At 31.4% G+C, this 121,896-nt stretch overlaps 5 protein-coding genes across 7 annotated transcripts; 4 read left to right on the plus strand and 1 right to left on the minus strand.

Annotated features, from left to right (window-relative positions):
• The first annotated feature begins 3,216 nt into the window (after positions 1–3,216).
• Positions 3,217–15,983, plus strand: LOC136985359 (cardioactive peptide-like). 2 transcript variants are annotated; one of them, XM_067282629.1, is made up of 7 exons: positions 3,217–3,276; positions 3,655–3,684; positions 7,939–8,082; positions 14,099–14,190; positions 14,555–14,779; positions 15,552–15,641; positions 15,738–15,983. In XM_067282629.1, the coding sequence occupies exons 4-7, from the start codon at positions 14,119–14,121 to the stop codon at positions 15,741–15,743; spliced, it is 393 nt and encodes a 130-aa protein (XP_067138730.1). In that variant the 5' UTR covers positions 3,217–3,276; positions 3,655–3,684; positions 7,939–8,082; positions 14,099–14,118; the 3' UTR covers positions 15,744–15,983. The 2 variants fall into 2 exon arrangements, with proteins under 2 accessions (XP_067138730.1, XP_067138731.1); XM_067282630.1 differs by lacking the exons at positions 3,217–3,276; positions 3,655–3,684 and having other exon boundaries at positions 7,896–8,082.
• A 20,040-nt stretch (positions 15,984–36,023) lies between these two features.
• On the plus strand, positions 36,024–40,395 carry LOC136985368 (uncharacterized). Its single transcript, XM_067282639.1, has 4 exons — positions 36,024–36,166; positions 38,207–38,423; positions 38,758–39,057; positions 39,129–40,395. The coding sequence occupies exons 1-4, from the start codon at positions 36,109–36,111 to the stop codon at positions 40,384–40,386; spliced, it is 1,833 nt and encodes a 610-aa protein (XP_067138740.1). The 5' UTR covers positions 36,024–36,108; the 3' UTR covers positions 40,387–40,395.
• A 6,256-nt stretch (positions 40,396–46,651) lies between these two features.
• LOC136985356 (testis-specific serine/threonine-protein kinase 2-like) lies at positions 46,652–48,432 on the plus strand. The gene is made up of 4 exons (XM_067282626.1): positions 46,652–46,840; positions 46,926–47,145; positions 47,783–47,957; positions 48,037–48,432. The coding sequence occupies exons 1-4, from the start codon at positions 46,716–46,718 to the stop codon at positions 48,405–48,407; spliced, it is 891 nt and encodes a 296-aa protein (XP_067138727.1). The 5' UTR covers positions 46,652–46,715; the 3' UTR covers positions 48,408–48,432.
• A 16,223-nt stretch (positions 48,433–64,655) lies between these two features.
• On the minus strand, positions 64,656–110,786 carry LOC136985355 (homeobox protein Nkx-6.2-like). Of its 2 annotated transcripts, XM_067282624.1 has the most exons (5): positions 110,499–110,786; positions 107,219–107,278; positions 71,581–71,868; positions 71,325–71,500; positions 64,656–65,656 (listed from the first exon to the last, which is right to left on the minus strand). In XM_067282624.1, exons 3-5 carry the CDS (start codon positions 71,855–71,857, stop codon positions 65,507–65,509), a joined length of 603 nt encoding a protein of 200 aa, XP_067138725.1. In that variant the 5' UTR covers positions 71,858–71,868; positions 107,219–107,278; positions 110,499–110,786; the 3' UTR covers positions 64,656–65,506. The 2 variants fall into 2 exon arrangements, with proteins under 2 accessions (XP_067138725.1, XP_067138726.1); XM_067282625.1 differs by lacking the exon at positions 107,219–107,278.
• Positions 110,787–110,877: 91 nt separating this feature from the next.
• On the plus strand, positions 110,878–119,322 carry LOC136985370 (homeobox protein Nkx-6.2-like). The gene is made up of 3 exons (XM_067282640.1): positions 110,878–111,407; positions 114,026–114,195; positions 118,203–119,322. Exons 1-3 carry the CDS (start codon positions 110,933–110,935, stop codon positions 118,422–118,424), a joined length of 867 nt encoding a protein of 288 aa, XP_067138741.1. The 5' UTR covers positions 110,878–110,932; the 3' UTR covers positions 118,425–119,322.
• Positions 119,323–121,896: the final 2,574 nt, after the last annotated feature.

The raw sequence follows: 121,896 nt of genomic DNA on the forward strand, positions 1-121,896 counted from the left end.
TATGATATTTCAATAAATATTTTATCAATTTGCGTGTATTTTTCTTGTATTTTTTCTTTATTTTTTTACTTTGAATGGTTTAAATCTCGAAGATCTCGGGTAATGATCCAACTTGTCAGTTATCTCTGCCAACTCTTCACTTTTATCGGCATCTTAAGGCAACTTTTCAGAACTTTATAACAGTTTTCCTTCTCAAAATTGGTGTAAAATTTTCGTACCGGCAAATTCAGGTAATTTGTCGGTACGAAATTATAGTTTTATCTCAAAATTTAATTATTGGTTTACATAATTTAATGCAGAATTACGAGCAAAAATGCAATTTTTAATAGTAAATTTTAATTTATTTTATTTAAAATATATGCTCTTTACTTCAAATTAGTAATGCCTTGCCCCTGTAAATCATACTTTTCCCGATGACAACAGAGGCGTGCCGGGCCTCTATGTAACTCCGTTCTGGGGCAAATTTTTGAATTGAAATCACGTGACTTCCGGTTTCGCTTGGAAGTTAGTATACAGTTAATTTGGCTTCCTGCCCCTAATCTTTCCATATCTGATCTCGACTTTCATCTAACACTGTTCTCGATATTAAGGAAGGACGATCAGGCAGCCAATAGTGGAAAGTTATAGATCTACAATTTTTTTTAATTCCAGCCCAATTACGCACTGTATTATAATTTTTAAATGTAATTACAGTTTTAAAATTGAGGCTTAAATTATTAAATTTCAATTGTGTTTATTAACACCTAAATAGGAGCTACTTTCCATAGGCATGGTCGGTGGCAAGTAAGGTCAGTCATTCGTAAAAGTTTGGCTTGATCGGGACTCGAACCCGACTGAAAACACTTTGTGTTTTTAATAAATTAATGCAAAAAGAGAATTAAAATTTTATTCTAACATATTCGTCAAATGTTTAGCGATTAGAACAAAACCCTTAAAGTTGATGCTGATGGTGAATATGATAGAATATAAGCTTAATTAACTCTTTCCTTATTTAATTTTAAAAATATACTATGAGGAATCATTCGATGATGATGATGAACCTGTGGTTTCGGTATGAAGATAAATAATTAAAGCAATCTCTCCTATGTGGTGGTCTATGAGAGATCCAGGATACCAGTTTAAGGGATCTGTGGTGTGTTTAAAAGTAGGGTTTTTATTTATTTATTTTTGGTAGTAGGATTTTTGTTACAAATAAAGATTCGTATAATTTAACTTGTTTATTTTAAATATTGCTATCTCTCTATTTACTGAAAAGATACCAAAACGTTAAAACACTATAGGGTCTGTCACTCCGTGACTTACCTTTAAAATAAAGAGGTTCCACAGTCTTAGCTACAAATAGCGTGCTACAAACATAAATTAATTATTTTATTGACTCTTATGAATTATTCTTTAATCATTTTTATTAATTTACCTTAACCTTGTATCATATTTTATTTATCGTATATCTCTTCTCTTAAATCTATTAAGAGCTTAAGGATAGAAGTAATCAACAATTTTCATACGAAATATTTCTTAATTTTAAACATTAATTTTATTTAAGATTATTAAATATCTGTTCTAAATATGGAAATGCGTTGTTATAATGAATATATTTTGTTTTATTTGAATTGTAATTTTTAAATCTAACATCGAGTATTTGGATTACAATTATGCTCAAAGTCGAGACCAGATATTGAAAGGTTAAGGGCAGGAGGCCCCGATTAACTAGATACAACTTTCAATACAGACCGGAAATCACGTGATTTCAATTCAAAAATTTTCTCTACAACGGTGTTACACGGATGACCTGCAAGACACTGTTATTTTCGGGAAAAGTACGATTTACAGGGGCAAAACACTACTAATTTGAGGTGGAGAGCATATATTTTAAATTAAGTAAATTAAAAATTGCAGCCTAGCATTGTGATCATGTCACAATACTTTTTGTTCGTTTTCTTTAATTTTAAATGTATTCATTCGATTATTAATAAATGTAAAAATGATTTTTATTTGAAAAATGAATAAATAATTTTCTTGTTAGGTTCTCTTTTTTTAATTCAATTCTTCTGTTAAATCATGTAGAGTTATCCCTATTGAAGCGTTACACAGAAACCAAATTTAAAAAAAATAAAAAATACATCTTAAATCATGCTTTAGACAATAGTTTCGTGCTACTTAAAATTGTCTGTTACCCACACAATTTTTAGTTTTGTTTTGTGATAGTTAATTTTGTTAAATATAACTTAAGCTATTAAATTACTTAAAGTAGTATTAAAAGAATAATAAATAAGTTATTGCATTTCAGAACTTATACAACATAGAACTGTTTAATTTGTATATAAATTACACGAAATTTAACGTTTAGATGAGGATCGCCAAACTTTTGAGGATCCCTCGACCCCTTTTCTTCTTATTCTTCCTAATAATTTTCTACTAAGATATTATTACTGCCCATTATCGTCTGTTCGTCTGACCGTCCTTTGTTAATCTCGAGAAGGGAGTTAGCTGGATGAAAATCGAGACCAGATATTGAAAGCTTAGGAAACGGAGATTCGACTAACTATATACGAACTTCCGGTTTGGACCGAAAATCACGTGATTTTTTAAAATTAAAATATGATGGAAAATTGTGATGATATGACAATAATATACATTCGATTTTCATATACATGACTCTACTTAGTGTGCAAATTTACAGCATTCCGAGCTTTCGTATAACCCACTGGGCCAATAATTTTTAATGAAAAAGACCCGTGAGACCTCTATTAATTGTCGACCCCCAAAATATCTTATTGATCCACCCCTAGAGATGGATATTGACCATGATGACTGCCTTATTCTTTTGACAGTGTTTAATAAAGAAACTAATATTGTACTTACCTAGTCTTTGATTTCAATAATGCCCATTTTATAAACTTAGTTTCGTTTATGTACACACATAAGGCCAAACAACATTAAATTATTTAATTAAATATCGCTGCGAAAGTATTAAATTTTATACTAAATTATTAACTGGAAGATAATATTTTAATACAGGAGAATTAATTAAATGTTTAAATTCATCAATTAAACGGTAGTAAATTTTATAGAGCTTTATATTATTTACTTACTCGGAATCAAATTTTAATCATTTAAAAATTTATTTTTTAATAATTTAAAATGTTATGTAAACAAATGATTAAAAAACAAATTTTACATTTATTTAGCTCAGTTCTAGAAATTAACGATGGACACGGATAGACAACAGACAAACGGACGGACATAGTAGGAATATATAGATCTGCAATTTGAATTGTAGATCATTAAATAGTGAAACTTCTATTTATAATCAAAATATAATATATATAAACACTTAATTTTTACGTGAATGTATTATTTTATTACTTTATTTTCTTAATTAAATTTTAATTAATTTTATTTAACATTATTGTTTTAAAATTTATTGATAATTCGATGCGAAGATCATTCAATATGAAAAAAATTGATGGTCAAATTCCACACGAAAGTATAAGTTTATGTGAAAAACTACGTGAAAATCTATCTAACTCATGCTTTATAAATCAATATATTTTATGTAATAAATAAGAAATTTATATAAGGTTAAAAAATAAATTAGGGTATAATTTTCTATTAGATAATTACAATTTAATTAAAGGATTTAATTTTTTTTAGAAAAACGAGGCATTTAATCATAATTTCTGGGTGGGTTTAAATTTCAATGCTTGTATTTAAACCTTTACTGTTAATTATAGTTAAGTTTAATTAAAATTAAAATTTAAAAATTGTTTTAATTATTTTTATAGCACATTAATTTATAGATAAAAACGTAATTAAGACACGGAACGTTTCAGAAATCTCATATTTTATACATAAGAAAACACATAAAAATACAACAAAAATATGTTATTGACAAATTAATATAAATAAAATTTAATTACAGTATTTTATATAAAATTAATAATGTATAATTTAATAAAACTTAAATGGAAAATCAAGATGAAGAGGATATTTTTTTGAACAAGTGCATGCTCTAATCTAATTTTATCTACGTTCCAAGAATAATTCTGTTATAAAAATACTTAATCTTCATCCTCATCAGTTTTTGCAGCATCTTGTTTAATTGAAAAATATATATATTTAGAAATTAAATCTAAAATTATGAAACTGTTCTGTAGTGAGTAGCATCAGTAGAAGTTTAGAAGATCAGGAAATATGTCACGTGTTCTTCTATCCATTTACTAACGATTGATTAATTTTATTTTTTAAATTAATAAACGAAAAACTAGTAGATTTATATATTATATTTATTAATTTATACAAGTTATTTATAAATAATTTAAGATTTATTAAGCTTGGTTATCGAACTTTCTTTGAAGATTCTCTTTTCTAATTTTAAACAATGGAAAATTTAATGATACTCTGGAGAATTCTTTCAGTTTTCTATAATTATTTTTCCATTTTCTATTTTAATTCATTTATATCTGGAAAAATTAAATACAGACAAAAACATTTATATATAAATTGTTGATTTTTATCAGGAATTTTAAATATTCCAACCAAAGTTAAGTTATTTAATAATTAATTACAAGTTTGTGATTTTTGGGATAAATATTTGAATAAAAATTACCAAGTTAATTATGTAAGAAAATTATGATTAATAGAAAATAATTAAGAGAAATCTGAATAACAAATCAACTTAATTAACTACAAATCTTTGGAAATAAAATTGTGATTATTAATTTTAATTGCCTTTAGTCGGAACTTTGTTCTCTTTAGATTAGGACAATTTATTTTCTTACTTGTTTATTTTTTTCGTAAACAAATTTATGAAAATAAATTCTAAATACCGATTATCATCTTTATTTTTAATATTTTCTATTTTTTTTTTTTTTTTCTAATTAAAATTAATAAACTTTCGCTTAAAATTAATGAATTAATTGATGATTTGTTATTGATGTAGGAGACGTAAGTTAATTAAATTTAGATCTTAAATCCTTATATTTTTCCTCATATTTAATACTGATAAAGTGCAATAACATTAGAGGCCTTATACTTGGGATATAAGGGCAAAGAATAAACATAATTGTTTTTCATTATTTATCAACATCCCTCATCTTTCTAGTCTTTCATTTGACAATGTTTGCCTGTCGCCATTCGAGAACAGGAGGAGGAGAAAAAAAATCCTCTTCCAACTCAATTAAATTATATTTAATGATGATCAAAAATATTATTTATAATGTAATTATCCTATCAGGCAATTTTCTTTTTTTTTTAAAAAAAAGAGGGTATTTAAATTATTTTACAGGCTAAAAATTCGATAATTTATAAAAATGAAATTTTAAATTAGTTGTATGGGGTCTATTTATGATGTTAAGATTTATAAAAATCTTCTTTAAAGTATCAAAAATTTCATTATAAGTAACAAATCATTAATAATTTTACTTTCGATCATTATTTATCTAAAATTTTTAATTAAAAATATAATTGATTTTATGTCATTCTATTGATGAGGAAAAATTACTGTTTAAGTATAGAATAATTTTAATATATTCTTGGAATTTATTAAATATATATATATATATATTTTTTTTTCTATTAAATTATTTTCGATTTATCCTAAAATAAATTTTTCTATAATGTTATAATTAATTTATTAAATTAAAATTTTAATTTAAAAAAAAAATGTTCTATGTTTATTTTCCTGAAGGATCTTTCGTATATTTCTGTTCAAAATGTATATAAAAAAAGTTCAATTTTTCAATAAAATTGCGAATTTATTTCTCATGAAATGTGCCTCGTAGCATAGAAATAGAAGGAGAAAAAAGTAAAAGTAAATTATTTTTATTTTCCTAAAGATAAAAATTTTAATAAAAATCAATTTAAAAAGGCAAATAAATCGTAAATTATTACTCTTTACTTTCAATTTTTATATTTTTAACTTTGATGCGTAAATTATAAATAAAAAATTCACTTATTGTAACAAAAATTTCACCTGAATTTATATGAATTTTTACTTTAAATTACAAAAATAATCTAAATTTTATTTATATGATAATTTTAAATTGTTAACTGCTATTTTTGTATATTAATGCGTAGTATTATATTCGTTTGCCTCATTATATTATATTATATATATATATATATTTTAAATATAAATATCGAAAATAAGATCAAGAAATAACCTATAAAATCAAGGAGAAACAGTCAATATTTTATTTGCTACATTCTAACGATTTTCTTATTTACAAAGAGAAGTTCTATTTGAAATATATTAAATTAAAATTCTATTATTTTTGGCTTAACAATAAATTTTCAGATTTAAAACAAATTAAAATTCACTTTAAAAATCACTTCGTTTCCAGTTAAATAAATCAGAAAACTACTTAATAATTTCATTAAAATATAACTTTTTTGCTATAAAAATAAATAAATTTTTACTTTATTAGCTTTAAAAAATATATTTAAAGTTACATCTGTTTACTAAATTCAGAAAATATATCTGAATTTAAAATTTAAAAAAAAAAATTGCAGTGTAGTTACAATAGAAATATTCGTTTTCCCCTGCGAAGCGTGCTTTACCTTAACGCTCGGTCGTTATGAGAAGCAGATGTCATATAGGGGTTAAGCTCAACCATTAATACTCCGTTCGAACGAATAGTATTAATGATAACACCCGTCGATTTGTAGAATTGCAATATATTTTATACATTTTAAACAATGATATGACACATGAAAGACTCGATATAAAAGGAATTAGTGAGGCGTTACAAATAACTTTCGGTTCGTAGAACATTTACTACTACGTAGTAAAATTTCGTATTTCTTTAATAATAAAAAAAAAGACTTATCATTGATAAATTTATTAATAAATTTAAACAAGAAATTTAAATTTCTAAAATATTTCATTTTACTTTCGAATTGGTGGATCGTTGATGTAATTTTCCAATGATGTAACGAGTAACTAACAAGCTGTAAAAGTCTTCTATAAACAAAATTTCTGCTGTAAATATTGTATAATTGCCAAATTATTGGTTTCATTAGCAAACTCTTTACCTTTTATTAGCATTAAAACCGTATATGTAAGCACGAGCAAAGTTCTTTGGTTCTCAACATGATCCTTGTATTAATGACTGCGCCATTGAGCTATTTTAGTGTGACGTTTATGTTTAGTTGTATGAGAAATGGCGAACCATTAATCTAGGAAAACATGAATCTTAATTTTGCATCTGATGAAAACGTTTTACCCGCTATTTTTACTGTTTTATTTATTGCTGTAATTACTTAAACTAATAAAAGAAAATTGTGTAATATTCTATTAATTCTAGGAATATTTTGGCAAATTTTATTTGAAATTCCTGTACAAGAGACGTTAAAAAAAACCTATAAATAACGTATAATATACGTTTCCCTATACAATTATATAGTTATTTACAGTTATATAATACAAAGTTATATGTGAAGTCATAGAAAAAATTATAACTGTGACGTATTAAATTTAATTTATAATTTAAAAAATTAAGCACTCGTGTAGTATACTTTCATAATTTTCTGTTTAAACCGAGTTATAAATTTTAACAATAAACTACTTTCAAATTACGTAAAAGAATATATATTTTTTAAATTCTAATACATAGTTTAGAATAATCTATTTTAAAATTTTATTTAATAATAATTAAAAATAATTAAAAATGAACTTTAATCGGAAGATCTGTTGAATCGGTTTAGAAAATTATAATTATAATTAAATATAAGTAAATCAGTTCACCTTTACCCAAAGTATAGAATTTCCTAAATAACATCATTGTCAATATTGCTCTTTGTAATTAAATATAATCGACTTCATTGTTATAACAATAATGATTTCTTTTAAATTGCTACTGTACAAATTTAGTTTAATTGGAGAAAGTAAATGGGAGAAAACAACCATCAAACTTATTTTGCATCAATTTTTCCCAGGATTCTAAGCGAATTGGGGGTTGCTTTTATCACGTGACATCATCGACAGGTGGATATATAAAAGCGGCATCGAACGCAACCGAATTACAACGGAAGTTCTATCTGATCCGATCAATCTTTCAGGTCTGTTCTACATCCAAAAAAGTAAGTTCTATTGTTTTTAAAAACAATTGCCTATTTTGTTTGGGAGAAAAACGATATTTCCTTTTTTTTTCTTGGAGAAAAAAATAATAATAATTTATTATAAAATAATTAAAATATCTTGCTTAAAAAAATACTCTTTTCTGCGATTTATAAGCTCTAAACACCTGTTTTAAAGTAGCAAAAAATCGAAGAAAACGAAATTTTAAGATGGGAATAAAGGAAATTTTAAAGAAGAAAAGAAATTTTAAGGTGGAAAAACGAAATTTTAATTATTAAATTCTATTTTAATAGAATTTAAAAATTAACTTTTTATTTATAAAATTTAATAGTTTTTTCCCACTAAAATCATTGTATATATAAAGTCTTAAATATCATTATATGTTATAGAAGTTATACCACAAACTTATAAACTGTTTTATCCTCTTAATTGGAAAATAGATTAAGCCCCATAATTGAGTTTGAAGAAAGGATTTGTTATCCTAAGATTTTCAAGAACCCATTAAATCAACATTTCTTTCTTCCGAACATTATTATTATTTTTTATTTTTTTTTTTTTTTGTTTTTTAGTTGCTTTATACTTTTAGCTTTATTTTATTTATTATTTTTAATAAAATATTTTAATATGAATTAAATTCTGTAAAATTTCTTGAAACTTTACTGAATGTTTCAATTTATATAATTTTTTGCGCTAATTTATATTATATACTTTATATATTAACTGATGCTGAATCGTGAGTACATTATTTAATTTTATGATTTCTTTTTATGTATATATAATTTACGTTGAAAATTTAGAAAATTTTACAAAATTTACAGCAAAGTACTGAAAAACAATCTTAGAGAAGCGTTTTCTAAAATGAGCTTCTCTAACTAAGAAAATCAAGACGAAATTATTTTATTTTTCATAAAAAATATAATAAAACTTTTAAAATATAATTATAAATAATTGATTACATAATTAATAATAGAATTAATTACGTGTAAACGTATTTTTAATATTTAATTAAACGAATTTCTATCGATCATAAGTTTTTGAAGTTTAATATTTTTCCTTTCCTCTTGTATTTGTTATATTATTAAAAATAAAATTGTAACGTTTAAGATAAATGTTCGACTAAATTCAATATAAATGTTAAAAAATCTGAAATATAACTTATAAATTTCCAGTTACTTGCAGAAATATTTGAAGAACTTAACTGATAAACTTAAATTCTCGGCTCATACTTTCAATAAAATTCGATAATTCTTGTATTTAATAATTAAAAAAATAAGTTTTAAATATAAAATTCTAAAAGTTTTATCTATAAACTTTTAAAAAAATTAATTTTTTATAGTTTATAATATAATTAATACTTTAATAATCAGCAAGTTTTAAGTAGACTTAAAGAAGCAAGCTTTAAAAAAATCATTAATTAAATTTATATGCCATTTTATGGTAGAAATACTTCAAAATCTCTTATATTTTTATATAATTAAAATAATATTCTATGTTTTTAGTGATATTTTCTATCGAAATTATAAGTTTTTATAAGTTATAGTCAAGATTTTTAGATGGTTAGATGATTTTTCAGATCCGTATAGTGAAATTTTATATTATTTTTACATATATTATTTTATTGGGCTGCAATTTTAAAAATTTGTAGACCTATAAATTTCCACTGTGGTCCGTCTGTCTGTTTGTCGTAAATCTCGAAAACGGTGTTAGATAGATGAAACAGAGTTACCCAGATGACCGGCATAACACTCTTGTTATCAGGAAAAGTATGATTTACAGGGGCAAGACACTATTTGAGGTGGAGAGCGTATATTTAAAATTAAATAAATTAAAATTATCCCGGTTCGTGTTTTTACTTACATTTTTTTACGATAATTTCCTTTTCTTTCGTTGTAATAATATAAACTGATAAAATTATAAATAAATCTCATTATTTACTTTAGAATATCTTTATCAGTAGATACTTTAACTGATCAAAAATTCGATCAGAAATGTATCGATCAACTGAAAATCGGGTCGTATTGATCCCAAGAATTTCACAAAATTAAACGACTAAACTAAATGGACCTCTAAGGAAGATGTTGACATAAGACTTCGACTTATGTGTACCCAGGGAAATAAGGGATAATTCGGATGAACATGGACAATGCTCCCCCGTAGAAATTGGGAAATTTTATTAAAATTTCTTCTTTATTTATATTATATTCCATATTTTAAAATATTTTACAGGTATATTATTATAAGAATAACTTATTTTTCTTTTAGTTTATCGTGTATTTTAGGGGTGGAAAAGGGAGTTAAATGATGCGAATCACTTTGGAGATCGTTGGTAAGACGAAAGTTATATTGGAAAAATAATAACTTGATTAAAAGAAAACAAACGATTTTACTTTTTAGACGTTAAAACAAATAAAAATAATCCATAATATAACAATTTTAATGATATTTTTCTATTTTTTTTAACGAGCAAAACTTTGTTTTTCTTAGAACGAATATCGTTTTTAAATATTTGTATGTAAAATAAATTATTAAAAGATTATCCAATTTCCATTTTAAAAATTAAAATTTTACTCGTTTTTCTTTGTTAAATTTCATTGGATTTCGACTTTTATTCTACTTCCTTTTTTATTTGATTTGATTAACTTTAATGCACTGTTTAGTAAATATTTATCATTTTGTGAGTGAAAAATTTTGTTATTTTAAAATATGCAAATTTCCTGAGCTTACCCGTGAATATTTGAATAATTTCTAAAGAGATAATTTTCTTTTTTATAAGTTAGTTTACTTCCTAAATTCAGAATTTTTTCCTCTTTCCTTTCCCTTTTGCATTGACTTTTTTCATGTTTTCTGGGTAATTACACGTTAAAATCCGTCTAAACTGTCGAGAAATTTTTCAAAATGGCCAAATTATCTTCCACTTTCCTCATAACATTTTCGCTTAAAATACAAAGAACTTGGAATTTTTTTCCTCTATGTACGGATGTTAGTGTTTATGGATGGCATCCAATTTGAAGCTTAATAACCCCCGTGCCGATTGCCGAAAATTTCTGAAATTTTGCATTTAGCTATGCGTATTAAGGAGAAACATTTCTGAAAATTTTCAGGGAAATCGGATTATTTTTTCGGGTTATACGGCCTATCCTTTTAATATCTCCCGAACCAATCTGAAGACTTGTAATGGTAGCAACTGTTAAGGATTTAGGGATTAAACGAATAATGAATTGCAGGACATTTTATTAACAATGTTTCCAGCTTTTTTATGCGTTATTGTATAAAGTTTTATATATAAAAATGCGCCGATGTAGTGCAGTTCGACAAGAAAAAATCAAATTGACGTCAGTATAATCGAGTTGAATTTTAGTTAAACTTTCAGGAAATTCTATCTTCCATACCCGAGAGATTTTATAACAATGATATTCTCATTAGGGATCATTATTTAGTCATTCAGTTAATCTTTTATTAAATGATTAATAGGGATTATCATCGAGTGCCGATTTCTAATCAAGTCAATATCTGCTTGTTATACGTTGAAGATTATCAACTTCCTATCATTCCGGACATTACTCTTTGAATTCCGGAAGAGTTTTCCTATTTTGTTTAATCTATTTTCTTATTTTCTATTTATTAAAAGATTAAATAAGTAACCTCGGAGAATAAATTAATTTTTCACGCTTATAAAATAACATTCTTCGAATATTCTCGGATATTTTTTCCTTTCTACCGATTTAAGACCTTAAATTGGAATTTTTTCTTCATTATTCTTAATTAAATAATAAAAAAATATTAGTAAATTATATCGAGAATTAATGTTTAATTTATTTAAAATTATATTTCCTCGAATAAAATTATTTTAAAGTGAAATTGTTCGTTTAAAATTAATAAATTATTCGGTATATTAAGTAATTTATTCATATTTACTTTTATATAACAGTGAGGAAGGGGTGACGGATTAAAATTACCCCCCCCCCCAAGATTTTTACATTTTCGGACTCGAAGGAACTTGAAACGTCCATGAATGTGAAAAAATTCGGGTTTTTTTTTCTGTATGTATATGTGGGGATATCCAATCTAAAGCTTAATAACTCCTGTTCCTTTTGCCAAAAATTTCTGAAAATTTGCAGTGAGGTGTGTATATTAGGGGAATTGATGCTGTTAAATTTTGGTGCTTAAAGGTCAACGGGGTGAAGAGCTAGAGAGGATCACGTGTCAAATCTGGAGTGGGGCCAGAGTTAATGAAGATTTTACTCGTTCACAATTTTTTATAAAATCTATCTCTACCCTTAAAATTAAGTTTTTGCAATTTTATAATAATTAATAACATAAAAAATTTTAAATAAAATCCCATAACAGACGGAGCCACGAGTAATTTTAAGTTTTTTCCGAGAAAGTTACGCAACTCACCGGATTTTTTTGCTTAATTGATTTCTTTTTTAATTCGTATTTTATTTGAATTCTTCCTAAATTAAAATAAGTAAATCAAATATTTTAAGCTGTATTTTTATATAAAATAACGCTTAAAATGATTAGTAATTATAGAAAAAATTGGAAAAAAGTTTAAACGCTTTATTTAACAGCGAAAAAATATATATTTTTAAACTTTAAATATGTAATATTTATACAATAAATAAACGTTTAACGTGTAACAGTACACTTTGTATATAAAAGTTTTATCTTTGTTATCGATCGAAGGTAGTTTTAAAATGTATCTTTTATATTTTATTGTTATATTTCCTTTAAATGTCCATTTACTATCGAACAGAAGAGTAAAATACACAAGAAAAAGAAATTTATATGAAAATACGTTCCGTGTTTAGTATTTAAAAAATGAATATTTTATGAATAAAACTGCATTAAAAAGTTTAAAAATAATAATAATTAAGAATAAAATGGAATAAAATAAGAGAAATAATTAAATTTTTGAGGAAAAAAATGGGAATTTTTCCAAGAATAATTGATTGAAGAGGTAAGGGTGCTTAAGGTTGTGTGTTTTTGTTTCCATTTTAAGCATTAATTAATAATAAGTTTAACAATGAAGTTAGTTTATCATTAATAAAAGAATTTATATTTTTTTATTAATAATAAGTGATTCTTTTTATAGTCGACTTGAAGTAAACTGTTTGGTAAGAAATAAAAGGGGTTATCAAAACGTCCATCCGGGCAGATAAACACGAAAACCTACTTATATTGGTCACACAGCATCACTGCAACATGCGAATTTAGATGATTTGTTTCTATTGTCCTTCTGAGGAATTTACTCTGTTCTCTTAGGGAATATTTTTATTATATTCGATGAAGAAATTTATAAATTTTTCTGTTAGTAACAGCGTTATTAAATATATTTTTATTACTCTCTCGGCTCGATCGCCAAACTTTCCCTCTGTTGTACAGTACAGTACATAACACAGGGATAGTATGGGGATCGGTCAAAAAATGACTTCCTTCCCTAAGATCTTTACGTTTTTGGACTTTAAACGTCTATAAAAATGCGAAGAATTTGGGGTTTTTTCCTGTGTGTGTAGGTGCTTCTGTATGGAAGTACGACTTTTTCGTTTACTTTGAAGCTTAACTCGTGTGACTTCTGTCGAAAATTCCTAAAATTTTGCAGGGAGGTTTGTGTATTAGTGAAATTGATGCAGTGGCGTAGCGAGGGGGTGCAAGGGGGTGTATCATGCAGAGGGGCGCCCAAATGGTCTCCAAGACAAACTATATGTGTTTCTGGAGGGGGAGGGGGCACCAATAACCCGACCAATAACGGGGGGACCAAGTGTCGTGCCCCGGGCTCCAGTTATGTTCGCTACTCCACTGAATTGATGCTGTTAAATTTTGAAGGTTAAAGGTCAAGGGGTGGGGAGATAGAGGGAGTTATGTGTCATATCTCGTTTCTTAATGTGATGTCCTTTGTTGTCGGATTTGTTCGACTAAAAATGAAATTTTGCGTGGAAAATATGTGGATTTTTATAGCTAAGAATATAAATTCAATTGGAAAAATCTATATAAAAGTTATTTATTTATTTATTTTAGTTTATTTACGTATCGAAAGAATGTTTCGTTTGATCTCCGTTATCCTCTTATTGGCAGTTTCATCTGTAATAACACGGACTATCGAGAAAACTGTGAGTATAACATTAAAATACAGCCTTAAACTTAATTAAAACTAGATTATAATTTATATATTTTAATGATATTTAACTTAATTATATTTTTATAAATTTGAGATTGATAAGAAGTCAAGAATGTTTGTTCCATAGAAGATAATTCGATTAATTTTTCTTTTCATTTTTCAATAAAATTTGTTGACTTTTATCAAGCAGGGAACGTTCAAACAAACAATTCTTATGGATAGAAATTGTTTGCTTTATCAATTTAATATCATGGTTAAATTAAATTAAGTATAAAAGGTTATAATTATTTGCAAAATTTTCATTTAATTAATTTACAAGAGAAATTTTTATAGAAATTTCTATAATCTTTCTGAAGGAGCTACCAGAAGAGAAGAGCAGAATGTTCAAGCGGCCATTTTGCAATGCTTTTACTGGATGTGGACGTAAGCGTACAGAAAATTCCTACAATTCTCTTCCTTCTTTACCTACGTCGAATGCCATTTTGGAATTAAACGAAAAAATAAACGAAGGAAAAATATGGCAATTCATTCGTCAGAGGCTCTCCGAATCACCTTTACTTCGAGCCATGGTGCTTAATGAAGTAAGAAGTTTCAATTGTAATTAATCCTTACTTAATTGTAAATTCTCTTTGGTTAATTAAAACTTTTGAGAAATTGGAAATTTTCGTGAGAGTGGGGTATTTCCAGCGTGTTGAACCCTTCTTACCGTGAAGAAAATATGAAAATAGAAGAAAGATTTTATATCCCTCCGTTATAAGTGTGGCCACCGGTCGAAAAATGACCTACCACCCCAAGATTTTTACATTTTTTTTTTGGACTCGGTGGACTTTCAAACGTCGAAAAATGCAAAAATGTTGAAGGGGTTTTTCATGTAAAGATGTTAGCGTGCGAGGGAAGGATTTTTTCACCCAATTTGAGGCTTAATAACCCCTGTGCCTTTTGTCCAAATTTTCTGAAATTTTGCAGGGATGTTTGCGTATTAGGACCATTGATGGTGCTAAATTTTCGTGGTCAAAGGTTGACGGGGTGGAGAGCTAGAAGGAGTCGCGTGTCGTATCTCGTGTGGGTTCCGACTTAATGAAGATTTTACTGGTTATTAGCATTTACAATTTTTTATAAAACCCGTCCCTACACTAAAAATTTACCCACTATAAAAAAGCTTTTAAAATAAAATCGTCTAACAGATGGCGCCACGCACAATTTTAACATTTTTTTTGCCGAGAATGTTACGCAACTCGTTACTTTAATTTGTTTTTGTGATTAAAAAAACAAACTTTCTAAATTATTGAATTATTAAATAAATTTATTTATTAAAAAAAATACAAATAAATTAATACTTTGATTTATTTACAGTTATCACCGAGATCATCCGCATTAAATTTAGACATTTCTAACGTCAGAAGACGTAGATCCATTGAAGATAATGAATATAAAAATTATCAGGTAAAGAATATAAATTTTTAATAATATAAAAATATATATATTTTAATATAAATTCTTATTATTATTTAATTCTGTTACGTGCTCTTTATTTTTCAGATATAAATTATCATTGGCTGTTACCTATTTTCTGTCTCTACGTGTCGTTTAAAGTATATAAAATATTAATAAAATAAAAAATAAAAAATAGTAGTTTGTTTAGGGGAAAAAACGACCAGACATACAGTACGTCCGTCTTAAGTAATAATTTTTTGTTAAGAAGAGATTACCTTTAATCCTTGAGACAATATGAATTATTATTTATTTTCTGTTTTTTCATTTCTTGTTCTTGAAAATATATATGTAATAAAATAAATTTAATTTTATTTATGCGCTGTTTTGGTGTCTTCTCCTTTATTTACACGTCAAAATAATCCGTAAAAATAGTTTTTTATTTGTCAAATTTGATAAAATTGATGATTATTTAAGCTTGCATCTTCTCATCTTTGTATTTTTTCACGGCAATAAAATATGCTTGAAAGTATATTTTAAATAAATAAATTGCTAAATGTTTACATTTTTTTAAACTGTAATAAAATGTATTCTAGCCAATAAAATCGCTTACTTTATCTTAATTTAATCTAATATTTCGTAATTATCATTAATATCTGGGCTGCTGAGTTAAGTTAAAGTATAAGCTTTCAGCCCAAAATTTATATATTTTATAGAAAATTTAAAATTAAAAATAAAGGGAAAGTGTTCTATTTGTATTTTAAATGAATATTTTGTACGTGTTTTTAACATGCGACATCAAAATTTATTTATTTCTCAGCAATCCCATTCTCGTCCGTATGCCTGTTTGTCCTTCCTTAATCTCGCGAAGTGTTAGATAGATGAAACTCGAGACCGGATATAGAAAGTTTAGGGGTAGAAGACCCGATTAACTATATACGAATTCCGATCTAGACCGGAAGTCACGTGATTTCAATTTAAAAATTTCCCCCGAAAGAAGTTAGGTAACTGGCACGACTTCATTGCTAACGAAAAAGTGTGATGTACAGGTGCAAGACACTACTAATTTGAAATGGAGAGCATATATTTTAAATTAAATAAATTAAAATTATGATTAAAACTCGCAGCCCGGCATTTAAATAATTATGAAATTAGTATGGCCACTTGTGTTTACGAAGTACAGTACGTGGCCATTTATTAAAAATGAAAAAAATTAAATGTGGCTACACCTTTACTCTATGAGAAGAGGTGCTTTATTATCTTCCAGATTGGAGGAATATTCCATTTTTAAATTTATTTAAAGAATTTAAATATAAATAAATACATAAAATTCAGTAAAGGGTACATTCTACGAATTGAAAATCACCGATTTATCTCTATTTTCTTGCTGGAGAATAAAGTAAAATTCTTAGTCATTCTCTATAAATTCGTGATACAAGTTATGCAATGCAGACATGCGATGAGATTGATGAAGGGGAATGAATTACATAAAGTATTATTCTCGATAATAACTGCAGATATTACCCATTATATGATCATAATTCAAGAGAAACGATCTAATATTTATTACATTGTTATCAGTTCGGACATCAAAAAATTACCGAGAACTTATCTTGTCTAGGAACTTGGTTTGATGAAGATAAATATGGTTTACGAGCAATCCCGATTGGTGATATGTAGACCTTCTATCCAATGATTTTTATTGTAGATAATATATTAATGGATGCTATTAACTATGGAATAAATTTTCACCTCACTCGTTTTATTGTTGCGTGGTATATTATTATTTACATGAATTTTAAATTTACTTATAAACAAATATATTTTCGGTTTATTTATTTATTATTAAATTGATGCTGTGGCTGGTGTTAAATGGGCCACTTCGACTTTATCCCATTGTCAATCTTAGTAAAGTTATTTACGTTTAAATTTGCTTTGGGGTGTGATCCACTGTCGGGAAATGAAATAGGTAGAGTTAATGTTGTCGTTAAAATCTGCACTGCAATACTTGTAAGAAGCATTTATTAAAACGTGAAATAAGTAACAATTTGCGTGCATTTTCCACAGACAAACTGCCCTTTTTCCTGTTCAACAATACAATATTCGTGAAACCAAGTTCTAGATTGCTTACACTGGATCTCGTTAGCATTTTCTTAGCTTTGGGGATATCCCATTGGCATACAATAAGTAGTGTATGCTTCTCGAAATGTCCCATTCTATTAATCATAATGCTAACAGCCTTTTACCTTTACTCTTCATAGAGAACTATTTTATCTCCACTATCCTAGTATCCTAGTAGGTTTGGGTTTATTAGCCTAAAAAAAATTTCTCTTAAATTCTGAATGATTTTCATAGGACATTTTCATGGGAAGAGGTGTAGCCAGAAATTTCCGAGTTTGGGTCATCAGTATCACAGTCTTACGTAAAAACGCAATAGCCCAAGATCACTAGTAACTTATTATTGTTTAAGGGTCCTTGCATGTCATACGCAAGCTGCATGCATACGTCACACATGGATAATAATAATTGTTGGATGTTATAATTGCGAATAAAAGTATCTTAACACGAGAGCTATCGAACAATAATCCTAATTTATTGTTATAAAATAAATGATGCGATGGTACTATATTTTCCAAATCGATTTAGACAATACTTCACTTGATCAATACTTCAGTTTTAATGGGGTAATGGAGTTCGATTCGATCCTTTTTTACGAAAGGATTTTATCTTAATTAAGTAAATCTTTTTACGTGCATTTATTGTTTTATAAAAAGCAAATTTCACTCATTAAATATAATTGTTGGATTTCCGATAAACAAATGGTTACTTTAAATTCCTATTGCCTTTAATACACGGAGGTATTGGGCAGTTGGCATTTAGTCTAAGTATTTAAGTTAATAATTTTTGCATAAATTAGAAATAATTATCATTTATAATTAGACGGAAAAGAAATATGAGGCATACAAATTTTTTAATTCCACATTTTATTATGTTTTCTACATAGTTAACAATTAAAAGATCGGAATTACAGTCGAACCTCCACCACTTATAAACGGCGGCCATTTTTGCGGAAACAAAATGCCGCCTTTTAAAGGTATATAAAACAACCTTCCAACAACGGCCACCTCCGAACAATGGACTTATATTTTTATATGTTACTGTTAGTGGCCATTGTTCAGAGGTTTGACTGTAAGATATAACAAAAATTCTTCGCAATTTCGTGTTAAGAACTAATATCACAATTAGATGGATTTCTAATAAAGGTAATTTCTACATCTCCATTATATATCCATTAATTGATTAGTCGATAGTTTTAACCCTTAACACTAGTCAATTATCCAGTCAAACTTGTCAAATGATTATTGATTCGGCTACGTGACAAATGCAATCAAGTAAAGAGAATAGAAAATATTTTTATTAATGTTCTTCTCGTTGTTAATACTTTTAGAAAATCCAGCAAATTCATTAAGATTCTACTTTAATTAGTCTTCCTATTTTTTTTATAATTATCTTACATAATTAGAATTTATAATAATAATTAAAGGAATATTCTATATGAATATAGAGATTACTTTTAGCTTCATTAAAATGATTTTAATGTCTAATAAATCTTTAAATATATCGAAATTATAAAGATACTAAACACTTTTAGCTTGCAACAAAGGGTCTAAAAATGGCCCTCTTACTGTCTATGATAGGTCTTTTACTGGCTTATTTTGTATTTGGCTAGGTCCACAATCCGGTGAGAGATAGGGCCGACATAAGTTGGACAAACCCCCCCAACAACAAATAGTTTATTACATTTAAATCCATCAGATTTACGTGACTAGCGAAATAAATTAATTAAAATTCACTTATTAAATAAGACAAAAAGTAATAAATTCTATCTTTATACAAATACAATTACATCAGTTTAAACTTTCTAAAGAAAAGTGTAAATAGAAGTTAGAAAATAGTCAATGAATTGTTTGACCCTTAAAAACAATGGGATCAAATTATTTTACATACGTCAATATATTTGTTTCTACTTAGATAACATCCCTTCGAGTTGAACTTCATTTATGGTAATACAATTTAAATATTTAAATAACAACAAGTTATATTTAAATTTATTCAATCTATTTAGATGGACGAATCGTTTGAATTACTAAATTATTTTCTTAAGGTGATCGATTCAAGAATATAAGAAAAAGTTCTGATACTTTTATCGCACAATTTTCTCCAAAGCATTGCTAAATTCAACGCGGTATAATCTATCGAAACATAAAGACAATGCATTTATTCTCTTGCAAATCTGGGTACGACATTGATGCAATACGATAAAAGTAAATATGCTTGCAAGGGCTCTTGCTCGAATTTCCAGGGACTCGAACAGGAGATAAACGGCACCATTAAAAAATCCGATCATTTTCTGTTTTACTTCGAAATAATTTTTAGATAATAACAGAAGCTTTAAAGGGGGTAATTTTGTCGAACTGACGGAAAATTCTCCATTTAAAAAACACTACGACACTAACTCAAAGTCAAAATGGTGTGGCACCATCTGTTACGAGATTTTGTTTAAAAAAATAACTTTTATATTATTAATTATTATAAAATGGCAAAAGATTTAATTTTGAGTGTAAAGATGGGTTTTTTAAAGTATTGTAAATGCCAGTAACGAGTAAAATCCGACCCCATTCGAAATATGACACTTGACCTTTCCTCCGTACTCCAGAATTTAACAGCATAAATAATCCTAACATACAGGTTACTATGCCAAATTTCGTTTCTTAAATAGATGCCAACACCCCATACATCCACGGAATTTTTTTCGCATTTTTTTTTTTTTTTTTTTTTTTAATTTTGGGTTAAGATTCTCAAAAACGTCCAGATTTACAAAAGACCCAGAGGGTCAAATTTGACACGCTTACAATACTTTCCCGTATTACGCCATAATAGCCGAGAAAGTAATATATATGAAACGTTACATATCAGTGGTTCTTAAATATTGAAAATATTTTTTAAACTATTAAAGAAAAAATATGGATGCGGACTTCTCGCAACACGATCCACAAAAAAAATGTAAACTTCGATGCTTGATCATTCTAAAAATCAATATTTGCATCGTACCGTACATCAATCCTTACTTCCATCTCAAAATCATTTTTATTTATAGTGAATATTATATAGTTCAGACACATAGACATTACCTGAAAACTGGTCGATATTTCCTCTATTAATACTATGAAACCACGTTCTAAAGAAACTTTAATTTGGAGCTAGATTATAAAAAAAAAATATGGGGTTTAAAAGAAGATTAGAAAATAATCGTCGATGCTTTACAAATAGAACTCCAGATACGACAATTGATCGCCTTATTTTCCCATCTTATCGACCTTTAACCACCAAAATGTATAGGCACAAATCCTTCTAATACCCAAACTTTCCTGAAAAATTACAGAAACTTTTGATAGAAGGCACAGGAGTTATTAAGTTTCAAAATAGATGAAGAAAATCGTGCCCACACACACCTACAAACATCTATACATGCAGAAGAAAACCCCAACTATTTTTGCACTTCTCGACGTATAAAGGTTCCCTGAGTCCAAAAATATAAAAATTTTCAGGAAGTCGCATACTTTTCCTCTATTATACATAACAGCCTGTAAAGTAAAAAGGGTTGCAACCTATTGGTTTGGTCACTAATGATAATATTCTTCTTACAGATGATATTTTAATAAATCAAACTTAAATATTTTTTTTATTTTAATTGGATTCGTGTCGTTAACAATAAAGAAACTCGTTAATACACTTCAACTGTATCATACTTTTAATTTTTCCATTAAATTTATTTAATAAAAACATTAACAAAAGCTTCGATTTTTACGTAGAAAATATATTTCGTTTTCTATTTGGCACATCATTTTTAAACTTTCTGAAGTTGACAATTTAATCCAAATATGTCTTTAACAAACCGCAAAATTCAATTGAAGTAATAAATAAAATAGCACAGTTCCATGCCTTTATGAGACTTGGCGCCTGAATGATCCAAAAACAGATTAAAATCTAAGAAATTAATGGACAATAATCAATATAAGAAATGCCACATCCTATTATTAAGTCTCATTACCATATTGTTCCAATTTATTAATAAGAGATTTTTTTAAAGTCAAATTCTTAAATTTTTTAATCGTTCTTGATGTTTAATAAATTAATATTTAAAAGTTTTAATTAATTCTTTTCGATTTAATTATAATAATTGTTAATTATTGCAAAGAAAGAAAGAATATTCGAAATTTTTTCCTGAAATGTTATAAGGATTATTCAATTGTCATCAATCGAAATTTTCGGGTTACAATTTTCAAAAATTTCCATTGGCATCTGTCTGTCCGTCTGTCCTTCCATAATCTCGAGAATGGAGTTAGATAGATGAAAATAAAACCCATCTATGTAAAGCTTAAGATAGGAGGTCCCAATTAATTATATTCCAGTTTTCGGTTTGGATTGAAAGTCACGTTATTTCAATTGAAAAATTTTCTTCCAAACGGAAAGACGAGCGGCATAACTCCGTTATTAACAAGAAAAGTATGATTTACAGGGGTAAGACACTAAAATTAAGAGCAAATGTGACTAAAAATTGAAGCCCTGCATGTCCTGTGACAATGTCATAATAAATAATTGCAACAACTTTTGTAGTCATTTTTTCAGATTAATTCTATAAATGAAATAATGTATTTATAATAGTTTCTTTTAATAATTTGACATTTATATTTTAATTACATCCTTATTTATTTTTTTTAACTCTTTCTGCAGTAAGGGGCCTTATTAGCGGGCCCCTTACGGACTCGACCACACAATAGGGTGATGAGGAATGGAGGTGTACGGGTGGAAAAATTCCAGAGATTTTTCCATCCTTCCGGATTTGATCTGAAATCCCTCAGGGCAGTAGGCTCCACCTTAAACGCTTCTAAAAATACAAATTACCAAACTTATTTTTATTACGCAAATTTTTTATTTATGTTCTCAATCTTCTATGCTTGGCACTCTCATCAGCATGGCATTTTTAGGGTTTATATGATTATATAAATGTAGGTTATATACTTATCTAAACATACATATAGGGTAGTATAGGTTATACATATGAGCATTATTATCTCAGCGTTGTATACTATTAAAGTGTAGCAAATTAAATAAATCATAGAAAAGTATTGATTAAAGTAAGATATCAAAAAAATAATTATATGTAAAGTAGCATCAATCGCTTTATATGAGATAAGCACATTCCTGAAAAAAAAACAAAGTTAATACTCTTTTGTATATACCATTGACAAAGTTTCTGTGGAAGAAAATTAGATATAGCAAATACCTGCATTCTCTGTAAATAGTATGAATACAATTAATATTCACGAAAAATACGCCATATGCTTGAATAAATGGTGCTTTAGTTCTAGCTACTTGTCTTGTAATTGCACTAGAAACCTCACCAATTATAGCAATAACTTCCACCTCTATATATCATAAGATGTTCGTGAAGTTCTTGCTCTTCGTCTATCAATAGTGACTGTCGAAAGTGTATAAAGTTGGCCAAGCATTTCTGAAACACCCTATTTTAAATCTCAATTCGCATAAATAAGACCAGGCAGATAGAAAATCAGAAAATCAATTCATACCCTTGCTTAATTAATGAATCATAGTGTATAGTTTAGAGGATATTTTTAAACAAAGAAATCTATTTTTTAAGTTAATAGAATATCAATTATTTTAATACTGAAGTTAAAATCATTAATGAAAAGTAAATAAAATTCGTTTAACAGAATTTATTGATAAATTTGGTGTGTTTATATAATCAAAACACAAAAAATTAAAGTTAAGTGTAATAACAAATTATCAATTTTGATAAATCGTGATTACCAGAGCTTAAAATTCGAAATTAATGTCAATACGATCATAAAGAAAATGCAATAAAAGAACATTTCTCATAACTAGGAGTCATACTGATTACATTGGCCAATTCGAAATTTCATTTCTTAATTAGAACCAGAACTCATGAAAATTCTAGAAAAGCGAATGAGTTGAAATGCATCTGTTTAGAATATCCTAGCATATTCAATAGGATTGAAATGTGATCATTTTAATAGCCTTCAATTTAGCCTTCAAATATCCTATATCGCGACGTAATTGGTGATCAACTGAATATACGTAAACCAGTATTATCATTCATTAAAGAAAATTTGAAATCTCTGAAGAGTTTTACGTGGAGTTTAAAGATCTCATGTTTATAATTGTAAACAAAGATTTTGCAAATACAAGAAATGGCTTGTGTTCTTCAATGTAATGCTTTCAAAGAGTATCACATCGCTTTCATCGCAGCTGTTTCTTTCCCTACCATCAAAAAGAACTGAATTATCTTAAAAACAATATTAGTTCATTGGTCTGTCTCCATTAGTAGTCATTCAAACGAGTTTTCTTTTAAGAAAAAAATAAAATTTCTCGAATAAAGGTCACTTTTATTTATATAGTTTTCCTTGAAACAAAACGTCCCAGTAGATGAAAACAGTTCTATAAAAAGTCTGGCTATAAGCAAACTATAACATCTCGTTATTAAGACAAGATAGCAGTAATCACAAGTTGTAGTAGTCCTTGAACGACTTTCATCATGACTTCTTGATAACTCTTTACTCATTCCTTGCTGCAAGTTTTAACAAGGCTGTAATTTTTTGTGACCATCACGGATTCGAACCGCACGATAAGGACTTTTTAAACACGACTTTTTTAAAATCAAATTACTTATGAAAATTCCTGAGAATCCAATCTGAATTCGAATCCGCATTCTCACAGCGTCAGCCATGTAGCCATTCTTCTGTTCTTTACGGTTCATTGGACTCTCACAATTGTTACTACCATCTTAAAAACCACTCTTGGGTTAATATTAAAATCTTTTTCTGATAATTATCTTCTTCCATTCTATCCCCTGCTCTCTAACTTATTGAATAAAGTAAACGTTAATGAGACATTTTATTAATTATTCTCGTTGATAAGAAACTTTTCACGTAGATTTTTTGCATGAAATAATAAATCTCCTTGCTGATTTTAAGCAAGATTAAAGGAAGATAGACAAATGCAGACCTGTACATTCCCATTATAAGTCTGCAGTTTAAAAATTGCACAACTTTGCAAACATTTTGATTGATAAAAATTTTTCATTTTATTAAATACAAAGTAGATTATGATTGATACTATGTGAATACGTCATTACATTTGTACACTTTTATTTGATTATAATTAATTAAATTGATGTACTCTCTCTCTCTCTCTCTCTCAAGTAATTTCAATTATATTTTTAATTTTATCTACCTAACATTTTTATAGGTGCATAAATTCATTTATGAGTATAAGTTTGCAATTAATTGGGGACTTTAATTATAAAACTTAAAACTTTTTCAGCCTCTTTAATCTTTTAATTCGTTGACGAACGTCATTTGCATAAATGTAATGAGACTAGGCCTTTTTTTAATTTTCAATTTAGTACTTTAAAATATTTAGTAATATTTGAGATAGTTTTTATGTAATGAAAACGATAATTACTTAATCGATTATTTAAATATTTTCATTTCTTTATTCATACATTCTTTAACTTATAATTAGATTATTTGACTAGATGGAAACTTTTATACATGGCACATTATATAATCAAAATACAGTATTTTCATTAATTTTTTCTGTGATTTAAGGTGTATTCGTTTGTCAGAATAGTGTACACTTTCACGTAAATTTCATATCGTTTCTATATTTATATAATGAAAAACTACGTCAATTTATTGAAGGAAAGAAGAAACATCCACATGCCGAAAAATAATACAGTGAAGCAATTTACAATTTACCCCTTGCGCTGGTGCAGCCACCTCGCACCTTTTTGGTTTTATAGTAAAATATTATAGCTACTAAAAAGGTTTATTAGGAAAAATACCGCCTAGGACCGTTCATTCTAACAACAAGGCTGTATTATGACCGTACCAACCCGTCATACTACAAGGAATGGGGTAAAGATTAAGTAACGAAATTTGGCATGTTAACTTGTATACATGGGTCATTGATGCTATTAAATTTTGATGATTATAGGTGGAATGGATGTCGAGATACAGGAGAGTCACGTGTCATATCTTGATTGCGGTTGCTAAAAGAAGTTTTTCCATCCTGTGGGCACTAAGATGGTCTTTTTTAGCAAGCCCATTATGGGTTCGGCTAGGCCTACAATGATGAGACCGGATGGGTATGAACGGGGCCCATGTCCGGATGGGGATTTTGAATCCGTCCGGATTCAAGTTTGGGCTTTCCAGAGCGGTAGGCTGTCGCCTTAACTACTCGGCCATTCTGACATTATATACAGTATATACATTACTTTAACAGAAAACAATGATTCATTTATAAAAATCATACGCAATTTAATGATCAGTTTATACGGCAGTATGACATCAGTGAATCGAATGCGTCACACTTACTTGTTAGTTTCACTTAGGCACGATCTTTGATAACGATTCAAATTTCGACCAAATCTACACTTTATATTATAATTATACTTTGAATGATGACTCAACTTGCGTCATCAATGATGTCATATGTGACAGCATCACTCTCAATACGTTTTATATATCACTCCGACTTCCCACATAATGTTATAACGGTATACGATGAGATAATGCATTAAAATTATCGGTTGCAATGAACCAAAAGCAGCGCAGGATGCCATTCCATAAACATAAGATTCTGTAATGATACTAGACAATTCAAAAAAAATTTATTAATGAAATAATTTTTTTATCGTGTAAACTATAAGGTAAATTGAACTTAAATGCAAAGCTTATCGTAGTACAATAATCAGAAATATTGCATTTTTCTTATATTGTGAAGCAATTACATAGTGATTTTCCGATAAGGAATTATTCATAAATTTATACATAATTCTTTGTAATTTTTTAATACTTGCTTATTACAAGGAAAGTTCCTGCAAATTTTCCTTTTTTAAAATTACTTAATACGTGTTAAAAACAACCAAATAAATCTGGTTAGTCTTGTTTCACCAACACTATTAACTGAAAATACTTTTTCAGGTTTATTATAATTAATTCGGATTTAATTAATATACAATATATCGACTGTCAATCAGCTATATAGATACAAATTAACAATTGCACAAACAATTACATTACAAATAGTAATTATTTACAGTGACATCGTCATAATGCCAGGCCGCGATTTTTAATCATATTTTAAATTTATTTAATTTTAAATATATGCTCTCCACCTCAAATTACAGTAGTAGCGTCTTGCCCCTGTACAGTATATAATATTTTTCCCGCTATCAATAGGGTTGTATTGGTCATCTAACTTTTTTCAAGAGTAAATATTTGAATTGAAATTATATAACTTCTAGTAATGACCGGGAGTTTGTGTGCAGTTAATCGGGGTCTCTTGCTCCTGAGCTTTCGATATGTGGTCTCGACTTTCCTCTAACTGCATTCTTGAAATTAAGGAAGGACAGACAGACAGACTGACGAGAGTAAAAATTTATAGGTCAAATTGTAGACCTATAAATATTTTTGCCATTTTTCTGTTCATTTTTGTTTCGTAGTTTTAGGAATTTCACTTAAACAGTTGATACAACGTTCTATAAACAAAGATAAATTCTGGATACTTGAAAAAAAAAGTTCGTTTACTTGTCGTTAAGTGAGTCTCCTCGTAACTTTTGTTTGATTTTTCTATTTCTCATCTGCTTTAAATTTTGATAAATTAAATTTATAGAAGCTTACACTAAAAACAAATATTCTGTAAAATTTTAATAGTTTTAATAAATAATGCGAAGATTACTTTAGTTCATAATCGAATTATGAATGTTTTCGTTAAAATTAGAAGTTTACATTAGAAAATAACGAGTAAAAAATTAATGTAAATGATATTTATTGAAACAAAGAGCGGAACGAGGAGATATAGTATAGGTTGGATCTCCTTAATCCGGCGATCTTGGGATCTTACCATTGCCGGATTACAGAAATTCGCCTTTAAAACCTCTAAGGAAACCACCTACATAACCATATGCTTATTTCATTCACATATCGCAGTATATGTATTGGGATCATTAATAGTTGTATTTTCCTAAAGCTTTGTTCTACATTTGATAAAAGGTAAAACAAAGTTTCAGGAAAATACAACTATTAATGCTTTCAAAACAAGTTCTTTTTATTGTTTCGTGTAATATAAAGTCCAAACCAAAAATACTTTTAATTCCTGTATTACTTCAGATTACATCAGAAGTCAGTAGGGTCAGCAGTGTCTTTAAGGTATGCAGGGTCGTTGGGGTTTTTATGCCTCTCAGATAAGTGTGTATCAGAGCACACGTACCTGAAGGGTGCAGCAAAGTGTATTTTCTATAAGAGAAGAGGTGCAGCAAAGTGGGTTTTCTACGTTGGAATGATTCATTATCGACTTTCTTCCTACTGTAGTACACTGGTACACTGTAGTAGAGTAGCTTGCTTTTGGTACTTTGGCTTTCCCTTAATATTCTTTGAATCACATAAACGGACATAACAAATCTACAAAACTAGTGGCGACAAATCTAAAACGAACCGAACCATGGGAATTGCCGGACCACAGAATGCAGGGTTAAAGAGGTTCAACCTGTACTGTATTTTTGAGCACTAAATTCAAAAAAGGACAATGAACTTTCCTAATAGATGGTAGGCTTATATAATTTTAAAAATGCCCAAAAAAGGTACAATGAACTTTCCTAATAGATGGTAGGCTTATATAATATTAAAAATGGCCAAGAAAGAATTAAATGTTAGGCTAATATTAATATTGAATACGTTAAAATATATGCTACTATTTTATTCATCATCATCAGATAATGCTGTTAATATATGCACAAGTATATATGCTATATGTAAATATAACCTCCAGGCGGTATAAACCCAATGTCGAAAGTCCATTTATAAAATAGTATAAATTAAATATTTTCAAATAAATTTTTCTGTCGATGATTTATATTTAAATTTTTAATTAACATGTTAGTATGCAATTGTTTTTATACCTTTAACAAAATTGTCTTAACATATACTTGAATAATTTAATAATAAAAGAAACTGTCAGTATTTAACCTCCATTAAAATGGAATTTGTTTTCATATACATCAAATTTTCAAGACTAAAACGTAGCTACAATCCCTTCTAGCCAATTCAAAAGAGGCTCATCTTCACTAGTGAACAGCAAAAATGAGTCCAGCGATTTAGGCCACGATCGCTGATCCCTCAAGCAACAGAAATAAATAATTTTTTTAAAGATATAAGTCCTAAACAAATCTAAAATAGAAATGGTCATTAAAAAATTTGAAGGTTGCTGTTAGCCTTGAAATCAAAATGCTGTTACTTAAAAAAGCGTAATGTGTGTTTTTATGTAATTGCATTTTTCTGTAAATGCTATTTTAAACAAAAATAAATTACGTCTTTATTATACAATTTATGTCAGTGTTTTTTTATCTTTAAAATTGTTTAATGTAAAATGTTATTTTATGACACTTAAAGTGGAGTGTATCCAGTTCTGGAATTGGCATTGTTATTCATGCGTGATAGAGATTCAAGGCCAAACTGATGGATGAAATTACAAAAAGTGAGACTGGAATGAAAACAAGAAAGAAAAGTGTAAAAAAAAAGTAAGCAGTTTGAAATATGGCATTTACTGCCTTGTATATGTGTATAGTTTTACAATATCAATATTAATTGACACAATATTAATTCAATGTACAGTACAGTACATATCCTTGTATGAAGCCTTGAATTGTTTGCTTTATGAATAGGTGTTAACGGTTTCTGTATTATATCCTTTTCATAATTCTGAGAAATGAGTTCCTGGGAACTCATTTCTCAGAATTATGAAAAGGATATAATACGATGATGCAGCAAGAATGAAGAGAAATATCCTTAACATTGTATTAATAAGGTAAATTCGGGATCTGGAATGTAACTTATTATTTTAAAAAAAAAAAAAAAAACATTATTTAAATAAAACTGATATCTGAAAAGTAATTGCTCATCGTTCGATTAAGTAACATGAAATAATTTATTATAAATTTAGAAATTATTTGCAGAATATATGTTAAATATTTTACAACAAAGCCAAGGATATTTATATCTACAGACTTAAGAAATAAAATTTATTTATTAATCCATATTAATTTTTTAAAATAATTAGTAACGTTAAATGTTATATTAGGAATTGCTAAGATTTCTATAAGCAGTAATATTAAAAATCATCAATTCTGATTTAAAAATTTTTTTGAAAATTCGAAACAGGAATTTTTTAAAGAAAATCATGAATTCTTTACAGTTTAAAGTTTTTTCCATTAAAAAAAACTCTTAATTAATTAAAAGTTTCGCTATTATTGCGCTGCAATTTGAAAAAATTATAGACCTATAAATTCTCACTGTGATTTGTCTGTTTGTCTGTCTTTCCTTAATTTCGAGAACGGTTTTATATAGGTAAAAATTCGAGATCATATATGGAAACTATATGGGCAGGAAGCTCCAATTAACTGTATATAATCTTCAAATCGAGAATCACAATTTTAATTCAAATATTTTTTCCTGTAAGGAGTTAGATAGATGATGGCATGACTCTGTTGTTATCAGGAAAAGTATTATATACTGTACAGGGGCAAGACACTACTAATTTTAGGTAGAGAGCATATATTTTAAATGAAATAAATTCAAAAAATATGATTAAAAAATTGCAGCCCGGCATTGTGGCGATGTCACAATAAATAATTGCTCGTTTTACATACTGTTTCGTGACTTTGTCAATTTAGTAAGCAAACAAAGAGCAAACAAAAAAAAATTGAATTAATGAAAATAAAAATAAACGATCATTAGAACTTTTAGCATCACGAGATGAAACATATAATATATATATATATATATATATAAACTAGACAATTCAATTAAACTTTTGTTCAGTGATACAATCTGCCCTTGTGGCATAAACCATTGTTTATAATGATTTATTTATGTAAAATAGTGATTTAATAATAACCAGGTAATAATTTAACAGAAATTCTCTCTTGTCCTTATTAACAGAGAAAACGATACTTATTGTAAATACAAATTTGCTTCTCCTGTTTACTGCTCTGGAGGAACCAGGATCGAATCCGGACGAGTCGAAAACCTAAAGAATTTTTCGAGGGGTGATCCGTCCGGATATGTGGGCCTGGCCGAACCTACAGTGTGGCATGCTAAAACGGCCCTCTTAATACCTACAGGACGGAAATACTTAACCAAAAAAAATCTATTGGGAGCCAGTTATATACAGTACCTAACTGACCCTCAGAAAAAGTCGTATTACCTAAGTCCAGTGTCATATATTGTATTTAAGTTATTCAAGTTTAATTTAAATTATATAATATCATACCGAAGTGGATAAAAAAAAGTACAGTACTTAAATATGGCATTTCATATAACCATAAGTGGGATCTATTGCATATTCAAGTATTTGTATGTTTATATTATAAAATATGTGTTAAGTGTTCGAAATAAAAATCTGTTAATATTGATTAAGTACTAAACATTTATTTCTTCCTGTACATTAGTATTCATTTTAGAGTTTAAAATATGTCAACAGATCTGACGTGAAATAGAAGGGAATTGCAATGCCTCCCCATGTCCCTACTTCCCTCATCTTGCTTCTGATCATCTCTTCAATCTTCCCTGATCTTAAGGAGTTGAAATTAAAAGATCATTATAAATAAATGTACTTAAAGAAGTCATTTATAAGACTGCTTTGACATGTGATATGGATACTGACAAGTGTATAGTCGCAGCGAAGTTTCAAGCTACATTGAAGGTGACGTAGTAAAGGAGTTTCTGTGTATTGTGTAATAAAACCTATGCCAAAAATTTGACACTATCTCGTACATCAGTAACTCGAAATAGGCCAAAACATCATAAACATTACAAAGGAGGTTTTACGTATCCAGTTACTTTCGAGGAAATAGAAAAAAATTGCAATAATCGTTATTAATTTGTCGCACTCGCTATCGAAAACACGCCTCAAAATTTGTCAATGCGATGAGAATTTCTCGCTCTCGCTTATATTAAAACCGATTGGATATAGTCGCAGCGTCAAGCGACTAAAGTATAGCATCGCATTCATCTTTCAGTCACTCGTTCGCTACTTGTTCAAGTCGTCACGAAATCGTAGCTATTATTAAATAAAGAAGACAACAGAAGACAAAGACGTATTAACCTAAATATTCCAAAGATGAAAATTATGTCAGAATATAAAGACAATATCGCTGAGAAAATTCAATGTAGACATTGCAAAAATAAACGAAATGAGATAGTAAATTGATTATTTTATTTATTATTAATATTATTAAAATATGAATAGAATGATTATATTGTATATTTCTCTATATTAATTCATTTTATATATTTAAAAACAGCATTTTACCGCTGCTTTTCTCCGAAAGATACTACGACTCGCCACTCACGTCGCATCGCAAATCGCTGTCGCCAGCTATATATCCGCTTTAAATGATAGTATAATATAAATCACTAGGAAATCAAAAATAAAATTTTGAGAAAGGAAATTAATCATCATTAAATTACATAATAGAAATCTTTAATGAGTATTTATAGTACTTTCTCCGAGGTAACAAATATCGCTGCGAGAATCTCGCCGAGTTCAAACTAATGTATAACCTACATTAGGAATATAGACGAAAGATTTCCACCCTCCAGCGTAACAATAAAACCCATAACACTAAAAATATAATATAGATAAATAAATAAACTGATATTTATTTATTTTAATTATATTAAGAATATAGTCTGATTGAGACAAAAGATTTCTTAAAACTCACAACAATAAAATAATATAATGTAGGCCCTATATACATGCTTATATTATTAAAATATAAATTAATATGTTATAAATTATATATGTAGTGGATCTTTTTCTAAAGTAATCTGAATTTATTAAATTTTTAAGCTTAAACATTAAGAAAAAGTTAAGAAGAAAACAAGTAAAACGAATGTTTTAATACTTAAAAAATCAAATCAAGAATTATTTAGTGCATAAAATATTAATAATTTGCGTATTTATTAAATTGTTTTTTAATAGTTTTTATCTTTATAAGTCGTTTGAGAAAAAATATTAAAAGACTTGAGCAATTCAGCTCAGAAGTATTTAATTTAATAAAGTTATAAACATATCTATGCTCCAATTTAGCCTTTAACAGGTCCAGGAATTAAGCATTAAACTAAATAATTATATTTTATGAAACAATATTTTATAATAAAACAAAATAAACTGTCTAAAAGTCCAAGATTTATATGAAATTTCTTAAATTCATTCTTTCAAAAGTTAAATAGATAATAATCGAATTTAACACTATTTATACATAAATATCATGTAAAAATACAGAATATAATATATAACTTACATGCTATGAATGATTTAATATAATATCTAATTAATATTTATTACGGCAACTACTTGTAATAAATTATCTTCTAGCAATCCAGTTTCCTTTGAGGTCAAATTTCATTTTATTTAAGTTCGTGGGTCAATCGATATGCCAATTAAACTGCTAAAGGAATGATAATTTAAAAACAATCTTATTTTCATATCGTTTCGTATATTTACTTCTGTAATATTAATCAAATAAAATTAATAATAAGTAATTGAAGTTTTATTTAAAACCTGCTTCTCTTTGCTTCCTTCTGCGCGGTGAGTGGAAAATGACTAGGCATTAATAAATTACTGTAATTTTTGTAATAAAAATCTTATCATAATAAGATCTATGTATACATATGCAGAAATAAATGGAAATTTATAATTCCGAATTGATGGCGTGGACATTGAGAGGTTTCACATGCAGTGGCAAAAAAGATGATCAACCTCTTATCTGCTTAGGAGCGAGCAGATTGCTGCACGCTATAAGGTGTGTGGAAATTAATGGTTGATGTACGGAGCTGGTAGCGTATGGTAAAGGAATATTGTCTCACAGTTCGTCCGCAAACAATCAACAATTGTCATTCGAAACTAAATTGACCACAAGTTCGGTTGCGGGCGAACAGAGAAATGATCGTCCATCCACATCACGATGTGAGGAAAACGTGTCTTTGATGTATGGCGCCGCACCAATGTTCAAATTAAATTTTATAGTACACATCCGTATTTTCATCTGATATTTTACGTGAAAAATAATATTCATCACTTTTTATTTAGAAATGTTAAAACTACAGAAATTTTCCAATGCCTAGTTACTTTCAACCCACTCTATATAATGCAGCAAAGAGAAGCAAGCTTTAAATATCGTATAAAAAACCTTTAATATTATTATGTAACGATCAAAATAAAAAAAAATTTAACCTAACCAATTTATTAATGATAATAAGATAATATAAACCCACCACAAGACGGATTTCGTTTACTTTTATTGTCCATTTAGTGTATAAAAACAAAGAGCACAAAAGATTAAAAAAAATAAATAAAAAAAGAAACTCGAATGAGGAAGAAATTAACTGAAAACTTCTTAAAAACTTTAATAGAATGTAAGATGGATCATATTGTTGTAAGCAAGCTAAATTGTTTCTTATAAGTAAGCTAAAAACAGAAATATTTTTATAGAAAGATTGGTACATAATCCGATTTATATAAACTAGAATTAATTCTTTCCTAAATACTTTGTGGATATAAAGGTAATTCCAATAGTTTTTTTATTATTTATCCGTAATTTTTTTAAAATATATACAAACAAAATTAATGAAAACAAAAATTCGTTTTAAAATGAAAATAATTATTAATAAAGTTGTTCAATGATAGAGAAACAATTAGCATAAACAATATATATATTATTAAATATATTTATATATTCAATTTTAGTAAATCCTAAATTTTCGAGTCAAATTTATGATAATTAGCTTATTAAAAGTTCTATTAAAATTGAAGTTCGCATACTTTACATTAGTAAATCCTTTCTAATAAGTACAAATTTTAATTTTAAGATATACAATCCTCTAGATTTATTAATTTATTTTACTATAATTATACAAGAGAAAAATAATTACAGTATTAAATTTTAGTAGATTTTTTTTTCCGATTTTCTCTTATTTTCATCGGAAATTAGCCAGTTTAATAGTGTTAAATTACGAGATTGCAATGTTATATAGGGCCTACATATTATTTTATTTTGTTTACAACTATTTAATCCCGTAGAAGTTTTAAAAATATATAAAATGTCAGAGATTTTTTACTTAAACAGAAAAGTATTTAGTATATTTATAGAAAGTACTAAACAAAAAGACGTTTAGAAGCTTGTATTACAGTCCTTTATTCTTAAATCAATTATTGGCAAGGCATGAAGCTGCAAGAAAATAGCCTACACTCTACTCCAACGCAACAATCCCCAAAAAATATATAAAAAAAATAAAATAAAATAATTTTTAATTTAAAAAACTGCTGAGAATTTTCTAAAATATCATTTATATGAATAGTTTTACAACCTGCAAACAACGGCCACTGACGGGGACAGGAAAAAAATGGCCGTTGTTTCCAGGTTATTTTGTATGCATTTTAGAAAGAAACCTCGAAAAGTGGATTCCGTTATTGGAGGTTCGAGTATACAAATAGTATGCTACTGTACGATACTTTATATTAGCCCATTTTTTAATATATATACATATATATATATATATTTCATTATTTATTTTATTTTCTTGATAACTTTAAATGTAATTTGTTATATCAAAAAATTTCGATAATGCCTACAAATTCTTAATTATTTTTTTTTCAAATATCACTTAATTTAAGTTATATTATTTAATTTCAATTCTGTAATGATTGTTTTATAGTTTATACTTATATTTCCCCCTTTATCTAATTGTTAAAGTACTTGAAAGCATTTGAAAAACAAGCTTTGAAGTAGGCTGATTGAATTCCGATTATTGTTAAATATTTGTACTATTTAATCGCAATTATCTTGCATTTAAAAATTCTGATGACGTAACTGAATACAATTACTTTATGAATTAAGCACACACCTCCAAAGTTTTATCAGAACTTGAAGGGTTTGTCACCGTTTAATTCGAGTTACCTCGCTATTTTCGCTTATAAATCCATTATTAAAACGAATTATTCGGGTGAAATAACTAATATTTTAGTGATATACAGAAGGGATAATGTATTTAACAATCATATAAACTAATTTAATAAGTTTTAGATTAAAAAATATTATTTTATAATTTCATATTCTTCGTATCATTCTCGCGTAACTTCGTTCCAAACTCATAATTGTTTTAACCAGAAAATTAACTGTTTATACAAGGAAAATTGGATGAAATGCGCATGCTCAGTTACGAAGAATAAGTGAAGAATTTCGTCATATCCGGCGGAACAAGTTTTTCACTCAACGCAACTTCGGGATCCTTCAGAAAGTGCATGAATTCCGATGGACATCCTCTACTCGTCTCTACTCCTTACTTTTATCTGCAATTGCAGGTTTGCAGGTTAGTCAATAAATATATATTTTTAAAATATAAATTTTTAAATTGTATATATTATTTAATTGCCCTTTTATGCTACTAATTATTCGGTATTAATTAATTATTAAATTATTTTAATCGCCATTTCAATTTATTATTGGTGCGCATTATACGTGAGAGATAATGAAATATTCTTCTTAATATTAAATTTATCGATTAATTTCTTGTTATTATCACTTTTTTTATTATGATAAAGACGATACAGGTTATTATTTCTTCAATAGACCATGAAAGTTCAATTACATTTAAGTGAAGGAAATCGTGTGACACGTACTGTACACTGAAAATAAAGGTTATTATCACTTTTTACCAGAAAAAAAATATATATATATTTATATATATAAGGTCAAATTTCCTAAAATTAGTTGGGGGCATCTGCTCACTTTATTGTAGAGTTCAATACACTCATTTGATTTCTTCAGTGACTTTCTCTATTGGATGCGTGTGGAAGTGGAAACCACGCACTGACCTTTGAACCTGCGACGAGCTTAGAGGACGTTTCTAAACGCTTCCTGTTCAGATTTGTATCTGATCATTTCGCTTAGTAGGTCAATTCTCCGGAATTGAAAACCATTTCGTGAAACTACATCCGATTAATTTGTCTCCAGGCTAATTTTATATAGAATGAATTTCGTTGACACGCAAAAATTTTCAATAAAAATCTTTGCAGACACACGATTAGGAAAATAGCATTTATAAAAATGTATTTCCTGAGTTGTAAATTGAAAAAAAAGGAATCTATTTTATATGTATATAAATTTTTCAACAGTTTTTTGTAGCCTGAAGATACCTATTAATAAGAAATAAAATCAGTTGTTTGTACTTTCGATTTATGGATTTCTAGTAGAACCAGATTTCTTCCATCCTTGACCTAATTCTAATTCGAAAACATCTATCAGAATGATATTCGAATTCATCTAGAATCCGAATTCTTCATAGAGATAACATCATTACTCCTGTAATTAATTTACTACGAAAATATTCCAGATAAACGACTTTCAGATTCATCAGATTTTATGATTATTTAATTTCTCTATGGGCAATAAACACTCGCCACATTCTAAGGTTGATTTTAATTATAATCAAGTGTTTAAAAACAATATAATTTAACATTTAAGCAACTTTATAAGCAATTATTTTGAATTTAAAATGTATATATGTATATTTTTTTATTATTTCTTCTATCGAAGAGAGCATTCACCTTCGACTTTTCAAGCAGGTACTCTCGTGTTTAAAAAACAGTATTTTGTTCCACAAGGCTGAATATTATCCTAGAAAATGGTTATTTCCTGATTTCTTAGTTCTTTCCATCGACTTATAAACATAGGAACAGATTTAAATTTATATACATATATATTATTAAAATAATAACAATACATTTTGCTATTTTTATGTAAAATGGTTCTATTATAAACGGTTGAGTAAAAATTTTTCTTTTTTTCTCCCCGAATTTTTGCCATTAATAATGTAATTATAACTGTGATCTCAATTATTAATTGCCCTTCGTAAGGTTGTAACGAGGATTTTCGACGACAACCTTCGATGAACTTGGCAAAGAATAATAAATTCTATAAGAAAAATTATAAAATATTTACGGTTAAACCTCCCGAAATCAATTATACATCAGTATTTATATCCCACTCCTCAGTTATGAGGCCTCAGTTAAAAATAAAATTAAAATTTTTGGAGGTTGTCCTCGTTTTCTCTGTTTTCATTACAGCCGGCTTTTCAATGTAGGACATGTCAGGGGTGGAATTCAACCTTTTCTACATTCCACAGACGTGTCACATGTCCAAAGACTCGTCACGCAATTTTATTAACTTTAAATAAGTTTATACATTTCTTATTGTTATTAAGAAACTATGAGCCATCATCAATTGCTGCTTAATTTCAATTAGATCCTTGTTAAATATAATTAAAATTATACTAACGGCATTAATTCTTAGAAAAATAAGCGTACAGAGTAAATATAATTATAAAAATTACTTGTAATTTTCTTCTTAGTTGGCCAAACTAATGGTGGAAGCTTAGTGGCACTCATTAATTCTGACGGTTTACAAGGCAACATCGAATTTTTCCCGGATAATTCCGGATCCGGTGTTACAATCCGAGTTTTACTTCACGGAAATTCTTATGGGGAAGTTTATAAATGGATGATCTATCAATTCCCATTAACAGGAAGTACCCGGGAGGATTGCAAAGAAAAAAATATAGGAAGAAGGTAACACACTTAATTACTTTATTATGACTTTTATCTATTTATTTATTCTTTTTATTTTATTTTATTGAGAATTAAATACGTAGAAAAAGGAAATAAAGTGCAAGATAATAAATTATAATCGTACTGCATATTATTTATAAACAACTAAGTTGGAGTAAATAAGATTCCGGTTTTCAAACCTGTTTAATTTTTCTGTTTTCTCTTCATTTAGTTAATTATGTTTCTTCCTGTTTATTTTAAACTTACTTCCTGGAAGTTTAATCTTGTAAATTTAGTTTAAATCACGAATAAATATACGCCTCTAACTGTGTTTTTTTTTTCTATCCTTTCGCAGTATTTATGACTTCACTCCCATTCATGGACATTTGAAATCGGGTCAAGATGCCATGTTTTCATCTAAAGTTAAACTAGATGGCTCCGATTCTATAGTAGGACGAACTTTAGTATTGAAAGGAGTCGAAAGAGGTCAAATAGTTTGCGCTACTATAAGACCCACAAGTAGAATTAAGACCTACAAAGCCACTTTTTACACACCTCTCGGAGGAGAAGTTTTTGTACGACAGACTAAATTTGGAACTTATTTATTTTCCAATTTATATTATGTAAATGGAACTAGAAGGACAACCGCTCACGAGTAAGTAAGATTATTTTCTACCTTTTAATTGAGATTATTAAATGTATTAATTTCGATAATTAATTTGGTAGATGGTCTCTTGTAAGAACGGCAGAAACGGACAGTCTTCAAGACAGTCACCGTCACGAAATTTCAAGATGTTCTGGTCTTCTGTCTTCGACTTTTCTTCCATCTTTTCCTCGAGATACTAATTATTTAGCAGTTGGGCATTCTCCTGGTGTAACAGCTGGTCTTACCTTTCATAATTTGGGAGATGTTGTAACCTTAGAATCCATACCGGGAACCATTTATCTTCTTTTGTTTTCTGACAGCAAACCCGAACAAGTGATAGCTTGTGGAAGATTGTTACCCATGGCTACAAAGATAGCCAGTGCCAAATTTATTTCCAGCATATCTGGAGAAATCAGTTTCACACAGGAATCGCCTATCGATCCAACTCTAGTGACAATCGATTTAGATAATCTTCGACAGAGGGCTTACAGTTTCGGCATCGACGATTTGCCAATCATTCATCGTGGGAAGAAGTCGTTTTCGTGTCCAAACATTGCAAAAGTCATGTACAATCCCCTGAAAGTACAACCGGAAAATATTCCCGAACCCGGTTCCGGTAGTATGGATCAATACGCAGTTGGGGATCTCAGTGGTAAATATGGCTCTTTGCAGAATCGAAAGAAGCACTTCCTTCAAGTCTATGACACGCAATTGACACTCTTCGGTATCCATAGCGTTATAGGTAGGGCCTTAGTGGTCTATTATCCGGATGGAAGCCCATTATCTTGTGCTAATATTGAATTAAACGGCGAAACCGTCACTGCATTCAGTACATTTGTACACCCTGTACAAGGACAAGTCATACTTCGCCAAGCCAAAGATAATCCAATGTCGGATACTTCAGTTTACGTGGAATTATCTCATTCGGCAAATGATGCGAAGTCAACTACGTATAACCATGGATGGAACATTGCCGAAAGAGCTGTAGAAACAGGAAACGAGTACAGTAGTACGTATTGTGAAACTGCTGGCCCTGTATACGATCCGTATTATGTAGCTTCGGGTGGGTCATACGCTTGCCAATGCTCTCGAGAGAATCCATATAGATGCAAACTAGGGGATCTTTCAAACAAGATAACCCGTCTTGACGTTCCTATTTACAAGTATCTGGCCAACGAGAGTACAATTGCAAGATACTTTTTCACAACTTCCAATGTTCCACTCTCTGGTCCAACATCCGTAATTGGAAAATCACTCATCATAGAGGGATCCGATTTTGTAGAATCGAGCATTACCTGCGCTAATATTTATGAATATATATCAAAAAGATCATTGTAAATATTGAAACCTTTGTATTTTTCTCAATAATATTCTAAAATATTCAATTCTACGTCACGCCATTGCTGTAATTATGATAATAGATTATATTAATCGTTTCATAATGGATATATTTTATTGAAAAATTGGATTTTATTGAAGCAATTAATAATAGATTTAATGTCTCCGTGTATTATTATATAAATCTTAATATTTTTTCTAAATTTTCAGTAAAATAATATAAAATCTGGTTATCGATTAGTTCATTGAACTGATGGACATCAGTAATAATGTAAATAATGATAAGTGGCATATAATATTATATATTATATGAAGCTGTTACTTCAATTAGAGTAGTTTGCAATATTTTAATCTTCATTAAGAAAAATACGCATTATATAATTAATTAATTAATTAATTAATTAATTATATGTCATTATATTTCCTCTAAACACTAATGCTTTGCAATATTAATTTTCTTCTGTAGGATTTTATGTATAATTATTATCAATAGTACTTTATAAATCATAAATTTTAAAATAGTCATAACTTAAAATATCCAAAAAAATTCGGATTATCGAATTCTTTTTGTATTGCTTAATATTAATTGCTACATAAATGTGTATGCCATTAAATAATAATAATAAAATGTGTTTTAAACTTTACAATATCATTAAAATTTCAGTTCAAAATTCAATCTGTTCGTTGATTTTTAAGTAATATTTACATAAACATAAACTCGATATAAAATAAAATGCAAAATTATTTTAATTTTGATTAATATTAATAATAATTAATGAGTATTTAATTAATATTTAAGTAGAAATGGGCGTAGAAACATTTAAAATGGCTGTTTTTTTAAAGGTTATTTTATGCATCAAAAAGAAACATTCCTGAAAAGATGGCCGCCATTTAGAGGTTTTGTCAGGTTAAACTGTACAAGAAGAACCTCTAATAACACCACCTGACAATACTGACCTGTAAACGGCGGCCATTTTTTCAGAAATGTGTTTTTAATGCATAAAATAACCTCTAAAACGGCCATTTGTTAACGTTCCCGTCAGTGGCCGTTGTTCACAGGTTTGACTCTATAAGCACGTTTTAATATTAAAAATGAACTCTTAGTATTAAATTAATTAGCATCTGTTGCTTAAAAACTATTATAATGGTTGTTAAATAATAAATAATGCAATTATATCTGTGTTAATTCTTTTATTATTTTTATTACAATTTTAAATAATTTAAGGGAAATTCTCTTGTAACTACAAATAAACGATTTAGTATTTATTTTACTTGATAAACTACAACTAAATAAGTCAGTACCATGCTGCCTACAGTTAAAATGATACTTCTACTTATAATAAAGGCTTTCCACCCCGTCAAATAAGGTTGCTCGTGAATAATTTTCAAATACAGTATAATACTATCGTTGCCTAATTTATCCTTGTTTCCCAGCAAAAACTGAGAGAAAAGTGTAGTAATTTCTTCAGCCTCTTGAATAATTAAAGAGGCATTTAACGTCATATCCAAAAATGTTCCACAGTAAAAAGTTAAGAAAAGTATGGAAGAAAAGTTTTGTTTCCATTGACGATTTAAAGTCATGTCATAGATATTAAATATAATTAAACTGACGAACGATAAGAACCACCACATGACCAGAGGAGAGTAAACGTCATCTATAGCTTTGGTGGATTCGCAGAATTTTCTATATAAATGAATTATATCCTGATATTTCATTCGATAGATATCTTCGTTGGTAAATTGAGATTTCAGCCATTGTTTGTAAGCACGAAATTCTTTTTTCAGCTTACTACACAGGGACGTGTACATAACATACAGCAATCCTTCGGGAATTTTGACCAATACTGCTCTTAATACTTGATGTGTAATTAAAATGAAAATGCAATAAATTCTAGGAAATGGTTTAGGTAAAATTCCAAAAAATAAGAAATTCACAAACGTTTCGGGGTCTGATAGCAGTAGAAAGAAGGAATTGGCAAAAAAAGTAAGAGAAAAGCAAATGGTGCCTATCATTCTCGATACTACGAATTTAGTGTCGATATGGTTCACGCATGGAAGATTTTCTAATATTTTGCGAATTCGGTGGCGGTTATAATGAAAATGGCATATGGAGAAACAGGTGACAACCGCCGATAATGCGTACATACCATTATCTAATACTAATGCTACCGACGTGTGAAGAGACGATATGTAAATTACAACCCAAATATAATGCATGCTAACAATAATGCTCAAAAAGAAACTTAGAATAGCTCTACTACGAATGTTTTTCTTTCTGATGTGCATTCCCCAAATATTTAATATTTTTAATAGTGGCCAGAATTCTTCTATAGTAGAAGGAATCGTTCTCACGTTATAAGGAGCAACATTGATCACCGTCCTTCTTCCTTGAATTAAGTTTTTGTACATTTCTCTATAAACAAAAGACATGTACTGTGCATTATATTATAAACAAAAGATATGTAATATATTGTATATTATATATATAATTATAAAATTTCTTACTTGAGAAGTAAGAATGATAAAAAGAGAGAATTCTTACGAGTCAGTTGATAACCAGTTGGTTCTGAAGTGCGGTGTTTACAATGCTACTAGTGTTATCATACTGAGAAATAGCGAAATGCTTTTGTAATGAAAAGTCGATTTTATATTATTATGACAAAATTGATTGAAGACATTTTTATTATAATATCTATCGATACATTAATTAATTTAAGTTTGAGATATCTGACATGTCTCTTCGTTTGATGAATTGCACAACAATTCTTACACACAACCTATATAAACACACTTACGCTGTCGATATTTCCTTCGTTAAAAACTTCCATTAAACACTATTTAAGTATCTTAAACTTACTTTTCACATATTATAAGGTAATAAGTGTTAATATACAGTATTATTAGTTTTTTTTTCTAATCCAATCTTCATTCTTAATTTGCAAAGATTAAGTTTGACTCTGGAGAAGAAAAGGTGATGCAACTACGATTTTCTAATAATAATCTTTCTGTATCTGGTCTCGATTTTCAGCTAACTCCGTTCTCGAGAAAATTTTTGAACTAAAATCACGTGACTTCCGGTCCATACCGAAAGTTCGTTAAATTAGTCCAACTTTCTAAAATTCCTCTTCTATTTTATTCTATTAGTCCGTCCGTCCGTCCTTCCTAAATCTCGAAAACAGATGAAATCCATACGGGAGGGAGGCTCCATCACCTATATACACGTGACTTCCGGTCTGGACCGGAAATCGCGTGTTTTTTAAAATTAAAATCTGAGCATTATGCAATCCGATGGTTGTCAAAATTTCTCATATTTTGCAATAATTAATGAAAAATTTATGCTAAATTAAATAGTTCACTTCTTCTCTTTATCCTAGTTCAAGGTCAGTGACCTTTACGTTGCCAAATTGTCTGGGACAATAAAATGGGACAATGTTTCTTTCTACTGAATGAATTTTCCTTTGTTATATATTTTAATAGAAAAATGTAATTTTTTGAGAATATTTCACTATAATGTAAATTTTAAATATCATTTTAAACTTTCAATCATTTTTCTCCTTATAATTATTATTAAAAATGTATAATTATTTACCAACATTTTAAAAGTTACACTAAAATCACAGAAAATTATTGAATATTTCTTGATAATTAGTTTTAGCCTAAATGCTTCTAAAATAAAACTTAATATATTAATTTATAATAAAACTTACAAAACTTTTACGTCAAATTGACGTCATTATCGTATATTTCTTTTAAGAAAACGGAAAGAATGACGTCAAATTGACGTAACAGTCTTCATTATTCGGACCCTTCAATGTATACCAGTAAGTCAAAATTAGGTAAATAAATAGATTTTTTGAAATTTCTAATAAACGAAAAACAAATAGAAAAATTGTAAATGAAATTGTTACTGAATTTAAATTCGATATTAACAAAGAGTCACGATGACATTTAAAAAATACTGTAATTTTTAACAAAAATTCCAACAGATGACAGTCAGTTGAATCGACCTATTGACTGTAGTGCATTCTAGCGGCATGTCATGAAACTAGTGTATTTATTTATGTTTAGTAGTTGTATTCTTTTGTAGTATGTACAAAATCGCAAATATGTACGATAAATACTTCAACGATACATGATCTTGCAGATTAGCACTTCTAATGTCTATATTCAAAGTGTGAAGTTCTGAAACTCTTGTATTTTTCTGGGTGAAAAGTAAGTTGCAGCCAAAGCACAGCACTGTGTTCTTATTTTGTAAATAAAGTAGCTATTGCCTGTACTATGTATCACCATTCGGATGCTTTTTTTAAATCAATAAGTGAGAAAACAATGTTCAGAACTCTCTCTTTCTGTGTCAGTTTTCACAATCATTTATGTGTTAAGTTGATAATACTGGGTGTTCCGCTCAAAAGTATCTAATTTTAATTCGCCATAAAAAAATAATAGTGTAAGACATATAAACGTAATAAGTAGCACCAAGTGGAAAAACTCATCAAGTTTTAAACAAATTCTTTCGTACAGCAAGATGGCGCAGAAGTCGAATCGTCAGCATTATTGTTCGGCCATGGCTTTGCCATAAGAGAAAGAGCACGACGTGATCTGGCATGGTTGCCAAGATCTCCCTATCTGATTCCCTTAGATTTCTTTCTGTGGGGTATGTATCTACTATGTATTTTTCTGTATTTCTGCCTGGCTGTGCTCAGCGGCGCCAGAGAATAAAGATTATTTTGACTGACTGACTGACTGTGGGGTTACATTAAAGGTATGATTGTTATTTATGTAAAAATGAAATAAATAAAACTTCGTCACAATGCCTGGCTGCAAATTTTAAACATATTTTTAATTAATTTAATTAAAATATATGTTCTCCACTTCAAATGAGTAGTGACTTGCTTTTGCCCCTGTACATTATACTTTTCCTGTTACCAATAGAGATCTATCTAACACCTTTTGAGGAAAAATTTTTTAATTAAAATAATACGAAATTTTTGTTTATAGCGGAAGTTCTATAGTTAATCTGTGCCTCCTGCTCCTTTGCTTTTCATATATTTTATCAGATTTTATCTATCTAACTCTGTTCTCGAGATTAATGAAGGACAGACAAATGGGATGACAATAAGATTATAGGTCTATAATTTTTTCAAATTGCAGCCCAATAAATTTTCACGTATAAGTTTTAATTTTGGATGATTCCTTGATACCAATCGAATTTTGAAACACGTATATATTTAATATTTTCTTATTAGTAGACATGCTTAATCAGAAGCTCTCACCCGTGTTTTCTTTTAGTTTTTAATTTTAAAAATTCTTTTTCTATGAAATACTTGAACACAGACAATTTCTATTGGTAACATTAAAGCAATGCAGACAGAACACGGCCCAAGATTAAATTATCCTCACAAATCTCGTCAAAAGTTAGAAACTAATTATTGCTCTGAAAAATTCTTTTGCATTAGATTATTTTCCTGGATTAAGCTGAAAGCCTATCGGTAGATGATTCATTTAGGATTTCATCAGTTAATCGATTAATTTAATAAAATTTAATTTAAACCTTTAATTTTCTGAATGATCTAATTAGTTTAATAACTAATAATATACACTAGAAAATGATAGTACTAATCCTTCGAATTTTCAAAAATCACGATAAATCATTTAATTTCACGAAAACCATTTTATCAATTTTTAAAACAGACCGACTTTTCAAGTTTTTTTTATATACTTTTATTCGTTTATTTAAAAAATTCAGCAACGAGTTACATAACTTTCCCGGCGAAAAAGTTAAAATTGTGTGTGGCGCCATCTCTTATGAAATTTTATTTTAAAAAAAAAACTTTTTATATTATAAAATGGCAAAATTATTAATTTTGAGAGTAGGGATACGTTTTATTTTAAAAAAGTGTATATGCTAATAACGAGTAAAATCGTCATTCAAGACTCCTCTCTATCTTCCCATTCCCTCGACTTTTAACCCCCAAAATTTAATAGTTACAATAGTGTGTCAACACAATAGAACAGTGAGGTGTAAACCTTGGTTGTCTGGTTGTCATATATATTATTTTATGAGGTATTTTCTTATATTTTATATATCTTAATGTGTATAATGTAAAGAATACATGCTGATCTCACAGTACACCATTGGGCACACCCCTTGCTGCTGACCCGGTTGAATTGATTGACGTGCTTACTTTTACAAGTTGGAAAGAATAAAAATAAATAAATAATAAAATAGTAATAATACGTAATACGTAATACGTATAATACCATAATTATTATTATATAACTATTATTGAATAATGCTTCGCATGTAAGAAGAATATTGGGAAAGTGGCGCCATGTCATCTACTGGCCAAAGTTCTCGTGGTCCCTGTTCGGATGTGATTACTCCAATGGATTTTCTAAGAAAAGAAGGTTATCGAGTAGGAAACATAATCGGTGAAGGATGTTATTGTAAAGTTAGGTAAATATATATTTCTAAACGGACAAATTATAACAGTAAATTTTTGGTGTTCGGGCCGAATAACCTAAATTAATTTTAATTTTAGACAAGCAGAAAAAAACGGAGAAAAACTGGCAATTAAGATCATATCTAGGAACAAAAAATCTAAGGAATATATTCATAAATTTTTACCACGTGAGCTGGAAATCATATCTGAAATAAAGCATCCTCATATTGCCCTGATTAAACGCATAATAGACTTTGGCCATTACGTATATATCATTATGGAATTAGCTGAAAATGGCGATCTACTTAATCATATAATGGTAAATTTTTCATGTATTACTTTCCTTATTACTTATGGATATTATATATAACAGAGGAAAAGTATGGTCATCAGTCAAAAAATGACCCTCCTCCAATAATTTCGTTTTTTTTTTTTTCTTTTTCTTTTACTCGGGACGTCGAGAAATACGAAAATTAGGGGATTTTTTCTGTATGTATGGATGTAAATGTGTGTGGAACCCAATTTTGTTTACCTAATTTGAAGCTTAATAACTCATGTGTCTCTTGTCGAAAATTTCTAAAATTTTGCAGGGAGGTTTGTGTATTAGGAACATTAATGCTATTAAATTTTGATGGTCAAAGATCAAGGAGGTGGAGAGCTAGAAAGAATCACGTGTCGTATCTCGAGTGGGGTCGGACTTAATGAAGATTTTACTCGTTATTATCATTTACAATTGTTTTTATAAAACTCGTCTCTACCCTCAAAATTAATCTTATTGCCATTTTATAATAATTAATAATGTAAATTTTTTTTTTAAATAAAACCTCCTAAGAGATGGCACCACTCACAATTTTAAATTTTTTGCCGGGAACGTTACGCAACTCGTTGCTGGATGTTTATTTATCATTACGATGCGCGACTTGTAATCCTTTTCTTAAATTCATATTTACTTTTAGCACCATCGTTTCGTACCAGAAGATCGCGCCAGAAAATACTTCTTCCAATTGGCTCAAGCTGTAGACTATCTTCACAAAAAAAACATCAGCCATCGTGACTTGAAATGCGAAAATTTACTTATAACAAGCAACGACGTAATCAAATTAACTGATTTTGGCTTTTCGAGAAAATGCAGTAAGTCTAGAATTGGTACTAAATTCTCGAAATGGGAATTTGGCTAAGAATTTCATGTTTTTTTTTCTTTTTTTCCCAGTCGATCGCAAAACCGGTAGGAAAGTTCTCAGCGAAACTTATTGTGGAAGTGCAGCATACGCGGCTCCCGAATTGCTGCGTGGTACCCCATATAATCCAATGATGAACGATGCTTGGAGCATGGGGTGTATTCTGTTCATCATGGTCACCGGTACCATGCCATTCGACGATTCCAATCCACAAAAAATGATCCAACGTCAATTGGACCGTCGCTATCCTTATCCTTCTTCACTGAATAAAGAAATAAGTATGGAATGTAATGCTCTGATCGTTCGGATTTTGGAACCTGACGTCATAAAAAGAGCTACAGTTGACCAAATAATAAGAAGCCCGTGGCTCTGTCGTCATAGAAATAAATCGATGTCGTGCTGATTTCCAACAGAAATATTTTTATTCGGTACAAAAATTATTATGACGTATAATAATTTTGTTCGTAGCTAATGACCATTAAACGGTATTTTTATACCACCGTGCAATATTAACACAGAAAATCTAGTGTTTGCTTGTTTGTACATATACCGCAACGTGGGACGTTTATTATTATTTATTTAAGACATGATACATAAAATACATTTAATAATTAGTACAGAGTATGCCATTATATCTTGGATCACGGAAATAAAATACTCGTGTGTTATTTAGATACTATGATTAAATTAATGATAATGTTTAATTGTTTTATAAGATCAATAAGTAGGTTCCATAAGTTCAAAATCAGGAATGGCAAGTGAGGTAGCATTGCAGTTAAAAATTTAAAAATTTATTATTGATTAAAATAAAATTTGAAATAGCTTTAATATAATGTATATTATTATTTTTTATAATAAAAACTTTTAAGATAAAAATTCTCCTTGTGAAAATTTCTGCATCACTTCATCTCCTACCTCCATCTGTCGACCGAAACAGCAATAGTATGAGGTTAATGCAATTTTATTTCATAAAATAATTAATATATCACCTATAATAAATCTCAATCTAATATATTTATATAATGAAATCATTATTTAAAAAATATTATTAATATATTAATTAAAAATTAAATAAAAACACGCATCTTATTATTACGTGTGACAATTGACTCGTATATTTAGTAAATTAAATAAATGGAGTTAATTGACACTTTATGAAAAGATTTTAACTTTTTTTATCATTTAAAACCTTATTTAAGGTAAAAATAATAATAAAATAATAATTTTATTTAAAAATAAAAGCGTTATTTAACAACTTTTATCTTCAGCCTCTTCTCCCCATCAATGAAATTAATGCTGAAAATATCATTTATCATATTAAACAATGTGTTATTACTAATTATTCTCATGAAACTTAGTAATTTAATAATGTTATAACAACAAATTCATTGCACTTTGATCATTATTTTTTTATTATTTGGTATATTTATTATCAATCTTAAAGTTTCCCACAGAATTTAACAGCTAATACGTGTCTTTCAAGCAGTTCTACTTTAAAGACAATTCATATACCTTTACAAATTATTAATATGAATGAAATGTAGAATATGATGATCACGATCTTCTTCATCTTCTATATTATCTTATCCATTCACGCAATTAATTTAAGTCTTGATGGCGGTGTAGCATCAATTGTAACCACTTCATTCAGACAGTAACACAATAGAATCAAATGGAACAATTCGCTTTGTTAATAATCTCTTACAAAAAGACCTTTTATTATCAAAAAGACGTATTTATATTAGTAACACATAAACATAATTGAATAATATTTGTTTATACTGATATCTGCTGTAAAAAAAAAAAACACGCGATTAGAACTGAAATAAGTATAAATTTAAACATCCACGTGCTGCCTAAGAATTTTTTAGCCAATCAGAAAGTTAGAAAATAATTTAAAATATATTTCTAATTGTTTTCTTCATTGTTCTAACACTTATTAGGCTGCAGTTTTCAAAATGCAGACCTATACATTCGCACTGTCTGTCCTTCCTTAAATCTCGAGAACAAAGTTAGATAGATGAAAATCGAGACCGGATATAAAAAGCTGATTAACTACATACGAACTTCCAATCTGGACCGGAAATCACGTGATTTTTTAAATTAAAATTTGATTAAAAATTGCATCCCGTCATTGTGAAGATATCACAATAAGTAATTGTTTGTTCTAATTAATAGTAAGTGATGGAAAGTGTAAAAAATGCTGATAATAATGGAAGAACAGTTTAAATGTGCAATTATTGAATATATCTATTGAACTTACGATCATTATACGTATATATTATATCTTTGATCGTAATTAACATATTATAATGATAAATTAGTTAAATAACAAAAAACAGTTAAATTTTAAGCAAAAATTATCATCTCGCATATTTAATTATTAATTTAGAAAAGAAAAACAATCGAATGTGTTTATTGTGACGTCGTCACAATGCCGGTCTGCAGTTTTTAAACATTTCTTAATTTAAAAAAAAAAAAAAAAAGCTACATAATTTCTGTTCTCGAGATTAACGAAGAACAGACAGACAGACGGACATTCAAAATTTACTCACTTATTACAATTACGCGATATTAGCTTTAATTGTATTGAATTGTGTAGTGTCGCCATCTGTCGAATAAATAATTTATTAAACAAAAAATAATTAATTTATTCGTTAAATAAAACATAATTAATTTTACTTAAGATGCGAAAATATAAACGTATTAAAAATATATAAAAATTGCGTAATTTTGAAGTAGAAAGAAGAAAGATAAAATAAATTTTACAAAATAATCATTTTAATAGAATAAAAATAAGAGATTATATATATATTAAGTAAATAAATATAAATAAATTTAAGGATTTTAAATGCAATTTATAAGTTTACCTATTAAGATAAATGATCCTTATCGATTAATATTTTTTTTTACTCCTCCACCATTTTAATAACAATCCTCATTTTCCAATCTTCTTCCCATGAAATTTAATATATTCTTTCGCCTTTATATGAATAGTTAATTAATTTTCCAAAAGTAAATATGATGATTAAAATTTTTACATGATTTTTAATGATGATATATCAATTTTCATTTGTTCAAATTCGCATTAAAGAGCTAATTTGTTTTTCGTTACGACATCATGAGTTCAAAACGACTCATTAACTTCCTCTTTATCCACTTTCTAATAACTATAGTTTTTCTCGATCTGTATTCATTGCAAAATAATACGACGCTAAACACGACCATAAAACTGCAATGATTTCCTCGTTAGTAAAAATCACCATTTACTTATCATTCGACTCGAAAGATGGCGCTAAATGTTTACGTCACGCTTCTCCGTCCCCTTTTTTACTAATTTAATAATAATGATACTCGAAAAATTATATTATTATTTTTTATTATTATTATTATTTAAAAAAAAATTTCTCCTTATTGTCTCTGGTGTTTAAGACTTTATAGAAATAATAAAGGAACGATATAATCTATCGTACCGCCGTCTGACGAATTTATTAATTGTTATAGATAAATAACAGTGTATAAAGGAAATTATCTTGTGTTATTTAAATTTAAAAAAAAATCTAGTAGTGTCTTAAACACAACGAATTTTTTTTTAGTTTAAATAGCAGTTTAATCAATTAAATATTAATTAATTAATTAAATACCTTTACTAGTTTTTTCCTAATTAATTATAATCGTAGAGACTTGTAAATACGCCACGTGGTGAGGGAAGTCGGTTACGAATTGCAACGAGATTAGAATAAAGGCCGGTTGAAGCGTGATAAATTCTTGTATTTCGTGTAGGCGCCTGTGTGTGGTCAAACTATTTTCAACAACTTGTGTAACGCACACATCGTAAGTTGTCTGTCCACTTGGACACAGCAACAGCTGTCGCTCGTCGTATATTTTTCTCTGCAAACGTGTTGTCCGATATTCCATCCACATTCGGACAGATCTCCCATATGGCCGATCGGGTCACCTAAGGCTGTCAAATCTTATCCTATCACAGTTCCCACATTACGGGTTGAGATCTCGCCCACACATTTGTCTCTCTCGGTATTCTTTCGTGACTCGACTGCCATATCTTTCTCCCCTTTATTTTAGTAGAAACTTTTTGTTCTCGTGCCTATTTACTTGGCTGTGGAATGACGTAATCTTCTGATTAAAAAGAAAGGAAAAAAAATAATATATATATATATATATATATATATTTAATAATAATATAAAGTCGGTTGGAAACAGTTTAAGGACGTAAAATTATATATCATTTCTTGGTATATAAATTGTAGCTGCTCTCCAGTATAACATCTCCGTCAACCAAAGTGACATTTATGAGGTTCAATTCCAGTAGAGGCAGATCGAAATTATTTTTCTTCCGTCCAGACATTTATCGCCTCCATAAGGATCGTAGACTTATTGTAGCTGTTTCCAAAGCCATTTTGACAGTCCATGAGTTTTTACGGACGATCGGACTCCTGATATCAAAAAGCTTCGGTTCTTGACTTGTCTACATCATTGAACAATGGTCCGAGTGTATTTTTGGCCATGTGTAAACTGTGCAACAAGGTGCTGTGTGGATGACACAGTGTGTAAATCGGGTGCCGGATATAGAAAAAATAAAACAGAACTGACAGCGAGCCCAGTTCTTATCCCCCCGACTCGACGTGTCGATGTTGATTTGTTCGACTTTCTTTCTATAAAAACAATTCGAAAAATATGATTTGCCGAAATGTTAGGCCCTATAAAGTTTAATAAATCTTTACACTAAAAATATATATATTTTATGTCTGTATTAAATTACGGTATAAACGGTAAATCTTGTGCAGACGTCGATTTAAGCGTGTATTTTAAAAATATATTGTTTTAATTAAATTTAACCGGGTGTCCCGTTTATACAGGTGAACGAGTTAATCCTATAATCATCTTCTTGCTTTTAGAATGGGCCTAATTACTTTAATGCTTCCCTTTTTTTGTGGATGGACGATTTTTACAGCTAAAACATCATTTTGGATAGTAAAGGCTAACTCGGAAGACAAAAAACTTCGTTCTTTGCAACGAAAACTCTATCAGATCATAAAACTATGGAGGAACCATCGTTGATGGCTGTTCGGATGTATGGCCGTAAAAAGATACACTACTGGGCAACCAAGAGTTATATCGTCATTTCTAAGGCTAACTGTTAATGGTCTCGCTTCTAGTGACGTCATAAAAACATCTCTCGAGTGGGCCCACCAATCATAAATAGCATAGAAACACCATAGTTGTTGATGTATGAATTAGGAAGAATGCTAGATTGTCGGTATTACTTTTGTGGTTGATATTTTTCCGTTAGTTGACAGTTTTATAGACTTTGGCGACATCAATCCCATGAATGAAGCGAATAATGGCCTTCCCTCTGCATGACGATCAGATTTCTTCAGCAGCTTCATAAAAATAAACTGGTTTTCACGCCAAATTTCAATTCATCCTTGTCTAATAAATTCCGTTTTATATGAAGAAAATCGCGTGTTTTATTTATAAATTGTTTCAATTCGTCAAGTACAGCCGGATGACGATCCCGCGGGATATTCTGGGAGTGTTGCCAATCTACTCATACATTTTTTCCATTTTTTTTTTCAATAATAAAAATAAACTTTATTTCATTGAGTTTTACTGTTAGATTAAATGTAAATGTAAATTAGATAATGTCGTAAACAATTTTCTTTGTAGAAATTTTTCTTGTAAAGTTATCACATCGCCTTATTTTAAATTTCTTGTTTGCCTTCCCGAATCTTTGTTTCAACTAAAAACTGGAGGACAAAACAGATATCTGTTTATTAAATTATAGAAATAAAACTTCTTTTTTATATATATTTCGCCTCTTCTGAATTGGTTTTAAATATTTATAAATGTTAAATATTAAAAGCTAGAAAATACAGTAACATCCTATAAAACCGCGACTACCCGGAGCCATCTTAATTTTTTTTATTTGCATTTTTATCATTGTAAATATTACCCACTTAAAAGTTTTTCTAGCTTATAGAGGAAACAATAAGTCAATTGGCCTTTCAGTAGATTAAGAAAGTAGTGATGCCATTTGTGGAAGTGGCGGTTGAGAAACGTAAGAGAAGATCTTGACACTTCGGAATCCAAGATGGCGACTGTCAGATCGTCTGCCTCATTAAACCTAATGCTGGAACGGTTGATCCCAGATGTTTGCCAAAAGTATTTGTCCGAACGGCTGAACTTAATCCATTTGGCTACGTAATTTATCTGCTCGTATCCTTTTAGATCTATCAGTCCCCTGTTTGCGCGTCAAACGCCAGCATGTTTGGTCGCCATTAAGGGAAAGACTTTAATGAACCGCTTATGTTTGGACAGAGGATCTACAAAGGGAATTTATTATAGCTGTTCATTAGTAGGAGAGTGATACTATAGTACTAAGTAATCTCTAACAACACTACTCACTTATTTACGTTCTTGATCTGTCGGTTCATTGAAGTCTAATACGATCAACTACAATATGAAAATAAAAGTAATGTTTTTTTCTCTTTATACTTCCTAAAAAAATGTACGTCTTTAATCATCTTTTCTTCGAGAAATTATATTATTTACAGTTTACCGAGAGCCTCGATACAACAAAGAATAGATTTTGATCTACCTAAACCTGTTCTTTGTCATATCAAGATTACGGTTTATATATAAAATGTATAACCTTTAAACACGATTTATAACGTTATTAAAGCCTGGTATAGATCTTAAATGTCCACATTATTAAGCGATAGATCTGCGATAGAAAAAAATAAATGTGAAAGGCCTACAACTCGAAATCAAATATCGAGACAGAAAATCAATTGAAAATCGTTGTGGAGGGTCCGAAAATCATTTAACAGAACTAACAGCGCCTGATTATTCAATAAAATCGATAAATTGTATTCTATATGGCTTCGGATCAAGGCTAGTAGGGAGAGGGGGGTTTATCGAATAATCGAGAAGTATGAATAAATTTTTGCATAGGGTTTAATATTTTTCGACACATAAATTACAAACGTTTATAAGTTGCAATTTAGGCGAGCGAGGCCCCGAACCAGCAGAAACAGTAATGTCAAAAGGAGAATCTTTCAGGCCTAATTCTCTTATACAAGCGATGGTAGGAGCGTCAGCTGTGGCCAGTATGCAAACTGTACTCTCGCCAGTATAATACCTTGCAAATTAGCTTCAACGTACGCCGATATCTGATGGGGGAATAGCAAAGCCTAGCGAAGTTCGACCGAACGTTATCTTATCACAGCTTCATGCGCCTCATTCACTGCTGCAATTTGCAAGGTAAAGTCTCTTGACTTAATCACGATGCAGGCAATAAATAAAGGGAAGAAGACAAAATTAAAACCAGCTTTAGAAAAGAGAGCTACGTTGATTTCTAGCCGAGATGATAAGACCAGATTGGATTCGGATGGGTTGGAAATTAGTTGCAACAAAGCTAACCATCCAGTTTTGAATAATAGGAGCTAAGATGGCGATAAGGAGGTATCGTCTTCTGTAATGGCTGTCCTCTTACAAACAGCAAGTCTTACTAAATGTTTGCGCATTATACTCGGTCATTATTGTAATTTTGCAGTGATTGAAACTATTTGTTCGAATACCTATTCAATAAATATATATATATTCTTTTTATTTATTTAAATTGACTTATTTCATAAATCTTATTATTTATTTACTTGAAGAATATGAAGTAGAATTTCACATTGTTTTTTTTTTCTTTTTAAAATATTCCGAGTAGGCCTGTCGATAGTTTTAACTAAGAAAGCGTACGAATTCCTGTCTAGGCCTTACATATTATATTAATATCTAGGTATTGCATTTTTGGAATTTGTGCATTTATTCAATTTTCGGAGAAATTGCAAAAATTTCTGCAAATCGATAAATCATATATCTTTTTTTTCCTTTTTCTTCTTCTCGTAGCTGTCAATGGTACGAGAAAGTTATAAAAAGAAAAGTTTTAAGATTTTATTCATAAAAGTAATAATATTACTTGAAAAGTTCTGCAATGGTTGTAGGGTACAAAATGAAAGAATCTGAAGAATTCTCAAGTAGAATTGGCTGCTTTTTATCAATTGTATTCGTATATTTCGAGTTTCTATTGAAAAGTAGTAAAACACGTGCAGTCAATACAGAGTGGGATTAGCTGTGCAAAGTGACACCTGGTCTCGGTGGACAGTTTTGTAATACGATCGGGACAATGACAACCGACTAAAGTTTTCGTCACAACTGGACACTTGGTATTCTATGATGGAGAGTCAATGGACTCTCTGAGGGCGGCATTCTAACTTCTAACCCAGGTGTCAAGCGACTCCTCACACGTGTGTACCCTTAAAGCTTTGGACTGTTTTCCTCTAAAGGATTTTTGCATGTTGCTGTCACTTATAATGAACTTCGTTCAATAGCATCTCTTTCTTAACTTACAATCTACTGTATTATTTATACCAAACAAAACCACTTATTCATTAATAAAACCAACCCACTGCAACCGAGAGTTTAAAGAATGTTTTGCCATGCATGTTAGTGTGAACTGCAGGTGTGTAGGCACCAGGCAGTCTGTGACGAAAGCGGTCAAGGTCGACTGAAAAGCCGAAAAAAACCCCGCCATTAACTAAATGCATGCATAAAATATAATAAATTATGAATAACGCTGCTACTGATTATCTGCTCCAAGACTTGCCAATAGAATATAAAGGGAAAAATGAGAATATTTTGCTTTTCAAAGTGATGCGTGGTTATAAATTTAATACATTTAGATTTTAATCAAAAATGTATTCACGTAAGCAAAGCCTGTCAAGAATTCGTTATCCTTCGTTTCGGTTTAGAATTATTTAAAAGTAGAAAAGTTTAAAGAGCAATGATAAATTCATTGAACCCGTTAAACGACGAAAATGGTGGCAATTCCACAGCAATGGCCCAATCAAAACAGACGTAAAAGAAAAATAATAATGGTGGCAATCTTTCGCTAAACGACAGATAGATGACTTGTTAGTCAATGGAGGTCAGTATAGCTATAGAAAGGACATGAATATAAGTCCCCGTATCATTACTGGGAGAACAGGGTGGCGAGTGAAAGGTTAAATAACGTAGATAAGCGGCCTTGTTCATTTTCCTTCCACCCCAACTCACTCAGCTTTCTATTGTCCTCTCTTCACTGGGAACTAATTCTTGCTGAAAAGTCCATTCAGGCTTTTTCCCTCCGCTTCGTTTTTATTTTGTAACTTTAGTTTAGCTGCCATCAATACTTTTATTCAATAGCGCCTGACACGGGTACTTAAATCATGTCCCACATATTGTAACGTCTCGGCCATTAGCCATTGGGTGCGCTCTATACTTTAATCGCTTACACAGCCTATAGATTTTTTTTTATATCGAGTAAATATCAAATATAAAGAGAGGATTAATTCTTCTATAGTCATCCGGTAAGGCAAAGGCTTCATTTTTATCTACTTTCCCTCACATTTATTCGCCCGGTAATAAATTACCATCTTTATCCTTCTGGTGCCGCGTATACAGTTTGCTTGCAACATGGCGCCGGATAAGGCAAGTAAGAAGCATTAGGCTAATAAGAAGACACGACATTAGGCGCTTTAAAAGTCGGTATTCATTAAATAGGCGTTCAATGTTTAACAAATCCTTATCGAGCTGCGAAGATGGATCTATTACAAGAAACCGTGCAAAACAGCGACCCACAGGTTCTGACACATTCGCCTCACGTACTCAGTACCACACGTCAAATTTACATTTAGGACCGGAGTCTGGCTGAATTAGAAGGAACGTTCCATGAATTTTAGAAATCCCAAGAGTTAACCGTCTTCATTCAAAACGTTGTCGATGCGCATGTATCGAAACGAAGTGGTCTTCCCCCCACCACGGGGGTGTATATCATCCCCACGCCGGCTGGCAATATTAAATTTGTTCTCTGTATGACTCCTCTAGGAATAGAGTTTGGCGCCTACACCAACAAAACCCGATTCCGAGCCGTAGCGATGTGAGTCGACTCCCGCATCCCCGGTTACTTGCTCGCCGTTAGACTTAGGTAATGTTATACAGTGGCTTACATACAACACTATAGATCATTGAGCCGAAGTTGACTGAGAAATTTCCAGTTGTTTTTCTTTTCCTTTGGAGAAATAAAGCAGAATACAAATACGAGCCGAGCCAAGAAGTAGTTTATGAGTGCGAGTACATCGTTAGGAACAAGGCTCATCAATTACACCAAACAAGCTCTTTTAAATAAAAGAATCTGAGTTGTTAAGCTGACAGTTAAGATGATAACGAGCCATTGACGCTGAACATTCTGTCGATACGGGATTCTTTTGATAAATCGTCTTACTTTTCCTGATTTTTCTAATAACTTATGCTCCTAACTAAGTAACTTTCCCTTCTGTTTCTTTAATATTATCCGTACGTGTGAGACAATGGCCGTTTCTTGTCGAGAATAAATTTACACACTTCCGATTGACTTTATCTCTTCTTCGCCGAAAATTGATTTCTTATTCATGATTAAAGTACTTAACTTTCTTCCGTTTTAACATAATTTCTACGTAGTATTTAATTTTTTTATTATAAGAGGCACTGTAGCATTTTCAAATATCCGTAAAACCACGTTTGTTTCTTGCGATTAGGAAGAGCGAGTGACCATCTGGTTAATAGACTATTGTGGCAAGAAGAATTATAGCTGACCCACCAACCTGCAGATTTAAACTGTAAGCTAAATAAACATTTCTTAACACCGCCCTGTACTGCACGTGCTTTAACTACTGGCAGATGGTCTGCAGGTGTCAGTACTTTTGGGTAAACAATCTTCGTATGACAGCATTTTAAATTCCTCAGTAACTACTTCTTACATTCTAATGGAAATTATATAATATTTACTAATATTTAACCTGTTTATAAAGTCCACCTGCATATGAAGGACACTGTTCAATTTTAACTGTTTTTTTAACTATTTTTCTTTTCGTTTCTCGAATAGATAAAAAGACAGTTCCCAGTTTTTATTCTCCTTTTCTGATGTCCGGAACGTAATAATTTATAAATTAAAATTCGCTTTTTTCACCTTTGAAATCCTTTATCCATATGCTAATCACAAAGGATTTTAGAAGAGGGAGGAGGAAAAAAAAATGAATTTTAATTTAGAAATTAATACGTCACTGATACTGGAAGCAGAAGCTAAAAGAAAACTCACTAAACGTTTTTTTATGAACTTTAAGAATAGATAATAGAAGGAAAGTTAAAAATCTAAAAAATATATTTCTTTTAATATCTTAGACCAGTTGAGGAATGGAATACAAAGAATGGGAGATAAAGTTGTTTCGAATTTGAATCGATAACGCAAGCAAGAAAAGAAGGGGGAGAGAGTCCTTCATTTAATGCCTTGTTTTCGATATAAATTGAGTATATGTATGACCATTATTCCGTCACAAACCACCATTTTTGTCCCATTTGTCAGAAAAACAAAGAAAAAGTAAGCAGAGTAGGCCGAAAAGAATTCTTTGCTGTAAATCATGTCAGCGATATATCGGCAGCCATCGACGGTGTGGACTACGATTAGCCTGCTGTCGTAAGCCATGCGTTGCTGCTTACATGGACCATTTGCCGGCTGATCGACGGATGGAGTGATATTAACGCCCGTGATGCGCCTCTTCCTCCTCTTTCTGTCGTCACCATATTTAAATGCATGTCTTCTAGTATCCATTTTATTCTAACATTTCTCCTACGCCTTTCGCCTCTCTCACCTTCTCGATATGCAAGAAACCCCCGAAACTGTACGCTTGATAAAAATCGCTTTAAGCTATGTCAAGCTCTGCCAACCTTTTTAGACACAGCTTCCATTAGACTGATGGAAAAGAGTGGGGACAGGCGCAGGATCTTTCACAACCCACACCAGAAAACTCTTAGAACCTTCAGCGCGTTAGATATTTTACAAGAAATTTAAAATATGCAACGAGGAGACACTCCATAAACAATACCGAATTTATATATATATATAAAATTGGAGAAGAATATACGAGGATGGATTTAAAGAGCGCTATAGACAGAGTAAAAATTAAAGGAAATTTAAGAGGTGATCGTATATAACGCGCAACAGCTACCGGAGCAACAAGTAGATTCCTCCACGTAAAATTTAAGCAAAAAATCACTTTTACAGTTTATACGAATATATAAAGGAAATTAACTTATTGGAAAGAGATAAAATTCGGAATATAATCCGGAATTTTTTAATGATGATAATAATAATAGTGGCACTCGGGAAGATGATTTATAAGCTTTCTAATTTAGAGCACCGGCGTAATTTACGTATACAGCACCAGGTGGCACATACAGGAAGACGAGATTAACAATGCTACTGTACTCGACACACACGTAGCCTTTCTCAACAGATGTTTGGCCACTAAAAAGTCTCATAGTTCCTCTACAAATCGAGACAATTAGAAACGGTGCTAAAGGAATAAAAAATTCAACTTTTTAAATGTAGGAATATTTGAAAGTTTGTTTTAAATTAAATTTTTATAATATATTTTCTGTAAATTTATTAAGACGTTATGAGGTAGCTTCTTATCAGCGCCTCTGGCGGTCTAAACACAAATCATCGGAGTGGGTATAATGAAGTTGGATGAAAATCATGTTATTATCAGTCCAGAGTATCGATCGTTTTAACTCTAGTCTCGCTTCTCGTTCCATTAAATCCTCCTAGCACTGATTGCTCGCATATTCATGTCATGACGTCTCCTTAATCGTGTGGTTCGTGAATGCTGCAGCCATTTTGTAATCTGATTATAGAGATCCATTCATTCTATTGTTCAATAATTTTGACACTTTATTCTAAGAGGGGGAGACACAATTGTTAAAGAATAAGCTTACATTTAGAATTTAATAAAAAAAAATTGCAGTGATTTTTTTTCCTATTATTTCAAAATTCTTTTTAATTTTTCCAACTCTTATAATACCTAAATTTACGAGTGTTTTGTTATAAATTATTAAATATTTAATAAGATTTGAATTTTTAATGCGTTTTACATGCCATAATTAAACATTATATTTTATAAATGCTTGATATAAAAGTCATTTTTATTTGATGAATGCAATTGCTTTACGTGAAATAAAACAATTCTTTAGAAAATACCAAGTAAATTTCTGATAAGTTAATAAACTTTTCATAAAACATTTATTTTCCTTTATCGAAAATTCCAGCATATTTGTCATTTTATTTCCTTCACTAAAATCTCTAAAAGGTCTTTACTTGTTTTTCTATTTTTAGATTTGTGAAAATAAGATTTAACTAGTGAAGTAATTTTGTAATATTCCGACATATAAGTTATAAATATAACCATTAAAGTGTAAAAATTCGATATATTTTTTTTCTCTCGAACCCGTCACAGTTCCCGTCTCCGAAGGAGCTGCAATTGTTTCACGCTACAATACATGTTAATCACGACTTACACGTCGTCTTGCCCCATTTAACAGAGCTTTCCTAAGTCAGAAACAATAAAAACATGAAATGAACGAACAGTGTTTAAAGTGACGGGAAAAACACAACTTTGTTAGCTTGTCTATTGTAATCAAAATTTCCACTTTTTGAACACTACAACTATATCTTTCCGCGTGATGGGGGGAAAACAGCGGCAAAAAGGGCCTCTGTGTCAGCTGTCTTTCACGACACTGGCTGACGAGTAACGCGGTCCGTGAATTATACCAGTTCACGTGTCCAATGTTGAAATCATAAATTTTTGTGGAAAGCCAGAGCCGTGAGTAACACATGGTGTGGATATTCCGAACGAGTAAGGCATGTGCGACAATAGCCCTAATCTTATTAAACCCCAGTCTGAAAGTACGTAACATGTTGTTGGGCACTTACGCTTTCGAGTTATGTTGTATCGTTTGTAAAGATAAGTCTTTAGTCTACGATTTTTTGAACACTCCGATAGTTTTACCTCTTAATATTTCCTCTATTATACTATTAAAAATAACTTTAAATTAATTCCCCAGAGAAATTTATTAAGAAAAGACTAATGGAAAAATTTTCTCAATTTCTTCCTCGACCTCTTAAATTAGATTAATAACCTTAAAGGTAATTAAATTTTTTTTCTTTACAACTCATTTATGAAGTGTAAACTGGTGTTGATTGCTGTGAGACTTTCGCACGCGGGTTCGATAATCGAACGAATTTTTCAAGCCAATTTCTCGAAATAACTTGCATAAAAACTAATTATAAACAAAATTTTTCGTGGAATGTAAGCAAAAATACTTGTAGATGACATTTTTTTTTTCTTTGGATCTACTTTAATTCTCATAATATTACCTTTTATAGATATAATATTTCAATTTCTCGGGCTATATAAGATCCATAAAACCTTCATACACATTTTATAGATCTATATATTGAGTGAGGGAGGGATATTATCAAAGCCTACAGGCCCTTCGTCAGTAATATTCGCTTAGTTAAAATGGGGGAAGAAATAGGAAACTACTCATAAAAACATTGTTTCTATGCTATCGGTCTTACTTAGATGGATAGCACGGCTCGTAAATGTCAAGAGAAATTACAAGACAATAAATGAGGGTTTTTATTAGAAGAAATTTTTAGAACATAAAAGTAAAGAAGAAAAATCAGAAAATGGTTCAAAATTAATATCCCCTTTACGAAACGAAGCAATGTTAATCTGTCAATGTCGCGACCTCCTCCGACGATTTTTGATAGAACAAAAAGAAAAAAAAAAGAAAAACTATCAAACAAAATTATTATTCAGGAGAGTAGGAATAAGAATCGTGTCCCCGTATGGGAGATCTCCCAGCAACTTTAATCACCTTCCATATCAATCAAGCGACTTTCTCCGCGCAATCAATCATTGGTTGATGCCCGCCGATCCACCAATAGTAGAGCGGTGGGTGGAGTCATAACGCTCACCGAAATCGAAATGAAAAAACGATTGTTAATTGGACGACGGCGGAAAAGAATTATTCTAATTGATTATCGCTATTAATGACGTAATTCAAATTTTTTTCTTTCTGATTTTTGAAAAATTTTAAACGCCGTTCGTTTTTCGTTGGCTCGAATGTAATTTTATAGAAATTTAAAAAAAAATTAAAGAAACGTTGGGCTAATCACGCGTGAGAAGTGTAAAAAGTTAAAAAGAATTGAATAATAAAGAAATCACAGTTGGTGATTGTATTTTTCTTAGAAGATTCCTTGGATGCTGCATATATATTTCTCAAATTATCAACCGATAAAAGTAAGAAGCGTTTATTTTACGGAAAAAAAAGGGAAAATAAAAAAAAATAGAAAAAAAAGAGCCGCGTACGATTGAATCGTCTGTAAACCTTTACCAAAACATTCCACTCACGATTTTATCCAGTAAGAAAGGAGAAAAAATTCATTTCTCGCTCGTCTGGCATATTCATGAATAAATTGTCCCGGCCGCTTTTCTAAATCCCGTGCTTGGAATGCTGGGTAATTACTCCTTCCTCTCCTATTTAGCCTATATCTTCTTTATTCCCCTTCTGTTGGCGACTCCCCTCGGCTCACGGCTCCCAATGCTCTTATTTGACGAATAAATTACCTCTATTCGGCGTCAGTCATTTCCATGTAAATATTTACATCAAATCAGGTAAAATGAAGAAATAAAACATAGCGGTTATTACAATAGAAAACGGCGAAAGAACAAAGAGATTACCTACAGCTTACTAATTTACTTGACTCGATTCTTTTTTTCGCTTCTTCTTCCATTTACTTCATTTTAACTCTTCGATAATATATTACAAGATGGCGACTTTTCCCCCCTTTTAAATTTTAACCCAGATTGAAGATTGCGATTTATGTTTGTTTAAACTTATTTTTCTTTTTCTAACTCCTTTGTTTTTCTTACTAAAGAGTAAAGATATTTACGAAAATTTAGATTAATTTTTCAATTACTTTTTAGTATTAAGTAAGTCAATTTTTAAAGAAATTGTTATTAAAAGCGATGCTGATTTAGTGAAATTGTTTATAAAAGATGAAGCCGACTTTGAATTTAAAACTTAGTAAATTTGTATTATGACTTTGTATTATAAATTGGACCATACGAAAGAATTAAAGCGAGTCGTGTCATTTGTAGGTATTAAAATTTCTACTCGAGGACTTATGTTTGTTGAAATAAGCGAATTTCTTCGTGACAATAGACGAAAGACAAATTACAAAATGGCTTTACGAACATTAAATTTATCATAAAATACGTTCTAAAATTTAAGCATTAAATTCTTAAATTCTTAAATTAATTAGCGGATATTTATATATATTTATTCAGATAAATAACTCTCAAATCCCTGTTTATATGTCATTGATAAGTAATAAATTAGAAATTTTCGGGCCAACGTCGAAAATTTTCGAATTAAATCCAAATACGTTTTCATTGAAGATCTGATTATGTGAAATTGTTTATGAATATTTACTCAACTCAATTTACAACTAGAGATAAAATTTAAAGGCTTATATATTTATTTAATTTAAATAAATTTTATAATATTGTAACCAATGTGACATCTTTATTTTGATATTCGTATGGCGTTCAAATATTTACACAGGACTTATTTGACTGCTAGGGATTGTAGATAGGACAGCTCGGGGGAGATTGAATTGTATCGAGTTTAAGAATCAACCACAAGCCCTATGTATCAATTACACTGAAAGCATTTATTGAATTATCACTGGATTAGTTACAAAAATCGAATAAAGGAAACTTTTTTTTTCTACAGAAGCATCTACAATTAAAGAAGATGCTGAAGTAATCCAACTTGCTGGCCAGAATCTCGCATATTACAATTACGAATACTCAATTTATAAGTGTATAACACCACTTCAAACCAACACAAGAGATATACTTCTTCGTTTCGAGTAGTCTTCTATTTTATATTTGCTCTTTGGTTGATTTCGTAAATGGTTCCATCAACATATCCCTAAATTTAATAGTGCAAACCAATTATTAGTTTATGCAAAAAATTCTAAGTTTTTTTCTCTAACTGAATAATTACGTATAGATATATATATATATTTACTTATATATATTTTATGTATATATAAAGATATTCTTTTTCTGAAAAGAATTTAATTTACCTATTCAGGAACATTTTCACGTTAACGCAAGGAAAAAAATTATGTTTTTACAAGTAACTGTTTCAGCAATCTTAGTTTGTACAATAAGCTTCTAATTTTCTACAACAGACTGTTTCCCTCATCCGACAAGACAAAGGCGTGGGTGAAAGAGACTAGCCACAACTCCCACCCGCCGTTTAACTACAGCTATTAGACTAGGCAAGATAGCCCGAGGTGTATGTGATTTGTATAGTTGGAGTCGACGATGGTGCATTAAGGAGGCAGTTACCTTTTGTCGGCGAGTTACATAGCAAGATCTCCAACACATTAAGGTTCTTGCGTGGAGAGTAACTTCGCTCTCTCGTAAAACTGTTCTTTACGATGTTCTCGGCCACCTGTCGAGATGTCCTTCCCCCTTTATAACATGAAAAGGGACATCACGCCGATTTCAAATCACTTGACGGACGCCATACTTCGTTCTGTGAATAGGTGAGAGTTGACTCGTAGTCTGTCGAATTGGATTTAGCTATGGCCATTTCGGCCGCATTCTTTTTCCGCCATTTGGTTCTTCGATTTTGGAACCATACCTACACGGGAACACCAGAACACATTATATTACCCTGTTAGCATTACACAAAAACCTTATTTTAATCATACACTTATAAATTATGTATAGATTATTCCCATTACTTCACCACGGTTGGACGTTCTCTACCAATTCTCTTCTTACAGATTAATGATTTAAATAATTTCTGATTTAAAAGTATTGTTGGAAATTGTCTTATATTTATAAAGAAGATACAAAAACCTATTGTATATATATTTTTATATAAGCCTTTAATTTGATAAATGAATTAGCGAGTGATTAAAAATTTATATAAGTTATTTGAATGTGTTAGAATCTTAATCTGTGTTGGGGTTTTATTAATAAAACTATATAAAATTTTTAAAAAAAAATTGTATTAAAAAACTTATTAAAAATTAAATTAATGCTTAATTATAATATAAACACATAATAAAGTAGAATAATAGAATATAGAATAAAATAGAAAGCACATAAACTTAATTCAGTAGAATCACCTTTATAAAGCGTGCCTATAATATTTATTTCTATTGTTTTACATCTCCGTTTAATAGAAAAAAGGGCGCTACTCCTTTTATATGAAACCTCAAATAATAAAACAATTTAAAAAATAATTTATAAGAAAATTTATACAACACTTAAGAGAAGAATACTCTAAAACAAAAGTTCATATAATTAAGTTTTCAATTCTAATTGAAGTTAGAAATAGCGAAGATCTTGTTAAGGATGAAGTTTTAAATCTAAACAAAATAAACTTAGCAATTTAATAGAGTAAAGTAATTTCAATGTATTCCAGCGGATCTTTCCAGGATTATTATTCAAATTTGTAGACGTTTCTAATATACTTTACAAATTATTCAATCACGTGAATATTACATTAGGTTACGAAACAACATTCCATTTAAGAATTTCTAAGATAGAGAGCAGATAAAGTTGGCCTTGGGCTCTACTTCATTCCCTAATACACCAGATTGCAATCAGACGAGAGACTCAATATACATTGACTAATATCAAAATTATCAGGAATGGAAATCGGGGAAGAAAGTCAATTCGTTTTCCAAATATTCAAAAGTCGATGGCATCAAAGAGGAGGAACGATCTTGTGCCAGATCTTTAATCAATCACAACACCAACATAGAAAGTGATTGAGAAAGGGTCGATTTGAGAAGCAAACATCTAAAATTAGAGAGGCCGCTATCGTAGTGGCTGACGTACATTAAAGTCGGCGATTACAGTACCATTTTGTCATGATAATTGCACCGACTTGGAGACAAACGATCCGAGCACTTAGGCAGATTTGACAGTGGGATTTGTCCCAATGATTTATACACACCAGCAGCCGTGGCTGGCGATAAGCCAGCACTGACGTCTCCCATCAACTACAGGCAAGAATAAGCTTCGACTAATGACTGTTTACATGATCATCAGCGAAATGGCTATAGCAACCTGATCCTTTGACACTTTCTCTTTTACACTATTACAACTTGTCTTCTCGCTTCCTTTTTCTTTCCTCCTTCCTATCTGGTCCCGATATGTTTGTTTTAATTTTTCTTTTTTTATTCGCTAAATGGAGAATTCATAAGAAAAGAGATTTTAAATAAGTAGTTCGAAATAACTAACGACTTCTTTTTTCTCTTTCCTTTTTCGGTTGCTGTCTTTTTCCCTCCTCTGATTATTAAGTAATTATTGAATCTCGTTATACTTTTCTACTTCCTTTTATTAAATAATTGTGTTAATCGTTTAATCTTAATTAAGAATAAAGATTTGATTATATAACTATTTATAAACACTAACTAAAAAAATACTTTCCTAAATTAATTTCCCTTCAATTTTTTATGTATAATATAAATAAATTCCGATTTTAATTCGGTTAAAAGTGATAAAAAAAATTTGGCCCAATTCAGAATTTCTGTTGTTATTTTTATTACTTAATATATAAAGATCTAACGAAATTCTTTATTATTTTGTTCTTACAAAAATAATAAATATCTTCACACGAAAGTGTTGGCTCTTTCTTCTCTGTGAAATAAAGTGAAATTTTATTTTTAGAAAATGATTTTAGAATAGTAAATTGTTGTTTAAAAAATACTTTCCGCTTCAAATATCCTCTTCTTAAAAGCAATTTTTTATCTTTTTGTACAGAAAGGTCAATAAGCCTCTATATATTTCTTGTGTCTGCAGATAGACTGGCACAGCAATAAAATATTTCATCAACTATTTCATTTTTATGCTGTTATATCTCTTAATTCCAAGAAAGAAATGAGAAATAAGGAATGTTTCCTCGCATATTACAAGTCTCTAAAACAAATCCTAATTCTTAAACCAGTATAAAATATTAATGAATTTGACTTTTTAATCGTTAATTCCTACTTAAAATTAATTGCAATTTCTCGGGGAATAAGCAAAAATTCCTACTAAACTCTTTAAATTAAGTTTTATGGGTACAAACGAATCAGAAAGTCGATAAATCGAACTGAAGATCATCCAATGTTTAGTCAGTCAAGTCTAATTTGAATTTAATTAGTAAAAATTGGAGATAATGGGCTTTAAATACTCTTAAGAAAGGCAAAAGATATGGAGTCGGATTAACGAGAGACGCGGAAAAGATGCATTTGTAGATTTAAGTGTTGACAGGCCTTAATTTTCTTCGAACGTATTTGGCAGCAACTATTAGGACCCACTTCATTCAAAGCGAGCCGAGAGGAAAGCCATCATTGCTTACCATGAAGCCATTGGGTAAAACGAATGAGTATCAAACTGACGGCATTCAATTCTCTTCTTCCGACGAAAAGTTTTAGTAAGCCAGCGGGGAGACGGGAACCTAAAAAAATATATATAAAAACTCGACATTACTAAAATTAAATTCGTTCGTGACGGCCAATTGATTGATAGATACGTGAAATAAACATCTCGAGCCAGCAGAGGGCGCTTGAGCAATCGGTCCGACGTTGAAGAATGTTCCTATTTTAATATCTTCGTTTTGCCAGATTATGACAAAGGGTCATTTATCATGGGATAATGTTCAGCATGGAGGTTCTGCTCTTTCTCTCGGTATTTCCATCTAAACCCCCTCCTACGGTAATAGACTTGACTACATTTGTCAAGTGGAACCAGGAGGCTGGACACATCTGCCACCTGAGAAGACAGCAGTTTTGTCGCCACTTCTTCCGCCAACTCGCAGAAAATTTGATTGATGACCGTCTGTTCTGTCGATTGATTGACTACCAGAACCGATGGACCAGAGGATGGATCAAGAAGTCCGCACCATATTCGACATTTGCGCCGGAGCACTGTCACGTGGACATCGAACTAAGGCAAAGTTTAAGCTGGTGTACTGTACGTACCCAGCAACCGCTAAGTGGTACAGTTAAGTGGTACATCGACTTAGGACCCACTTTTTCGTCCACCCAAATAGTATATTATGTACACCAGAATAGGGCAAGCATTAAATTAATGGTCGCGAGCAAAACAAGATTCGAAAACAAAGATCGTTCAGTAGCAATTTGTCACAATAATCAAATCATGTTGATTAAGGAACAACCCTAATTGATAATTAAATGCATCCTTGAGTAAAGATGTCCTTATTGAATTAAGAAGTGGAGAAGTAACGACCAAGGCTAATGGAAAGAGGAAATTGTCTTTGCAAAAGCTCACTATAATGCCATTAACAGAATCAACCGAGGGATATGACATAACAATCAAACTTTTAATTAAAAATTGACTAGCAAAATGATCATTTCTTACTCAATTAATATTGCAAAAATGACAAATGTTTACTTTACAATTTCATTAATTTAACAAAATAACTTTTCACTTTGTACTATTAAAAGATAAGTTCTTGGGTAATTCCTTGATTGCTTTGACATCACTCTTTAATAATTTATCCTTTTAATTCGCACTTAAACACAAGAATTCTTTAAACTACACAAATTCTCTGAAATAAAACCTTATTTAAACTGTATATTTTTCAATTCGAATGGCGTGAACTTCAGCCATGATCCCTATAAACACTTAAATTCGTTGATTTAAAATGATTTTACGCGTGAAATCTTTGCTTCTAGTAACACAGAGACTATTATAAAACCATTTTGAAAATTTTAAACATGAGTATTAATACCCATAATCGATATTTATTAAATACAGGGAAGGTCAAACTATGCAACGAACTAGAGAATAATGCAAAAGTATTCTAAATTATTTATTAAATAACCATCTAATTTAACCTATATAAATAATATAAATAATACTTTCATGAGCATAAGTTAATTAGATTTAGTTTTTACAGATTAGGTTACATAATATAAATAAAGCATGCTTACACAATTAAAGGCACTGTGTATTATACAATACGAGATATTTTTCACTTTTAATGATTACTTTTAATAACCATTGAAATCGCTAATTACACATTATTAAATTTTTACCAAACACAAACATAATTAGATAAAATTAAAGTGTGCCCCGATAGAGGTTATCGGAAACATGTTTGTATAATTAAACAAAGGAGAAATTAAAATCTTAGGAATGCAAATTTCTATTGTAAACGATCTTGTTAAGAGACTATTATTTAGCAATATACTCGTTCATAGAAGATATTACTTAATTAACATGAATTTGAATAAAGTTATCTGGTCTTGTTATCGTTTCCAGTCCCTAAATAATGAACACGAGACGAAAATAGAAGATGAAACGTCTCCCACCAACGTGTAAGCCGGCATCTAAGACACGCTGATAACATTTATTGCATTAATATTGATACACACTTCGATTTTTCATCGTGTTATACATATTAATGGCAATTTAAATAAATGATTTTTGATAAAACTAGAGCCAGGCCCTATATTAAATTATTAGACACGTGTCAGGCTTTGGAGGGTGCGTATATTCGTGGCTGGTACCCTCCAAATTCGGATGGAATCCGAAGGCATTAACGTTTAATAAATTCTTACGACGAATATTTCAAAATTTGATTTAATTTATATTAAATTTAATTGAATTCATTTTAATGTTAATAGTCATATATTGGCAATTACATTTGGGTACAAATATTTAATAAGCTGATTAATAATACAAATTAATATCGATTTTCAAGAATGACTGAATTTTGATATCGGAATTAATATTAAGTTGCTGACTTTGTATTGGAATTGCTGTTAAACCGTATAATAACGAAAGATTGTCATTTTGATCAAGTTAAAGTCGTTGGGATAAAACTACATTTCAATTTTGAAATTTTCTGAGAAAAACAAAGAAGAAATCGAATTTATAAAAAATAATATCAATAGAATTAAAATTTGTTCTATTTTTTGCCTGATAAATTGTCATGAATTTTATATTCGTGCATTTAATGATCGCTCCTATCTTCTTGCCATCTCCATCATCATTTTATATCCTTGCTTACCATAAATCACATTTTCCTTTTATTCTTCTGAGTTATAAGAATTAATATTTATGCAATTTAAATGAATATTTAAGCAAATTTTATAAAAATTAATTAAAAAATTTCAAATTTAATAAATTAATTTTATTCATAGATTTAAATTTAAAAAATGACTGACTCTACCACTACTAGAACTGCAACTGTTACACGGGTTAATTGTAATTTACCTAATTAAATTTGTGAATAAAATTAATTTTTAAAAGTTTAATAATATAATTGCGATTGTACTCACCTTAACTTGACTTTCGGACATTCCAAGGGCGTATGCTAATTTAGCCCTTTCTGGTCCTGCTAGATATTTAGTTTGTTCGAAAGTCTTTTCCAGAACGTAAATCTGATGACCGGAAAAAGTGGGCCTCCAGGCCTTCTTCCTGCCTTGTGCCAATGATGTTTCCGCTTGGTTTCTAGCTACAAAATATCATCCGACATTAAAAATACGTTAAACGAGCCTGGCACGAGACAATAATAAACGAGCCTTTCTTCCATACCTGCAATGTTAGCCAGCTGCTCACTCCAAGGCGTGTGACCCGTCAGCATAGGAGGCCAAGTGACGTCAGAAACTGTGGATGCCGAAGGGCGGCACACGTCTTGAGATGTGGTAGATAGCCCGGTGCCGAAACGGTAGAGAGAAGCGGCATTCCCATAGAAAGGCAACATCGCAAAAGGCGGGCGAGTCAAAAGATGTCCGAGAGGATGTGGAGCTTGGTAAGGTGACTTTAGAGCCATCTGTTGAGATGCCGTGTTGTCTCTGATAAAAGAATACATCGCTAGTCCATCTGTAAAGGGACGTCGTCTATATTTAGAAAGCGTGGTCGAAAATATTGTTTCATTCTTGTTATTGAGAATTACAGAAAATGTATCGGTTGAACTGGACAGTTGAAGAGGTCCAGCAGACGATGGTAAAAGATCGGAACTTGCCGAAAGCCCATTGGTTATCGCTACGTCCTCAAAGGAGCGGGATGTGACGTGATTGGGAGATGGTTGCTAAGAGACCGAATAATGAGCAGTCTTCTTCCATCTCAGAGGACGTCACTTAATAGATGCGGAGCGAGGAGGAGGCCACCGGAAGCTGTGAAAACCGAAAGCTCGTGACCGGAAGTGACCTTACACCAGGCGTGTCTGGCATGCGCAGTTTTAAGAAGCAGGGCGGGTTTTGGCCTGTCGCCTGTGCACGTGTGTTGATGGGATTTTATGGCCACTTAGGGGACATTATGCCTTTTAAAAGTCCATTTATTTTTGAACCAAAATGGACTATTCTTTCTTGATCTTTTTAACGGGCATTACATGACAGCAAAGGGACGAATAAATATCCTGCACGATCTTTGAAGAGGAGGACATAATAAGAACAATACATTAAAAGAAGATAGCGACAGAGTTTGGTCTTAATTCTTTTTTTTTTATTTTTAATTCTCGGTCAAGTAAAAATAAAGAATAGAAATGGAGAAAAATGAACTAATGACTTCACTAAAAACAACTTAAGTAATGGCTTATAAATGCATTTTAATTGTTACTATAGCCTATTAACTTTATGCAAACTTTATCTGGTCAAGAATGAATTTAAACGAGATCGTTACTTTATATTTAATAAATTACCGAGAATGCGATTATTTTATTTTCAAAATTTAATTCTCCGGCGCAAAAATCAAGAAGGAATCATATAGTTAAAACACCATTTAAAATTCCTTTCCGATTTAAGCACAGCACTTAGTATTCACTCAATTTATATAACCGAATAAACTATTATTACTTTTATAAATTAAATCTTAGTGTGTATGAGACCGCATCTACCACTGAACTTCCTATTTATGCTCGCTTTCTCTCTCTCCCTTCCATCCAACAGGCATAAAAGCGAGAGTATTCAATTAACAAACAGCCTGTTTCACTGTTTCCCTAATCATATTGCATTCATAGAGTTAATTTAATTAGGCCTCGAATCTCGAACACAATACTATGGATGCCCATTTATCATTGTTAGAATTAAAGTAGTGTTTCAACTCTGACTCACCCCATCAGACTACCCACTAGTTCCCGATAGACTGTAATACCCTCCTTAATTTGATTGGCAGCCAAAATGTATGAAGATAATAAATAATACGTGATAGCACCCCCCTTCCTCTTGATATCCCTCTAAACTGTGCCATTTAATCTAGACACCAGTGTTTGCCAAGCTGGGTAGTCCTTCAATCTGGTGTCCATACCAATGGATTATAAAGTTCCCAATGTTGACTTTACGTTATGTGAGAGAGACATCAAACAGAAGATCCGTGGGAGCTATCCTTATCTTTGCGCTTGGAAATTCATGATTTATAAGAAAAGAGTCAATCAATGGCGATTGCTTACCATTGTATTCTCGATAATATTGTTTAATTTTGAATCATAACCGATGCAGCCATGATTCAAGACCGACAGTTTTTATCTCAGATTAATTTATAAAATGGCGAAGCAATTAGAGAGTTGGACCAATTTTAATAACTAATCGTTCTTAATTACTATTAAACTGATTAGACGTCAACTTTTATTAATTAAATCCATTAAATCTTCCATTCTTTTCTTGCATAAGAAGTACCCAAGCCATATTTCATTTTTATATCAGTCTAACTCGGAGATGAAAAGTTAAGAGGATGCTTCGTGTAAATTTATAAAATTGTACGTAAAAAAAAGATTGTGCTGCGAGTGAGTTTATATTATCTATTTAGTAAAGAATCCATAAGGAAGCCGGTTGCCATCTTTTGTTGGAAGTTGGCAAGTCGCAGTCGGTTGTCACAGGTCCAGGTGTCTGACACAAGATCTGACATTAATTGTCAGCAAACTAATTACCCAACATGCAGCAACTTTCAGTAAGTTGCCAACGTGAAGACAGCGACACTAGAACAAAGATTGGGGAAGACGAATTTAGGGGGTAGAATACCAAGTTTGCTCGTTGTCAGCCGACACTGTGTCAAATCCATGTCAGCTACTTAAACAGAGATTAGTTGTGAACGTTAGAACAAATGGATTCTCCGATGAGAATCAGACAGATTGGGGGGCTTGCACTTGATGTTTTTCTCTATCTTATCCGGAACTAGCGGTCAGCAGAATGCTATCCATTTGTTTCGTCTTAAACTGAGTACAAACGCATTGATCACAATCTATTGACTGTCCAGATGTGACTTGCAATGACAAGATTAAGCTCCGGATCAATTCGTCGAAGTTCTTGACCTTTTACTGACAATTTTTACGTTATGTTCTAGCGCCTTTTTATCTTGTTGACGGAATTTTCGACGATAAAAAAACAACCTGTTTCCTTTCTAAACATCTGTCACTTTTTTTGACAATTGGAGATCGTTTAGTGACCATCGTTATTTTTCTCCTGCCTTTGATCATTCTTTTTTTCTTTGTACAACTATTGATAACTATTTGCCAAACGAAAAAAAAGGGTAGCTCGAAATTATTTATAGATAATATTTACAAAGATTAACTTTTATATATAGGCCCAATATATATTTAAAAATTCTCTCCAGAGATCTTCATTAGCTAACGATGAAGCACCCTTTTATTATTAAAGATAAACTAGACCTTGCCAACTTTTTGTTAATGGAACAATAAATGAAACAATGCATCTTCCGAAAGGGTAGGGACAGAGATTCGTATTCAAATCATGTCAATTTATATCAATTTATTTATTCACTGGCTCAAATCTAGTCTGCATACAGGAGCTAGAATCTGACGTTTGACTTATGGATAGTCTAAGTCAATTTTTCTCCAAACATTTTATTTGCTTCCCCTTTCAGAAAATCCGTTTTACTCTCCCTTCTCCTATTGCTAATGTAACTGTAAACAGATTTTCCCCCTACCCATTTGGATATATTTTTATTTTCATATATCCAGAAGAATTATCATCAGATTATGAAAACATATATTACGTTTTTTTCTTTTTTTTTCTAAAGTCTTCTCTGAAATATTTTTGAGAGAATAAAATTCCCAATCACAAGAGATTTAAAAAAACTCGAATTTCAACACGTTTAGTCTGCCACAGTGTTTCTAAAATTGAGGGTCGATCCCTCGAGAGCGAGATACTTAAAGAGGAGACGAATAATGGATTTTTCAGGCCAAAAAGTTTGGAGACACTGGCCAAAAGCATCGATAGAAATTCAAAGAATCTGAATATAAAACGAACTTGTTAGAAAGAAAGAGGGGGAAAATGTTGTGTTCATTGTATTAACGGGATGGTTCAGACACGACGAGGAACATCACACAGAAACCACCCTTATTTGTAATAGAAAAAAAGAAACTGTTTCTTGGAGGGTTTAGCTTGTAACCATCCTTCCATTTGTGAAACTTCATGCTAGATTTTAAAGAGGGTGTAGACTGTAAATCAGAATTGCAAAGTTTTTACTGTGTCTAGAAACTTGTGTCGTATGTAAATTCATTAGAAAGATTGGATTTTATTAAAAACTAAATCGTATTAATCTTGTCATAAAGCACAAAATTATGATGTAAAATTACATATAAAACGGTGGTTAACACGTAAAGAAATTACCCTTTTATTCAAAGAAAAGAGCTAGCTCAGACTATGACCAGAGCTAATTGTGTTCTGTGATTATTCTCTATTTAATTTATTAAATAGACTTAAAATTTTTAACGCAATTTAAATGTTATACGCGATAGATTTTAGTATATATAATTATATTTTATACCTACTTACATTAAAATAAATAAATTAATTCGTTTTAAAGCATCCTCACATTCGAAATCAAGATAATTTCTACGCTTGTTAAGTTATTTATTTAATTTTTATAGAAAATAGAAAGTAGATATTTTATAAAGTATATAAAAAGAGTATATATTTTTAAATCTAGAACATTTTGATTTTAAAAAATAGAAAACAATAGCAATTTTTCCCTAAAAAATAATATAATTGATCCAATTTTAATTGCTGTTGAAGCATCTTAAAATAAGTGAATTGTAAAATTTTCACGTCACACATGTTAGGTCAGTACCATTAACCTTATATTATAAACTATTGTGAATAGTTTCGTATATTCTAATAAAAAAAATAGAAGCTAAAATTTGTTTGATACTAAAGTGTGTGTGAAAATTGACCTCAGAAGTTTCTTCTGATTGATTAATATGATTAAAAATTAAAGAAATAACTGTTTAGAAAATATAGTAAATTTATATTTAATTTTAAATTCCCCTAAATCCCATTTTAAGTCCCTAAAATTCTAAAAAAATTAGAGAATTTTAAGTAAAATTCACTCGCAATTTACTTACAAACTTATACTTTGTAAAATCTAAATACAGTAATTATTTAGATTTAAATAAATCTAAACAATTTGGCAAATGAATTTTGTCATAAAATTTATTTCTAAATGCATTTATTGATGAAATTTATATAAAAAATATATAATAATAATATCATCGAAACACCCCATAAAAAAAGAGTATAATATAAACACTACACGAACAATAAGGGAAATAAAAATATTATCATATAGAAGTCGCAAGTGTAATACAAGATTAGACCATTCCCCCGGTCTTTCTGATTCATTTAAATTAAATTATAAAAATTTAAAAAGTGTAGAAGGACGGGATCATAAATGTTTAGTCGCGAAAAATCTATGTATTTAGCGAGAATTGAAGCGACCCTTTTCTCTTTGTAATCTAATTATTTAAAGAGGAAAAAACGCTTTTTCTTCGACTAGCGTAGTCATTATTTTTTCTTTATTTTATCAAAATGAATTACTTATATCTAGGATAAATGGTATTGCCTTCAGGATAACGTTTATGCGAAGTACCGAAATGAAGGCAGTTCTTCATTGTTAAACATTTTATTACATGTCATAAAATATGTAAAGAGTGTCTGACTCAGATAAAAATAACAACACGTAGGACTGCAACTTCTTCGACACAACTCAGAACACAGACGGGATGAATACAAAGCAATATTTATAGCGAATTTCTCTACGATAAAGCAAATGAACACGAGGAAATTTGATTGGACATCACTCGTTTAAGAATCTGTTACGCGTAAACTGACGTAACAATAAGCGCGCGCTATTTTCGTCGTCGTAACAATACTTCTCCAGCCGGCATTATAAGGCTTTATCTTATAGCCTCCCCCCTCAAGGCTTAAGTTGTATTTCCCTTACAGCCTATTTACTGCTAAGTTTTGAGGTCCATAAATGATGCTAAGCTTCTACTTTAACTTCTCGCTCCTTCAAAACTATGTTGTTACACGCTGTAATTCTAAATTCCTTGTGTTTTTTCCCCTTTTGTCTCGCTTTTATTACTCGATACGACTCGGTAAAAGCGTTGTCGAGACTTAAAGAAATGCATCGGAGCGAAACCGAAAATGAGGTAATTAAGACGAAATTACAGGGAATATTTTTGTTTAAATTACAATTTAACTAATTAAATGTAAGAACACCTAAACTAATTAAAATTACGCATTCATTAATGGCACTCAAAAAGCTTATAAAATACTCGAGAAGGTAATATTTTTGCTTATTTTTCAAAAATCAGTCAATTAGTGCTAATGGAATATCAAAAGGGTCTTTTTCATCTTCAGGGAAAAATTTTTCTGGGGAAATTTCTTTCTTTTTTTTTTCTAATTGAAGAATACCAATCGCCTTGCTTATCATACAGTTTACTGTGACAATGAAAAAGCAGTTAAGGCATATTAAAGAGAATGGAACCAAGTAGCTTAATGTGTTACAATCGATCATGTTAATTTCTGCCACTCAGCATTGTGGAAACGTTAATTTCCACTTTTTGTTTTTTTTTATATTCACTTCCTTCTTTTCATAATACGGTCATTAGTAATGGCAGTTTTTTTCATATTGGTTTCATTTAGTCTTTTGTTGCTAAATAATAACCTCTCCTCCGCCAAGACTTTTCTTCACAACTCTCGAAAACTTTAGTTTCCAACAATAATAAAAATTTTCTCAAGAATTTTTTCCTCATTCCTCTCGAATAAGAAAGAACAATTAAAAAATTACCCTTAGACACCGAAGCGTAAGGGGAAATTTCGACTTTTTGAGTGTATTTTAATGTATTTTCGATTTTAATACCAGATAGTCTGGACATAAATCCCATAAATCGCTTAGGAAAAACAAAAACAAAAAAAAATTTGATTTATCCGAATAGGCGAGCTTCCTTCATTTTGTAAACTTCCAGTTTCTTAATTCAATAGAAAGGAAGGAAGAAAGAAAAAAAAATTAAAGGGGGGAAGCCAAATTAGAATTAAAGTTTGGAAACCCAGAAAAGAACATTTCTTTTACGTCATTACACCGTAGACAATTAGGCAAAGGCTTTCTTAAGTTACTAGGTATTCAAGATAGTTTTGCTTCTATCATTAAGGCGAAGTCGAACCATTTCTATTGATTGGTGCAGGGAATAAATGACGCACATTCTTAATTAAACAATTACAGCTGGACCCGGAACGACATTTAGTAACATTACTGTTTGTGTTCCAATGCGTCAAGGAAAAAAAAGAGGTGGTCAATCTTAGAAATATCTATACTTAGATTTAATAGCGTGAGTGGAAGGAGGTACAACGATGGCATGAAGAAACTCATTTAATATGTTGTAGTTTTTGTGTAGAATCGTATTAGCATACTGTAAGTATTCTTGGAAGAGCCTTCAGTATCATATTTTAAAGACTATCTTATGACGAAATTATCTTTTTTTCTCCTTTCCAAATGAAGTAAATTTCTGTAGTATACAACAATCTGTTTTAATAATAACATATCTTTTTATTTTTCTTAAATTTTCTTGTGTTTTAAAGGGTATATAGAGAATAATTACAATTAATTTTATGGCGCAGTTTGGCCTTTATATTCTTCTTTGTTTTTTACAATTAATGAGTGGTAAAATGTTTCCCGGATAGCGGACATAAAAGGCAATTATAAAATTAAAATATTATTTTAATTTTTACATGTAAACTTGATCGTATCTCGCTATTAAAATTGCCAACAGGAGAGTGAGGATTATATATCAACTTTACGGAGAGGAGAATATATTTTTAAGCTTTTATATATATATATATATATTTATTCGATAATTTTAGTACTTTAAATCGTTCGAAAATAAAATATTTCCCGCTTTCGAGGGGTGTATTTATAAATTTATACCGCCGACAAACCAGGGAAATAATTACTATTATGAAGACAAATTTTACAGAGAAAGTAATGGATTCAAATATCGATTTTGTATCGAGTACTTTCACTTTTTCATCATCTATTGTCTCGAATAAGTACGCAGTAAACCCAGTAAGAAGTTAAGTTTACCTTATTAACTCTAACCTAAATATAATAATATAAATTATGATTATAAAGTCAAGCTATCGAATAATTTACAGTTAAGAAATAAGATTAATTTCAGTTTAATTATAATCAATTATCCGATTTAAAAGTATAAAAAATTAACTGTGAGGGAATTTTAAACTTCGGTTTTGTAAAATTCTGTAAATATAATTTACAGAAAGTGTTTTAGATTATCAGTTACTGTGTATGATGCTCAATTTTCTAACAGTTTTCATTATTATCAAGGGAACATTAATTCGGTACCATCAATTTTACCAGGTCATTAGTGACATTTACATTTATGAATATTTTCTGTATCATTCTTAGTCATTCCGTTCTTATAAATTCCCTTCATTTGACGCGAGTCGAGTGAATTTGGGTGATTATAACAGAAGCACAAAGGAATTAAACCATATTATTTCATTACTTTACACTCTGTTATTGAAAATTAAGCAAATATTTAACACTTACAACTTAAAAGTGTAAGGTGTTAGCCTACTTATTTTGCATTCTTTATGCCATTATACACCCAATTCGACTCTGTTTTAGAAGAGATTAAAATGTATAAAATATCTTGTAGAAATTTAATAGACGAATTTTTTCAATAATTGATCAACTAGGTCTTATAGAAAGTTAATTGATTCGTGTAACACCAGGATAATTCTTATCTTAGTGGTCTATTTTCGGAAGCTTTAGAGGAGTAGAGGATGCTTATTAGAGATAGAAATCAATGATGTAGGCCTATGATAGCATAATATTAAACTAAATATGTTTCAGGATGGATTTGGGCACTTATAAAATATCTTACGATCATTTTAATTAGGAAAATATAACGTATGTGGACTGAAATTTTGTCTGCATTGACATAAAAAACTGCTTCCTACGTGGTTTAATTATTTTATTTACTTCCAGTATTTTTTAGAGGGGATAAATGAAGTTTACGTATTTAAATTAAAGAATATTTTTAAAACAATATATTATTTTAATTAATTAATAATGTAAATAAGCAGTGATTATTGTTAAATGATGTGTTAAGAAAGTAGATAAGTTCGGGATCGGCAAAGTAGAATTATAAAATATCAATCTAGTACCGGTATGTAGGGAGGAGAAGAAGGAGGAGGAGGAGGAGGAGGACCGATGCCATCAAAAATAAGAAAGTAATTGCCTGCCAATATATTTTTTAAATGTGAAAAACAACAAATCTCAGCGAGAGAGATTGAGCGTTCCATCTAGCGATAAATACGGTATAAAGCATGCGCATCACAGCGCCCAGCATCAGGGAATTTTGACACTAAGAAATCAGTCATCCATCATGTAGCAGTCCACATAGTGTAGCCTTATGCAGCTCGTGTGAAAAAGCCAGAGATGCCTTGCAACGGATCAAAGCACCATCTCTGCAAGGTGTCGACTGACGGAGAAGAAACTTGCCCACTAATGACGCCTACCGTCAGATGTACTTCAGTCTAGATATGACAATCCCTTATGGATGGCGAAAAACAACCAAGGGTGGATCTACCGGTCGGAAACAAATGGCCTTCAGCACTAACGTCCATGCCAATCGAGCTTGGACCGATGCAAATTGCTTCTCAATGGCGTTTTAATTCTGCATAATGTTTTTCCGTTGGCCCGTCGAGCGGTGTGTGTGTGTGTGTGTGTGTGTGTGTGTGCGTGTGTGTGCAAGCAACCGGGGCCTTGCTGGAGAAACAGATGTTCTGCGCGCGCGATCAATTCACCCACTCCGATTTTGTCGAAACGAGCGTTCTTTCGCCCGTCTTCTTTCCCTCGGGGGAGAACGGGGGGGCCGATAGTAAAAACCTAGTCTAATGGTTCGAGCCTGGGAGGAGGGGGAGGAGCGCAACTCTTCCCCGCATCTTCCGTATCCAGGATTCAAATTGGATGGGATCTGAAGCAAACTGTTCCGATTTGAATGGAAAGACGATTTGAGACGACTGGTCTGATTGTACCGCTTGCCCGTAGCCAATGACGGTGCTATGTATATAGAGACCCTGTTTATCTACGCTTCGTCCAAATCAGACATGCATGGCAATCGTTTTGTACTCCAAAGGAAATTGTTTCTCCTAACTTTGTGACGTCACGCCAATGGGAATACCTTTGGCCAAGTTTTTTCGAATGCCGCAGTCTCGGCGTAGGTGTTGAATTAAAGAAGCCGATCCATAATAAAACGAAATAAAATTCTTTATGTCTTATACATAATTTTAAAACGCCCGTCTTATTTCTCCCGTGGTTTAAGTGCAAACAATAAAAATGGGGGCGAATTTTCAAATGACCTGTGACGGATTTACATTAGGATATTTTCATGAATAATTCTTAACGTTAGTGATTGGTGTGGGGCCTTATTTTTTCTCTTTCTTCCTTTCTCTACTTGTGTTTAGACACGGTGATTAACTAATGGTTATTGACTTGCAACTTTTCTCCGACTAGCCGATAGAGTTGTGCCTAAGCCCAGCTGTAATTGTTTTGTTTGGGAAGTAAACCCATTAGAACAAAGGGACACAACGTCAGCATGACAGATGGGACATGGGGTCGCGAACAACCAATGTCCCCTCGCAGTCACGTGCAGGCATGTCGAGAGAATAATAGAGGACGGATCGTGTGACCACGACACATCTATTGGGAATCGTTAAAGGTCTTAGCCTCATCGTAACTATTGGCTTGGATATGTTTAGGACTTTAGTGACTGTAGTGGTCAGTATTGACAAGGAAATTTTCTTCACTATAAGTTCGCTGCTAAATTACAAAATCTTAAAACTTTATCTCCACCTCATCCGAACTTTTTCTCTTATAATCTCTCAAATATTATCAGTTTATTCTCATTTTTATAACTGCTTTCTTTTATGTTTATTCGAATAATATACATATATATTTTTAATAGTTTATACAAAGCACACGATATGAAAAATTCAAATAAAGTCTATTAAACACAACCTCTTCACGGAGAGGAATTAATTTCCTTGAAATACTCAAAGAAATCCACTTGTAAAAGTTCCTCATAGAATCTATGGCTCGATTTTTTTAACTTATAAAATATATATATATTATATATATTATATATATATATTATAGTAATAAAAATATATTATTAAAGGATCAGTAGAGCATTTTAAGTGAAATCGTTCTTTACTCGACGAATCAATTAATGTAATGCGTTTCGCGTTATTCGCTCCATTGACACATTAGATACGCTGACACGGTTTATGTTATGGTTGGTTTGTCTGGTGAGAAGACCAGGACCACTCTCAGGATGTGACGTGGCACGATAGAGAATGAATCCGCCCAGGCTTCCCCTAATTTAGCGAATAAAACGCGGATGTATATCCTCCTAACATAATACCTCCCGATTGTATTAACATAGACACTCGAAACCGTTACGCATAGACGAAGTAGGCCTACCTCGATTTAAGGAAAACCTCTATAAAACGATTCGGCGTTATTTTCGAATAGTAAATTAATTATTGCATCGCAAATTAAACGTAATTAATTGGCGTAATTGATATCCTACAATTTCGACCCGACTCTATTGTGTATATGGGCTTGAACGTTCGACTCCATGGCCGCAAATTTAAGCCAGTTTATGTGTGTAAGATGGATATCATGAATATTTCAGTTGATAAATAATTAATAAACCATATATAGAGTAGAATTCTGTATATTAGATATATTAATATGCTTATCTGGGATTAAAATCTTGTATAAAAGCCGAAGAACGTATTAAACTCGGAGGATAGCTTAAGATGAGTTATAAACGTTAAAACGACTTCAATAATTAATTAAATATGCGAATATATATATTTTAAACACGTTTGTATAGTAAATAAACCCGTTTATTACGTTTGTAAAGTGATTTAAATGGAGTGAAAAAATGTTTTAACTCGATTTAAAAGCGTTTAAGTCGGCGAAACTCGCATCCAAATCGCATCTTTAAATCCGATTTTATAAGCTGTAAATGTATAATTTAAATTAGAGAAAGTAAAAATTGAAAAATTCATTATTCATTTCCTTAATTAAACCACAAAGAGAAGTGTTTAATTACTCTAAACCTAATTAACTATTAAAATTTTAATTTATAGCCGGATGGAATTAAATTATATAATTTTTTTTACAATTTACTTTAATCTATGTTAATATATAATTAAAATCCTTTTACATTGTTTAGATTAGAAACTGGTGGAGAAAATCCATTAATAAATTTGTCATAATTTCCATATATTTTGTCTTAAATTGATTAAATTGTGTTTCTTACTTTCTCATTAATTACATTAATTGCATCCGAGTGTGCCTTTTATTCATTCATTACACGTGATTACTTTAATTTTTTTTCTTTTTCCTTCTTTCCTTCATTGTGCAGCTCCTTATATCATTCCTTAATTGAATGGATATTCTCACAATCTCCAAAAACAATTAAAAATCATGCACGCTTTATATTCTCTTTTAAAATTTCAAAATAGAAGAAAACAGAAGCAAGAAGGGGGCAAAAAATATATCCGTGGATTAATTCCACTGATTAATATTCATTTTTAAAAATTTCAATTTATAAAATTCCCCTATAACAAAACAAGAAAAAAAAAATAATAATAATAATAATTTTAAAATAATACAATTTATTGATTAACAAAATTATTGGTGAAGTAATAAACTACATTGATTATGTTTGTTATTAGCAATTTGTAACATCGATTATCCGTGAAAATTATTAAGAAAAGGTGGAATTTTTAAAGGGGTTTTCGTTACTTAAAATTGATTATCGAATCATTGTTATTAATTTGTTAATAAAGTAACTTTCTCTTATCGCTCAATAAGGCAAATTTGCATGTTTTCTTGGCATTAAATATATTAATTTCAACATTTTATAATAATAATTTGGGTAATGGTAATTTACGGAAATATTCTTAAGTCTAATGCTATTTTTAGCTGACGTTATAGAACAATTTCGCAGTAGTTTTTAACGAAGTTTACAGAGTTTTCAGCGCAATTTTTAATTTTCTACCTACGAATAAGATTTAGGCATTCATTTAAGAGACTTTTTATTGGTTGTATAAGTCAAAGCGACGGCTTTAATTGGTTAAGATGGCAAGAGAAGGGCTTAGATAGGAATTAGTTATAATATTTTGGGAAAATCGAGAGATTTGGCATCGTCCATTACGAACCAACGTCACCAGACACGGGAGGATATGGAGAATTAAATACCGGTAAAAGTGTTAGCAGCGGAGTTTAATCGGAACGACAATAAGAGATGGGCGAAATCTGGATGTAAATAAGAGGGAAAAGGTTCAATTTAAAGAAACTATATTAACCTAAGAGCCGGCAGATGCGGCACTTCTTCATATTAGGTGGAAGGACTTATGAGTTCCAAAGCGCAACGTTCCAGGATTTTAATCAAGAGAGCAAACTCCAAGATTTCGGAGAGGAGGTACATTATTAGAGGAAGAGGAAAGGTGGCAAGAGAGAGAGAAGGGGGGAGGGGCGAAGAGAAAAAGGGGAGGGGTGGAGACTGGAGAAGATGTTGGGCAAAAATCGGAAACTGGTGGGAATTGGTGCAATCAAGTTCAACACCGTCAGCCGGCAGAAGCTGCGAAAGTCCCGGCCCGTGTGATTAATTCCGTTCAATTTCGCGCGCCTCTCAGACAACACTTGTTTCATCCGGCTATCAATAAAGACGCTGCAGCGAATCACAGGACGGCCGGCTGTTAGGCTTTGGAGTCGGCCGTCTCGCTACTCGGAGATTTATCATCAGCATCCATGCAGATGAGCCTTTTGCCCCGTTTCTCCAGCGTGTTTGCGCTCTAAGAGGGGGGACACACACACACGCGCGCGCTCTGCACGGTGCCCAGAGGTTGCTGGCAACCGACACGAAGTAAGTGAGGAAAATTTTATCGCTCTCTCTGTCTTTCTCTCTCTCACAGTGATTGTGCGGACCATTAAAGATTGGAGTCGATTAGCCATTTGTTTGCATGCGAACACCGTTATTGCTTCGGACGGTCTCGCTATAAAACGGCTCTGTTGACTCTGTAGCTACGATGGCACCGTCCCCCTAAATTATGCGGGCGGATGAAAAAACGGCCGCTTTTTCAGCTCTACTGAACATACAAGGCAGCTCTTTCAATAAACAAATAGCCAGCCCAGTAGAGCGCAGCTTGTGATTGCTAAGGACTTATCGCCGTCGGCATTGCTCCATTCTACTTTCTTGTTCCGTCTTTTTTCTCCTTCATAGGAATGGCTAGATTATGCGTTCTACAACGGAATTCCACGAAGCAAACATTTTCTCTTAGACAAATGGAATCTTTTTTCGACCTCACTTATTTTCCACCTCAATCGTGTCTCTTTATTCCGACTCCCACTGTCAATACGCGCTTCCCACTTCACCTTTTAACACAGACGTTTACGATCTTCCATTAAAAAAACAAGCGAGAAAACAAAAAGAATAAGAAATCGTCCAGTAAACATGTGGCACAATCTAAACCCACGATAAAATCTCCGTATTATTCGTTGTTTCGTCACTCGTCTAACCCCAGATCTATCTATTTACCGACCGTCTGATACGGTATATGACACAAAAAGTGGCATCGTTTACAATTAACTGTGCCATTTGGTAATAATCCTCCATTGGTCCGCAGGTAATGGATGGAGCAATCTCCACTATCCGGCGGTCTCTATCCTTCTGCTGCCAATTGTAATCCACTTATAACCTAGAAGCTGCAACACACATTCATAACGCTGATAGGACACGGTTCGGGGCCAAGTGCGCACGAGGAAGGCAAACGGCTGTTACACATTGACAGCTGTGCCACCCCATGTAATCCTTTCCTTCAACTTATCGAACTTTTTGGAAATAATAAAGTTCTTTCTTTTTCTTATTTTCTTCGTTTGTAGTTAGATAATAAGAAAATTTGTTAAACTGGCCTCTTGTATGTCGCTCCGTTCCTCTTCCCCCCGATAAACTTAGTGTCGTCTCCTGGAAATATTTATTGCCTTTTATGCCGAAAGGTGAATTTTATTGCGACTCTTTAATGATTTACTCGAATTAATCATAGTTTCTATCGCGAAAATTTTCTTCTCGGCAAATAAAATTAAAGTTTACAGAAGTGTTAAGCTGAATTTTTCAAAGTACCTCTTGATTTAGGACGTCTTCCAACAAATATTGTCTGTGTAGGTTACAAACTTTTTAAAATATTATATGACGTCAAATCGGGGTTTCCTAAACTTTTCGCCCCGTTTTAGCGCTTATTTGGGGTTGCAATTTAAAAAAATTGTAGACCTATAAATTCCCACACTGTCCGTCTGTCTTTCCTTAATCTCTAGAATAATGTTAAATAAATGAGATTCAAAACCAGATACAGATATGGAAAGCTTAGGGACAGAAGGTCCGGATTAATAATACAAAAACGTCCGATATAGACCGGAAGTCACGTTATTTCAATTCAAATCTTTTCCCCTGAAAAGAGCTAGATAGATGACCGGCACGACTCCATTGCTAACGGAAAAGTATGATGTACAGGGGCAAGCGACTACTAATATGAGATGGAGAGCATATATGTTTCAAAATGAATTTTTGCCCCTATCTCCCTTTGTCTTCCTGTGCCCCCTCGAGTCTTCACCACCCTCAATTGCCCACTTTTATCTACTATTTCTTCCAAAAATTAAACATAAAAGAACCTTTACAGTCTAAATAATTAGTTTCTTCTTTTTAAATTAGTTAAGAGGGGGAAAAATTAGAAAGGGGGAGGTAAAGATGAGAGATCCTTTTGAAATTTAGGTTTATTAGCTGTAGTCTACTGTATGTTAACAGTCGTGCCATAAATTCGGCAGTTACGCTATCTAACTGAACTTATTTATGACTTATTATCTTCGGAGGAAACTGATAATATGGAAAATCCGATCATTCTTACTCGTATATTGTAAAACGAGAATGAATTTTACCGATAATTTCGTTTAAGGAATTAATAAAAGTTTACAAGTGAATATAGAAAAGTAATTATAGAAAAAATAACTCGTAATTTCATCTAAATTTATGGCAATTTTTACACACCTCTTACATTATTGAAGATGCTCGTAATTCACTTCAGTGTTACGCTGCACTCTCCATCTTTCAGCTGTCGTACACAATTATATATTCGAATTTTTTGATATTTTACAGCTAATTATGTAAATTTTACAACAAATTAACAGTTTTTAAAATTATTTTACTGTTTAGACTCGCATGTTTTAAGAGAATTTAATCGTAATTTAATTAATTGGTAATTAACTTATAACTTATTTATTAGACTATAAACACTTTAAACTTCGATAAAGTAAGTTTATTTTATAAAATATTTATAAATTATTAATTAATTTTCCACTTATTTATCGAATTTTGGGTCGAGAACAGTCTATTATTTAGTTTTAACAGTTGTAAAGTTTATTAAGAGTCGAGAATCGATGGCTTCCTTCGGGGATGACAGATTAAATTTTTTTTTCTACAAGTTAAATCGACAAAGTATCGAATTATCGATTTTATTCAGAATTAATTTTAGGGGATTAAAATGCAAAACTAATATAATAAAATACAAAGGTGGGTCTCGATGGGATAATTCATTTAACGCGTCAGACTATGAATTTTCGGCCATTGTCTGAGGGAAATTCTTGGATTACTTTTAACGTTTTCGATTAAATAATTGAGGATTTTTGTTGGATGCGATTAAATCGGCGGTAGCAGACTGTAGGTAGAGCGAAAGTGTAGTTAATTTATGTGGAAGAAGGGGGAAAACCACGACGGTATCCGGTCAGAAAAGAGACTTTAGGGGTCAACCACAAACCGCATAGAAAATGACGAAACAATAGTTTGGGTAGAGTACACGTCAAAATGGCTGAGGGCGAATAGCACCATCTGTTACCGATCCTAATTCGTCAGAAGCTAGAGTTAGTTTGGTTGACTTTTATACAGCGATTTCTCGGTTCGTGTTAGCGTTTGGCGATATGAGTGAACTTTGTTGTCTCCTCCTTTTAGTCGTTCGCCAAAACAATATCTTGCAAAGCAGCGATGTAAGCTGTGGACATCTGCTGCCTGTCTAAATGTGGTGTGGACAGCTACAAGGCCGGAGAAAAAATGACTTACAGAACAAGGACAGTGTTGCGATTGTGTTGTCTATCTGAACGACAGTAGCCCTCCTGAGACAGATGGTGTGCCTCGATGGTGATTTTGGCTTCCATCTTTTCTCCGGCCCCCCCACGTTGCTAGAAAGTTAAGGTCACTAAGAGATCGCTCGATAAGTTCTTTGCCATCTGATTCAGACAATTGAGTGTATTCTCAAAGATTCAGACTTCTTTTTAGATTTTTAGGAGCTCAGCCGCCTCTAGATCTATTTTTATTGCTTCATAAATCCTATCTAGCAAACCACCGAAAATTGATTCCGACGACGTTCTTTTAGGTTCGAGAAAGATTAACAATTGAAACATTTGTAAGCGAATGGTTTCAAAATTTCGACTTCACTTAATTAAATGAATTACAAAACCGAAAAAAGAAATGACAGTCCGAAAGAATTTCCACAAATAATTCACTTCCTTCGAACAGACTTAGCTATCTATCGAGCCACATATCACTCTTCTGACGTGCACCTACAAATCTTCCGTTTTTCAATTTGTTTCTCAAATTTATTATCTAACTTCTGCAGACTAAAACCTTTAAATTTACTGTATTTCACCACCGAGACAAGCATTTCTCTTGTCGTTGACCATTTACAATCGTCCGTGCAAGCCTGAAATGGACAAATCAAAAGACGAGAGAGAGAGAGAGATCCTTAATAAATTAACTAGCTTTTTACTCTTTTAAATCCCTTAGAACAATATTAAAAATGTTACTTGGACCGAAAAATAGATGTAAAAATGATTATTGCTGGAGATGATTCATGGTTGATGTTATGAAGCGAATTATCATTCACAATGAGGAAGAGAAAAGAAGTACAGCAGATCTCTATCCAGCATATTTCTGCCTCGCTAATGATAGACAGATTAGGGTGACAGGTGCTTCTACGCCCTACATTCTGTCACTAATTAATTGTCGCTTATCCTTCATGCTGTGTTTATTACACGCGACAAAGTTGGACAGTGTATTAATTAAACCACCCACATATTGAAATAAAGGTCAGAACAGAAAAATCACTGATTGACGGGCGTACATTTATGACCATCAGCAAATGCAAGAACTACTCAGGATGACGTTATATTGAAAATCATTCCCGTACTTTTTATACACTACACTTTTTTTCATACGTCTCTCCAATAGTGTTTAAGTTTACATCCAGCGATTTCATTCGCTTTACGTAGTCTACACTTAACTTTTTTGACAATTAATAATTAAAACCGCCTACAATTTAATGTTAAGATGTCATTTTAATGTTTAAAAAATCAGAAATTCAGTTTAAACGGTAGTATCTAAGAAACTGCTTAACTATCGAATACTACATTTATAGTCACCCCCATAGACTTTACTGAATATAATAAGGATTAACAATTTAAAAGTCGATAAAGTAAGGTGTGTTTAATTATAAATCAGAATAAAATTGACTTTTTAGCTATGATTACACATTAAATGGTAAGATATTTTAAGTTAGAAACCTTAAAACAGAATCATCTACAGCACCTAAGACAATTAAATCTTTGTTATCTCTTTGGTGTCTACGGTTTTCAAGCCACAAAAGATTTAACTGTGCATTAAATAATAGAATGTCTTAAGGGTAGAGACTTTAAAACACGGAATCTTTTAATGCAACTAAGATAGGATCCGATTGTAAGTTGAATTTCATCATTTATCGGGTAGTAAAGTCGTCGGTTTTATAGATTATTTATCGAATATGACCCCGTTTAGTATTTAATTGTAAGTGTTTCCATCAAAACGCCCATTAATCTAACCTGTCGGTGGCATAATCGTTTCGACCGCAAACCAATCCGATAATATTCAAAGACGGAACACCTAAGACAATCATAAAGCAATCGGATGTCGTAACAGTTACGATATAACGCGCCGTGTGAGGTTACATAATGAGAATGCAAGCTTTAGCATTAGATGGTAAACATTGACTCAGACAACAGCAACTGTCAAGCCTCGTAATTATCAACTGTTCTCTCCAACTGTTGATTAGCCCCAACGATTGAATAATCATTAGATGACGTCAAAGTGTGGCAATCAATGAGAAGTTTGGTATACCGCTGGTTAATACGTAACATACTGTTATATTGAGCAGCCAACTGCTGAGACCAATATACTAGGCTGGGGGGAGGATAAACAAAACTGCCATTCCTATGTTTATAAAACAGTTTTTACTCGTGTTCTTATACCTTATTTTCTTTAATATTTCCCCCAGCTTTAGTTTTAACGATGAAAGGGGGTATAAAAGAAGTAAAATTTATTAACTATCGTCCAATATCTCCCGCCAAATCGATTGGTAAGCGGTTCGTCGTTAAGAATTCTTAATATGAGTAAGAAGACAAAAGCGTCAAATCAACTTTTGTTTTATGGACAAATTAACCACAGTCGATTTGCATAAACGGGCATCTTTTATTTGACGTGTTTTACATCGACAACGATAACCCACAGAGGTATTTTATGATCTTCATTTATCTCTTCACTCTCTCCGTCCAGATGGCCTCAATCCGCCTCGCTACAATAATAAAAATCTTTTAAAGTAATTGGTAGAAAAATATTAAATCTTGATAGAAAATGTCGATTTTTCACCAATTTTTATAAACGGGACTCGAATATTAACGAATCTTAATTCGAAAAACTTTGCTTACAGGACGTTTATGGATGCGGTACACAAGACGGAAAGCTGATTGAAATTTCTGTTTTTTGTCTTTAAAATGAGAAAAATTATATAAATTTCGAAATGTAAAAGTAAAATCCAGTGTTATTTTAATTAATTTAACATTTCCTAATGAAAATATACTAAATTTTACAATTTCTTCCGACTATTTTTGTGTAGTTTGACTAGTTTGCTACTCAAACTACACAAAAAAAGTTTACTTTTTTTACATTTTTACTTTTAAATATCAAAAATTATGCTTATTTAAGGGTTAAACTGTTAAATTTTTATTTATTTTATAAATCCTAATAAAATATTTAATGGAAACGTACTGTACTTGTGGACGAAAATTAATTTTAAACACGAGATATCCCCAATATGCAACAGCCTAAACACTATTATTTTAAAATCGAATGGCTTCGATATAGGGCTTTACTTCATAATTTCTATAAAAGTAGCAAGAGGAAAAATGATGAGGGGAATGACAGTCTTCAACATGATCTAGTATTACATCATCGCTTGTAAATCCTCCTAATCTATATCTTAGCTCTTCACTGACAACGCGATATAAAAGACACGGCTCCCCAGAGATTGTGGCACAGGGCGACTTTTAAAGCCCCCCGATCGCCGAAAGAGGACACCCACGGAGCTAATATACCCAAAGGGAAGTGGCTGCTAGTCGGCCATTTTGTTAAGGTATCAGTTCAGTTGATTGTGAGTTGGGTAGCCCATTATGGCTGTTGTATCCCTATAATCCGTAAAATTAATTGCCTGCAAGGACCGGTCGGAAGCGCACTTGTGCCGTTGTCAGGAAAATCCTCAATTTTCTAGGCGGCTGCTTGTATAACCCTCGGGATTAGCGAGTTCCTGCCACGAGACATCTGGGCAAACAATAGCGAATCCATAATTAAGCCCCTCTTGTCCGTTTTGTACAGCGACGAGACCTTGTCTTTAATGATCGTTCTTCCAAGAAATTTCCCTCTCTTTTTTTCCCTCCCTCCCTCTTTTCATTTTTCTTAAACTTTACTAAATTAGATACAACTTACAAGCTGAAGATGTATTAGGGAGAGCACGCTCCTGTATCCTACGAATGCACCAAGTTAATGCGTGGCTCGATCCGATTTTACTTTTTGAAATATTTGTTAATAAACTATAATAATTCTCCGTCTTTATGTTTAAAATTGCAAATAAGAAAAGGCGTTATCGATCAATTTACTCCGAGAAAAATACTTTATCGGGAGTCGAAACGTCTGGAGTTTCCTCCCCCCTCTCCCTCTCTCTCTCTCTCTCTTAGGAAAAGTAGTCACGTGACACTAATTACACCGCCAGCGCCTTTTTTTATCCTGGCGGCAAAAAGTCGAACTATAAAGATGTACAAGAAGCGAACGTCAGATGAGCATCGATGCACTGGGATGTTGCAATCAAATGGCAGTTAGGTATGTAAATGTTGTCGTCGTCTAAAAAAAAATTACGTCACTTCCTGTATCAAACTCTCCTCCCCGAAATCAAGTTGTACTCCTCGCTATAGATGGCGTTTTTATTTACTTTGAGTTGCAAGGATTGAAGTTTGTCGTGGAAGAATGCTGCATCTCTGTCTAAAAATCGCATTAAGAAGCAATGTTTGTTTTTCCGACGTGAATTTCGTCTTATTAAGTTCAAATTTCCTTCTCTCTCAACTTCTTTTAATAATAGGAGAGAAGTGGAGATGCGCTCTTTTTGCCAAGTTTAAATTCCGTTAATAATTTAGCGACTCTTTTCATTTATTTTCAGTTTTTTTTTTTTCTCCTTCTTTTCCTTCTCGTCGATGCGCTGCGTGTTATACACGAATTACACACTTTGTTAATTTAATTAATAATAATTTCTCAATAAACTTAAATTATCTGAGTATTTTCTAGTTTAAATCATATATTTTAATGGTATAAAAATTATATTTACACGCTTTCAAACGTAGATAATGAGCGACTTATGAGTTCACCTTCACGACTCGCGTGACGCGTAACGAAGACCGCATTCCAGGGGAAGAAGGAGGAAGAGTTGGTAACACACTCAAAGTCTCGATAGGAGTATAATTGGTTATAACCTTTAAAAGAAAAGGGGGTAAGAAAGAAAGAAAGAAGAAGGAAAAAAACGACGAAACTCGTGTATCGAGCGGGAAAGCGTGGGAAGGAAATTATCACATTAACACTTTAAGTTCACCCGAGAGATTATGTAAACAAGAATAAGGAAAAATGCAAGTTAGAAGGGCTTTGAAGTTCGTTATCCCGTCCGTGTGCCACTTGGGTGTGGCAGGCGGGAGAAAACTCGTTTTGTCGCTAATACCGTGTGCCTGCAACAGCTGTATCACAGTCCGCTGTATGCAAACTTCAGCCAGCACACGCAGCACACATATTGGCTGGTGTATCCATCATGGAAATGAGTCAAATCTCCATTCCCTGGAAATAGCTAATGCTACTCTCCAATCCCGGTGCTGTTTTCTCTCTTTCACTCGTACGCATGCGTCCTTGATTCGCACACAAATAACCGTATACAGAAATACTACCGTTTTTATGTAGGCATTAGGAAGTTTAAAAGATGGAAGAATTTCCGTAATAGGTTTACAAATAAGATTTTTTTCTTTTTTTCCTCTTCTTCTTTCGCGCCTACTCCCTATAAATTTTCCCCACTTTTTAAGATTATATAATAAATATATATTAAGCGAAACGGGAGTGAATTTCTACGTAATAATAATCGATAAAATACGTCACGATTCCATTGTGACGTTTTAAATACGTAACGCTACTGTTGAAGAGCGAGGTAAACGAAGTTTAGTCAAAGAATTCGAAATTGAGAAAGTGTTAGACGAAGAGTTTAGATAGAAGGATAGTCGATCACAGCAGAACACAGCTGTGTTAGAAGGGTTCACACTGACATTAGAATGATGGATGTGATCCGGATCGAATATGTGGATCCACAACTTTGTACGCCGACAGATTTCTGCCACTGATACATTTGACACTCTTTAGAAGTGTTGGGGAAAAATTACTCTCCCTCTAACTGCAAATTTTACAAGTTGAAGTGATTTACAAGATCGCCTTTTCATTATCGAAATATTAAGTTTTGCTTACTATTAAAGGAGACGAGATAGAATCGACTTTCTTCCTTACTTTTATGTAAATTAGATCAAACATAAAACTAGTGTCGAAGAGAGATTTGTTGTCTCGTCTTCTTCTTGTCGCGGGTTTAAATTTATCGGAAGATTTACTTTTTTTTACAATTCATTATGGTTAATTTGCACGGTTTTATTGTAATAAATAATGGTGAGAGGAGCGGGAGTGCCGCGAGGATGAGGAGTCACTCGAATGATTTTTAACTGCTGGTGCATTGATGCCATCGTTCGTATTAGGGAAGTTGTTTTTGTCGCGCGCCCAAATCGTCAATTGATCCGTTTCTGTTGCTAAAAGGATATAACAAGGAAATGGGCGTAATGATGCCTTTGTAACATCGATAGAAAAATTCCATTTGGCTTTAAAACGGAACGAAACACGTTTTCTTCATTGAAGCCATTTGGTATCGCATATTGGTCATTACTTAGCATTGAAAAGAGCTTTCATAGAAACGGAATTTGGAAATGTGACGTCACGAAGTGGGCTGATGGCTTCAAATGTTTACATGATGACTACAACATTGTTGTCATTGTAGGAAAACAAGACATTCTTTTCCAGTTTTCCGTGATGGATGAAGGAGAGCCATCTGTAAGTGACCCATCCCAGGCAAGTGGGTGTCACATCTGACATTTAACTGGGTTGCATCAAACGGAGTAATGGATGCTGAGATTGATCAAATGATGTAGAAATCTCCGAACAAAAATTGGCACACATCCAGGTAGATCTATTGCAACATCCCTTTTTTCTTAACTTATCTTTAAAAATAAATAAAAAAAAAAGCATCTTTGTTTATCAACGATTGTCCTTTCTCTCCCTCTTCAACATCAAATTATTTTCGAAATAATGGGTCAATTTTCGAATATTTAAAAACGCATTATTATTTAATAAATAAATCTTTAAAAATTCGTCTAAACTCCGTTTTTAAAAATCATTCTAAACCAGAGATTTCGCGTATAATGCGCGACTCAAAAGTTTCTTTTTAAGATAGAGAAGAGGAGGAGGAGAGGGGGAAAAAGAAAGTTCTAATCACGTCCACCTCAGATATTTCATCAAAATTCAGAAGAAAAATGGTTTAAAAATAAATTAAAATGAATAGACCTCAGGGAGCTATCAAAAATAGAAGAGAGGCGAGATAATCTACAAAAAATCGCATCAATAACCTATTAGTATTTATATTTATGTCAAAAAATGGCTTGAATATTCACTTAGAAAGGAAAAGAAACCTTGGGGAGGGGGAGGGAAATATATTTTTTTTTTCTTTTTTTTCTATTCGGGATTTTCGTCAACTAACATTGGCGAAAAATGGCGTATGGAAGAAGGATCAGCTGCTGCCCGAATCTGCATAGTAATTAATGCACATAAAGAACCGGTCTGCTTGATGGAGCGCTCAGTAGAAGGTCTCTATAGTTCTCTTTCTCCCCACACCATTAAATGCAATCAATGCTTGGTCTATCCAACGGCACACACGGCTTATAATTGTGTTTTCGCCTCTTGCATGACTTAGTATAATGCTTAATCCATTTGGGATACCGTCCACTACTCGCAAACACTTCTTAAAAATCGCAAAAAGTCTCCCAAGGAAGGAAATAATGGCAAAACGTCGCTCCTGGTTAATTATACAATTAGTGGAACGTCGCCGTGCATAGATTATTTTGTTATTGAGGCGATTTAAAAAAAAAAAGAAAGGCAAATAGTTCTTGAACGGGCAATTTTGCCAGTGAAGTGGTTTTAATTGCTTTCATTACTACCGCACTCGTGTAATGACGTAACGCAATTAAGAGTAACGAGACAACCGGAATTTAAATGCTTTCAATTATTAATATGTTTTGTGTACGAAAACACGGTAAAAAAATGAAAGAAATTCCAATTATAACCGAGAAAAACATCAATTTTTGCCCTATTTTAACCGATATCGACAGTTAATGCCGTTCTCTATTTTGATTAATATATACTCCAGCGATTTAAATTGTAATTAATTTTTGATTTACGTCGGCGGATAATTTATTAAAATGGAACAAATGCTCTTCCAGATTTAAACTAGAAAATATTAATTAATTTATAAACATTTTTATACTTATTTCCCAGACGAAACGAGAGTAAAGAAGAGAGAGAGAGAGAGAGAGAAAGAGAAAGAAATCGTAAAGTTTTGGAAAGGAAGAAAGATCCGGTAATAATTCTTGTGTAATTTTATAACAGTTTATTGTCTTTTCCGGCAAAATTTTAAGTTATGGAGGAACAAAAATGGAAACAACAAACGGGCAATTAGAAAGAGAAACATTAACCAGCGAGTTGTGCAGCCAAGGGTCGAACTGTCTCTTCTAATTGAGCGTAAGAAGTAGCAGCTACGCCTCATTGACCTCTTGACACAGCAGAATAGTCATTCTAGACTTCTGATAGAAGTGCTACCAGACAATATTACGTCATAACTTTCGACGTCTCCCTGGCAACCAGTATATTGTTTGGTGACGTGGACGATTTTCGTCCAATAAATGCTCTCAATCTGTCTTTGTAATTTGTAAATATTACGCGATTATCGCCGTTACAACTTTTCTCGAAAAATATTTTCAGCGCAAATTACTCGGTTTAAGCTTCCCTTCAAGAGTTTATTCCGCCGCTGCCTTTTATTGATTACATATATTAAATTAATTACACGGTAAAGGATAAACTCTTGCCTTACTCTTCCTTTTTTCCGACCCCTTCCAGTACGCGTGTTCTTTATAATTAAGGCCTATTTTGCTAAGAGCGATTTCTCGCTACGTCGCAACATAAAAAATAAATAAATAAATAAATAAAAACTTCTGTAGCAATATTTTAAGGGAGAGGACAGAGAGAGGGAGCTTTATAAAGATGGAGCGAGACAGACCTGTTAATGGAAGTGTTTTCTCAGCGTAATACTTTTATATAATGTACCACAAAACTCCGCTTCTTGTCACCCAAACTTGTCCCAATCAAGTTGAAGTAAATTCTATAAATGCTCCACTAATCTGTTTTTTTCCTATTACTCAGTTTAGTGTGAGTTGTCATTTAGTAACACGGCCATTACTCGTCTGAAGTCTTAAATGGTCGGGAGGCTATCTTAAAAGTAACACTGCTTTTCTCTTTAACTGACAAAAGCAAGAATTGAGTTAAGGATGGCGTCTGTTTGTCAGGTAATTTTTCACGCTGTGTAACGCTGTTAAAAACTCCATATCAGACACGTTCTCCGTCCCCCCCGATTCCCCTTCCCCCCGGCTGAAACATTGAACTGACGAAAAGCTTTATTACATTAGTGTCGTCGATGTCTCGGTGTCAATTAGTAGGGATTTCGATATTTAGTGTTCTCGAATTGGAGTTAGCAGCACTTGATTTGTCTGTCTCGGACGGAAAACAAGTTGGAAAAATTATATAATTTATTTCGAGTTGTCATTGATTTATAGGTTTTAAAACTGGTTCAAACAATTCAGACAAAGGATAAAAAGTTTAGCTTATTTACACTCCATGTTTTTTTTTCTTGTTTTATTAAATTTAATATTGTTTTGATGAGTTAGTTCTTTGTTTTATGAACGTTTGCTTCTGTTACTGCTTGATAAATTGTTTATAATATATATATATATTAATCTATATTTTATAATAATACAATTTTGTAGATTTATTTCTTGCTCTAATTCGATTGCCAACTTTACCTAGAAAAGTAATAAAGCTTGAATATTCTAGCACTGAAATTAGTGCTATAATAACAATATAATAGCACTAACTTTAGCTTTATAGAGTTAAAGTTTAGCTGTATAAAGCGACTAGTGGCAAAAGTATGCTTCTACAATAGTGCTAACTTTATCTAGAATAGTAGTAGAGCTAGAATATTCAAGCAATAAAATTAATGTTACAATAACAATATAACAGCACGTACTTTAGTTTAAATATATGCTGTTATAATAGATTTACATATCTAGATTTAAATAAAGAAAAATAGTTACATTCAACCAGTTCATCCAGCTTAATGATTAGACAAAACCTTTGATTTACAGGAGGATGGAGATTTAAATATAATAAAGGCTAATATAATTAGGCAGCTTACGGGGGCGAATCAAGAAAAATCGATTGATATTTTACCGAATAATATTATTATAATTCGAATCCCATAAGTACATAGTTGGCATCGCGTGTATGCTATAAAATATTCGAGAAATATCGTTATAGGGCGCAATAGCCTGGTCGGTGAGGTTTAGTCTTTTGGAAACGTATGGGCCATTTTACGAGAACGGCAATGTTAGATATTTGAATGATATGTAAAATATATACTCAATGTTCAGAACACTTACTCATGAAATATTTGAGCCTTTATCTGCTAGGAATATATTCCCTTTTTTCTCTATCTGTCTAGCACATTTATCTTACAAGAAATCTGCTCTTAATTGGGAAGATATTTGGAATTTTTGGCATTCAATTATGAAAATATCAAATAGAAAAGTAATGTAAACTTCTTTTATTTTTGTATGTAAAATATTATAATCGAGGGTTGAATCTTTAATAATTCCACGCAATGATTTTCAATAGATAAAGTATAAAAAATATAATTAAAGCATAGTTTGAGTTAAAATTCTTTTTATTCCTTTCTTACATGTATAAAGAATTTAATAGGCCTAATTTTTGGTAAAATTTACAGTTTAGAGAGATGAATTCGGGATGTTTCTAATGCCAAATTTTAATTATTACGTGATAATTAGCGTAAGAAAGTTAATGGAACGTAAGGAGAAACCATCTCTGAACATTCATAGAACGTATCGAAGTCGTGAAAGTGAATATAAATGAATGTAAGACGTGAATACAAATAATAGAAAATATGAATAAAACAGTGATATTTGAAAGCTAAAGAATTAAAATTGACTTTAATTTAAATTTGAATATCGTTGATCAAGATATACACTGTTAAGGCAATGTAAACTATAAAATGAAGGTATAAAAAAGGAAATTTCAATGAAATTATAAGAATATTATGTTTTCTTAATGAATTAAATATTATTATAAATTTCTCCTTATTATTTTGATTAAAATATTCTATAGAAACCCTTAAATGAGAGAGATTTCTAAGCTAAAACGATTTTTCTCCACTGAATTTAAACCTATTATATCGTATATAATGCGCAAAAAACTTCGGTAATTTAATCTCAAACGGCAATTCTAATTGGTGTAATTCGTGTATTTTTGAATACAATATAAACAAATGTAAGCAATAATATTCTCAACTCAAGAAATTTAACATTGGGAAGCGATAAACTATGCTCTTTTATACCTACATTAAAATATATAATAATAACGTTTAGGCCTACGATGAACCGTTTTTTTTCGTTAATTAATGATTTTAAAATTTATTTATTTACTTTAATTTTATTAAAGAATCCTTCGTAATAGTTTAATATAGTTTTCTATGTCATTTCGGGCAATTCTAAAATGGCATGGAACAATAAAAAGCAAAATATTATCCACGTTTAAGCTAGAATATGTTCGAATGTGGTCGAAATAGAAGAAAGAAAAAGAAATAAATCCTATACTGAAGATAAGATATCCTTCAGGATAGTGATATTTACTAGGTGAGCTGCATGGGGAGCATTACATTTTTCTCTTCTAGTTTTTTTTCTGTTTCTAACCTAGCTATAGCAAATTCTTCCCTTCTGATATTTCACACAAGACGATAAATTCCATAAAAATAATTATACGATCGACACCAAAGCGATAAAATTCGTCAAAATGTAATTAATTTGTGTAGATATTTATGAATATTTGGGCTACAATTTTCAAATTCTAGACCTATACCTTCTTACTGTCGTCCGTCCGATTGTCTGTCCTTCGTTAATCTCGAAAACTCAGTTAGAAAGATGGAAATCGAGACCCGATACGTGACGGAGGCCTTAATTAACTACGTAAGAACTTCCGTTCTGGGCCGGAAATCACGTAATTTTTTCAACTAAAGGCATTGCAGCCACGTAACGCTCCGGAATGGTTTTTAAACATCTTTTAATTTAAAAAAATCACATGACTTCCAGTCCAGACCGGAAGTTTGTACGTACATAATCAAGGCCTAAATTCAATAATTTTTCCATATCCGGTCTCGCTTTTCATCTATCTAACTCTGTCTTCGAGATTGACGAAGGACAGACAAACAGACGGACAATTGAATCTGAAAATTGCAGCCCAATAAAATATAAATTGTATAGGAGAAGGGTGATAAGAATTAAAAATTCCCAAATAATAACCTTCTTAAGTTGACTTAAAAGGGTAAAGATTTTAAGATTAACAACTGCTATAAATTTACGAGGAAAGCGAGCATTTCAAATAGGCCTACGTCACAATACTTTTCTTTAAAGAAAACTATTAAAATCGGGATTTATTTATATTATTTTTAGTGTTTTTATAAGCTGATCCCATTTAAATTTGACATATTAAGTTATAGAAAAATTATATATGGGTAAGTGAATTATTAATTAGGCCTACTACACAAAATATGAGTATTTAATTATTGAGGGTCAAAGCCTTACATGGGCCTAAATTATCTTCGAATTTAGAATCGGTTCGATTCAACAGATGAATTAAACACATCCAGTCTCGAGATCCTTGTTTATTAATGAGGCAATGTAAAAATGTAGACGAGAATGGATTATTTTAGCCTTATTTTAATATAAATTTTTATTTACCGCCTAAATTTTAGTGTTAATTAGTTAATTTCTTAGTACTACTTAATAAACTTTAGACCAGTGTTTTCAAACGGGTCGATATTGACCCCTTTGGATTAATGAAATTTTGAGGGGATCTATGTAGGTAGGGGATTTAAATTATTTAGGAGAGGGTTGCATATAGGCTATATTTATATATAATATAATTGTACGTAATATTGAAGTGGGCCGATCGGAAAAAAAATTTTGTTAAAAGGGGGTTCTATACATGAAAAAGGTTGGGAATCCCTTTTGTTACTTAGTGTTTAATTGGTGAGTACTTAAGCCAGGAGTTGTTACGTACTACAAGTAGAGCGGTAAGTAACAGTGTTTCAAAGTGTGGTACGCGTACTTCCTGTGGTACCCATCGGGTACGCGTGCCACACTTTGGGAAACAACGTGAGTACAGTTGTGTTTAAATAGCCATTTCAATTGTTTGCATTCTCTGTAATAGCAATATCGTAGCCTATGTTAACACTTATTAAAGGAGGCAGATGAAAGAATTGTTTACTTAATTTCGATTAATACAGTAACTGTAGAAGAGATGCCGGAAATTTGCACTTTATACATTAATTAATAGATAGAAGAGAACAGTCTTATTAACTGTTCAAGCATTCCAGATTATATTTTTGATTTTCAAGATTCTTCTACATTAACGAAGGAATTTAAAATTTCTAGAATATATTCTGATAAAAGACTTTAAGAATTTAATTTATCTTTTCTATATTTATATATTTTAATACAGAAAAAAATTAGTAGGCCTAAACAAGTTTCTTCTTAAGCTACTTGTTTTTAAATTTAAAAATAGTCGTAAAAATGTAATAATAATTAAGCTTATTCTATTTTAAAAATGCTACAAAAATAGCAAGAAATTATTATATTTTATGGCTTTTAAGTAATAAACTTATCGGCATTACTAATACACTGAAACCTCCCATTAATGGACACTCCCGAATAGCGGATACCTCTACTTAACGGACATTTTTACGATCTCCAGACCGTTCTGTTATATTCACCTTTAAACAACGGACAAACTTCTCGGCCCGGATGGTGTCCGCTATTCGCAGGTTATACTGTAGCCTATATATCTAACATTTGATAATTGTAGAGTGCAAGAACATTATTTATTTATTGGAAGAATTCTCTACCACGTTAAAATTCCGTTGAGTATAATATAAATATTTAGATCTATCAAAAACGAGCTATTATTTAATTATAAATGATTATATAGACTGATATTTATAGTTCAAGTATATTTAAAATTGTTATTAGAATTAACATGAACTATCGGGGATTCGAAAATAATTGATAATCCAGTACACGAGCCACGAACGTCCGCAGAGGGGTACAAACGGAGCATTTTCCTCTCTATGGGATAGAGTAAAAACTTCCACAAATCATAATGGTAAAAGCTATTTAGATACGCAGCCTTACATCCTAGACCACGGCCGTGTTCTATAATCTACTTGTAAAAATAATCCCCAAAAATTTAATAATTTTTGAAGATTATTTGGGGAAAAAATTAAATAATTTTGGGAATTTTTTTTCTTGGAGTAACTGAAGAAAAGTTTCCTACGGACACCCACATCACGAGATGTATTATTTCAAAGTTTTATACTCGTTATACAGTAAGTTCAACTTCACATTAGCAATTTAAATGACCACAAATTGACATTTCTTTCTTCATCTTAATTATTTAGATCGATTGTACGGTACTCCGACTGAAAAGCTTGGCACCTCAGAAGATTCGAATCCAAGGAAGACGTAACAATTTCGAAATTTTCTGATATTCTAAAAGAGATATTTTAAAAATCGCTTAAATTGTTTGTCAAACTTTCTGCTTAATGAACACGTTAATTTCAGTAATGATCTAATAAAGTTTATCAAGAAAGCGACAAGCGTGACTATCGCGTGTGACCTCTGCATATGCAATTGCTGCACTTCACTTAGAAAAGCAATCATCCCAATGTAATTACAGAACGGTTGTCTTAGAAACGCACAAGATGAAGTGGAACACCTGGTTGAATCTGCAGATTAATTTGTAGCCAATTGACAGATGAAGTGCTTTAAATGAGCTCTTTCCTTCCTTTATAACATCTGCTTCTCGAATTTCATCTGCTCACTTTTAAAACTAAAGCAGAGAAAATATATATATGTATATATATATAAAAGAAATTCGTTATTATACTTCTAAGTAGTTGTTTCCAAAACATTCCGAACAGATGTAATTTTGTATCTGTGTGTAAATACTTCTTTCTTAATGAGATATAGGCCTATAATCTTATCTTTGCGGTCTTTCGACGCGCGCTTCCTGAAAAAAATAAATAAATCTAAACTTAATTACCTTTGCCAATACTTAAAATTTTATTTTCTAAAACTTTATTTAGAGCTTAAGAAGATTGGAAAGTATTAAAAGTTGAAATTAAACAAAATGAGATTGAAATTTTTTTCTAATTAAACTTTCGGGAATTGACTAGACCAATGAGGATGTAGTGTACTTCGATCATATAAATATTTCCTTTTATTGTTTCGCCTTATTTATGAGTCTTGATTTCTATACGTGATCTATTTATATCGAATAAATATCATATTAATAATTATATTACAGGTAAACTAATAATTACAACGGGCATTTAAAAGAATTTGTGCCCGTTGTAATTGTTAAATTGTTTCCCGAAAATTCTCATAAAGGCAAATAAAATGTAGATACGAAGGCGATTTCTGTTTGCCGATTTAATTTAATAAACCGAAATTTTATAAAATGATCAAATATTTTACCACTTGTTAGCGTATAAACATAAAATAAAAGTAAAGATGCTCCGAAGATGCACTCGGAGAAAGGGAAGATTATTGTTTAATCCCTACCCCCTCTCATATAATCTACCAATCTGCGCGGCTTATACGAGGTCTTTTATAGATTATCGGATTGATTTTTACGCATTCTTATGCCCTACACATTTAATTTAAGGAAATTCTGTAGTAGAGTGTTACAGCATTAGCGAAACAATGTCAAAATTTCGAAGCCGGTATGCAAATTATACCGTAGTTAGATTGGAAGAAACGGTAAAAGATTGAAAAGTATATAAAATTTCCTACTAGGAGGAACCGTTTTAAGAAGATGGGGTGTATCTATCGTTATAAAATAAATCCAGGGAGGAAGCAGTGGCGTGTCTGGAGAGGAGGGAGGGGGGAAGAAGAACGGAGCAGTAAAGAAAAATCAGGTAAAAGCAGTTTATAGACGTTTCTCGTTGATTTAAAGAAAAAAAAATAAATAAAATCCGAATTAAAAGGTTTCAGTAAAGAAGTGCAATTCTTCTCTCGGACAATTTAACGATCCGTAAAACGAAATTCTTTTCGCGAAAGCTAAATCCCGACCGTCTTGTTTTTGCAGCCTTTTTCTCGCCTGTTTATTTTATTTTTTTCTTTTTTTTACAGCTGGGTAGAGACGGTTTAATCTCGCTGCCAGTGATTGAGCGACCTAAAGCTGAGACTTCTCTTCTCAATGGACATAAACGTGTAGTTTTTCGAGTCCGTCGGTGATTGGATGGCTGGCTCTGTACCGGGTCCAAGCCTAACCAGTTTTTGAAACGGCCAGAGTGTCTATGTCACCCCTGGGAGTGACTACTGTTGGATACCGGACCCGGTCGAATAGAGCCTGCCAACAAATGAGATGATTTTTACGAACGGCCAGAGACGCCCGTACCGAGTCATATGTCGAACTGTTGGATTGTTTTCGGCGATTGTGGGGGAGGATATAACCCCTGCGACTTCAGAGGGGGGAAACGGTTGTTATAACCGACCAGAAACCGACTCTCCTTAGCCTCTCGCTCCTTCAATATCGTTGCAAAACGTCCTGGAGACTTTTGGACCCTGCGGAGTTCGGGGGGTGCGTACAGAATCGGCCCTCCCCCCGCCATCGACGACAGAGTCAATATTTGTTCTCGTTTTATGGAGGTTCCCAGGACTAAATGTATGGAGTCTGCAATGAAATTCGTCCAATGAACGTAGATCAAAAACTATATTACGGGCTAGGCAGAACTGGATCCTATCGTCATGACACCATTATTGCTTTTATAGCTTATTTCCCCTTTTGATCCAATCTATCATTGCTTCTACAGCTTTTTCTGTGGCCGACGTTTAGAATTTCCGATCGTCGATAGGATGGAATGTCTGAGGATATTGTTAAGTTTTATATACCAGATCGTATTTTTCCATCATCCCGAACCATTATGGCATCTGACTCACTGGTGATCAAATTATTTTTCGGCTTGTTTTTATATTTCTATATATATATATATATAGAGTTACGTATAAATATATAGGCCTTCAGCTATAGAAATGTGTTTTTATTCCTTTTATGGTTTCTGATTTAAAATTTTAAATTTTACGACCCTATATTTTAGATTGGAAATGATATCTTCTTCCTTCGTTTTAAGTAATTTTCGCATTGGAAAAAAATAATACTCCAACTTCTCTGCCTTAAATTCCGAGTTAAAATGAAAATTTTATTATATTTGACATTAAAAAAATATATTTTTTTCGGTGTAACTTAAATAAATCTATTGTTACGTACACGTAAATTATTCTTATATTAACACAAAACTTAATTAAATCGTGTATTTTTTAATAAATTATAATTAATATATATATTACTCAATTAAATTGATTTTAATGACAATTAAAGTGGTTAAACTTACATTAAAATTGGGTAAGTACGAAGATATAAAATGCCCGATTGTTAGAGGGGCGCTCACTTATAAATTTTTAAAAAATGATATATATATATATATTTTATATAAGATACAGGGAAAAAATTGGGGGATGAGAAAATAGGCCGTGTTTAAAATAATGCAGTTTCTTTCTATAAAGCTGGGGTGGAAGCAAGCAAAGGCAATCTATTCGACTTGCGTCTGGTTGAAGCTGGGAGTTATAATTAATATTAAAATTTAATTAACGATCTCTGAGCGAGAGAAAATTAATTTCCCTACAAGTAACACTGAATAGCCTAGCTCATTATTCGTTCACCATACTGCTGTTCTGTACAATTTATTTCAATGTTAGAGCCGATGAGAGAAGATCTATTGTTTTAAGATAGTTTAATGCTACCTAGTCAGCAGCAACATGGCAGATGGAACGGTCGACATTAATTGGGGTGGATTTAAATCTACTAACAAACGTTTAAGCTTTATAATATATAAATATAAATATATATATATATATATATATATAAATCCTAAATTATAATAAGTCTAAGAGTTTCAATTTGTAGAAAAATTGCAAAGGTGTCGTTCTCTCAAGAGCTATTAACTCTTAAGAATTTTGAATTGAGAAATTACTCATGAGAATTTTTGGAGAATTCGTCGGAATAGACTCTTCTAATTGAGAATTAAAGTAGTAGAGGGGGGAATCTTAAATTTGTTTTAATTACTTTCCTTCCTTTGACCCATAGTAAATTAGTTTTAAGAGACCATCACGATTGATTATTGTGATCTCTTTAAAAGAGCTTTATTCTTGTTTTGGAAAATCCGATATTTATTTAGAGCGTAAGTAACAGGAAATGAGAAGAAAAAAACGTGACCAAGAAAAAGAAAAGTGGTTTATGTAAAGTCAGCTCTTTCTTTAAATCGATAACGTCCATCGAATACCGTTTATACATCGACTTATCCATCAGTATGGCTTCTAATATACATAATGAAACTAAAGTAGCTTTTTTGGTCCCACCATATAATAGGGAGGAATACGGGAAAGGTCACATGACTAACGTACTGTAAAAGAAAACTCCTCTTCACCTAAACTATTTTTATATTAAAAACTTTATGAATAGTTTTTTAAAAACATTTTTATTAGAAATAAGACGGCTGAACCCGTCCCCCCTCATTGATTTTACTATTAAGGGCAATCTCGTTTCGGGATTTACCATAAAATTATTACGTAAATAACTCGCCTCTCCCGCTTAAATTTTGTTTATTAATGTTTATAAATCATCAAAATTTCTTAATATTTAATTGAATTTAATTACAGTACATACACCATTCAATTTATTTTAACTTCGTGTTTGACTTGACTTGCGGGTTACATACGCAATTTTTAATTTTAATTATTAGTTTTTTTTTCTTTATCTTTCAAAATTTTTAAAAATTGTTAAGTTCTAAATATTCGAACTAGACTATAAATTAAGATTTATTCATAGAAACAAATTAATATTTAACTATTTAATTACCTTCTACGAAGTATCAATTCCCCGAGGCTTCATTTCCTGTTCCTTGAATTAATAAAATTGCTAAAAAGAATTCATAAAACATTTTTTAAAATAAAATAACCATAAAAATAAGCTTAACAATAATTAAATTTTGTAGATTTAACGGTTTAAATTTAGTGCAACTTTGAAAAGTTTGTTTCCAAACAATTATTTTACTTAGATTAATGCACGATTCATATCTTAAACATATAATGATATGTATATATCATTATAATTAGGGCTCTATAACAATAGGGTTCTAATTATAATGATATTTAGATGTATTAACAGCTTATATAATTTATTAAGTTTTCATTTTATCGAACTTTATAGTTTACAGAGTCTATAGATGGTGTAACTTGTGGTGTGTAACTTATACGCTTGTATGTAAGACGTTATACAAGCGCTTAAATCTTTATTTATTTAAATCATAACGATTATTTTATATTAAAAATGTCTTTGTGTCCGTAAAATTTATGTTTACGCCTATAAAAATTTTTAAGTGATGCTGCAAACATACAAATCTGGAATGACTTCTCTTCCTTGATGCAGTAACAATGCTTACCATAGAACTAAACAGAAATAATATAGCCTACAGTGGCGCGTTATCCTAAGGACAAAAAAGAAAATTACCTGGGGCCCCCTGTTATTTGGGGCCCCGAATCAATCATTTATAAGAAAACATTTCCTCAAAAAATTCCCCCGAAGAAGAAAAACGTATGAAGTCGACACTGTACTGTACGTGGGGCCCCCGATTCAAATTCGTCTGGGCCCCATAAAGTTATAACGCGTGAGCGTATACTTTAATATATTTTGCTGAAATTATATATTATAATATATATGTAAGTTGAAATATTGCATATTCTTCCCTGGAGGGTGTCTCTCTCAGATTCTGTCATACCTTGGACTATAGTTTATACAGTAATTTAATTAATACTTTTTGGAGTAATAATAAATTTAATTAGTTTTTAAGTAATTTCATAATGTTTGAGTTAGGAAACGAAGAAGAATTCTTATTTTATTGTTGTAAATAATTTATTTTATTATCCCGAAAGATGTTAGATTTATAGAGGATTTTAAAAGAGCGTAATTTGTTTGTAAAAGAGTAGGAAAATTCTATAATACTTCATATAAACCCGCATGTTACTGGTCGCCTTTGGAGAATAATTAAACATTCGCATTCACTCATCGAATTTTAAAAACTATGCGGGAGTTTATTGAAGATTACATCTTTGAAAACGATAAAACATAAGCAATATGGCCGCCCTATAACAAATAAGTAAAAATTAATTGTCGTTCTCTAGTAGGAGCTTCATGAGAAAGTAATAATTCGCTTAAATAATGTAAAAACCATATCATGGAATAATGTTATCGTAAATCCTCAGCTTGGAGCTGGAAATAATCTTCTCATATTGTTCGATATCTGGCTTTTAGATCACTTTATCCCTTATACAATAGGGCTATAATAGACGAGGGGATTGTGTTAAAGAGATAAGTAACATCTCTATCATCGACGTCTATGCTTAAACGGGACGCAATAAATGGTGCACTATTTAACAAGCATAAATCGTACGTTGACAATAGGTGTGAAGGGTGATGCTGTTTTGCTGCCCAGGATAACGGACACCGCTGTGTTTGAGTGGTTCCGTATCATTGACTCCCAATTCTTGATAATCTGATTTACAGGGATTAGCGAGTCGGGACGTGTGAAAAGAAGACAGAGGACAGCGGGTGTCCACCCTATTTGTATAACGTACCCCGATCGGTGCCACTTCCTAGCATGGGAACCATACGTGGCACCCCTCCTCGCTTCCACTGAAGGGTTATATTATCGTGTAACGAAACTTTTAATAGGCTGTCACACGGCGGATAACGAGTTCGGCAAAGTATCTAACACTACATAACTTGACTTTTTCGACACCCCTCAGACATTCAATTGTTGCAACAAGCAAACTTTAAATTTACACTCGTCGAAATTATAAAAATTGTGCATTTGAAGCAATGTTTACACGTTATAATACATTTAAAAAATATTATACGGCGAATATATGGCATTAAAACTATACGCTTTAATAAATCTTCATTGTAATAACAAAGGGAAGATTGTTAAAGTAGCTTATACATCACAATTTGTGAGGCCATGCATACAATTTGTTAAGCTCTGAGCGTGTATTTTAATGGAGGCAACCAGATATGGCACAGAGCGAGGTACGTTTCACACGAAAACGGAGAAGGGCAAATATCGGGGTTACGGGATCCAACAATAGATTTAGCGGATGTAAATATCAACAGAACTATGCCATTGTCCCGTCTCTCGGTTCCTGGGTGTTGACTTATAGCAAAAAGGTAATAGGCCTTAATACGGTGAGTTGACTCAAAGAGATTACAGTTTGGATGGCTGCTCTTTAGAAGCAGTAAGGTCGCTTGTATTGTTGCAAACTTTGTGGCTGACATTAAAAAGGGAGCTGCGATAGGCCTTTGCCTCAGATACGACTATTAAACCAATATAAATGATCGTTATGTTTGTTAGAACCTTTTCAGGGGCAGTTTTAAAGCCATAACAGCTAGTTAGATTGATAAATCAAATTTTTATAAAAGATTCCGAGCGGTTTGTTACAACGTAATGAATTCGTTTTAAAAGAAGAAGAAAAAAAAACTTTTGTCTGACGGTCCTCTTATTATAAATATTTAATTTACGGACCATAAATTAAGCATTATCTCAACGATAACATTGTAATCGTTAGTAAAGAGATTTATTTTGGCAAAGCGTAACTAATCTCTAGTTACGGCGTAACGCGAAAATGAAATGGTTCTAAAATAGTATACACGTGTGACGATTGTCCGCAGTTTTTCTTTATTAAAAGGTTGTAAAATTGAAATGAATTAAACGAAATATTAGTTTTTCGCCTCCGAAAAAGTGCAGTATCTAATTTAAACGAAGAAAAATTGGAAATAATAGGTTTAATTTTAATTTGATGAGTTTAATTGTTAATTACCGTGAAGGGAATCGGAAATCGGAACGATAGACTGGGATGCTCACTTTACTTAATCAAAGACTGTATTCGATGGCATAAAATGATTGGTCGGTTGCCTTCCCGAGATACGCCGCCGGTGTGACGTCACCAGAGATTTAAACGTCAGTCGCGGAAGAAATTGGGACCAACGATTGCTCGGCTCTTTAGAAAAACTTTGTAAAAATATTCGCGTTTAAAGTTTAATAAACGTCGCGAACTTTATTAAGGAGGCGATTGGATGCTCCTACCTGGCAAAAAGTGCGCTTTCCTCGGCTCGGACTCCACCGTAACGAAACAGTTGCGAGTTATCTATCACAAGGGGATCGACTGCGGCCACGTGTCACTCGAAGGGGTCGACCAGTGGTAGCACGCTTCATTAAGTACCGTCAGTTGGAAAGTGAAGCATCCGACAGGCCGACATATTGTCTGTCTTGCTCCGTTTCCTTCACAGATTCAACAAAACATCATGGGCTCGTCTATTGGTCTATCGAAACCATGGTAACGCTTGCCGTCCAATAGGATCGGGCGGTTTGGATCCGCCCTCTAGAGAAGGTATCAGTCAGGCGCGCTAGGGAAATCGTGTCGTATTTGACGTATCCAATGCACAACACTCGGTACAGTTGTTTAGATGCTTCTGTTGAGATGGTAGACAAGATTTCGGTGATCTGCTAACGCCGGAGCCATGTTAGAGTTTAATACACCGGCGACATCGGCACCTAGCGCAAGTTCAATGCTGTCTATGTTGAACATAAACATGGAAGCGTCGCGTCAGAACGCCTTTCTTCTCGGCAATCCTCCTCTGGCCGCCTTGCACTCCATGGCAGAGATTAAATCCACACCTGTCGGAACTTATCCAAATACACAGACTTTAAAACCGTCCGCAGTAGGACTTCCGGCGACATGTTCTCAATCGGCGACTCCCCACGGGATCAACGATATTCTTAGTCGGCCTTCGGTCACCTCAGCACCCAGTTTGGGCACCCTCAGCGCCCTACCACGATTCAGTCTCGGAGTCGGTGCCGGGATGTACTTTGGCCCCGCCAACGGGGGCCTACATAAATTAGGACTGAGTGAACTCCAGGGTAGACCGCATCTGTACTGGCCAGGAATGATGCAAAATCCGGCTCTCTGGAGGGACAGATTCGCATCCGCTGCAGGTATGTACAGTACGTCATTTTACATAGAATAAAAGCAAATTCGTTTGGTCTTCTTGTAATCCAAGCTGCTAAATATTCTTCGTGTTTTTCAACAATCGTTACGTGTGATCCTATACTTGTTTGTAATTTGATTACACTCCACGTAACTGTGGTTTCAGATCTTGTATGAGACATTCCGGATGTTTGGTTTAGTTGCCTCGATACAGCCACTTATCACATTCGGTTCTGGAGTGTAATAGTTATGGAGACTAAGGTATTTTCTCCTCTCTTATCTCGTACTAGACTAAGAAACTATCAACTTGTGCTACCGAAAGTGGTCTGCAAACACAATACTTGTTGTAAAGTAAGCTTAACAAATACGTACAGTACACAATATCAATTCGAAACTTCGAAACTCGGCCAGCTGTCTTAATGCACCTTCACATTCTCAATTAAAGAACAATTTAATTAGGTAAATATTTACTTCTTAATTGAATAAATTTAAATTAAATTAGAATAATTAATATCCTATGACAATTAATATTAATAGAAGCCCAAACTGAATTTAATTCCGTGTGTAATTTCGATTACTAGCTCCATTTTTAGGCCTATCGTGTCTTACGTAAAGTTCGGGACTAGGCCTACAAATTCTCTTGTCTGTCTTGGACACGTTCGTAAATTATCCAGGCCTAAATATACAAGAAAAGTTATAGAATTTAAGTGTTTAAACGGCCGCTTTTTTTACTATTTAACTAATAATTAATTACTTTAGCGTAAGCGTGCTTTAATCACCCTTTAAAATCCACAAGTATCGGGGTGTTGAATCGTTATATGTCAATGTTGGAAAGTATCAAAAACGGCAGGTTCAAGCTGTTCTGGCGACAACCTAGCAACAGGCATCGGTTATTTGTGTTCTGTCATAACGTTGTGTCATAACTGCGTGTCGTTTTAGTGTCACAAGAGCTATCGAAGAAAACAGTTTTCTTCTGCGGTGGAAGGTACTGTACCTCGATATATTGAACGTATTTCTGCAAACGTTTAAGAACAATAGTGGAAAGACTAAATCGCCGTTTTCAGTCATTTTTAAATAGATCTAGAGACTTAGTTTCTTGTGGAAACTCTAAATTATAAGCCTAGTCAATGAGACTTTAGTAGGCCCACAAGAGAATGATTAACTTGCCTAAGTACATAATTCAGAAGTATTTAACAATTCCTCGATTTAAAGCACTTGCATAAACATAAACGACAATTAATTAGTTTAATATTTTAGTTATAAAAATTTTAAACATTAAAAAAGCAAATGTTAAGTTTTTAAGCAGATAAATTATTTTCTCTTCGTTTCTTCGAAGAATTTTGAAAACATGAAACAAAGCTGAAATGCAGAGAAAATAATTCATAATTTGCAAATTATTTAATCAAGTTTTATACAGTAAAACCTCGAAAGTTGGACATCTCTCTAACCCGGACACTCGCTAACTTGGACACTTTGAATCTTCACCACAGGTGTTCAACTTAGTCAGATTTTTACTGTACTTTATAATCTTTCAGCTTTATAATTATACATCTAATTATTAATTTAGGGCAAATCTACAATCAAATTACATACAGAAATGAAAATAACAGGCCGAGCTCGGTCTTATTTATCAAAACTAATCAATGATGACGCCCATTTTTAAGTCATTAAACACATAAAAATTACGTTTTTTTGCATAAAATGAGCATTTAATAAGTCAGTTCGAGTGGAAATTTTAGTTATGTGTTAGACTGGAAAAGAGAGATAAAAATGTGAATTTACGAAGGACAAAAAATTCAATTTATTTGACTTTAGGATTATCCGAAGATAGGAAGAAAAAGTGATTATCAGGTAACATCTGATAATGATCCAATTTGTAGAAGTTTTCCAAAGAATCAGAGAGTCTTTGAACAAAACTTTGAAATTGCCAATACCCACGAAGACATTTTGGTAATTTCTGAACTTTTTGTAATTTACGAAAGATTAAACTTTTACAGAAATTCTTCAATTATCCGTGAGATTTACACTGATATAACAAAGCTTATGATAACGTGTAAAAAATTAATTTAGGAATGAAAGTTGAATTTTAATCACAAAACTTTTTATTCCGTCCTCTACGAAATTAAATTGGGAAATTAAATAAGTTTTTTTTTTTAAATTTACACTTTAATAAATTAAATTCTTTAACCCATTCCACTTTAGAACAATAATTAAACATAAAATAATTTTATATTGTAATTTTATAATGTAAGTAGTGACAGACTTTCTGTGGACTTAACGAGAACCAAATTCGTTTAAATTTTAGAAAATTTTAATTATATTAATAAATAAAACAGTTTAAAAATAATTTTACTTGTTTTTAAACAGGAAGAAGAAAGAGTTATATTATTATTTTATACCGTAGAATAGTGATAAAGATAAATCTTTAGTAATGTATATCAGTTACTAGGAGCGTGTATGGCAAACTTCAATTCAAAATATAGAATTGCAAGCTGTATGCAGCATTTTAAAGTAGTATTTTTACATCTGTATGATAGAATATTCTACTTTTTTGTGGGAGGAATACATTTTAGATAATATAAATGACTTTAAATTGGGTTTTAATAGTGTAAAATATCTTTTTCAGTGGCTCAGAATGCGACGGATAAAGACGGAAAGAAAAAACATACAAGGCCTACTTTTTCCGGTCATCAGATTTATGTTTTAGAAAAGACTTTTGAACAAACCAAATATCTGGCTGGACCCGAACGTGCTAAATTAGCCTACGCGCTTGGAATGTCCGAGAGTCAAGTTAAGGTGATTTTACTTAATTTTATATTATTTCATTTAACTCTTTTCTTCGAATAACTCAAAAACAATTTGCCAATTGTCCCAATTAATTAATTACGCGGTTGTGACCCTCCTCGAAGACGTTAATTTCTGATAATTCTCGAAGAAGATAAGATACGGGAGTGGTACGAATAGAGAAAGGGTCCCCATTTCTCGTGTTTTTTTCTAACACTGCCTACAACAATAAAGTTGGAAAAACCTCCTATTCACTCAGGGATTTTAACGTGACGATAAAACAGCTCTGTTTCGGAAGACGTGCCAATGCATCTATCTAGCAACAGAACGACAATCCCCGCAGTCCTGGTAATGTTTCCGTACATGCATGTTTGAAAAGACACAAATGGTCTTGAAAGAATACTAGATTCACAATTTTATCATATCCACCATTGACTACTTACTTATCTGTTCATGCACCAGATGGAGTTACTAGTGTATGGGGGCAAAACGGTTTGATTCCTTGCATTCCAATTGATGCTTGAATATGTCATTGTTTGACTGCGTTACTTTATCATCAGCCAGAGTATTATTCGTTTTGTTAGAATAACTGCCTTGAATTATGTATGAAGTTGTTTTTTTCTGTTTTTTAAAGGCTTGCTTTCGGAATAATGACCGACCATGTCATCATTTGCTTTCTATTTGTTATTTCCATAGCTCTTTTATTTAATAGGGCCTAACTTTATCACTTTATTGCTGCTATACTTCTTCATAATTGCGACTCGTTTCTATTTGATTATTTCGTATCCACTTTACAATTTTATTAGAAATCGCTTGCCACCGAGGTATATTATCCAGTTTAAAGAATTTTTTCTGCTTTTCCAAGTTGGATTTCTTAATTATGATTAAGAGAAATGGAACTCGCTTAATGCCCTGTACGGATTTATACTTGCAACGAATTTAATTATATTGTGCCATTATGGTAATTTGCCATTAAAATCCTTTAAAATAGCGATAAAATCTCGACTTTTATTTCCTTATTTACAATTTTTTTTGAGGGCATTAAATGAATGGCAATCTTAAAACCCTTTCGGATTTCCTTACTGGAATATACACAAGATAATAGTATTAATTCACAGCACTTGGAAGTAACTTAGAACGAATGAATTTTTAGAAGAATCATTCAGAAATACGAATTATTCTTTCTTGTATGTCGTGAGACTTTGTAGTGTTTTCTGTGCCCTGTTAAACACACCATAGAGGTATTCAGAAAAGCGCCAGAAAGAATGTAGCCATAAGGTAAACAAATGAAAAAAGAAGAAGAAAGGAATCATTAGAAAGTCGCTTTGGATAGCAAATATTAAGAAAGATGCGAGTGGGTTTCCTAAAAAAAATCCACTTTTTTTTTGGCTTATTTCACTGAAAATTGAAAAGGTTAGAAGAATTAGAAGAGCGAGATAAAGATATATTCTGGTGCCAGATTCCTTTTCAAACCATAAAATCTCATTAAGAAACAATTTGTCTACTTTCTCCTACATTATATTTTTTTCTACGTTAGACGAAAATATGAAAAATGCTAGTGTTGTTACTTGTCCAAATAATTAGTCTCCAAAAAACTTGGCTAGGAATAAGCATTTGATAAGAGATTATTAAGTTTAGAAAATGTTTTTAAGTTAAGGAAAAATTCTAATAAACCAAAATATGAAAATTGAAAAATATTTTATTACAGAAAAATGCTTAAATTTAAATATATTTTCATATAATTCTATCCAACAAAAAACAAAAATTAGAAATGCTAAAAGAAACTTGAAAAATAAACGTTGTTTTTTCTAAAAATAAAGAACTTTATAAATTGCTATCATCTGAAAATTTAATTTTAACTAATAATTAACATTAAGAAACGATTTTAATTATCATTAATACATAATTTAAGTAAATATTTAACACGCAAGAGGCTTTAAATATGTTTTAAAAATGGACTATAAACATAAATAATGAAATTTTTCAATGGAAAATTCGCTTAAATTTTCATTTTGGATTAAAGTAAAAAATCAAAATGTTTACCTTTTGTATTTTTGAAGCGTGTATATAAATTTCTAGACATTAATTCACATTAAAATAACTTAATTAATAAGTAATTACAGTTACATTAATAAACACTATTAATAAGCATTAAAAAAGTCATAAATTTAAAATTACGTTCTATAAATTCATTTAATTTTTATATCTAGTTTATATTTTATTATAATTATAAATGCAATAAATCGATTTTTATTAATATAAATAGCATTATTTTATAATAAAAAGCTTTTAAATCATGACCACGTTACTAATTTATTCCGATGAATTTTCAATTTATAAATTCGACTTTTAATATTTAAATTTTCCAAAATTATGTAGAAACTTTACCGTATAAAAGAGCTAATTTCTAGAATAATTTAAGCAAATAGTAAATTAAAATGAATGGAAATTTCTCAGCAAAATTGTCTGATTTATCGAGAAATAATTCATTTTATTCCTTTACTCACACAAAAGTTTTTATTGTTAGGGGGCAATTTTACGTGGAAATAAAGGAAAATAAAAGATATTCAAGCATTTTGTTAAGTAGAGATTCACATAATTTGATACGAGAGGCAATTCGATAGGAACCGAGTGTATAGAATGTAATTCGATGGTTCCCAGAAGACGAGTGATATAGACGTGTTGATGCATCATTAACAGTCAACTGCAATGTTAATTCAGTAATTCCTATTACACATGCAGATTTCAACAGTAAAATTCGATAGAATAGGGTGTAATCTTTTACGTATTTGGCTCGGTGATTACGTCAGAATAGACGTAGAACGAGAGACATTCAATCAAGTAAGTAATAGAATCATTTGACATGACTCCTATTGGTTTAGTGGTGTATATCATTGCTCTATTGCAGCAATAACTTTCACACACCACACTCTCTCATATACCCCAATAAACTTCCTGATAGGCCTATCGAACTTGTTTTTGGAAAAGAAAAACCCCCCTCTTTCTCTCTCTCATTCCACGCCTTCTATTATTTTTTGACAGTTATTACTATTATAAGGCTTCCATCTGTAATGAAAAAAAACACAGGTTATAAATTTGTACCGCGTGTGACGTATCCGTTTAATATTAAATTCAATTTTAAAGCCTTTATTTAAGGGCATAAAGTAGCATTGCTACTTATGACTGGTGTGTAGTAGTGTATCGAGAATGGGTACGGTGTTTACACAATCATTTTATAACAGTTATATCTTAATGACCTCATACACAAACAGTCGTTAGCATAGTTGACTCATCAGTTTCAATTATCCTATACTTGCTTAATATTATAACGTGGTCATTATTATCACGAAATGATATCATATAATTATCCTATCTTGCATATCGGCACTAATTCTGATAATGCAAACCTTGTGATGACTTCTGCATTGTTTTAAGTGTTCAAGACCAAGTTTCTGATGACGTTAAGGAAGGGGGAAAGGGAATTTTACAGGAAATTTCCCTGAGCAAACGTGATACAAAAAGACAAAACAATTCCAGAAGAAAAGAAGAAAGAAACAACACATTTACTAACTTCGCTTCTATTATTTCTCCAGTAGGGACAGCGGATTAAGGGATTTATGAAGACAAACGATTCTTTTAGGAGCCCTATTCGATTCTCTTATCACAGCAGTCAATGATTGATGTGGTTTGTGTCGGAACCGCAGCTTTGGAGACAACTAGCCACAAGCCTGGCCCATTACTCGTTTGGTCAGACATCTTAAACGATCGACTGAATTTAACCTCACTCGACGGTTCAATTGCTCCATAAAATCTTCAAAAATTAAAATTTATTCACTTCGCCTCATCTCTCTTACTTTAATCATTTTTGAAATCTTCACGCCACTCCTCACTTTCGCGTGCTCGTCGTCACTTGTCTTCATTACTGTAATTCTACTGTTGTAACGAACACCACAAAACGCGCCCCCTACCGGACGATTACTGAAGCTGTTGTGTTTATTTAAAAAAAATTTTTTTTGTAGGTATGGTTTCAAAATCGACGGACAAAATGGCGAAAAAAGCACGCAGCGGAGATGGCAACAGCCAAGAAGAAACACGACTCTGAAGCTGAACAAATGAGACACGACGACAGTTCGGATGCAGAAGAACTAAACGGTTTAGACGGGAAACGTTTCAAACGAGATGATGACGGATCATCGGGACTGAGACAGGAAGATGTAACAGATAGGTTATCATCGCCGTAACACAATCAAATCCGCAACAATGTGCAATTCAATCTGTATATCGATATCGATGCCAGATTATCAGAAGAAAGGCAGAAAAAAAATATACATAAAAAAAGAATTACATAAATAAATAAATAAATAAATAAAAAACAAGTATATAATACCAAGGGGGTATCATTTCATAAGTTTTATTGTGTTATTCTGCTTATGAAATGGCACACCTGCCGATTGAAAATCATTTTTGGCTACTTTATAACCCGGTGAAACTGATGTTGCCCTCTCTCCATTCCTGTAGGTCCGGGAATGAACCCCGGATATAAGGATTTCTAAGATTGGTTGGTTGAATTGGCATTCACTTGACTATAGAAATTTTAAAGAATAATATAAATAAATAAATAAATAATAACCGACAAGAAAATTGCCTTTTCTTTTCCACGCCACTTCGGTATATCGAATTTAAAAAAAACACGTAGATTGGTAACATAGCGTTACGACGTTTCCGAGAATGTAAATTAGGGTACCATATCCGAGTCACGTGATGCTCAACTAACCAATTCTAAGTTCGGAGCCGTGAGGTTGTACTGTACATAAGATTTCAGTCGTTCACATTAGGTTTAATTATGTTATTAACCTATCGAGTTTTAGTTCGTGTACAGAGAGATTCTTTGAATGTATCGCCGTAGGTCAACACTTCTCCGAAAAGAGTAGGTCTTAACATTTTAAATGAATGGGGGAGGAGGAAAAAATTTGGAAAAATAAAGGAAAATTTCCTCCCCTCGTCGATAATGGAACACATATTGTTTGTTATTTATTGCAGAATAAAACTTATAATAAGTTCAATAAATATTTATTCGACAGATTACAGTTTAAAAGAAGAAGAAGAGAAGGAAAAAAAGGTCAAAACCTTTTTATAAACATAAATTGTATTTGTATAATTATTAAATTTATTTTCTGTTTGGTATATTTGTGTAAAGTACTGTCTTGTATCGAAAGAAAGTCGTTTCATATTGAACATATTAAAATTATTTAAATGACAGTTGTATGACGTTTAATTGCCTCACAATACACTTAAGATAATACACAGCAGAACCTGTTTAAGTCGGAATCGCGCGGTTTGAACAGGTTTTTAACATAGAAAATAGCTGATTTTCGTAGAATTCTTCCCGCTTAGGCAGGTTTCCGTTTTATTCAGGTTACAAAATCGATGATATACATAAATTGTAACGTAGGAAGGGAAATCGCCGTTCGGGACGGTCGTATAAATATTTTCTCCTTATTTCAAATGCAAAATATTAAATAAGCCCGATTACCTTATATGAATTTAACCTTATAAAACGTGACTAGATTTAAATTATTCTTAAGGAACCTTAATTAACCCCGAAACTACGCGAGTATTTAACATTTTAGAATTTATTACGTACCGTTGATTCTCCAGCTGACTTTTTAAACACGGTTATGAAAAAGAAAACAAAGGGGAAAAAAATTCCCAACGGCTTTACAAATTATTACAGAAAATAGAAAATTGTATTTTATACATGGCAAGATTAGCCTACTAACATTTGCAAAGCCGTCGTAAGAAACAAATAAAATAAAACAACCCTCATATCTTCGTAGGTGGTGGAGTAGCATCTCTTCCCATCTCCCGCTTCGTGCATTAAACTTATTACTAGGAAAACAATTTCCACGAAACCGAGATTTATATTCGTGAAAGCGCCGATATATAAATCCATACTGGTCGCTATGACAACCTGACTGGGAGAGGGAGGAAGGGGGGAAGAGAGAAACGAGGAAGCTCTCCAGCCTCAAGGTTCTCGCATCTCACTGGACTGCATACATCAACCGTTCCGACTACAGCAACCACTCTCCCACTTCTGATTGGTTTAAATATAATCAGCAATTGCTCCTGATGTAAGTTAGCTATCGTTGTTGCTCTTCTATAAACAACGCTTCTCAATCTCCGTTGATGGCTCCGTATTCTGATGAAAATTTATTGAAGCAAACTTTGAATTAAAATGCGATGAATATATAGTTTTTTACTTTATGAGTTCGAGGGGAAGAAAAAAATAAAAATAATAATAAAAATAATAGAAGATTTTATAAACTGCATCACTCTGAAAGATCCAATATTAATTTCTGATTGCCTCTGCATAAATTATGGATTTTATATGAGAAATTTTATTCCTTTTTAGCATATTATTATTATTATTATTATTATCGTTATTAATTTTTAATTTTTATAGATACGTTTTTTCTTTGTATCTTCCCTCATTTTGTCGATTAATTAACAGTTTGAACCATTTACAAATTTGCAATCGTTAATTTTGCAATTCGCACTCGTAACTTTTAATAATAATTTCAATCTAACACATAAATTAGATTAGAATTTATTTATGGGAGCATTTCATTATAATTTATAACAGAATTAAGTAAACTCATTAAACTAACAGCTTTTATTTAAGTATTAAACTGCTGAACCTTACGCATTCCGGCGGTACTTCAGAAATTTTCGAATTTTTTCTTTTAATCGTAATTAAAAATTTAAAAAAAAGAAAGAAAAATTAACGTTAAAGAAAAATTTAATTGCTAAACATTAACAGAATTTTCCCCACCCCCGAAAAAAAATATTTGAAATGTTCGAAAGAAATTCCGTGATTGGTGGATCGGTGGATTTTCATTTAAAAGTATGGAACCAATCGAAGGGGGCGTTATTTTTACGTGTTTTTAATTATGTTTGAAGTATGCCAATAAGGCGGGAGGTAAATTAGGCAACGGCATACAAAGATGGGGTATATCTTTATACAATGTATATGGCTCCATTCGGCTGTAATTAGTGAGAAAATGCGAGATTTCTGTTGTCTGATAAATATTCAGAGTAGCAGATGGCATGAATTAATTTAGTGTGGGAGTACAAGAAATCGAGAACACTCCCTGTGAAATAATTAGTGCTAGAACAAGAGCAATTAATGGCAGAGGCACAATCGTCGGTAGAACGAGCGTGATTTTGGTTAATGTGCCAATAATGGCGAGACCCAAATTTCCTTTTAATGCAAATGACTAGATGGGAAATGAGGTCTCCGAGAGAAAGCAAATCTCTAGCAATTAGCTACTGCCAAGTAATTAGTAGAAAACGGAGACCGATAAAGCTAAAACGGGGGGATCCACCGAAACGGTGCGATAAGACGGATTTAAAGGAATAGCCCGAAGATTGTATACTCCCATTAGACATCCAGATGTCGCTTTAGACCCTATTCTAACTCCCGAATATCCGTGTTTTTCTAAACATGTTACAGTACGCTTAATGACTTCTACTTTTTGGGAGAATGGCGGGGGGGAGCAAAAACTGCGGAAGGTTCTAGCAGTGTTATACTCCCGGCATTTGAGCTGTAACCGGGAGGGGGGTGGGTGTATCTTCTTCCCTTCCAAATTTCGATTTAATGTTTAAGTCGATAGCGACGAAGTGCTGATCTCATTGCAGGCTGTCGAGCCCCTT

Source organism: Centruroides vittatus, unplaced genomic scaffold (assembly GCF_030686945.1).
Source record: "Centruroides vittatus isolate TY-2023 unplaced genomic scaffold, ASM3068694v2 contig_962, whole genome shotgun sequence".
In the NCBI taxonomy this organism is placed as follows: domain Eukaryota; kingdom Metazoa; phylum Arthropoda; class Arachnida; order Scorpiones; family Buthidae; genus Centruroides; species Centruroides vittatus.

Bases quoted from the DNA above. Each gene is read 5' to 3' on its own strand.
- LOC136985355 (XM_067282625.1), bottom strand. From the start codon at position 71,857: ATGTATTCTTTTATCAGAGACAACACGGCATCTCAACAGATGGCTCTA. The intron at 71,501-71,580 runs GTATGGAAGAAA...GATATTTTGTAG, and splicing joins GCAGCTGGCTAACATTGCAG to CTAGAAACCAAGCGGAAACA. The intron at 65,657-71,324 runs GTGAGTACAATC...GTTCCCGTGTAG, and splicing joins TGTCCGAAAGTCAAGTTAAG to GTATGGTTCCAAAATCGAAG.
- LOC136985368 (XM_067282639.1), top strand. From the start codon at position 36,109: ATGGACATCCTCTACTCGTCTCTACTCCTTACTTTTATCTGCAATTGC. The intron at 36,167-38,206 runs GTTAGTCAATAA...TTTTCTTCTTAG, and splicing joins CTGCAATTGCAGGTTTGCAG to TTGGCCAAACTAATGGTGGA. The intron at 38,424-38,757 runs GTAACACACTTA...ATCCTTTCGCAG, and splicing joins GAAAAAAATATAGGAAGAAG to TATTTATGACTTCACTCCCA.
- LOC136985359 (XM_067282629.1), top strand. From the start codon at position 14,119: ATGTTTCGTTTGATCTCCGTTATCCTCTTATTGGCAGTTTCATCTGTA. The intron at 14,191-14,554 runs GTGAGTATAACA...ATCTTTCTGAAG, and splicing joins CACGGACTATCGAGAAAACT to GAGCTACCAGAAGAGAAGAG. The intron at 14,780-15,551 runs GTAAGAAGTTTC...ATTTATTTACAG, and splicing joins GAGCCATGGTGCTTAATGAA to TTATCACCGAGATCATCCGC.
- LOC136985370 (XM_067282640.1), top strand. From the start codon at position 110,933: ATGTTAGAGTTTAATACACCGGCGACATCGGCACCTAGCGCAAGTTCA. The intron at 111,408-114,025 runs GTATGTACAGTA...TATCTTTTTCAG, and splicing joins CAGATTCGCATCCGCTGCAG to TGGCTCAGAATGCGACGGAT. The intron at 114,196-118,202 runs GTGATTTTACTT...TTTTTTTTGTAG, and splicing joins TGTCCGAGAGTCAAGTTAAG to GTATGGTTTCAAAATCGACG.
- LOC136985356 (XM_067282626.1), top strand. From the start codon at position 46,716: ATGTCATCTACTGGCCAAAGTTCTCGTGGTCCCTGTTCGGATGTGATT. The intron at 47,146-47,782 runs GTAAATTTTTCA...ATTTACTTTTAG, and splicing joins ATCTACTTAATCATATAATG to CACCATCGTTTCGTACCAGA. The intron at 47,958-48,036 runs GTAAGTCTAGAA...TTTTTTTCCCAG, and splicing joins TGGCTTTTCGAGAAAATGCA to TCGATCGCAAAACCGGTAGG.